The 141,644-nt window shown below is 44.5% G+C and overlaps 9 protein-coding genes across 15 annotated transcripts; 5 read left to right on the top strand and 4 right to left on the bottom strand.

Annotated features, from left to right (window-relative positions):
- Positions 1-10,070: 10,070 nt before the first annotated feature.
- On the bottom strand, positions 10,071-27,462 carry cd109 (CD109 molecule). Its single transcript, XM_034580581.1, has 33 exons — positions 27,302-27,462; positions 25,384-25,544; positions 25,179-25,207; positions 24,650-24,886; positions 24,388-24,513; positions 23,566-23,605; positions 23,383-23,464; positions 23,201-23,294; positions 22,740-22,881; positions 22,425-22,534; positions 22,005-22,271; positions 21,818-21,919; positions 21,681-21,743; positions 21,243-21,416; positions 20,462-20,614; positions 19,818-19,907; positions 19,177-19,246; positions 18,972-19,086; positions 18,639-18,756; positions 18,420-18,533; positions 17,445-17,663; positions 16,308-16,449; positions 14,840-15,016; positions 14,674-14,755; positions 14,358-14,586; positions 13,757-13,928; positions 12,944-13,134; positions 12,417-12,569; positions 11,811-11,876; positions 11,587-11,723; positions 11,055-11,211; positions 10,877-10,979; positions 10,071-10,304 (listed from the first exon to the last, which is right to left on the bottom strand). Exons 1-33 carry the CDS (start codon positions 27,376-27,378, stop codon positions 10,111-10,113), a joined length of 4,386 nt encoding a protein of 1,461 aa, XP_034436472.1. The 5' UTR covers positions 27,379-27,462; the 3' UTR covers positions 10,071-10,110.
- Positions 27,463-30,812: 3,350 nt separating this feature from the next.
- LOC117758720 (tripartite motif-containing protein 16-like) lies at positions 30,813-32,477 on the bottom strand (the record flags this gene model as incomplete). Its single annotated transcript, XM_034580648.1, has 1 exon — positions 30,813-32,477. A coding segment is annotated over exon 1 (1,665 nt), but the record flags the coding sequence as incomplete, so codon positions are not given.
- A 2,563-nt stretch (positions 32,478-35,040) lies between these two features.
- crnkl1 (crooked neck pre-mRNA splicing factor 1) lies at positions 35,041-43,260 on the bottom strand. Of its 3 annotated transcripts, none has more exons than XM_034580616.1 (15): positions 43,020-43,219; positions 41,624-41,776; positions 41,377-41,468; positions 40,987-41,145; positions 40,721-40,887; positions 40,060-40,238; positions 39,798-39,968; positions 39,383-39,574; positions 38,988-39,047; positions 38,764-38,844; positions 37,642-37,881; positions 37,421-37,522; positions 36,950-37,198; positions 36,384-36,529; positions 35,041-36,295 (listed from the first exon to the last, which is right to left on the bottom strand). In XM_034580616.1, the coding sequence occupies exons 1-15, from the start codon at positions 43,065-43,067 to the stop codon at positions 36,181-36,183; spliced, it is 2,154 nt and encodes a 717-aa protein (XP_034436507.1). In that variant the 5' UTR covers positions 43,068-43,219; the 3' UTR covers positions 35,041-36,180. The 3 variants fall into 3 exon arrangements, with proteins under 3 accessions (XP_034436507.1, XP_034436505.1, XP_034436506.1); XM_034580614.1 differs by having other exon boundaries at positions 35,931-36,283; positions 36,371-36,529; positions 43,020-43,260; XM_034580615.1 differs by having other exon boundaries at positions 35,931-36,292; positions 36,383-36,529.
- Positions 43,261-43,551: 291 nt separating this feature from the next.
- Positions 43,552-66,966, top strand: cfap61 (cilia and flagella associated protein 61). The gene is made up of 25 exons (XM_034580594.1): positions 43,552-43,651; positions 44,543-44,688; positions 45,134-45,284; positions 45,568-45,644; positions 45,812-45,879; positions 45,960-46,080; positions 46,799-46,922; positions 47,768-47,947; positions 48,203-48,297; positions 49,067-49,106; positions 49,252-49,388; positions 50,070-50,196; positions 50,637-50,714; positions 50,954-51,160; positions 52,199-52,327; positions 54,966-55,093; positions 58,377-58,469; positions 58,991-59,159; positions 59,338-59,515; positions 61,456-61,748; positions 62,563-62,890; positions 63,884-63,966; positions 64,547-64,758; positions 66,356-66,449; positions 66,527-66,966. The coding sequence occupies exons 2-25, from the start codon at positions 44,543-44,545 to the stop codon at positions 66,662-66,664; spliced, it is 3,396 nt and encodes a 1,131-aa protein (XP_034436485.1). The 5' UTR covers positions 43,552-43,651; the 3' UTR covers positions 66,665-66,966.
- Positions 66,967-68,887: 1,921 nt separating this feature from the next.
- insm1a (insulinoma-associated 1a) lies at positions 68,888-71,315 on the top strand. The gene has a single exon (XM_034580656.1). The coding sequence runs from the start codon at positions 69,117-69,119 to the stop codon at positions 70,665-70,667; it is 1,551 nt and encodes a 516-aa protein (XP_034436547.1). The 5' UTR covers positions 68,888-69,116; the 3' UTR covers positions 70,668-71,315.
- A 23,674-nt stretch (positions 71,316-94,989) lies between these two features.
- LOC117758768 (bifunctional protein GlmU-like) lies at positions 94,990-97,863 on the top strand. The gene is made up of 3 exons (XM_034580726.1): positions 94,990-95,071; positions 96,707-96,898; positions 97,396-97,863. The coding sequence occupies exons 1-3, from the start codon at positions 95,069-95,071 to the stop codon at positions 97,648-97,650; spliced, it is 450 nt and encodes a 149-aa protein (XP_034436617.1). The 5' UTR covers positions 94,990-95,068; the 3' UTR covers positions 97,651-97,863.
- A 2,857-nt stretch (positions 97,864-100,720) lies between these two features.
- Positions 100,721-103,092, top strand: LOC117758791 (proline-rich protein HaeIII subfamily 1-like). Its single transcript, XM_034580741.1, has 10 exons — positions 100,721-100,736; positions 101,679-101,762; positions 101,804-101,866; positions 101,970-102,074; positions 102,137-102,199; positions 102,303-102,344; positions 102,386-102,448; positions 102,551-102,697; positions 102,803-102,948; positions 103,036-103,092. Exons 1-10 carry the CDS (start codon positions 100,721-100,723, stop codon positions 103,090-103,092), a joined length of 786 nt encoding a protein of 261 aa, XP_034436632.1.
- Positions 103,093-108,467: 5,375 nt separating this feature from the next.
- Positions 108,468-136,733, top strand: xrn2 (5'-3' exoribonuclease 2). 4 transcript variants are annotated; one of them, XM_034580603.1, is made up of 32 exons: positions 108,468-108,698; positions 109,804-109,931; positions 110,051-110,162; positions 110,347-110,458; positions 110,660-110,718; positions 110,849-110,938; positions 111,169-111,241; positions 111,325-111,375; positions 111,522-111,679; positions 111,781-111,855; positions 111,989-112,122; positions 113,174-113,231; positions 113,330-113,437; positions 113,546-113,590; positions 113,817-113,948; positions 114,305-114,349; positions 115,577-115,668; positions 117,071-117,206; positions 120,344-120,451; positions 120,859-120,948; positions 121,151-121,223; positions 121,387-121,470; positions 121,594-121,691; positions 122,257-122,336; positions 122,431-122,487; positions 123,512-123,580; positions 123,791-123,919; positions 126,064-126,179; positions 132,245-132,305; positions 134,610-134,728; positions 134,771-134,922; positions 136,373-136,733. In XM_034580603.1, exons 1-32 carry the CDS (start codon positions 108,624-108,626, stop codon positions 136,433-136,435), a joined length of 2,982 nt encoding a protein of 993 aa, XP_034436494.1. In that variant the 5' UTR covers positions 108,468-108,623; the 3' UTR covers positions 136,436-136,733. The 4 variants fall into 4 exon arrangements, with proteins under 4 accessions (XP_034436494.1, XP_034436495.1, XP_034436496.1 ...); XM_034580604.1 differs by having other exon boundaries at positions 108,469-108,698; positions 134,610-134,724; positions 134,773-134,922; XM_034580605.1 differs by having other exon boundaries at positions 108,469-108,698; positions 134,610-134,724; positions 134,776-134,922.
- nkx2.4b (NK2 homeobox 4b) lies at positions 136,520-139,277 on the bottom strand. 2 transcript variants are annotated; one of them, XM_034580695.1, is made up of 3 exons: positions 138,972-139,276; positions 138,651-138,851; positions 136,520-138,103 (listed from the first exon to the last, which is right to left on the bottom strand). In XM_034580695.1, exons 1-3 carry the CDS (start codon positions 139,126-139,128, stop codon positions 137,469-137,471), a joined length of 993 nt encoding a protein of 330 aa, XP_034436586.1. In that variant the 5' UTR covers positions 139,129-139,276; the 3' UTR covers positions 136,520-137,468. The 2 variants fall into 2 exon arrangements, with proteins under 2 accessions (XP_034436586.1, XP_034436585.1); XM_034580694.1 differs by having other exon boundaries at positions 138,651-139,277.
- Between the last annotated feature and the right edge of the window lie 2,367 nt (positions 139,278-141,644).

The following is a 141,644-nucleotide window of genomic DNA, read 5'->3' on the forward strand; positions in this document are numbered from 1 at the left end:
GATCGGAGGCTCCGGCTGTCCCCACAGTTTTTCCACAGTGGAGCTCAGATGTTTTCTGAGACGTCAAATTAAAATTCCTGCGAGCACATAACTCTGTCGAAACCGTGACACGACGCAAACCTCCTCGGAAAATAAGTGGGTCCAGTTTTCTGTCTTTTAAGATTTTGTTAGACTCGATAATGTCAGAGCCGAAGCAGCTGATGGATGTTTGAGGAGGAATCCAGACGTCACAAATCATCCACAGCTCCTAAAGGTACAAGGCGCGGGGGGGGGGGGGGGGGAGCGCTACATGTCTGAGTGTAATCTCAGGATGAAGGACTCCACTGGCGTCATGAGAGGAATCACTGCAGAGAGTCGCTCAGGTTCCTGCACACGTTCTTCTAACTCCTCTTCCTACATCCACAAAATGAGCTTAGATTAGTTTGATGAATTCACATAAACACGTGGAAATAAAGATGGACGACACGTGTCCACTTCCTCCCACTGTCCAGAAATGAGGCCAAGATATCCTGGATATGAGAGTTTGTGGAGTAGCAGTGAAAAGTGGAGCCGTGGCATCTTAGTCTTAGCTCAGTCCATGGCCCATCTGCTAACACGGAGGAGATGAACTGGAGGACATGGCAGCTCCCAAAAGTCAAATCGTCTTCATCACCCCAAGTCATAAACCCTGCATCAAACAAATGAAAGGCCACAAGGCAAAGCTTTGGTTTGACCTGTCAATCAACGTCCTGACTCTCACCTGAGGTCATGAGCTCAGGGAAAAACAAGGTCGTGAATACAAGGTCGTGAATACAAGGTCGTGAATACAAGGTTGTGAAAACAAGGTCTTGAATACAAGGTCGTGAATACAAGGTCGTGAATACAAGGTCGTGAATACAAGGTCGGGAATACAAGGTCGTGAATACAAGCGGCTGAAACGAGTTTTCTCTGTGGGGAGGGAACAGTAAAATATGACTCCAGCGTTTCCTTCATCCCTTTCAAACTGGACCGAGGACAGTTTGCATGAGTCAAAATCAGATGTGTGTTTATATCGTTACTTCAGGAAACATTATCTCCAGTATTTGTCAAAATCCAAGTCGCTGCCAGACAACGGAAACTGTCGGAGAGTTTCAGCTCAGGCCAAATGCCCATTAACGGAAGAGCTGGCGATTCAGCCGGAGCCCAGCGTGGGTTCGCGTGGAGCCGGCTGCCATGGACTTAACCAAATGACCAATTAGAGTAACGAGAAGCAGGCGGAGATGTTTATTCTCAGTCACGTGTCGCCGGGAGGCAAAACACAAACATGGAAAACGTGAACGGCACAAATTCTGCTGAGTTAAGCTCGTCTAGACTTCGGTGTCGTCATGTGTGATGAAAATCCTCTAATTACAGTCGTTTCCTCGCCCAGTTTAAAACTGAACGACACTTTAACAACCTGCAGCAGTAAATATACAGGATTGTGCCAAGGTGACAAAACGGCAGCTACTGTTTCCAGAATATTAGAGATAAATGGTTTCATTCGTCACGAGCGGCTCCTGCAGCGGTTTGTCCAAACACCAAGTGGAAGTGGAACGTTTGACAAAAGACAAACAATCAAGACTGTCGCTCCATCGTGAACAAAATGTCCCAGCAGTTAACACGGAGCAGGAAGGGACACATGGAACTAAACGTGACTGTGGAGGGAGACAGACGCTCTTCGGCTCGACCAATCACCATCGAGCCGGCGCTCTGCGATTAGTTTGATCCCGCGAGTTCGTCGCCATGACAACTTCACACCTTCATCTCCTCCCTCTCAAAGTCTCGGCACATTTAAAACACACAACATCTGACGTTTCCACACAAAGTGACGACGTACAGAACGTTTCCGCCTCGTGTTTCTGCGTCGGAGTTGAAATGACTTACAGCCGTCAGACAGCAGAGGTCAGCACCGAGCGATTTATGGCATCTCTCTGTCCTTCATTAAATATCAATCTCACTGAATAACTCAAATCACTTCTTTCAGAGTTACGTCAGCGCTGCGGTTTCACAAACATCACGTTACAATATCATTCTTCTGCAAAGCAACTTTATTCTTTCTTGTAACTGAAGCTTCGTGACTTTTGGCAGTTTATTCATCGCCTGCACTCGCTGAACTAGTCCCCGGCTTCATGGAGTTAAACGTGATATATATGCGGTTTGTGAATGATCAACCACAGGCAACGATTGTAAAACGAATACTTGTGGAAACGAGCTCCTCGACAGAACAAACACTCTGAGACCAATTAGCTTTCATTGGGTAAATGTGACCTTTTAAAGCCTCGAATTGAAACATGGTCTCCTGCAAGTGGAATCAATAACAACACACATGTTGTTTATAAGAGTTTGAGCAGAAGACGAAGAACGAGAATCTTTTAATGAAAAGACACGATGCACCGAATCAATAATATAATGAATAGACCTGAAATGGTATTTGTACCAAAATATAAGTCACAATGACAGAGTTTGTTTTAGAAGAGGAAGGAGATCAGACGTATCTCCACTTCCTGCTTTTGTACATACTTGAAGATATAATGTGAACGCTGCCAGCAGTGATTGTTGTGTAGAAACAATCAAAACTCCAGTTTAAAGAAGTTTCATTTTGAATGAATTGATGGACTCGTACATTTCACAGCCCGACGTGGAAACTCAACGTTTTCGTCTCCTTTGACTCGTTGACCTCAGACCATGAGACACCCGGTCTAAAAGGAGCAGGAGGACGTTTCCATGACTCCTCCGCTGCAGCGCTCACATCAGCCTCTTCCTCACGATCGACTGTTTGGACTCTTCACATCGAACTTTGGTCTCGGACTAAAATAAAGGTTTTTCCACACGAGGTTTCCTGCAGGTTTGGTTGATGTCGTCACTGACGTCTCCTCGTACAACTGTGGAAACTTTGTTTTAAAGTAACTAAGCGTTAATGTGATAAAACTGAGGCTCGTGTGGAAAGAGAATGGGTTTGGTCTATTTTAGTTTGTGGCCATGACTCAAAAGATCCTCAGTGTACAAGTCAGGTCATTTGGTTTTAGACAGATGTTCAGAACATTAACAGCAAATTAACTCAATTCAACTCAATTCTGGAGTTAATTTAGCGGAGGGTGGAGCCTGACTGAGCTCGAGGACACGCCCACCTCCACCTGCCACCTGCACCCATTGGACGGCACTAGCTGTCAATCACACTGTGGTGACCGGCCCTAATGCATACGGTGCTTTACGGTCTATTTGACGCTAAATGGATCGTAATTTACTAAATGATCGGTCGGGATGAGAGTCTGCACCCGAGTGCGAGGCCATTGGTCCCTGCAGGTTGGAGGTGAGTCGCTGGAAGTGAAGGAGACCAAACATCTGGAGGTCACGATTGAGGAGGAGGAGACGAGTCGCTGCAGCATCAGCAGGAACACGAGCTTTGCTCCAGTGAAGTCCGACCTTCACCACCGAGGACCTCTGAGCACAGACTGAAAGAACCAGATTGGGAACGCAGGCTGTGTATTATGGTATTTACTTTATCACCGATGATATCGTTTTCACAGTTTCACGCTTGCTCCTCAGTCACAGACTTTACGTGGATTGCTGCAGACCTGTGCACAGTGAGGCAACGGCTTGTATGTTGGAGATGTGCACGTGTGTCAGGTTCACCAGGCAGCAGTTTGTTTTTGTGCTCGTACTCCTTCCCCTGCAGCGTTTCGGGGTTATGCAACCTAATGCAATCTTCAGTCATTTCCAACACAGTAATCTCCTTCCATAAATCACCAGGACCGTCTCCATGCAGCCGCCTGCACGTCTGAGCTCCCGCACACTGAACCACTTCTCTGCTGTTTATGTTCTCCGTCTTAAATCTCTTTTCTTTGGAGCCTGAACGAACATGTTACACGAAACATCTCTGCAGCCACATGTCGGATTCTTTGTGCTCTTTAGTCCGACGTTCTCAGAAAACATGAAAGAGAAGAATCTCCGCACAGGAACGTACAAGAGTCGCTCGATGTTTCAGTAATGTGGCTGAAAAGGGCAAGTGCAGCATGCTTTACATCACTGTGACATATGTAATAAGCTGCTGTGTTTACAGCCCCTGCAGTGGAGCAATAAGCACGAGGGTCAGCCAAGTTTCTACTTTGAGTCAAACATCAGTTTACAGATCATGCAGATGTTTGAGATGTTTCATACAAAGAGCTCTTCATGCTAAAATATGTCCTTTAACTGGGGAGTTGCAGGAAACTAATGGTACATGCTGGTTTCTTTCTTCCTTAATGGAAGTTATCACGGCTGAAACAGATCTCCAGCTCATCAGACTGCTTCATAACGCAGATTATATTTCACCATGTGGACAGAGGGAGGCTGAATAACGTTCGAGTCCAAAGAGAAACTCTCAGCTCAGCTTCTCAGCTCAACACAAAGTGTTTGCAGAATAAAAAGACCGAAGGCTCCAGAGCAGCTTCTGCACGGAACCTGTGGGGACATCGTTTTGTCAGCTGCTGTTTTCAAAAAGGTCAAGAGCAGATTTTCATCCTCAGGTTTCAAAAGATAAACGTCAAGATAAACTAAGATCAGGATCCAGGCGGTTTTAATCTCCGTCAGTTGCCAAGGTTTAAAAAATAAACCGTTATATTTAAAGGAGACCCATGAACAGGTCAGGAGCTTCAGTGCTTTCTGTGCAGTGCAGGAGCTCCTTCAACCACAGACTTTGGTTTTTATTACCTTGTGAACTTTAATATTCAAAAATAAACTTAATACGCTAGAGGACGGAAACACTGAAAAATTATATTTCTCCTGAAATTAAATTCCATCGTGCACAGCCTCCAATGTCAGGTGGACTGGTCAAGCATTAAGCCTGGTCTCACATAGTCCATAGCTGGACTCAGTCGTCTGGATCCACTGGTCTGGATCCACTGGTCTGGATCCACTGGTCTGGATCCACTGGTCTCACAGGCTGCGATGTTCACGCTTTTAAAGCCAAGTGGAGCAAAAGCTTTCAGCCATTTCCTCCTGAGTTCCACCAGAGAAGAGCAGCAGCCAGCTCCGTCGTCCAGAGCTGATCTAACACGACTGTTTCCAGCTCCATCAAACCAGCGAAGCATCCAACAGACGGGATGATGTAACCCAAACTCTGTCCAGTAAATAAGAAACCACTTTGATTTACAAGCGCGTCCACTTGCATTTGGTCAGTGTGAAGCTGAAAGAGCGAAACAGAAAGAAGCTGCTCCCTCCTGACTCCAGAGGAAAGTGGAGTGGTGATCACATCCCGGTCAGATCCAGGTCCGATTCAACCCGCCGCTGCCAGACGGGCCGAGCAGCGACGACCACAGCTGCTGGAATTCAACGCCGGAAACACGAGACGCAGAACGAACCCACTCTGGTATCTGAGGTTAACGATTTACTCTTAAACGTGAAGCCGACACTAACAGACATGGAAGCGTCTGCTGCAGCCATCAGAGAAAAGTCAGCAAACGGTTTGTTTCTGTCACAGAAACGATAATAAAAGGTCACTTCGGCAGACGGGTGTCAGCGAGGCATCAGCAGCAGAGTCGATAAATCATCAAGATACAAGCTTTGGATAATTCTCCTCGGATACTGGAGGAAAAACTTGGAAAGCACACGAACGACCTTGGACGTTGACATATATAAGAAAGAGAGAGACATTAACTCTTTACACGACCAATATCCAATTTGCTTTATATTTCTGCCTGTTGTGATTTCTTAGCCAACGTTAGCTCTCGATCACAAACATGAAATAACAAATAATACATTTTCTGGTTTAAAATGTCTGGTTTTGATCAGTAAGGCTGAGACTGACTCCCGATTGGTTGAGTGGGTTTTACTGCAGGACCTCGATACCTCGACTCCACCCCCCCCCCCCCCCCCCCCAATCACAACTACACAGACCGACTCCACGAGACACCGGTGCAAGATGGCGGCGCCCGTATCTGAGACGTTGGCTTCATCCTTGTACAGTCGGAAGAGGAGACGCGGCGGCCATCTTTATTCTCATTGTTGCTCAGAGGGAAAGATACCGACTCTTGTTTTGTGACTTTTAGCTTTTTAATTTGAAACAAAGTTAAACTACAATCATCACAATCGGTTCTTTTGCACTACATTGATTTTGTTCTTGCATATTAAGGCTGTTTATGTTTTTAGTAACGTGCATTAAACTGGTTGGAGCTTTAAACCATCTCATCACAGGTGCAGTCAAATGGAGTTTTAATGTTTTCTCTGATCTGGTCACAAAAATAAATACTTTAGTTCTATTTTAACGACGCATGTGTTAAGTCATGTTTCCTCAAACACACTAAAAGTTTACAGTCATTGCTTCACACTGAACACTGGTGGAGGTTATATAACAGAGTGAAGGGCGTGCTGCTCCCCCCCCCCCCCCACACACTCAGAGCTTTTTACTGCGAGAGATAAAGTGGATGAGACTTTAAAAACTTATGTTTTCAAGTGTGACAGGATTATTTTTCTGTTAATGTGCTGATATGTGGTTCCAACATGTCACAAATATATTTAATGCAACATTGAATTTTACTTTCCAGTCCAATGTCAACTCTGAGGTTAAGGAAAGATTAACATCTGGTTTAATACAGGATCGGATCTCAGACACTCGTTTAAACACAGGTGTGTGTGTGTCTGTGTCGTCTTCTCAAACAACACACACACACACACACACAATCTTTCAGACGTGTGTACAACGAGTTTGAGTTTCTGAGCTTTGACCTCGTCGTCTCCGGGGGCGGCTTCATGGAGCTCGGCCTTTTGAAAGAGCTTTAAGATCCAGGTCCAAACTGCAGAGTGGCTGTAAAACAGCAGCTCAGTTTACACTGTGAAAGGAGTGAAACCTTTTCTTCTTCTGTGATGAGTCAGTGCTCACGAGCTGAATTCTGACCTTTTAACCTCCTGCATGGTCATGACACATGTTCCTCCATCTCATCCCTCGTCTCGGTTTGACAGCGACAGAGTCAAATATACAGTCAGCCTCCCCTCGGCCTGCACGTGTGAAACCTGCACTGATTCCATATTTGCCTCATTAGCGAGCAGCGTGCGGCCTCGTCCATCTGCCTCCCATTAACAGTGGCAGCCGGAGACGCTCGACCCTCACACAGCCTCAGTTTACGCAGCCCAGCTGAAAACCTCCATAAAAAACTTCCCGTCGTTTCCCTGGTGTCATGGAAAGTTGTCCTTTGAAAAGTTCCTACCTGTTTTATCCTAAAGCAAACCTGCCATCTAGTGGTAAGGTTAAGAACCTCACCTGCATATGAAGATGTTAGAATAAGACTAAATCTAAAGCAGCTTCGGTTCTGAAATAATGTGCAGAGACATTTTCTGCCACTTTGTCAAAGAGTAAGAGGAAACTTACTAAAAATCCATATTTTTAAAAAGAGCAACTTTTTCCTTTATAACACTGTAAATATGTCAGTTAGCCAAGAGACTCATTTCCACCTGTGGTCCCTGGAGGCCAAAAGAAGAAACTCAAACTAATTAGATTTTCTGCAATTAACTTCCTGAAAAACAAAAGAAAATGTCTGATACTAGTCACTACGTTTACATGAAACCAATATTCTAATTTGAACCAGATGAAGACACGAACATTAATCCTTCAGTAGAAGATCAAACTCAGAATAAGACATGTGGAGTTTTCTGACTTCATGTTGACACGTTTACGTCTTAATCTCATCCTGTTCCTGTTTTTGGACGAGCACAAACATCACAATAGTGTTATTCTCAAAAAGGTTGTGGGTTGTGGGAATGTTTACTTCTGTCACGGACTCAGCAAAAATTTGAATCATTCTTCTTTGGACATTTCTCGTCTGCTTGGGAACAAAAGGTCTTTTCCTTCCTTTCAGTGCAACGTCAGATTTGTCTCCAACAGAAACAACTTCTCTGGTCCAGTTTCAGCGGCTGATTGAGCCCAGATGACTCGAGTCCATCGTCCAGAGCGCTCTCTTGAAATATGGTAGCGCCAGCGCTGGAGCTGTGACATTCTTGCATTGTTTGATGTCCATGAGAACGAGAGTGGTCTGCCGTGCACGTGTTGACGGACCGTGCATGTGGCGCAGATCTCCTCGCTGACAGATGAGGAGTGAGGAGCTCGTTGGAGCTGCTGCGCTCGTGTTTATATTCAGACAGGATCTGATACACACTGAAGCCTGAGTGATGAGCACACGTCCAACACCAGGTTTTAATCTGCTTCGTCCTTCAGTACAACTCGGAGTTCTCCATCTTGGACCGACCATCACATGGACAACATGACGGCTGCCAAAGTGAAGCCCAGACATCTAGATTACCCCCTGGTGGCTGGCTGCGGTAAAGGTCACGAACCTGTCTACTCCATGTTAGCAGATGGGACATCAACCAAATAAAAGAAAATAAATCGCAGTGCAAATCAGAAATATTGTTTTTGTTCAGTTCTTATCACACTGATGCTGTTCATGTTTCTAATAAGTTTGGTTTTAATTAGTTATTTAATTATATAAAAACAGGCTTAGACGTCATGATTGACAGCTGAGACTGACTTGTGATTGGAGGTGGGCATGCATGGGCGGGACCTCCACTCCATCACCCTGCTCAGACTCTGACTCCAAATGGCGTCACTGATGCAACAGGTCTTTTCTCTCTGAGATATTCTGGCTTCGTTCCTACAGGAGGAGGAAGTGGAGACGTATTTACCGTCTGTTCCAGCGGAGTCAACCGACGCTGCTTTAAAATGCTCACACCGCATCAGACCATGTTCAGACTGGCATCGAACACTCGCACTGTACTGGTGTGCTCCTCAGAGGTGACCTGCAGGGCAGCGAGCTCAGTGACCGGAGGTCAGCAGCAATGAGGCAGAGCGCTTGAGGCCATAAAAGCCAGAGGGTCGGGAGCATCAACCCCACCTGGGCCTCCCCTCCACATGTGGGTCGGATATCCTCGGCTGTTTGAGAGTTCAAGCTGTGCATCATCGCAAGATCTTTGAAGTTATGACGTAGCGTCGCTAACGTTTATGCTTCCATCACTTTGTCGCAGGGATTTATCGAGCTGCTGCTCCATTAGGCAGCAGACCTGCTTCAGAGTAAAGATTTACGAGCGGCCTTCATGTGCCGCTCGGGCTTCGACTCGTGTTTGGACGCTTCTCTCGTCACGGTCACAGTCTGATTCAAGAGACTTAATGTTTCAAATTGATTGTTCGGTGCAGACTTACCTTCGACGTTGGTTCCGGCCCAGCTGGTTCTCCACCCGGGGGCCAGGACCCCCCAGGGAAATGACTTGAGTAGGTTGTTATGGAACAGTCACTTTCAGGCTGTGACCAGTTCAGTTCCTCAGGATCTCAGAGCCTGCAGACAGTCTTCAGCTGAGGTGGCAGCAGCGAGCGCAGATAATACGATGAACTGAGAAGCTCAAACTAAAGAAGCCTCGAGCGTTAAAGTGACGCCGTGAAAGATCTCTGCTGTACTCAGGCTCCCCCTACAGGTGGGGCGTGTAATTCACTGACGTACACACGATCTGTGATCTGAGCTTCAAGCACACAGTTGACAAGCAGACGGAGAAGAAACTCTGAAGCAAAGACACCGGACCGGTTAGTTTAATCTGTTGCGACATCGGAGAAGCAAACGTTTTGACTTGAAGTCGGCGTCCGTCCTGCAACCTTTCACCTCTCTTAGCTCTCGACATATTCAGTCCTGCTCAGTTTCCTACTCGCTCCCTCTGACTGCTGCAGGGACGTGATGCACATTCACTCAACGTGACAGTAACGACGGCAGCCCGGAGGATTAACCGATGAATGGAACTAGACAAGGATTCCAGAACGACAGAATGAGTGAACACTGGACGAGTCAAACCGTTGAAAGGGTTTTAAAGGAAGCGAGACAAATTCAAATGTTAAAAAATTACTATATTTGAATTGACAAATATTTAGCAATTTAAAATGCACAGGGACACGTGATTAAAACCTGGAGACTTGTAGAGGCCACACCTACTTCTAACATACTGCAAATATTTCTCACTTGTCATGTGATCATTTTTACGTCACACTTCAACTGCACATGAATATGAAAACAAACTACGGACACATTTGAGTAAAGGGAGATTAACAAGTCATGTCACATGCCCGACACAGTTTTACATCTAAACCTGAACTCGTTTGACTGTTTACAGGCTGAAGAGGATGATGAAGAGCAGAGCAGCTGGAAAAGTGAGCAGCAGGAAGTTGCTGCTGCTGCACGACGCGGAACTGAGTTCGTAATAATCGTCCACGCGGCACTCGCTGCAGTCGTCCCCACAGAAGGAGCAGGTGGACATGGTGTTCCTCTTCTCAGACATGTACGTCCTCACCGTCCTCCGTCCTGGAAGAGTCACAGTTCAGAATTTTATCTTCAGGCCTTCGTATACATTGACTAGCCTCTGCACCTTAGTGTGTGTGTGTGTGTATGTTCAAAATAACTCGACAAAGCAGGGACGGATTTACACCGAACTCGGACTGATTGTTAATTAGGAGTTTATCTCCAGTTGATCAACTTTTGGAGCTGATCGCTCAAAGATCAACATTATGGTCTGAAACATTTTCCAAGATATCCAGAGACATAATCTAAACCTTATATTGATCAGAAATTCTTCAACAAATGACGACGTGTTTGGTTATTAAATGCATTTTTCAAGGTAGCTGTAGATCCGACCAGAGCTTATATAGATAATATAGAAAAATAGTCTATGATCATGTGATAGGAACGATGTCATGATTTAACTATGATATAATAAAAAACCCGTTATGATCAGCTGACAGTTTCCATCCTCTGGTATTAAAGTGCGTCTACTGACATTTGAAGCATTTTACAGGTTTGATAATTATTTCAGACTGCGGCTCCAGCTCGTTTCTTCGAGTTCGACCCACAGATGAAAACTTTTAACAAGTTCTTACTTGGTTCATAATAATCGTAGATGGAAACAGTCGCCTCCTGCACTTTGGCGACTTTAAATTCCACGTCCATCGGAATCTTTACACACATCTCGTCCGTCGTCACCTGGAAACAAGTTTACATTCTAACTTGTGTGTGAAACTTAAAAGTGAGTCTGTGGTCGAGTGTGTTGACACGTACAGAGTCCAGGTACAAAATGACTTTCCCCTGCTGCATCTCCACCGCCCTTATGACCTCGTCAGTCTGGATGGCGTCCGGTGCCACGGTGAAGCCGCTCAGCAGACCCACCTCCAGGATGGCCATGCCCGTCGCACTCAGACCCAGATGCTCCGACAGGCTGCAGGGGGCGGAGCAACAAACATTCAACAGCTGCTTCTCCCTCCTGGACGATTAGTTTCAGTCACATTTCTTATTTTTTTAAATACTACTTTTAACATTTTATTCAACATACAGCTGACAACTTACGCCTAAAGGATAAATTATATTATTAAATAAATTATGAAATTCACTGTTGTATTTTATTCATTGTCTCAAGGAACTTTACATATTAAGGTCGAGACCCGACACTGAGAAACTATCAGTTCACACAACGAGCAAACACGAGAAGTGGAGACAAAAAATACTTTGATTAGAAATGTTTTCATGTCGACAGGGTTGAGGTTGGGGGGGTTGGGTGGGGGGTGGGGGGGTGGTTGGTTGTCGAGCCGCTCACCTGCTGCAGATCTCCAGGTGTGGTGACGTCATGTCTACGTCCCACAGATCCACGTAGAGATGAAAAGCCTCGTGCTCGTCGACCTCTCGTCTCCTCCTCATCAGCTTCTCGCTCCTGGTGTTGTAAAACACGGTGAGCTGAGGGGACGAGACAGAAAGTCTTAGAATTTAGAAGTGTAAAGCTAAAAGAGACAAATCTACAGTTAGTAAAGTTAGTCTCTGTACCTGAAACAGGGCGAGGCCCCGACCCTCGGCCGTCACGTTCAGCAACAGCTCCTCCTGTGGCTGCACCTGGAATCACAGGAAACAAGATCGGTTCCTTCAGTTCTTTCCTGTCGGTCTAATGTAGCTTATAGAGTTTTAAGATGAGAATCTGGTTTAAACGTTAAATGGTTAATTTTGTTGACTTTAAATAAAAGTAAAACCAGTTTACTATAATTTGCAGCAGGTGATCGAGACGACTTGTGTTTGACCACATCTGGTTCTATTGAACTATGATGATATTCAAAGTCCTGATTAATGACAATGAGCTTTAACCTTAATTTTCTCTTGAAAGTCTCCATGACGGTTTAGAGTTCACGGTCAAATGAAGAGAAAGATCAGCACTTATTTTTTATTAGTTAAACATTTTGCTTCCACAAGGAACAACCTCTTATCTTTGTCTGGCGCCACCCTCTGGACACAATGTACGTTTTCTGAGCAAGGCCACATGTGGCTCTAGTTGTCCACTAATCAAACAGTTGGTGGTTTCGAACCCCGGCTTCTCTTGTCCACTTGTGAAAGTGTCCAGTGTTTAACCGGCTCAGTGTGACCGGACTCGACCTCGTGTACCTGCTGACTCTGCAGCAGCATGTAGTTGCTCTGGTGGATGTGGAACGAGGCGACGGTGTCCGACTCCGTGGTCACTTGGACGGCGAGGTCGAAGTGGTGCGAGCCGCCGAACGCTGCGAGCGTGGACAAGGCCTGAAGGGCGACGATTGTGTCCTGAGAGACGGGAAGAAGAGTCATGAGACATCAGCGGATTAATTCACATATGGAGCAGCAGTAACAACACTAGAGAGGAAACAGATTTATATTTTAGAATAAATAAAGTTATTTTGCATTTGGCACCTGAAAGTAATTATTACTCTAAGAACCATTTAGATTTATCTCCATCCTTCAGGTTTACTGGAATCTGCTGATATAAGTTTATTTTTTAACTTTAAGACTAATTTGAATCCATTTTTCGAAAAAGAAATGAACCGACAGCTGCTCGAGCTAAAAGCAACGACCTCGGCACATCTGACCCAGACGTCATTCTGACCTTTGACCTTTGAATCACCAGATCTTTGCAGTAAGTAAGTAATTATTTCTCAGACCTGAGTGCTTCCGAATCCTCCGCGGTGGTTCCGCTGTCGACTGAGCCACCTGAGGAGGCCGACGCCCTCCGCGGTGCGACCCAGTTTATGCAGAGACAGCAGCAGGTAGGCCACCATCTCAATGTCTGCAGAGCGAGGCTGCCACGACGACGACAGGCCGGCGTGCGGGGAGGACCACGCCGGGACGCCGTCTGACCACAGAGAGAGAGACACGTCACATTCTGATCTAAAGCTCAGTCACTGAAACTTTCAGAGACAGAGAAAAGTGTTTGTTTACAGAATTAACTAAATAATAGAGAGATTTAGATGAACTGAAACTTTGCATAGAGCCAGGCTAGCCATTTCCATCCACTTACAGTCTTTATGCTAAGCTAATGGCATCCCGGCTGCAGCTGCACGTTTAAAGGTTCAGTGTGTAGGATTTAGTGACATCCAGTGGTGAAGTGTCATGTTGCAGCTGAATATCCCCCCCCCCCTCCAAACGACAGAGAACCTGTGGCAGCTTCAGTCGTCATAAAACTCACAAGGTTTAGTTTGTCCAGTCTGGGCTACTGTGAAAAACATGGCTGCCTCCGTAGAGAGGACCTGCTCCGGATGTAAATATAAAGTAATTAAATATAAAGTAATTAAATATTAAGTATTTAAATATAAAGGACCAATTTGTATCAAGTAAACAAGTCGTACAATTCAGATGAGGCACTAGTGAAAACATCACTAGGATCGTGTTTCTAACAGTAGATCCTTTTAATGCAGACATGACAGATCCTCTCATTTCATTGGTTCTTCCTGAAGTTTCACACTCTGATGTCGTACCGGTCGTCTCGGCTCGTCCAATCAGCTGGCTGACTGCCGTGGCGGCGCTGGAGCTGCCGGACAGAGCCAGAGCGTAGCCGAGCAGACTGAGGCTGTAGTTGCTGACGACTCCCAGGGACAGACGAGTCTCCAGGTACATCATCGCTGCAGACACCTGACTCCCATACTGAGCCTGGCAGACGGGGAGCAGGGACACACGTGAGAACAGGTTTATGAGGATTTTTATTTATTTTTTTAAAGGTCACTTCAGTTTGTTCAACTTCCACTCGTGTGTTTTGATAGGCGGCAAATTAAGATCCAACTTTACGACGATTGTCCCTTCTCAAACTGAGCTCAAAGACCAAGGCTGGTTATATTTTAGATTCCTTAGTCTCTATGTAGATATCTGTGCTGAAAAGGCTAAAAGAAAAAAAGCTCATTTTAAAACCTTTACACATTTCAAATGATTTCTATCAAGCAGCATTTTATTTTATTTATTTTCCAAAGTACAAAACCGTAAGTAAACAACAGTTACATTTTATAAAACAAAGAAACATATTATAAATAAAAACTTGTATTCTCAGTAAAACACTGCGCTCATTTATCTTTGAAGGACTCTGACCTTGATGCTGTCGTCCTCCAGCAGCGCGATGAGGACGTACGCTGTGAGGGACACGGGACTGTCCTGACCTCCCTTGAGCTCGGTGTGGATGACCCGGCCGAGCTCCTCGAAGCTCCCGTCGGCCCCCTGCTGGGAGACCAGCCAGGTCGCCGTTCCCTGCAGCACGCGCTCGTCGATGGTGATGAAGGAGCGCGCCTGCAGGAAACACCTCAGCACCAGAGCGCTCAGCCTGCGGAGGAGAACACGCTTCCTTCGTCACTGACGTTTTCCTGTCGACATTTTAAATTCAACACTTTAAATGACTTCAGAAACGCACCAGGTGCTTCCGGATGAGTCGCGGTCTCCGAACGCACTGAAGGAGTTGTCCGCCCTCTGAAAGGTCAGCTCTCGCTCGTACCCTGAGGGAAGCAGCAGCGATTAGACGCAGATCAAATGAAAGGAAACGTGATCTACTCCGAGCTGGACCCAGGTCCGGGCTCTACCTGTCAGCATGTAGCCTGTGGCTCGGGCCGTGGTGTCCCGCTCGGCCTGTCCCGTGGCGCTCAGGTACTGCAGGACGTAGACGCTCGGAGCGAAGTTGATCATGTTCTGTTCGCCGCAGCCGAACGGCATCTGGATCAGAGAGTCCAGGCCGCTGATGGAGGGGCCGAGGATGTCGCCTGCATCGCCATGGAGACGGGACGAAATCAGACATGAGAAAAACAAGAGTCACATCATCAGTCTGGGTGGAGCAGCAGCAGATTGGCGACAGATATTTTTGGAATGATTGCGGTTGTATTTAAACGTTCATGAGTCACAGCAGAAGATGAATAACGAGGAAAGTTCAGTTGGGAGGAATCTGCAGCTCACGACCGGTTTGAGTTTGTGTCTCCGATTCAATCTCGTGTTCTTGTTCCATTGGAGACGATTTCTGTTCATGAGGCATTTCACTTTTGGAAATGAAGCATGGAACTTTATTTTCTGGGAAACTATAAATACTCTGCACAGCTGGTGGAGATTCATTTTGTTTGGAAGGCGTCGGGTCAAAACGATTTGAATTATCCATTGTGGTTTTTAAATCAGACATCTTCAGTCACAAGTGCCTATTTTACTAAATCTAAAGTCAAAGTCATCATTGTATTTATTTTATTTTACTCTACACAGATTTATCCCTTTTACCTCTGCTGTTTTTATTCTTTTATTTTTCTTGAAAATGGTTTTAAACTCTTTCTGGTTTTAAATGTATTGCTTTTAATGGTCTGTTTGAAATGTGCGTTGAATCTGTATGACACTACGAACAAGACACATTCTTGAGATGAAGTTTTGGGATGAGCCCAAACAAAAAGGTTCGGGGACATCGGACGTACGATGTAATGACGTAATGCGTCGTAACCAGATTCTGTAACGTGGAAACAGGAACATAAATTAATGTTTCATTCAGAATAAGGTTAATATTCAGATCATCGGGTCCATGGAAACCTCACTGTGGTGGAGGTGTTAACACAGGAGGAGGAGACAGTCATTTTACAGTGTTGTTATTTTAGATGTTGATCTTCAGATTAGATTTTTCATTACTTGATCTTGTTAATTTTCTATAAATATTCCGCTGCTTATTCAACATGCATTTAATAATTCATTCATTAAATTACTGTAATCTACAGGTGGGAAACACTGACAGAAACATTATGTAAGTTCTTATTTCCTCTCCTGGTTTTCACTGATCCATTTTGTACTTTGGTATTTATGTGCAATGTGATATTAAATTTGACTTATTTAGTATTAAAGTCTGATTTAGCTTTAAACACTGGTTCCATCAGAATGTGACTGTAGAAACTGTTCTGCTGCAGTTTTAGGGTTTTAAATGAATTCCTTGGACACTCGGATCCAAATCTCAAAGTCAAACACATTTCGTATTAAACATATTTAATCAAATGGAGGTTTAACAAGACTTTCCTCTGTGTGTTTACGTACCGATCACCGTCACCACAGCTCTCTCGCTGCCCTGCACCAGATCTGCTGGTAAGGTGAAGGCGACGTGCGTGGAAACGCTCGACTGTGACGGAGAAACCTCCAACAGCAGCGAGGACGAGAACGTCTGCTCGACTCCTTCGGCCTGAAACCACACAAACAGCGGTGGTGAGTAATATTTCTGGGAAAGATCAGCAGATTAGATTCCTCGGTTTGTTTTGCAGCTGTTAGACGAGCACTCTGATAAACACCACGTGAAAGGTTCAATTCCCACTGGTGATGTGTTTCGTTGAGCAAGACGCTGAAACCCTGACCGATGGAAACTGCTTCTGCTAATAAGAGAAACACTGATCCACGCTGGACCAGAACCAACGAACCTGAGGGTCACAAGTTTAACAAGCACGGACAGAAAAAGATCAAGCCTTATTCATGATTTTACTCAAACTTCTGCATTTTTTGATGATACTGGACAATTTCCCCCTCTTTCCTTTTGGGGGTGGGGGTGTACCTTCATCAAACTATCAAAAACAAAGCTTTAATTCCTTCAAAATCTCAGATGTCGTCTGAATACTTGTCGTGTGAATACTTGTCGTGTGAATACTTGTCGTGTGAATACTTGTCATCTCAGTTCTAAATCTTCCCACATGAAGGAAACTACAGTTTTATACAACACTGGTCACATGTTTCTGTCTGAACACATCCAAAACCAAGAGAGAAGTTTTCTCTGATCAGACATTTTTAATATTAGTGTTAAAAACAAGATAAAAATCAGCCAACGTGACAGAACCCAACCCACACATCATTCTCACACTTTTCCACTGGTCAGAAACCACACCGACATCTGGCTTTTATCTGGATTCAGTCACTTCCTGGTCACATGACTCCAGTCGACACATGACACCCGGGGGGGGGGGGGGGGCGGCAGTTTGTCGACAGGTGAGAGATGTCGATCAGAAAAACCTCCTCCGGCAACAGGAAAGGAGTGAAAACCCTTTAGGAGAGTTTAAAAACTTGTGTATAGCATCTAACTTTGGTGTAAAAGCTATAATACGCACATGTTCTGGTAGAAAAACAAAATCAACCTGTTCACACTTCAAACGCGTCTGAAAACGAGGAGGAAACCTGCAATCCGTTACGCACCTTGACGAGCACCGTCCTGCGCACGAAGTCTGACGCCGCGTACGACTTGGCCTTCACCGAGATGGGGATCTCTCCGAGGACCAGCGGCTTGATGGGAATGAGGACGGCCCTCCCGCTCTGGCTCCCCATGGACAGCCGCCGGATGCCGGGCATGGCGAGCCCCTCAACGTCCGGGAAGACGAACTCAAAGGTGTCGCTCTGCGCCACAGTCACCATGACCTGACAACAAAGAGACGGGAGCATCCACCCAGATCACGTTAAGCTGAGTACAAAGTGTGGCAGGAAACAAAGGAGCACGTTGTTGAAACCAAATATCAAATTAAACATGATTTGATGTCTTTTATCAAGGATTCAGTTTGGGTCAGATCCTCAGAGGAAACAGAGGAAGGTGTTAAACCACTGATGCCGCGTTGAGATTATTGGAACCCGACGACCCACAGTGAGTTCACACCTGTAACCAGACTCCTGCTGCTTGTACATGTTGACACTGTTCGAATCAGACACGTCCTGTTTGTCCAGCGCCAGTGTTCAGTGACCTACTTTCTGAAATCACAGGATCGGACACAGCTCCACCATTTGAATCCAATCTTCAGAATCACAGACTGAAATTCAGGGGAAATAATAGGCTCAAAGTTCAAAAGTGAATAAACTAGAAACCTTAATATTCAAATTTATTCACTCATAACAGGACGGATGTTAATCTCAAATCTAAACTGGGCTTTCGATCGAGTCGTTTATATCTTCATCAGCAGCATCACACCCTCACGTCTCCACGATCAGCCAGTGTCATACAAAGCTGAAACTAGTACACAGGATTAAATCAGCGCAGAAAGATGTGGAACCTGTAAATGTGAAGTTTGTTTTTTATTGTCTGGGGCTTGTTCATCATTTCCTGTTTTACAGGTCAGAACAAATCCTTTTCTAACCCTGAGCACAGATTGTTTTCTGCAGCCGAGCGGGCGGAGCAGCACTGACCTCCAGGTCGTGAAGCAGGTAGTTGAACAGGATGATCTCCAGCAGCAGCTCCTCTCCTCGGATGATGAACGCCGGCAGATTCAAGGACAGGAAGAAGTCCTGGAACACCGTGAGCTGCGGGAACGCGACATGGAAACCGTCTCAGAGGACAACACTGCAATGTACAGGACTGACGTCAACACAAAGTCCCAACGCGGGGGTTTGAAGGGATGGGAATACCTCGGCAGGCTCTTTGACCACGCCCAGTCCCAAGTTCTCCGACACGACGAAGGCGGTGGCGACCCAGGTCGTGATGCTGTCCGGTGCAGTGACACTCAACTCTTTTGTGTCCGAGTCACTGTAGAAAAATAATAAAACGTCCTTCCAGTTTGTAATGTTAATATAATAAAATGGCTCCACATCTGGACTGTTAGATCTCCTCCTCCCAACCAGTTCTTTATATTTGACCACTTTGGATTTTTAAACCTTTTACTTGTAATAAATGTCTCAACACAAGTCTCTGTACATAACGTGCAAGAGAAGCTCTGCTCAGACAGAATTCCAAAGACCCACCTCACGTTGGTGTCCAGCCACATCCAGGTCTCTGGGAAGTTGAGTCGCTCTCGTAGATCCTGCTGTGGCTGCATCGGCGGATCGTCGTCCTGGGAAAGGTATATTCCCTCCCCTGCTGTTGAGAAGACGAGCATCAGTTATATTAGCTTCACAAAGTCGCCATAGTTGTGATATTTAAGCGAGTAACATTAATTTTAAAACTTACGAAATGTAGGCCTCAGTGCATTTTTCATCTTGTGTAAACTGGCATCGGTCAGAGCCACGAGATCACAAACCTGAGCAGAGAAACATGTCACTGGGATAACGTTCTCAGATGATCCAGGAACATTTCCACTTTATTATGCAAAAGAACATGAATCAAAATATGTATTTTCAGGGAAGTAATATTTACCAAATATTCTTTTAACTAGAGAGAATTCATATTTAAATTCTCTTAGTTTAATCTAAACAGTTTTATTTTCTGTGATATTATAATTGTCAATAATTAAATACATTTTTAGGATCCCTTGAAGATGTAAAAAAAACAGCTAAATCAGGAAATCAATAAAACAAACTATAGACTAATAACTATATCTATAAAAACAAGCTATTGTCAATTCTTTTCTTTTTATTCTTGGATACAGAACTTTTCATTTAACCCTTTAAAAAGCATTAGAACTTGAACTTTGTTAGAGTTTTTTGTGAAAACGTATTTTTCAGGGGAGAGAAATTTATCATAAATCCTTGCTTTTTGAAACTGAATACGATTTCCACCTGCACTTTCCACTCCCCACGTAAACTTGTGCAAACCTTCAGTCAACAACACATAAAGCAGCCGTGCATCTCATCCCAAACATCAGGACCAACCTCGAAGACAGAGTACGGATCTCCCATTGTCAATGTGTCGGAGAAGGCGTCAGCCGGGGAAACGCTGTACGCCTTAATCTCCTCCATCACCTGGGAGAGGAGCAACAACATCCTCATTGTTCCAGCAGACAAAGAGGACACAAAGAGGACACAAAGAGGACACAAAGAGGACACAAAGAGGACTGGTATTGTGAGGGACCAGTCTGACCGGTGCTCTGGGTCAGAACTGATACTGGGGGGCGGTGGATTGGGTTTCATACGTGCAGGAGCGATATGGGTGTGAGGGTGATGCACCTGGAGACCGTTTGAAAATAGTAAACTGAGACAAACCTGGAGAAACCACATGATGGACCTTTGTAAACTAAGTGTTACATGAGCTGCACACGGTTTTAAAAACAGTCAACAAGTCACCACGGCTTCACTCATCACGGTCATGGTGTTAATACTGTTATGGTATTATTGGTCATTAGTGTTTTTAATATTCTGCAGATTCGGTTCAGTTCAAAAACATCCAAGACTAAATTCATTGTTTGTGTTCTAAATAGTCTGATGAGGAGTGAAGTCAGAAAACTGTGTTCATCCTACCTGGTGTATCTGCTCTGAAGATTGAATAGTAAATAGATTTCACTGTCTGTGGTTCTCACCCTCTTCTGGGTGATGTCGTTGTTCGATCCCCTCCCCCGTGTCGCCTTGTCCACCACCAGGATCGCGACCAGCGAGCCGGGCTCCGCCACCTCCACCCTGAGTGTGACGTCCTCACCGGGCTGCGTCCTCGCGTGGCTCCAGCTCAGAGAAACCTGCCAACCACATCAGTGACATCATTAAATACCTTCACACGCCAGTTTGTAGATATCAAGCAAAGTTCAAACTTTAAGACAAATGAGATTAAAATGCCCGGATGTAAAAAAAAAGAAGAGAAAGCAGAGTTCAAATATGTTAATGTGAACTGGGACCTGGAGCTATTCTTCTGTTTGTATTGAGTCAAGTAGCATTAACGCTCAATGGAGTTGGTTTGGAGTAGTGGACTTTATTTTGAAGGTGGATGTAGATATGGTATCAGGACCGACGGGTTTCAGGCAGATGAAGGTTTTCTTACCAAGATATGAGAGACGCCGTTTTCCTTCGTTTCATTGTTCAGTTGCCAAATGGTAAAATAAACCCCAAAACACGAAAATCCAAAATCCCGCCGTACATCGACTCTTTGGGTTTTCCCCTGCGAGAGACTGATCGCCTCAGCAGCCGTTTCATTTTGAGTTGAGAGTCTATCAATTAGTTGAGGTTCAAAGTTTGAGCCCAGATATAATGAAGCTCCTGTGCAGCCAGTTCACAAGTTTCACCTTCTGCTCACTGGTGTTTCCACTTCGATAACATTCTCAGATTCTCCCTCTGAACTAAAGCGTCACTGTCATTTCAGTAAGACTTCACCTGGTTGTGTGAAGTTGGTTTGATTGGCAGCTGCAGCACATCGTTGACGATCTCCCCGTCAGGACGAACACAGTAGACGAGGACACAGGCCAGAGGAGCCCAGGAGACGTCAGGGACCAGCGTCAGGTCCCCGGAGCCTTTACCTGCAGCAACCACCTGACCTCTGGACTTCACCTGCACGGGAAACAGGCGTAAAGCATCATTTAAAGTGGTTCGATATATAAACGGACATTTGAGGCTTAAAACTGTCCTGTGCACATTAAGATTATAACAGTAAGATATAAGTATCAAGATTACAAAGCGTTGCATATAACAGTTTAACAGACAAACAACAGAGAGCAGAACAAAACTATATAGCTTGTGAAAATATAAAAACAGATTCATTAAATTAAAATACTCAAATCAAGACAAAGTGAGAAATTCATGTTCATTTCTTACGATGTAGTGAATCTCCGTCGTTGGAAAGTTCTGCTCGATGTGCAGCAGGACGGGAAAACCGACCTGACGGAAGAGGAAACGTTTAATCTTCACTTATTACGAACAAGACGAAACATGTTAACGACTTGAGCGTTTACCTCTGCATCGGTGGAGGGTTTCTGAATCTGCAGATACGCGTGACTGGGTGATGTGTAGCTTCTGTACAGCTGAAGAGTGCTGTGGCTGTCCACAAAAGATGCCTGAAAACAAAGAAACATTTGAAATGATTCCATAAAAATGTCCTGCATCTCTGTAGCTGACATTGAAGCTGCGTTTGTCCCTCACATCTAGAGTGAGTGTTTCGGTTTCATTCATGACCAGGACGTGGAGGGGTATGACTCCATCTGCAGGAACTGGAAACTCCATTTCTTTAGGTGGCATCTCCTCCGGAATTTGAGGACCCGACATGTTCGACGCATGAGGCCTCATTTCTAACAGCTCATCCATTTTCCAGTTCCACGGACTCTCCTTCCTCTGCATCACCGACACTTGAACCGTGTTTCTCCGATCCTCCAGGGTCAGCGGCTGATCGTTGTATGTGGATATTTTCAGCTACAACATGAAGAAATCGTCAACCACTGGGAATATACTTTAAATTGTATGTTTTAGAACAGTTTGTGAAATCTATTTCATGGGTCAGGAGAGATTATTGATCCATGTTGACATTCAAGATTTAAAAAAAAATGTATGTTTTGCTTTCCTTACCATGGCAACAAACGTTAATGAGGGCCTCAACATTTTGGAATAGCCGTGAAAGGAAAGTTTATATTTGTATTGTGCCAGAGACACAATGGCCGAACTGTTATAGGTGAGACCTGAAAGACAGGAAGAACAAACCAGAGTCAATAAAACACAGCATCGGTCATATCGGACTTCAAGACGAAACCTGAATTCATGTTGCATCACATGACAGGAATCACTAGAAATACAGATTTGGATCTTAAGAATAATAATAATCTTAAGAATAATTCTGACATTTGGGGACGTCTGAGTTTCTAGCGTGGAAATAAAAAGATGTACCTGTGAGATGTTCTGTCACATTAACCACGACCGTTAGATACTGCTCCTCCATGTATCCTTCGTAAAAATCCATCTCCACAGCTCGCGTGGTCCTCGAGTGGTAGTCGGGAAGAGAGAAGGAGAAGTCTTTTGTGCCGTCAATCTAAAGCAAAGTGATTTAACCAGGAAGGTTTTTAATGGTCACTTCATCTGTTCTCTAGTCGAGAAAACATTTTACAAACCTCAAGGTACCAGATGTTGAGGTTATGTTTAAATAGACACATTTAATCCTCCAATAACCAGCAATGAGTCGTCCTTAACATTTATAAAATGAAGTAATGTCTGAAAACTGTAAATATAACATGGAAGGTAAAATTAGTTTTATAGAACTCTGCATGTTGGGTTTATTAAGTGAGTCTTGATTATATATTCAATTTTGTTGTCAGATAAATATGTAATATACAAATATATAAATAACATACCTCTCCACTTTCATCGTACTCGTCTACAATACCATGAAAATGGTGGGAGAACGTTAGAAACATGTGTCCTTGGACAGGTTTCCCGTACGTGTACCTGAGGACACAATATTAAAAGGAGATCATGAGAATACAAACATGTAAATGAAGGAATCAAACGTCCCTGAACGAAACAACGTTCTCACTCTGCAGTGACGGAGCCCAACAGAGAGTCTTCGTGAGAAATGACCTTGGGGACGTCAATCGTCACCTCAAACTTTGGCAGCACTGCAAACAGACACAGGGTGTTAGACGTGCGACACAAGATTAAAATACGGCTTTCATAGCAAAACTAAAAGACGCCTGTATACGTGTGAAAGTGTACGAACCATAATAAGCCACGTTGATTTGCTTCTTGCTTGAAACACCCTGTAAATCAAACAATTTAACACTTGATTTAACACCACGACACCCTCAGGAAAGCTTTTCACACTTTAATGGCTCCAAAGTTTTCCCACGCTGAAGAAATCGAACTTATGTGATAAAAAAAAAAAAACTACATTTCTACCTCTAACTTCAGTTCCTCACACTCTGACCTCATGGTTGTAAAATCTGAAGTCACGTTTCAAAAGGAGACAAACATTAAAAAAACCAGAGATCCATGAGAAAGTGGGAATCAATATACAAAAATATATACATGTGTTTTCTACGCTGCAGACACCAACGTCCAAAGCAAATTTCCAACTAGGACAATAAAGTCTGTCCTCGAATCCAAAACCCTCTAAATGAACTGTTATTGCTGACCCCAAACCAAACAGGCGTCTGCTCCTTGGGTTTTGTATTTCAGTTCACTTCCTGATGCAATAATAGAAATAAAGAACGAAAACCTCACATCAAGATTTAGCTTTGTAAGGTTTCTAAGTGCCGACCCTTTAAGATGCAACAACCAACTACTGCACTACAGTGGAGTCGAATCACTAATCTAGAGTAAATCTAAATTAAATTAGCAAATCAGGAATTCCTATCCGACTTGACTTCAGGTTTCAAATCTCCAATAAATCGTTAAAGAATCTGGTAACAAGAGAAGAACAGAGATATTCTGCAGAAGTCTCTCTCTCCTTGTGAGAGTTCATGTCTCGTCTCAGATTTGACAAAGCTTCATCCAACCCCGGTGAGGTTCATCCAACACACTCACGATGTCGCACACTTACATCGACTGTGGCGCCGATGGTCCATTCTCCCAGAGGAGGGTTCTCAGACAGCTGAAACTCTCTGGACACGACGCCGAGGACGCCGTCCACAGACAACCACTGTCTGAGCAGGTTTCCCCTCGGATCCTGGATCATAAAGGACAAAGACAGAAAATTAAATATGCATTTTTGCAATACGATAAATCCGTCCTGAGTGGACATGGCGACACGTATGCATTCGAGAAGCGGCGATTTTTGGTAAACACACTGACGTCAGACTCACTGCGATGGTGACGTCCACCGAGCTGACGTACGGTTTCCCATCAGGATGAATGGAAACCACTCGCATCTTCACCGCCTGCCCGGGCAGATAGTTCCGTTTGTCCGTCTGAATGAAGGTGGAGACGCTTTTGGAGTCAAGGCGCAGCTCTGTTGAGTTGAAGAAAAGTTGGTGGGTCCCCACGTGACCTTTGACCTCCAGGATGTAGGGGTGCATGTAGCTGGAGTTGCTCGTGAGGATCTGAAGGGACGTGACAGATACAGGAAATGAACTGTCATCGCAGTGAAGAAATGCTACAGACAGTAGCATTCCTCAAATCAATGACAATGTAATTTAATATTTGAGAAGGAAATAAAAACCCAATATCACGATAACAGATTACTGTAAAAAGGTGCCATGTTCAACAAGTTTCCTGAACCTTCTCCTAGATCTTATAAATCTTAGATTCATGCAGAATCATAGAAAATGGATAATTAAAAGCAAAGCTAGAACTATAGCAGTTCATTCTAAAGGGATGTTATATGGTACTCACTGGAGGCATCGTCAGCAGCTTAGTTGAACCTTCAAAAGAAATAGACGTTAAATCATTTTACTCTGACAGTTTAAATCCCAATGAGAAACTTCAACAGGATGAAGAAACCAAACACGTCTCAGAGCAGCACAAGACGAGTGAAGCACCCATCCACACGTTCACACCACAGATCACCACTCTCTTCCCAATCTGTGGAACCATTTACCTCCTCCCACAGTGGCGGACGCCGAGGACACCGTCTGGTTGCCACGGACGATGTGGGCAGAGACGACGACCTCGGAGTCGGTGAGGATGGAGACGGTCAGTGATGCTGGGACTCCGGAGCGAAGGATCCTGGGAGCCAGCAGCAGGTAGACGGGCTGAGAGCTGAGAAGACAAAGTCACAGAGGTGACAAAAGCCCAGTTTGACACATGAACACTGAACATTGTGAACTCTAAAGACTTTACAAAATACATTTGTAGCTTAAAACTGTTACAAAGTCACAAACAAACATTTCAACTAACCGATACATTGTAAGAACACTGGACAATGAAAACTCAACTCACACTTAGAAAACAAACATTTTTAATTTCAGTGACAACGGCGTAGTGGTGAGACTCGGACACGAAGAAACTCAGGAGACAAATGTTTGGTAAAAATAATCTTTATAATCTTTATAATCTTAATAATCTTCACTCGGCAGGAAGTCATTCAAAGAGCGTCACAAAAAACGAGCAAAATGAAAACAGGTAAAAGTGAGAAAAGTGCACAGGGTCTCCTGGGGGGACACTCAGGGACAGGAAATATGCATGTGAGTGGTCATGTGAGCCTGAACCAGGAACTACAACAGGAAGTGATGTCAAAATACAAAGTTTATGTGAAGCCAAAGTGTTAAATTTTCAAGAAATATAATTCACTGTCTAATCCTGGAATCAATTCATATAAACCCAGAGCGATGTTTACATTTTTTGTCAATGATTCCCTGGGACAGAAATGTAGTTGAGTTTTTTATTTTTTTTATTTTGTATTATATGAATCCAAACAAGTTCAGGTTCCAATGACTCACTGTGTTTGTCAGGGGAAGATTCTCTACGGCCTCTGCTGATCTCAAATAGAAAAGTATAATTAATATTATTTGTATAACATCATCATTTTTATTATCTCATATTTCACAAATTATTTCTACTTTAATTTCGTAATGATGTTTGAATTTGTTGAGTGCCGAACATTTAGAAAATCCTTTTACCTCGTTGTTCCAGAAGTCTCATGCAGGTGTTTCAAAATAAAAGACAAACTCGATTCCACTGAAGGAGAGTGAGAAGATTTATTTTTGGAACCAACATTTTGATAAAAAAATAATCAAGAGATTATCAGCCAGAGAAACGATGAGGGGAAAAGAAACATGGCACAAAAATTGGTTTAAATATAAACATCAAACATAAGTGAAATTTATTTATTAAATCACTTTTTGTTATTTTAGATCATTTTTGTCTGATGATGTCTCATATCTGACACACACACACACACACACACACACACACACACACACACACACACACACACACACACACACACACACACACACACAAGCACCCACTGGGGATTAATCCGCTGCTGAAAATAGTCCCTACAAACGCATTGTTTCCTCATATTTAAGAAACATTTAACAAAAATCACAGTGAGCAACTGTTTCTGGAAATGACTGAGCCTTTTTTAAAAGTTAAAACGAAATATTTGTGAGATGTTTATTATATATGTCCATCTTCATTAGGAACGAAGATGGACACACGTTTGTTGGTTTTTATGTTTTTTAACAGATATGTTCTCACTTCTAAAATTCATCCAGATGTGTGAAGCAAGAGAAAATGATAAAAGAAAGATAAATAAAACATTAATACTTTGGTGAAGTCACGATCTAATTAAAAATGTATTTTATTTTAATAATTGGTGCATAATCATTGAATGTGAATATATTAGTATAACAGGATTTGAGGTTTAAAATCAAGAATGAGAATTTGCATCGGTGGTGTTAAATACTTCACCTTGAACATATTTAACACCACCGACCATTTTTGTCAATATTGAGTTTGTTGTGCGATCATTTGTTTGAATTCAACAACACACGTGTGAAATCTGTGTTTACCTGTGTGAGGTGCTCTGGGCGGCGTGGATGATGAAGAGGCTCAAGAATCCCCACACCTGGAGACGCTCCATTTGCATTAGACGAACCTGGACCTGCTCCACGAAGTCTGAAGGCTGGAAGTGGGCGAAGTCAGCGACACCCTTCGTACCTGCAGACAGCGACCACACCTCCTCACCTGAGTCACAGAGCCAGGGTCAGTTTACCTGGATTCCCCCGGGAGGCTTTGTTCTGGAGCCGAGGTCGAGTGTTTCCGCACCGACGCTGTTTACAAAACAGGAAAACGTCCCTTACATTTTATTTGTGATGAGTCAGAAGAAAGCATCTTAATTTGTGTGTCTCCGGCTGACATCGGTTCGGCCTCGCTGCTGCTCAGTCAAACAGTCACAGGAACGTTTAACCTCCTACGTGCAGCGGGAAGAAGATGAGGACATGAAAAGGACACGAGCTCCCAAGGGGCCCCGACACCTAAGGGCCCATAGTTTCCCAGGTCAGTGAGTGTCAGCTAAGCTGAGGTTTCATTGGAACATAAGAGACCTGAAACTATTCATGGCAGCAGTGAGGTGACACTTGAAAGACGAGTTCCTGTATTTGCTCAAAGCTTGAAAACAATCGATACTGTCCCCACGCCGTCAGGATCACGTGGTCTTTAGGGAGTGGTCTTGTTGCTGCACTGCTATATGGTGCCGATGTGTGTCTGTCTTGTACCAAACAACGTCGAGAGGATCGATGCATCCCATACGCTCTACAATCAGGGAAGATACAGGTATTGATTCTGTTTTTTTGACTCTAAAACGACACATATACAATTATCTGATGCTCCATTGCTTTTGGCTCCTAAAAACAAAATGACTGCTCCGACACATTTAGCCCATTTTCTGAACCAAAGATCAGGGGCCCCAGTCTATGAGTGGGATGTAAAAGACTCTGTAAAAGACTCACCCCCCCTCACAAGAGAGGCTGATGAAATGATAGGACCAGGAGTCACACCTCATATCCGTTTTTTTTGCCAAAGACTGGGCTCATTTCAGAAACACAATTTGTAAAGAGCTGAGTAAGTCAGAGGGTGTGTATACATCACAATGGGATGGGTCGGTGTCTGGAGAGACCTATCGTGTGGAAACGGACTTAGAGGTCTACGATCCTATTTTTCAGACAGTGTCTGCTGTTTGCCCTCTAATATATATATAAATATATATTTGTACAGGTGATAGATTTTAAAAAATCAAGACATGCATCTGGGTTTTTACTAATTAGGGATATATTAGTACCTTGTGTTTGACGTGTAGTTGGCGCCACGACACTTTCTTAAAAAACATTAAGACCATTAAAACAAACACATTTTCCAAACTTAGGAGCATTTTTATTTTGATCTGCAATAAATCACACATGTTGGATTTTTGTCATCAATATCCATGAATTAATGTCTGAGAAATCAAGGTCAAACGTCTTATCTCTCAATGTTAAGGAAAGTGGGCAAAGAAACTCCTGGATCCGCCCCATGACTTCCCCATGACCCACTCCTTCCAAGTAGAATCAGTTCAGTAGTGTTTGAGGAATCCTGCTGAATGTCAAACAAACACAGATGGAAACATAACCTCGTTGGCTGAGCCTGTATGGGAAACACCAGCAGCTGCTGGGCCAGATGTTGAGCCGCTACCACCAGAGCCTGATCCATGACCTGTACAGGTGACACCAACACAAATGAAACTAGAAGAAGTCAAGTCAGGTGATGCTCTACGATAAAAGGGATTCAAAGGAAGCTTCTGTCTCAGCCGGTCGTAGATCCTTGATCAGTGTGTTGCAGAGCCTCGGAGCTCTAAGTTCAAATCTCTGCTCATCTCCCATTGCACAGGAACATAGTTCACAACAGGTCAAAGGTCAAAGTGGACGTCTTTCTATAAACTGAGTGTTTACAGGGGACAACAACTGACAACTCCAAAGACGTGTTCACAACCTGTTAGCATTAGCACTGAAATGATGAAAGTAATTATCCACACGTTTATTTCTTCTGTTCAGGGCTTTTTATGCTGTGAAACAAAATAAATCTCTAACTGAAGCAAACGCAGGTTATAAATATGATTATACTTCATCAGATAAGAAAAAAACTCCTGCATCATAAAGAACAACGTAAGAGAAGAAGAGACGTTTCTTTTTCTTTCTGCGAGCCCGGATGCTGCGGTACCGTCGGCCAGACGGCAGCAGGCAGAGCAGCTTATGGCTGGGTGGTAGGGGTCTTCAATGATCCGGGTGGCCTTCTTCCTACAGCGCTGGGTGTAGAGGTCCTCCATGGATGGCAGCTCCGTCCTGGTGATGTGCTGAGCAGAGTCAGGGTGGAGGATGTGGTGCTGTCTAACAGGGACAATGATGGTCTCCTTGAAGCATGCAGGGACAACAGACTGCAGCAGTGACAGGTTGAAAGTGTCTGTGAGCACATCTGCCAGCTGATCTGCACACACCTTGAGAGCTCGGCCAGGGATTCCATCAGGTCCAGGTGCCTTGGGTTTGTTAATCGGTTAAAGTGATCTCCACACATCTGCCCTGGATATTACAGGGGGGCAGCGGTCCTCCTGGGCCTCTCGTATCTCCCCAGCCGGGGAGTTGCTCTCAAAGCATAGAAGTCATTCAGTTCCTCTGGGAGAGATGCAGATACCCCTGAACATGAACACTGAGGTTTGTGGAGTTTCAGGAGGAAACTGCCTCAGTTATTCTCTCACATGAGTTTCACTTTGTCCCCATCAGCTTTGAATGAAGACAAAAGAACACACTGGATTTATTCTTTATTTCAACTTCAGCTTCTTCACACATTAGATTTCAATGCTTTATACATATATAAGAGATTTAAAAGTATATAGACATGTATAAGAAACACACGTGATGAGAGCTGCAGGACAAACCCTCAGAGGGACTCGATCAGGACACTGTCCAATGGAACTGCTGGTTCAGATCAGGAAAATCAAAAAGAACAGAAACCTACGCAGCAGCTGATCAATATGCCCGTTCACTAAATATGTAAATACAACGAGGACGAGTGGATTCACACTTTACAGAGATGAGCCGTGATAAAAACAAACCAGGTTCCACATTTACAATGTGACCAAACATCCCATAACACTGATGCTCTGTAAATCCAACCAGAGTGCAGTTGGTCTGTTGGACATGTTGACGCTCTGAGTTCATTGATCACTTCATCAGTAAAGTCTGTTCAGTGACTCTTGTTCAGTGATTTCATGGACACACAATCAGTTTGTTTCACCTCCGTCTCACATGTGGAAAAGAAAAGAACAAAGAATCATCTCATTGATGAGGATCAGGATCAACACAGGTTCTAACACATCACACAACCTGATTTCTACTTTGATTTAGAAAACAACAGCAACATCAGTTCTTTCAAACACATTCATGTCAGTGTAATTATAGATTTATGATCAACAAACATGGAGACAAAAGAAGTTAAAGATTTAAACACAGAATCTAAATCACTGCTTTTAATGACTCGAGTCTATTTGAGTTTACAGAACTCAGCTGTGTCTCCATCATAATAAATCCCAACTCCAGCATAGAGAGGCTGAGTGAATGTGGTCTGGACTCTGTGGAGGAGAGTCATGGTGTCAGAGACGCTGTAGAAGGACAGAACACCTGCACTGTGATCCAGGTACACTCCTACTCTGGAGGACACAGGACCTGACACTGGAGTGTCGATGCTGTTGTAATAAAAGTTATAACTGTTTCTACAACAATATAATGACCAAGATTTATCATTGTATCCAAATGCAGATTCAAGTGAGTTTCCTGCTCTGCTGATATTCTTGTATGCGACTGCTACATAAACTCCTCCTCCCACCTCCACCTCCACCTCCCAGTAACAACGTCCAGTCAGACTCTCTCTACTCAGGACCTGAGGCCAAACAGTGAATCTGTCTGGGTGATTAGAATAAGACTGTTCTTTACTCATATATGTTACTTTTCTGTTTCCCTCAGATAATAACAGCTGTCTGTTTGCTGTGTTTGGATCCAGTGTGATTTCCTGTGAATATCTTAAGAAGTCAGCTCTGGTCTCTGGCTCTGGTTGTGGCAGTAAAACATCCACTTGAGACACAATCTGTAAAATCTCTGTCTCTGTCTCACTCAGAATGTCCTGTAGTCGACCTCTGACCTGGGACACAGCTGCTGTCACGTCCTCAAAGTACCTCAGAGGACGGATCCTGATGCTGGATGAGTGTGTAGATTCACTGAGTGGTGGCAGTGAGGGGTAGTTGTGTAGAAACTGGTTGTGATCCTCTGTGTCTGAGAGCTGCTTCAGTTCATGGTCTTTCCTCTTCAGCTCAGTGATCTCCTGCTCCAGTCTCTCCTGAAGCTCTCTGACTCGACTCACTTCAGTTTCCTGCTGGGATCTGATCTGCTGCTTCACATCAGAGCTTCTTTTCTCCAGCAGACGGATCAGCTCAGTGAAGATCTTCTCACTGTCCTCCACTGCTTTATCAGCAGAGCCATTGACGGCCTCCTCCTCCTGTTGAAGCAGCTTCACATCTTTCTCTGTGTCCTGGACTCTCTTCTGGATTGTTTGTCTCCTCAGCCCGAGCTCTCTCTGCCTCTCAGTCCTTTCTGCTGCAGCTGACACTGTGTCGTGGTCTTTATGTTCATCCATAGAGCAGAGATAACAGATACACTGCTGATCAGTGCGGCAGAACAACTTCCTCACCTCATCGTGACGAGAGCAGATGTTCTCCTGGAGCTTCTCCGAGGGCTCCACCAGCTTGTGCTTCTTAAATGGAGCTGACTGAAGATGAGGCTGGAGGTGTTTTTCACAATAAGAGGCCAAACAATTCAAACAGGACTTGAGAGCTTTCAGTTTCCTCCCAGTGCAGACATCACAGGCCACATCTTCAGGTCCAGCATAGCAGTGATCAGCAGGAGCAGCTTGGAGTCCAGTCTTCTTCAGCTCCTCCAGTGAATCAGCTAACATGGTGTTTTTCACCAGGACAGGCCTCGGTGTGAAGGTCTGTCTACACTGAGGGCAGCTGTAGCTTCCTCTCTCCTCCTCTTTGTCCCAGTGGGTGTTAATACAGCTCATACAGTAGCTGTGTCCACAGCCAGTAGTCACCGGATCCTTCAGTAGATCCAGACAGATCGAACAGCAGAATCTTTCTCTGTCCAGTTGATTTTCTTGCTGCGCCATTTCAGCTGGTGCCAGAGACTGTAGAACAGTTTCACTTCCTCTGAACAGATACAGATCTCTGCTCCTCCCCCTCTCGTTCACTTCCTCTTTTTACCACGTTTTAACACACTATTGAAAAGAGCAACAGTGTGGTCTTACCTCTCCTCACCAGTGTTGCCTCACTGTTTGCGTTCTCTTATTATATTATATTATTAAAGAGTAAAGTTGTGTTTTTATATTATGTGTGCCTTAGTGGTATATATCACTAGGCAATGCATTAGCACACATAAAATTATATTATTATTATGACACAATCTTCAGGCCCAAGTTCACAACTTTTCAAAATAAAAGCTCAATAATGCAGCTCAGTATAAAAGGTTACAGCATCAAATCAAACTTTGTACTTTGAATGATTGAAATACAAATTTGAAGTTACACGTTACTTCCTGTTTCCTGTCCTGTCATTTATCTTTGTACAAAACCTCTGATTAGATTTTGTCGTGAACTGAGACTTTGTTTTCTGAGGTCCAACTTTTATTCTGAAATGCCAGGCGGTTTGCTCTGTGGTTTCACTTTTATTTTGTGGACCAATAAAAAAATACTTCCTTCCTTCTTCAGCAGAATAAAAGAGAGAAACATCAGAAGAGACACGTGCACGTGAAGCAGGGGAGTGTGCGTTTGTCCTGTAGTGATCAGGTTCAATGGACTGTTTTGAGGGTTAAGGTTAGAGTTAGGTTTAAGGTTGGAGTTAGTTTAGGTTAGAGTTAAGGTAGGGTTAAACATTTAGTTGTGATAGTTAAGGTTTGGTTTAGGGGCAGTCAAGTGCATTATGTCAATGAGTGTCCTCACAACTATAGAGAGACAAGTGTGTGTGTTGAGTTGAATCTTTATCATTAAATTGTAGTACAGAGTTATTGATTGTTATTTCGTGTTTATATTGATTGTTTATGTTGAACATATTTCTCTGACTCTAAAGCTGGCAGGTTACTGGTCAGGGTGTGGAAGGCGTGTTCTGTTCTCAGGTGAGCTGCTGCCGAGCCTTGGAAACACTTCACATCTTCCAGGTGGCCAGTTTAGCCAAACAGGAAGTTGACCAGGACTATAGTTGCTCTGTTTCTTTCGTAGTATTTAGGCCCAAAAACAAACAACGGGAGAGAAAGGTTCTCCCCCAGAGCCTCCACCCACTGCTGCAGTACAGTACAGACCTCTAGTCGAGGACAAGACACCACCAGGTGCTCCACAGTCTCCCTGTGGGCACAGAAACCACATCCCTCCCCAGGGCTCGGGTCCAGGTGAGCTCTGTGTCTGTAGCTAAAGCTCCATGTATAATCCTCCACTGGAGGTGGGATGGAAATTTGACCTGGTGAGACTTCTGAAATATAGAGATTAGAGAATAATAGTCTTTTAAGTATACTTTATTCCTTGAAAGGAAGGTGTGTGTGTGTGTGTGGAGATAAGGGCAAGTCACCGGCTTGAGACCAGCACAGTCTCAGATTCGTGGCCCTGATGTCATCTTGGCAGTTACACAAGCAGAATTAGTATGCATAAGCAGAGATAATATATAGTGTGGGATAATGGTCAAATGTTCCATTACAGAGGTCACCCACCCGTTTTTCAACAGGAGGGAAAAACCTCCAAAGTCCACCTCGTCTCCCTGACTCCAGCCAGAGAGCGACGGTCCAGCACCTTCACACAGCTGACATGAAGCTGCTTCTTCCCACAAGAGCTGCAACTACCCAGCAGCAGCGAGAAGACTGCCCGCCTGCAGGAAGTAGCAAGTGTCCCTTTCTTAAAACACGTCTGGTCCCAAAACACCCCAGAAATGTTTTAAAAAGTCACACGGTAATCCACCCAGTGCTGGGGCCTTTCCTGATGCCATCTGCGACACAGCCGTGGTCAGTTCCTCTGAGGTGATGTCAGAGTTTAAGGACTCTCGATCTCCAGGACTCAGCTGAGGAAGTCCCTGCAGCAGTGTATACGTCACAGTCATCCGCCCTGAAGAGGTCCGAGTTAACTCCACTGCGTGTTTCCTCATCTCAGCCGGTTCTGTGGACACTCTTCCGTCAGGTCTGGTAACTCTTATCCTCCTTTACCTACTAGTTCCAAAACACGCTTGAAATTCAATGAACACGTTTGTTCCCTTTGTTTTGACTCTGTGTTCATGTGGTGTTGTCTTGTAGGAAAGGTGGATTCTTCGTTGACCTCTTCGTGCGAGTTTCCAACCAAGTGGCGGTGAACATGTACAAACGTCTGTGCTACAGCGTCTATAGGACGGTGATAGACTATTACTCTGCGAGCAATGGAGAACCTGACGAAGACGGTGAGAGGAGTTTAAAAAGCTTCTAGTTTCAGACAAACATCCACAAATACCTGGTGTTGCCATCTCTCACAATGTTCCAGTAAGTGATGACAAATTCCTGCATCAGCCCCAAAATTGAATGTTTATTTCTTGGCCCGTGTTGCACCAAGTTACGTGGGAATCTGTTAATTAGTTTTTACGTCGTCCTGCTGACAAACAGACAAACCAGCCAACAAATGGAACGACTTAAACATAACCTGCAGTGGCTCCAGAAACATCTTAAAGCAAACAGTGGATTTAAATGCAGATGTTTTTATGTAGATATATACACAGAGTGAGGAACAGAAAAACCACAACAGTTAGCTTGTTTGTGAGTTTGTTGATCCTCATTGTCCCGAGTTTGAAAGACTTACAGTGCAGTTTGCTTCGTGAACACTTACCACTGTGGTTAACCACAAGAACTTGTCTTTCTTCGTTAAACGTGTTCATAAGCAAACTAGCAGATAAAGACAAAGAACGCAGTGCACACCAGATTGTATAATCTTCTTCAGTTTGGCAGCAAAGACACTTTCACGTACCTGAAAGAATGAACACCCATCCAATTTCAATTAAAGGTTTTTTTGTTTATAAATCTGAATTGCAGACATGTTCAGACTTTATGAAGACCCGCTCTGAATTATCTGGATATTGTTTCTGGAAGTCAATGCTTTTTTTTAAATGTGTAAAACTTTTTACATCATAAACCAAATTCCAGTCACCTTCATTGTTCTGGCAGAAATCTCTAAACATCTGACACGTTGTGGAGGTTTAAACAAATTCATTCTAATCTGTTTGGCTTCATGACAAACAGCCTGCAGAGGGCGCTGTTCACACTGATCGGAAATCTTTTTATGTTTTCTCTTTGTGCAGATATGAGGAAATCTCTGTCCAGAGACACGGAGAAGAAGGCGATCATCCCGCTGCCACATCCCGTCAGACCAGAAGACATCGAATAACAGTAGAGTGTGGCTCTCTGACGCTCGGCTCCGATCACCCTCACGTGAAGTGTGTCGTCACCACAGGACCTGCTCAGTTACACGGTACATAGTTCAGATGCTGTTTATCAGTCAGAGAGCCACAGTTTGTACAAGAGTTCATTTTCTAAATTCCTGTATATAAAAAAAACAAGAAGCCAGTTTGAATTGATGTGTGTAATGACTCAGATGCAAAGAAAACATGGTCTAACAATAAAGACAGAAAAAAGAACAGTAGAAAAATGAATCCAGGTCGTCCCTGCGTGGAGAGTCTAATCTTTATCTTCTTCACTGCTCTTGCCCTCTGTTCCCTTCTTCTTCTTCTTCTTCTTCCCATCGCCCTCCTCCTCCTCACGTTCACTCTCGCTGCTGCTGGCGTCGTCGTCCTTGGTGTTCTCCTGCTCGGTTTCAATCACAGTGTTTCTGTCAGAGTCGTTCTCTGGCTGGTTCGCAGGAGGAGCTGCAGGCTCCTCAGAGGAAGACGGTGGTGGCGACGTGTCCTCAGCCATTGGCTCTTCAGCTGGTGGCTTCTCAGCCATTGGCTCTTCAGCTGGTGGCTTCTCAGCTATTGGTTCTTCAGCTGGTGGCTCCTCAGTCATTGGCTCTTCAGCCGACGGATCTTTTTCTGGAACATTCTCCCCCTCGATGTCCACCTGCTGCCTCTTCCACATCTTGGCCATGGCGAGCAGCTTGAGGTTGGGTTGGTTGGCGGCGTCCTCTGGGAAGATGTAGTCGTAGTACTCCTCCCAACCTGCATCCGACTGGTGGGAAATCAGGGAGAGATAATGATCAAAACCTGTGACTGGCTGCAAGTCATCGTCCCTTTTAATCTGTGGCTTGTTAAACTAATATTTCAATTTGTGTATGAAATGTAAAAACTGAAATTCTTTAGTATTTAGTTTTAAATAATATAAAACAAAGAAAAAAGAGAAGCTGGAGCCAGAGAATTGTTTTTCGTTGACACATGAGAATAAAAATAATCTGTTAATCAACAAGTCCACTGGCTGGACTTAATCTTCTAACTATGTTTTTACTGGAACATTTTGAAAGACTGTAGCTCAATCTCAGAAAATAAAATTTTCAAGTATTTGGAGTGAAAAACGTCCTCACAGCCAAACGTACAGAACAAGACCTTGAACAAGCGACACTCTGCTGCATATAATATGACATCGTGTTCTTACCCCGTCCTCGGCCGTCAGCTTCCTCCTCTTCTTCACCTTCTCTGGCAGCAGCTTTCTGACTCTCTCCACGGTGCCTTCGGAGCCAAACTCCTTCTCGAAGTCCTTCCACGACTCGAGCAGCATCAGCCGCTCCTCCTTTTCATCACAGCTCCTCATTCCCTTGTTAGCCTCCTCGAAGATTTGCCGGCACCTCTGCAGCCGGTCGGGGCCGTCGATCGACAGCTCGAACTTAGCGTAGCTGATCCAAACCTGAGCGAGGAAAAGACGAGGAGGCCGATAAGAGACAATCACAGACCGAAAGGAAAAGTGATAAATCTGCCTGCTGGGGTCCATCAGAAGTTATTTCTAGTTTTAAACATGAAATCACCAGATTAAATGCAGGTAAGCTTTTTAAAACAAGCACATCCACCAAGTTGGACATATTTATGACCCCAGGTGTTTTTGGAGAGAACGCTGGAGTGTAGTACTCACCTTGACATGCTGGGTGCGCTGCAGCAACCGTTTATAAAGGTGTCTCGTGTTTCCAAACTCCTCCTGCTCGATCTCAAAGTCAATGTAAGACTTCCACAGAACCTAAGAACGATAACAGTGAAATTAAATCAAGCCAAACAAAGATATGTTTTTGAATGTTTGTAATGTGTACTTGTATGTGCAGGATGAAACAAAAACTATTAAAGAACTATAAACAATACCTCTGGCATATCGAGTCTTGGTTGTCCGATGGCGAGCTCGAAGATGGCGCGTGCTCTGTCTGTGTCACCCAGGATTATCTCCAGTTCAGCAAACTTGATCCAGGTGGTACAGTTTTCTGGGCTGAACTCCAGGTACTTCTCGTACAGTTTCCTACAGCGGTCGAACTCGCGCAGCTGCAGCTCCAGCTCGATGTAGCCCTTCAGCAGCTTGTTCTTCGGACATTTACCGATCGCTGAGCCCTGAGCCAAGAGAAACGGGGATGATTGGAAATCACAGCTGCATGTATGTGTTCATACGGTTTTCCTTCTATGCTTTTTAGAATTTTAAAGTGGCACATTTGCCTATAACTTTACCTGCTTTGGGCCCAATCCCATTTCACCCCTTGGCCCTACCCCTCCCCCTTGTTTTCGAGGGTTATCTTGCCCCTTGAAACAGAGTCAAACGGGGTAGTTGTTGAAATCTTCCCCTACGAATTGGGACTTCAAGAAGCCTTTACACCATCGGTAGTCGTCGATGTAAACAGACCAGACAGTTTTGCCGGGGGGTTGTCACTGTAATAACATTGCTGAGATCTTAAATAAACCAATGCTATTGTTTGCAGTTACTAAAGTGACAAACCTATAATATCCAAATAACTTCTTTGCTAATGCAGGTGAATCAAGGACATTTGAAAAGCCTGGATGCTCTGCATTATTTCCCGTATAAATCCAAAGCTCACAGCTTCAGGCTGCTAGCAGTGGTCTGTATGCAACCCCGCCAGGAGGCTTTGTTATTAGAGGAGCAGTTAAGTTCAGTAACATCTCTGCTATACGAAAGATCAAGCAAGTGCATTGTGTGTCTTGCCCGATATTCGCAAGGCCTTCTGGGTCACCCTAGGTTGGGTCTGAAAAATCTCTGTTTGAAATGGGATTGGGCCTCACTTTATTTCATGTCTAATCTGTCACGAATCTCAAGCTCACGATGTTTACAATCCTTGATTCTGTGTAAGTTTTGGTCAAAAATGTTTTTACACTTCTCTTTTAACCTCTTAGTCTCTTTAATCCTCATGAATCAGTTTGTGGAAAGTGAAAATGAGTCTACATGAGAATGTGTCAGGAAGTCTTTCTGCTGTGGAATCTCACCAGGGCTTTTCTTGCTCCCTGCAGGTTCTTCTGTCGGATCTCAAACTGAGCGTAGAGCAGCCACATCTTGGCGAATGTGAACTGAAACAAAAAATATGATACAAGATTAATAGTTAAATAACAACAGCACCAACTTTTTAAAAGTGCTGTTCTACTATTTTAACTTATTTATGTTATATTAACAGGACTGTAAGATCACATTCGTCATTAGAAATCTGTATTACCTTTTTATGAGGGATGAGATCCAGACAGGCCTGGTACACCTGCCTCGTTCTCTCTGGATCCTGACAAAGAAAGAATAGAAATGTTTGAATATAATTAGAATGGATTGATATTGATTTGTTATTTGTTGGACAATTAGATAGAATCTCAAGACACATGACCAAACCATGTTATTTTACCGGCTCTCTTCTGAGACGGTGACGTGTTAAATTAAATATCGCTCTGTGATGACATGTTGGTTATTACTGGAAGTTAAACAGATATTCTTCTCATTTCCAGATTCTATTTTTTTAACACAAGTTCACGACATCGAACTAGAAAAAGATGTAAACGATGTCAACTCCCATTTTCTCTCATTCATACCAATCAAATTAATCTGCGTCTTTTTTGAACCCACCTTGACCTCCAGCTCTTCGTACAGGGCGTAATTGATCCACAGGTAAATGTAGCGCCTCCAGTGTCTCTTCTCCTGGATGGGCGGGATGTTGGCAATGGCTCGCTCATAAACCTCCCTCACCGTGTCAGGGTCGGCATCGCTCTCCACCAGGCGCAGGTAGTCAAACCATGCGTCGTAGTTATGTGGATTTGCCTGAAAACAAAAACAAAATGACTTGTTAACTTAGAAAACAAGAACACTCACTTATTCACTTCAAGGATATTTTTGGGGTATTTATGGGACAGTTTCAGATTTTTTTTTATTAAAAATATAAACCAGAGTGTGACCATATTTTCATCACTTTTCTCAAACCATCATAAACCCAAATCCTTCCGGCTACTGAATGTGTGTCAGGCTCTAGTTTCCTGGTCGATACCTTGACTTCCTCCTCGTACTGGAATCTTCGTTTGCTGACAATGACGTCCTCGATTCCCCGACGGTCTCCAAACTTCTTCTCGAACATTGTGTAGTTTTTGAAGAGCTCCTGCGCCTGGTGTTTAGGGATTCTGTCCAAGGCATATTTATAGATCACCCGAACACGTTCAAACTGTGAGGGAAGGGACAGTCAGTTAACAAGTTTGTTTTTGTTTTAATAAAGACATGGTCTACATGTTTTCTCTATGCTGAGCTACACAAACCTCTTTCTGTATCTCCTCAAACCTGGCAAAGGCCACAAAGAGATTTTCGTCCACATATTCCTCTCCAAAGAACTCCACCGATCTCTCGTACACCTTCCTGCTGTGGGCGATGTAGCCGTGCTTTTCTTCAAAACGAGCGTACTTGATCCAGTTCTTCACTTCGGGGTGAACGATGACAAGTGCTACAGCGTTAAGCAAAACAATGTGACACGAGAAACACACAGGACTTTGGAATACACTAACTAGGTGTAGAATATGACAGATTCCTGGATTTCAAGGTTTTTTTGGGACATTGTTACTGTATTTTCTTGAAAGTTGGTTATGAAGAAAAAACAACAGAATTTCTTACTTTTTGGATTCTACAAACAAAGCGGATGCATACTTTTAATTCTTATCTTGGGTTTAGTTAAGTTAGTGCAATGACTGAACTTTCCACATTCTTCTGGGTTTGGTTCTTGTGCCTGACCCTGAATGGCTCACGTCGGTAAATGGCCACATGTAAGACAGCTCCATCTGTTTACCTCACGTTCCTGTGTAGACCAAAATAAATATGAATCCAAACCTAAATCTTTCCCACACACTAACAAACCTCCCTCAGTTCCTTTGTGTTGGTTAATTTGACTCTTTTCCGTGGATTAACTCAGAAAACACAAAAGGATATATCGCTCGTAGATGGTGCGAGCTTTGTCCACCTCCTTGTAGCGCAGCTCAAAGTTGATGTAAGAGTGCCAGGCCTGCTCATCAGGCTCCCACTCCATCCAGCGCTCAAACACCTGCCTGCAGCCTGCAACGTTCTCCAGCATCTCCTCCATGTACGTGTACTTGTACCTATAGGAAGGACAAACAGAAATGGCAAAACTATCATCGCCTGCAGAAACCAGTGACAAAACCATGATCAGTCAGCAAGTTATTAAATATAATTCATACCAGAACTGGTTGACTCGTGGCAGGATGGTGATTGCTCTGTCCCAGATGTTGCGGGCGTGGTTCACCTGCCGACTCTTCATCTCCATCTCGGCGTACTTCAGCCACAGAGTGATGTTGCGGTGGTCGACGTCCAGCGCTCGCTCGTAAATGGAACGAGCCCTGAAACCAGAGGAGCCCGTGATGAGCGCGAGAGCTTCAGCTTAAACTCGGAAAATTACACATAATTTAACCAAAATATAAAAAATAGGGGACCATGTCAAAAAAGAATTACACAAACCAACTTGTCACACGTCTAAAAGCTGACAAAGAAAATAATTCTGATTTACAGATGGTTTCATAATTGTATGAAAATACCTTGATATCTTATAAGATAGTAAATAAAAACAATACCTCTGGATCTCCTTCAGGCTTTCCTCCCATTGTGCGTATTTGATCCAGTTACTGATGACAGTGCGATTTTTTCTTATGTTGTCCTCAAACCCCTGAAAGAAAAGACATACACGGGTTTCAAATTCATTTGATAATCACTTATTATTGGACACGAGCATTTTAGGAACAACTAGAGGATTTTAAATGAGTGTTAAAGATCCCACACTTCTCAGAGAGAGGAGACGTGTCACTGGTTGTAGGCACTCACCTTCCTCTTCCTCAGTTTGTAATCATTCAGCTCCTCCTCATCAGTGATCTTCTGTTTTGGTGGTGGCGGCAGAAGTTCAAGCTCCCTCTCTTTGGCTTCTCTCAGCAGCTGCTCAGCTGTGATCTGAACCTCTGCAGGAGCTTTATTCTTCACCTGAAACACAAGAGATCACAGTCTGTTAACACAATGCTGCTGTGTTGTGAGCATAATGTCTCAACACTGAAAGACAACATTCCTTAACTATGTCTACCAAATTTAAGTCATGATTTGATTCCCCACTTGCCACAAAATGAGGATTTTGTTAGATTAGAACTAGAACTAGTTAGATTTTTGAGAGGAAAAAAAACAAAACAAGAAATTTGATAAAAGCCAAAAAGGAATTTTAACAGAAAACATATGGCTGTGTGTGTTTTAGCAGTTTGATAAAGTATATATGCAACAAAAACCGAATGCTGCACACGTGTGTATGACTGACTGGCCATTTTACACGTTTATTTGAACAAACTCCTCCTAGAGCATTCATCAGATGAACTTCAAATTCGGTGAGTTCGGTCTAAACAGTGTTATCAAAGGCAGCTGCCTCTAAACAGTGTGGCATTCAAGGCAGCTGCCTTTGATATATCAGTGGCAGTTTCTGTTTCCGCTGCCACGCTTGGAGCTAGCCCTTACCGAATTAATATCATTACTTTAATCGTCAGTGTTTCAGGAAACATGGTGAGTAGGAAAACACTCTTTAATTAGGGCCCAAGCACCGACAGTGCGAAGGCCCTATTGTTATTGCTTTGATTCTTATTATTATTATTTACTTGGGGGGGGGTTAAATTTCAAAAACTTTCACTTTCACAAAACTTTGATGGAAATTCAAAACACAAAAACAATTTTGTATTCTGGAGTAATTTGAAACGGGCGTGGCAAAATGGCTCAATAGCCCCCCCCCCCCCCCCAAAATAATGTATGTAGGGGTAGTGATAGCGCCACCTATTGGCAACAGGAAGTAAGCCACGTTTTTACAACTGTTTGCTAATGTCTTAAGTTTAAATATCTACACTTGAGCAATGAGTAGCAACACAATGTTGGCTTTAGTGCATCTCTGTTCACACGTGTTGCTTCACCACTGCCAGGGGACGCGTGACGTTTGAATCCGTGCACATAAACAACACACAGACACACACACACACACACACAACACACACACACAGCTAGCTCTCACAGGGAAGAGGAGCTACACGTCCGGCTAACGCGGCCCTTTACAAGTTAACACTTTAACGATCGTTCGCAGTGACGTCTGATCACGAACACGAGCTCGATCTGTCAACGTGTGCCCGTTAGCATTAGCTTAGCGGACGCTAGCCCGCGGCTCCGCGCCCGTGCCGCGTTTTGTTTCCCTCTGATTTACCTTCGCCACCTTCGGTATCCGCTGTTTCCCCGCCGCGGTGGACGCCATGTTGACGACGGGCTCCACGAAATCCACAGAAGAACTGGAGGAGAATCTGCTTCCGACGCGGGTTTGAAAACGTTAGACGACGTTTGTGTCTCCGCCAGCGAGGGCCGCCATTACAGTACCCAGAAGGCCTTGCGGGTTACCCATGACCCTCTGCTGCAGCGTTGTGTTACTATGGCAACAGAGTCCGCTCGGTTCGGGCTCGACCGGTGCTAACTCCGGTTGATTATTCGGGGAGATCAATCGCGTTTTGGCGGCTTGAACATAATCAACAACTCGCCAAACTTCGCGGGCCCGTCAGGCCGTGTGGGAATTCACGTATTCCGGAGTAATTGCAAATGGCTGGGGCAAAATAGCTCAACAGCGCCCCCTGGAACGCAGCAATTCAGTCTGGTGTAGCCGAGCTTCGCGAAATTCGGTACACATGTGTATCATGACCGGAAGAAAAAAATGTCCCTGGCACCAATTCGAATAACGCAACGGGAAGTCGGCCATTTAGTATCTAGTGGCCATTTTGTCCATTTTAAACGTTGTGTATTTTAAACGAACTCCTCCCGGAGCTTTCATCAGATCGGCTTCATATTGAGGTGAGTGTCATCTTAACAAGATGGAGATCGGATCTACCTTGATCTTTTGAGTTTTCGTCACACGGTGTGAAGGTGGCGTGGCGTCAAAGTTAGAACCAAATACTCTCTTGGATTAATATGCTCGACCAAACAGGAAGTCGGCCATTTTGAACTTAGTGGCCATTTTTCTCATGTTGCATTTTGACGAACGTCTCCTCGAGCTTTCATCACATCAAGTGTAAATCTACCACATTGAGGTGCAGCAAAGGTTGATCCTTCGCCAAAGGAGACGAAGTTATCATAACTCCACTATGCATTGTCCAATCAGCACCAAAATTCGGTCACATGTTCAGAGTCCAGGCCTGAACAGCTCCATGTCTCAAAATGAAGTCAGGGTCATAGCGCCACCTACTGATCAGCGTGAAAATGAAGATGTTGTAACTCCACTGTGCATTGTCCAATCGGCCCCAAATTGCTCACGCTTCACCAGAGCTTCGACCTGAACAGATCTATTAGTCTGTATGTAGGGATAGTGCCACCTACTGGTAACAGAAAGTAAGCCTCGTTTTACAACTTGAATCAATTTACATTAAATTTTCACCGTGTGGTCTGCACTTGATGACGTAGACCGTAATGCAGGATAAGTGGGTGTGGTTTGGCATTGCGTGATGGACACAGAAATTAAAGCGTGTATCCTTCCCGCAGTGCACAAAACGCACGCAACTCGGTGCAGTTTCGCCCGGTCCCGGTCTGCCGTCCCCAGCGACCGCATCAGGTCTCGAGTTCGCCGGTTCTCGGGCCCACTCAGTGCCGCCTCGCAGCCCTAGATTAGTACTTTATTAGAAGTGAATACACAGAAGGTAAAAAAGAGTTTAATCTTTATTTTCTATCTTTTAACCATTTCCGGTGAAGATGCAGACCATCACTTCAGACGGCGGGGAGGAGGTGGAGGCCGTGGCCGTGAGGAGAAGTGAATCTGCGGACGCTCAGGGGATCGACAGCCTCATCAGCTCCGGAGCTCTGACGATCTCTGGAAGAGTGAATATTATTCAACTGCTGTAAGAGAAACAAACCTTTTCTTTACCAATATCTTTACTGTAAAGCTTAGTTAGCTTCTCTGAGTGTTAGCAGAAACCTTCTTGAGGAACATCTGACCGGGGTGTTGTGGTGGTCACTTCTGGATTCCACCTGAAGCTCCATGTTTGTGTCCAACGTGGAGGGAGTCTCAACTCACTTTTATGTTTGAGGTTATCGTCTCGTAAGAAAATAAATAGTTTAGTGCTTTCTTATAAAGTAGTTTTTAGTGATTTAACTTATGTAAGAGCCCCATTAATTAAGAGGTACAGGTAGTTAGGAGGTAGTTGAATCATTTAGTTAGGGCCCGAGCACCTCCGGTGGGAGGCCCTATTGAATTTGTAAGGATTATTCTTGTTATTAGATCTTATTTTCAATTTTCAATGTCACTGTCATCTGTTGTCTTATCTGCTCTCTTGTCCCTCCCAGAGAAAAAGCCAACCTGGCTGTGACCCTGACAAACGAAAAAGACGACATCTTGGCCCACGCCTCCTTCCTGGATCACCCTGTTGGAGATTTGGTGGATCAAGCTCACTGGGAATGTTTCCTGCAGAAACACTTCAGTGCTGAAAACTGCACGGTCAGTATGATTCATGAATCCAAACAAAAACTGAAAAGATCTGCTGATGTAGAGCTGCTCTTAAATGCAATTCTCTTTCTAAATCTGTTTATTGATACTGAATGTTTTGAATTATGTGGAATCACATAATTCAAATCACTTTATGCCTCCACTGTCCTAATCTGACTTTGTGTTTAATACCACTTTCTTACCATTACAAGTTGAACTTGATTTTGTTTCTTGGGTCAGGTGAGTTCACGTTGACATCATCTGATGAAGTTTGCTGTTTTCATTCCGTCTGCAGCCTCAGAACACGCTCTTCCTCCACCTCTTCGTGGCACAGCGCAATTTCTCGACAGCAAGTGTAAAGGAGATAATGAGGTATGACAGGATAAGGTTAATGATATCAAACGTTACCTCTTCAAAGTAGAGAAGAGCCCGTCCAGTGACGTGAATACTGGGTGTTTTGGTCTGAAGCCACCACATGACTCTAGAGGAAATATTTATACAGGGTCTACTAACTTCCCTTGTAATGCATCTCTTTACAGGGCTGTGTTTAATGCCATCACAGAGCTCGAATACATCTGCCTGGTCACCCCACACATCACTGATATAGGTAAGGAGCAGCCTCAGATTAATTCCTAAGTTTTAACTTTAATTTCATGAGACTCAGCCTCTTGACTTGTGTTTGTGCAGAGCCGGCGCTGAAAGACACGTTTGAGCCGCTGCAGAGCCTGACGGACCCCGGGCCACGGTGCTTGGCATTGATCTGCCACAGACGGCAGCACTGTCCCAGACTTCATATCCGCCCGGCCAGGTGACTCCAGAGGATTCCTCCCTTTTAACACAGCATCTGCCTTCAAATGGCCATGCTCACAAATCAAACTAACTTTAACCGTCTCAAATTTGACCCATGTTTAAGGAGAAGGTTGGAGGTAACGGTGACTATGATGCACAATATTCAGAATGTCTGATTTGCATCTACTTCGTAATAACTTGCTAAAGTGAAAGCAAGACATTGGTGCTTTTCTTTGATGGTTGAGTGACTGTGAATATGGTGAATGTTTCCTCTTTCACTCCCACTCCTCATCCTGAACGTCAGTTCTGTGTAACTCTGGTGAGTGGGTACGACCTCCTGTGAGAAGAACTGACTGTTGCAGCTTCAGGAGAACAGCAGACCTGTAGATCGGTTCAAAAGACTTGGAAGTGATTTTAAAAAGGAGCGTTTATCTCCAATATTCATCTAAGAAACTTAAATTATGAAGAGTTTAGTGGACAAGGATCCCAAAAGAACTAATCACCACATGTGGCTGCGGAGTGCGCTGTTGCTCAGTTAACTTTGAATGCACCTTTGGGTACTCTCAGGTAAAGAAACTCGTATTATCACACATTTGTTATGGTCAGGAACTTACCAGAATAACATCGCAGTCATGTTTGAGTCCATTGAATGAATGAATCTCCTTTCTCCCCCTGTGGGCCCAGCACCATCGATTCCTTTCACAGAATAATTAGAGTCTTTCTCTTGTGTATTACAGGGAGGTGGATCATGACGACATCATGCACATATTTGAACAGCACGCTAAATTCTTCGATCAGCCGTACGTCCTGGCCGAACTCATTGATGCGCAGAATGAAGATAATCACTCAGCTGTTTGTGAGGTTTGGTCCTGATTTGAGACTCTTGCACACACAGATTCCCTTTTTTTAGGTCGTTTAATCTCAGCTCAACAGTTTTTTAAAAGTAAAAACAAAACTACAGTTCACCATGTCTGCTTTGTGTAGTCATGTAAATGATTTGTCGTTGCTGATCCACTCTTCTGACCTGAAAATGATGCGATGGCAGATCTCTGATGCTTTGACTGTCAGAAACCCTGCTGGGGTCCGGGAGACGACAGATCTCCCCCCCCCAGTCGGGACGACATGTGTTCATGGCAGCATATGGCAGATACGAGCTGATACTTGGCCAAGACATGCTCTCACTGAACATATTGTGTCCACACATCTGAAGCATTTTGGGCTTTTTGTCTGGAAATGTTCAGCACTCAGAGAACAGACCGTCTGACGAGGCCCGAGAGGGTTGATCTGTTCACGCAGAGCAATGACGGGATTTAAAATAAACTCACTTTCTTTTTTAGAAACATGTTTCCTTGTGCTTCATGTCAAGAGCATGATTTCTGTCCAAACTCGGCTTATTGGCTTGTTGTAAATGCAGATCCACATATTTAAACCTTCTCAAGATTTATCATAAATTATTTTCTTAAACATTTTTACATGAAAGGATCTCTGTTGAATCTCATGATCTTTTTCAGAAGATTTCATATTTTAACTTTCTTCCTGAGAACAATTTGTCTGCGTTGCTTTAAGATCGTTCAGTAGCTGCTGCTGCTCATCCAGAATGCTGAGTTCGTTTGATGTTTATTGCCAACAAAGCAGAAACATAAAATCCGAATGTTAAGGAGACGTGAGTGTTTAAAACAGTGTGAGTGTCTTTGTCTCCTCCACAGATCGATGGCGTCACTGTCGGGTTCATCAGTGTCACTGCTGATGTCGACTTGAAAAAGCTGCGTGACGGCTTTGAGCTCAGTGACTTCAACGGTTTGTACAAACCACAACAAACCGAGCTGGATGAACCTGGAGAAGCTGACGAGGAACCGAGACGAACACAAACCTCCACTTCACAACAGGTGAGTGGAAACATTTCATGTCTGTGAAAGACAGAGATTTACCATCAACATAAATGAAATTATATGATTTGGTGATGACAGTTTTCTGTTTATATTTAAATCTGTTTACATTTGTATTCCTATATGCATGTTTGTGTATTTCTACTCATCTCTCTTAAGTTTATTCATTCATATAAACCTACTTTAATTTCTGTATTTCTACAATTATTCATTTGTATATTTCTAAATTTCTTTTTTCCGTCGCTCCCTTTTCAGCACAAGGGAACACATTCAGCTGGAGAAGAGTTTTCACAGAAACCCAACGCTTTCTGTATCCAGCTCTTCATCATGGACAAGAAATATGAAATGAGGTAACGTTTCTAAAGCTGATCATCAATAATATCAAGTGCATAGAAAAGCCCCAAATACTTTCAGTTCTCTACTGTTAGAGAACCAAACATGGATTCATCAGCCACTGACTCACCAACAATGCACTGCTGATTTGTTTTAATTAAAAATACTAGTGACTGACAACTGTTTACAGTGAAACTATATGTTATCCATGTCAAAATATAAAATTATATAAAATTGATATTTATAAAATTATTAAGCATTATAATTAATCATTCAAATATTGTATAAACAAATGCTATTGATATAAAAATGTGTGAATAACCTTTTAACATGAATGTTTTTGCCTTTTTTCTTTTGCAAAACAAAATACTGCATTGTTTAAAAGCAGGTTAATGGATCTGACAGCTCCAGAAATCAATTTTTAATTCTTTTTTCAAAAGTTTTTCCCTGAGCGCCGGCGGCAGCCGTCCAGCGTTGCATCAGTCAGATGCTGTGTGAAAGCAGAGAGTGACTGTTAGTTGGCTCCTGCTGAGCCCCCCCCCCACGCCGCCTTGCCTCCCAGCTGTTACTGAATATGGAGTCGATTCGCTCCCTGCCGAGAGTGAGCATGTTATTAATGAGAGTCGCACTTAAAGCGACAGCGAGCTGAAGGCGAGAGGTTGAGCTGGAAGCGACGGGCAGATCGGTCGTCCAGTTGTTCCACCACAGTGATCACCAGCCGGGCTTTGATTCTCCCACTGGCACAGAAACATATTTTGACATCATCCTCTCCTCCTTCTCTTCCAGATCAGTGGACTTTATTCCATATGTGTTCAAACTGTTCCCTGTGAGTATCTTTACACGTATAAGACACTGCCTGGTGGCTCTTTATTCGAGTCACATCATTATTCCATAAGTTCTTTTATACCTCAGCAATGTTAATAAGAAAATGACCTTCATTAGTGAACCATTGGATATCTTGTGTCTGTCAGCATCGGGACTTCTGCGTCTTCACGGTACCGTCTCTTTCCGCTGAGTGTCCGTTGCTGCAGAGCTTCCTCCGGGTGCCGCCACGTGCCAACAGCTCATTGGTTCACGAACTCTACGTTTCCCACCGCGTGGGGCTAAGGTGGGTCGTCCTTTATGCTGGAGTCTTAACGTTACTATTTGTTCTTAATAAACCTGTCACCATTTCTGCCCTGGTTCTCTCCTTCTGTCTCTGTTCATGTCGGCCTCATTCCTTCAGTCGCCTGTATTTATATATTTAACTTTCCTCGGCCGTCCACCAGATGCCCTCTGACTTCCCCTCGTTTCCATCGGACCTTCCCCACCCACTCACACGCCTGATCCTGGTTTCCAGCCAGGATTCAAACCTCCCTGTTTCACATGCTCTGTCAGATTGTTGCATGTTTCCTCCTGAGGCATTTTGTTCCTCATCGAAGTTCCCTCACTGCATCGGTCCACCTCCTCAGCTCAACTGTGACTGAGGGTTTGCTGTTGTGAGAATTTGTCATGGGACGTACTTTAAAACCCATTTTTTAAATACATTTTGTAGTGATGATTGATTCATGTCAGCACTGGCTGATCCACAGCAATGTTCCCTGTCTCCCTCTGCATTAAACTGTTCCACAAACACAAAGTATAACGAAATAAAAGTTGGGACAAAACTCAGGATGTTGTTAACAGTCAGAACCCGCAACTGATCAACCTGGATTTCCTGAAGCACAACTTTCAAACTGACACTTGTAATGTACATGCACCATCTTTCCAGGCCACTGTTCCTCGGTGTTAATGCTGTGGTTGTTCTCAGGCCTGTGGGGGTGAGACCGGCTGTGTCTGCAGACCGACCTGCTGTCTCTGCTCTGGTCCAGGGTCTGACGCTGAGCGAGTCCCTGCTGAAGGACCTGGACTGTTTCTACGAGAGCCGCGGTGACCCGGTCAGTCAACACACTCAGCTACGTGTTTCTAATGTTCATCTGTCATATGGAGTCAGCTAATTTGGCTAAATATATAAAGATATAAACTGTTAAACTGTTAGTAGAGAAAGTGTCAGGGTTGATATTCAAATGTTTCTCCCTTTAACTTTAAAATGATTGTTTTGGACCATGTGAGTGGAGCTGGTACTATGATTGTCTTGGAATATCACACGTATGCCAGCGAACAGATTGGTGAGAATTCGGTTGAGCGGCTTCTCCTCTCTGACTGACGCCCCAGCTGTCGCTGCTGCAGCTCCAACACTGATAATCACTTCTCAGATGAGAATGCAGCCGCTTCATGTGTATTCATGGTTCTGCACTCGGCTTGGGCTTGAACTCGGGACGTGCGTTCAGCTCAACGCACGCACGTTTCCACATCGATCTTGTTCTGCTGGTTTCAGGACGGGCTGCAGCTGCAGGCCTTCGTGGCTCAGGTGGACGTCGAGGTCGTGGGGATTGTGATCATCAGAGACGAACAGGTACGTGCAGTTCTCTGGTCCACATCCTCACACCAACCTGAAAGCTGGAGGGTTGAGTTTTGAAAATCTTAAACCTCTCCAAATGTTAATGAATTCCTTCTTGGCCCATACCCGTCCTTACAAGTTTCAATAAATATGTTTCGTAGTTGTTGTTTTTTAATATAAAGAACAAACATTTATCCTGGAAATGTTTCTCGATCAGAATGAATCCTCATAACGAACATGATTCTCTTTTTCAGGACATCGAGTTCATCCGCGCCCACTTCAACATCGAGAACTTCATCTATTTCAGCCACCACCGCTACGAGGAGCACGCTCGGATTCGCCACTTTGTCCTCAAACCGTCCTTCCAGCACTTCACCAAACACTTGTTCAAAGACGTCCTGCGCCTGTCTCACAGATCCTGCCTGTACCACCGACTCTACCCCCCACCCCACAGCCAGCAGGTTTGTGCACAGGGGCCCTCACTGGCCCTTCAGCAGCACCAGGCCCCTTCCAGCCTGGTGCTGCTTGTCTCTAGTGTAATGAGCCTCAGTCCATACACTGCAAAACATGTCGGCCCTTCAGTCCTGAGATGATTTCACTTCTTGACCAAAGGGATAATTTAACTTTCATCCTCCAGGATAAATTCTTTCTATGAAGAGAAACTGACAGATTAGATTCATGATGATGTTCACACACAAACTAATTTCACACTACACAAGTAAACAGATTACATTTGCACATATTGGATAACTTTAAGTTCAACCCAGAAAGTGGCTTGATACCAGGAAACTGATGAAGTGGCTGAACCGTGAATTGAAGATGAGCAGACAAATCTTTGAGATAATAATTTAAATCTTTTAAAGTTAATGTTACACTGATAAAAATGTGATTATTATTGAATAGCAATCAAGTTATAAAAATAAAATAATAAGAAGTCAGTAATTTCCTGTGATAAACCAGGATTTCTTTGCAGAGAACAACTCTAAAGCCGCTCAGACACCGTAGGTAAAACTATTCTTATTCTGCAGCTTAGATTTGCTTTCTCCGGTAGGTGGATTTGTTTTTAAATGTAAAAACGTTCCAGCTTTGTAGCGCGTCACTATTTGCAGAGCGTGGCCCTCAGCACTCTGCGGTCCCCGGGGCCAGGGCAGCAGGTGCCGACGGTGCTGCCAGCTCCACCTCTCCACACCATAATAAGACATTTCCTCAACGTGTAGAGGCCTCCACTTCCTCTGCTAATTACCTTCCACAAACAAGCAGCAGGCTGAGAGATGATGATTTGCAAATAGAATAATGGCAGAGGATGAGGACTGGCTCGGGCAGTGGTTTCCAGTCATCATCAGCTCCTGTCAGTGGTGTAAACCTTGCATCATCTAACCTTTTCACCGGAGCTCATTATCACTTTGCCTCCCGAGCCCCGTCACTGCTGCTGTTTCACCTCTGAGGGGATTTTCTGTCTCTGAGCTCACTGACACCGAGCCCTCTTACTCTGCTCTCAGAATTCCTGCGTCCACCATCTGGATGGTGTCCTCAACTGTGCGGTTCCCATCCGCCCACGGCGCCAGATCATCTACCCGCTGGAGGAGCTTGGCATCAACGCCCCGTCCAGGCGGATCACAGAGGAGCAGGTGGGCTCAGCAGCAGCTGGCTGGTGGAGAGCAGCCTGCCAGGGAATGTAAATTAGCTGAGCGGGAGCACAGCAGGGTGTGGATGTGACCACTAGATGGAGCTGTTTCAAGGGAAAAGCTCAGTGTCCCATCTGAGCAGCTTTTTTCACACTTAGAGACATTAGACATTTTAAATGTGTCAAACTACATCATTGCAAACTTAGAATGTCACTCAGCAGAGTTCATACCTCCAGCAAGGCCCAACAGTCCCAATGAAACATTTGAGTTCACTACATCCACATTTGAATTTCGATTGGCTCTGAATCATAAATATCCGTTCCCTAAACAACTCTGTCTTTTTGGCTTAAGATCCCGCTTTTATTCTGAGAAACATTATTAAAAACGTCCTCTCGCTGCTAAAACCCCAGATGTAAAAATAGATTGTTCCCTCCACCAAGGAGGTTAAGTTTTTCAGTTTACTTGTAATAAACGGACTTGTCAGGTTGAAGAGTTTTAGAGTTAAAGCTCATTCTCTCCTTGGCAACTTCCCCTTAGCTTCAATATGAGGAAGTGACTTAAACTTCATTCTTTATGGTCTTTAAAAAGTCTGAAATTTGCAGAAACTGGTCGTGTGCGTGCACGTTTTCATTTTGGTTATTGGAGCCTCAGTTTGTTCATTCCTGTGTCGATGCTGCAGATTCACTGAGAAACGTGTTTTCTTCTTCTGTTAAAGCAACAGGTGATAATTCCATCGCTGCATCGTTTCTATTGAAGCACCAGCTTCGTGCCCTGGTCTCAGTGTGGCTGTGATTTATTTTAATGTCCTCTACTTCAAATATTTACCACGTGCACGGCATTGCTCCGTGCACACTCGCGTTCATTTCACTCCATCAAACCCAGTCCGCCCCTTTCGCCTTGGTAACGTGGCAGCTGTGATTCCCAGGCGGCCGTGCAGATAAGAGCTTCGCCTCCGAGCTTCGCCTCCGAGCTTTGTCTCTGCCTCCTGATGTCGTCCTGGGAGAGATTAATCTAATTTAAAGCACCTGTTCCCTCTCTGTCAATACAGCGTCGTATTAAACAGAGCTGCGGTCATTGTGTGTATAAAGGTGAAGCTTCTCCAGCATGAGAGCTGCTGCACCTGCTCTAACTCACATGCTGATGAGATTGATGAGTTTAGTCTTTGTGACGACATCTGGTTCCTTCCTGCAGAATTCAGGTGGATGCATGGAGGCATTTTATGAAACGTACCTGCAGTAACAAACGGTCTTTTTACATGTTTCATAAATGACAGAATGCAGCATCTGCAAGACACAAGATTAAAAATCTAATCATATAGAGTTTTGTTTAAAGGAGACACCTGATGCTTTTCAGTGTTTATTTCCTATAGTGTGTTTTTATAGGTTTATTTATGAAAGTAAACCGTTTCAAGTCAATACACAAACTTAAATTATCAACCTGAATATGAGCAGCAAAGATCTGTATCTGTAGTGTCACTGTGACTCGTGTCACTAGCTGTGGTCCAAGTTTCTTCTTTGCCTTGATGAGTTTCTAAATTCACCCACAACTGAATATTTTATTTAACGTTTCAACCTGGGTTGCAGGAGGATGTCGGTGAAAACACAAAGTATAGAATTGTAAGTTCCAATAAGAAATCTGTTATTGTGTAAACCAGTGTTTACATCTTTTGTTTCTATTGTCTCACTCCCTAACCTCCGTCGATGATTCTGACCTGATGACAAGAGAAACAGAATCAAACTTTGAAGAAAATTAAAACTTCAATGCCCAATTATACTGAAAAACATATTTCCCAACTTTGGCATTTCAGTTTTATCTGCTTTTGTTTAATTGCTTCTATCTTTAATATATAATATATTATACAAAAGGCTCCTTTATTTTCTTACCATAGTCGAACTCAAACCCTCAGAACATCTCTCTGTGACAGATGCTGCCGCTTGGACCCAAGCAAGGTGCATTGTGGGGCATTCTGCCTCATCACAGATGATGAAGGATCAATCAGCTGCCTCACATCGCCGGGCGAGGGCCAGAGATGTTTGGTGCTGGAAGAATCTGTAAATTAGGACGCTGTGTTCCAGTAATTCCTGCGGGGCTCTTTTGTAATTGTTGTGTACAAGTGTTCCTTATCTGTCAGGTCACATGACCCCTGCGTCTCCGTCTCATTAGGCTGAGGCTGCAGTCACTCTCCACCTCTTCCAGTTGGTTTTCATGAGCCAACACAAACAGCTGGAGATGCAGGATGACCGAGCACAACAATGGGAATAAATGTATTTCAGAAATAATACAGAGCAGCTTAATGATGAAAACAACTGTGACCGTGGCTCAAGTCGGGAGCGTAGTTCAGGAAATGCCATGTTTCTTGAATTAACCATGATACCAAAAGACAAAGTGACCCCCTCTGAGGTTGTGTGCAGGTTGGTACATTTTTCCCGGCGACTTCATTTGCTTTCTTCCCAGTAAATGAAATGCTACCGTCTTCGTCTGGCTCACGAAACAAACCAGATTATGTAAAATTATGGCTCCGGGGATTTTAAAACATTAAGTATTTTAAAGAAAGTGGCACTTGACAGTCTGTGAGAGACGTCCTGCAGATGGAAGTCAAACCAGAGATTCTGACAGCTGTCTTTGTGTTTGTCTCTCTCAGGCACCGTTCGCTCTCTGCCTCATCAGCAGAAAGTTAACCCTGGAGCCAAAGGTCACCATTAATGCCCGGATAGTGGTGGTGGGGGCGTCGGACACGGGTTTATCTTTCCTCGAGGTGCTTTGCCTGTGGTGAGTTTGCCTCCGTGTCATTTTTCTCCATGGTGTGCTGAAGATTACCGACCTGCTGTTGAATCAGTAGCTGCGGTGTCACACAGGTTTCATCCAGGACAAACCACAGCTTCATCATTTGCTCAGAAACCAATCAGCAATTAATTAATTAATCCAACAACTGAGTGTTTTGTGTGTATCAAGCGTAATCTGATTTATCTGTTGTTCCTGAGTTCCATTGTCCAAACACACACAACCTGCTGCAGTTTATTTTGACTCAATCCCCCAGACGCCCTCCTGCTGCCCCAGATCTTCACCAGTGCACCAGATGTAGATTAGTCTGCTGAAACGAGACCCCGACAAAAGCACCTGTTCCTCCCAGTAACTAACAAACACAATGACTGGCTGTTTTAGGAAATTACTGATGATATGACATATTCAGGAGCCGTTTTTTAAAGGTGTGACAGGAACCAGGAGTGACAGAGACAAGGGAGGAAATATGGAGAGACACAACAATAATGTTAGACACACAACCAAGACTTCTAGAGAACCAGGATTCATACCAGCAGAACAAACACTGAGTCTTTAACACAGGCAGGTAACAGACACCTTATCTCCAAGAGCCAGTAAACGCATCACATGTGGTTTAAAAACACAAAGAACTCTCCCATGAAGAGCACTGAGACGGTTCAGGAGGGATAATGGACAGATGGCCGCTGTCATGATGAAAAGTGTTCACATGATCATGTTGATCAGAGATTCTGATGCGTCTTTACAGGAACACTCCACGCTGTCGCACAGGAACCCTGCAGCCACAGTAAAGCTCCTCTTTCATTTCTTTATCGTCTTTATTTCAGGAATCCAATCTCTGGAAATGTCACTTGACTCCGGGTCGAGCGTCTTACATGTTTGCCTTCATCCTCGCTTTGTGAGATTAACTGCTCCGGCAAATAATAAGAAGCGCCGGGCTGCTGATTCGGAACCCGGCGATAGCTGCCAGGCAACCGGGGTCGTTGTTTAGTGCGAGTGAGATCTCGCTGGTTGCAGGGCTGCTGAGGCTGGCACGGCCCCCGGTGCCGAGTGTGTGCCCGCAGCTGTCTGAGGCCCTGGCATTCAGGAGGGCCAGCGCTGGCCCCCTTTAATTAGCCCACTCCACTGTTTCCCCGTCAGGGATCTGCGGCAGTGATCTGTGTTTGCTGCCACTAATGAGTTGACTAATGAGACAGTTAGTGTCCGCTGCACCGATGGCGAGGCAGCGACACATTCAGAGGGCGAATGATGGGTCAGTTTCGTCCTGCTGCGCCCCCCCCCCCCCCCCCCTTATCAGCCCTGCCCAAACATCCCACCCCCTCAACCCCCACCCCAACACAGCTTTCCATGTGCTCAATGAATCCAGCCCAGCAGCAGCAGCACCCCCCCCCCCCCCCCCCCCCCCCCCCAACTCCATTACAGACTGGGACGGGGTCAGACAGATAAAGAGCTCTGCGGCGGCTCGGCCCTCCGCTCGCCGCGGTCAGGCTGCAGGGTCGCGGCGGCCGCCTGTCACCGGCTGATAACAGAACAAATCCAGACCCGCTGATTCAGTCGCTTCCAGACACCAATAATTGGCCTTAATGCCTCAGCGCTGCTTCACAAATCCACCTCCTGGCTCAGATTAACAGGGAAAGTTTGACTGCAGCCACTGTCTGATGCTTGATGTGATGTATTCTTTGCGTGTTCACATAAAAACCAAAGACCAAACCACTGATGACAAACCTGAGGAATGACCAGGAAAGATAGTTTTGAATTAACCTCTCTTCAAACAATTAAAACACACATCTACAGATTTAATATTTCTTTACGAGTGAATAATACGACTTTAAGGAAGAGAAGAGTCAACAGCAAACAAAGTAATTAACAAACCGACTCAGACAATCATTAGTTGCTGTTTCCAGAGAATTTACTGCTGTTTTACTGAATATCTAAAATATCAAAACATGAACCACTAATGAAAAACAGTTCAACTCTAATGTGAAACGTTATCGTATTTATAAATGCAAGGGTGCATGATGTGGACCTAATACTGTGATATTATATCATAAAGTACTTTCCCCAGAAATAACAGACGATTCAAGTTTACAATAATAGAGTTGAACTGTTAAATCTCCAATCTGACTGTGTGTGTGTGTGTGTGTGTGTGTGTGTGTGTGTGTGTGTGTGTGTGTGTGTGTGTGTGTGTGTGTGTGTGTGTGTGTGTGTGTGTGTGTGTGTAATCAGTGCAGCAGCATTCTGGTGTCTGCTGCTGTGTTGTGCCGCTGGACGTTGATTTAGCAGGAAGCGGCGATAAGAGCAGCAGGTGATCAGAGGCGACGGGGAGATAAGGCTGGACACTGTGGTTCACACTCTGCTGCTCTTATCAGCTGTGTCATGTCCCGGAGGCCGACACAAAGGACGTCCTTTGCATCACAACAGATGGTGTTTTTTAAACCGAGGACGGACATCGGAGCCGGGAAGACGGGTCAGGCTGGAGAAGTTTAAGATGGATAAAGCAAATCTTCAAATGAACTAGGGGCAGTTGCGTTGCATTGTGGGTAATGTAGGCTCCGGGATTTCACAAGAAGGAAAAATGTGTGAAATCAAAAAGGTTATGACTTTCTCTTCAGTTGAGTTTTATTGAAACGAAAACTCTTGGTCATTGAGCCGAACTTCACGTTGTGCTTTAATCATCAGAACGGAGCACACATCTACAAAGTCCAGGCGTCAACAAACAAAATGGAGGCTTGATATTTTACAGTTAATCAATATTAATATGACCATAAATAAACAAAAACAGAATGCAACCAAATATATTAAACTCAAAGTAAGAAATTCAAACAAATAATAAATGTTTATTCTGTAAAATAAGTTTTCATATCAGCAAACACTGATCCCTTAAACAAGACGTACTCACAGCTTGATGAGGAGACATCTGATCCTCGAGGTTACTGCTTTGTATCTGAGCTCATGTCCTTTATTTACTTTCATGTTTGATGCTAATATTTAGTACTCGGGCAAAACATGTTGCAGAGTTTATGCATGAGTTTATGTATGAAAGCAGCCAACCCTGGCACATGAAGAAAGGTTAAGAGTTTATCGATTCTTCATTTTCCTCTTGACATCATTGACAGTCGGGCTTCCTGCACATTTCTCCTGAACGAGGAATGTAGTCGATGCAGAATTTAAAGTTGTCCTTCCCCGGAACACATTCCTCCCACTGAGCCATGTGTATATTCACTATATTCTGTGAAAAGCCTCTCATGCCGAGCCGTGTTTTGTTCTCTCGTAGCCCTCACCTGAGGTTCAACAACCTGACCCTCATCTCAACGCACGGTTTCCCCGGCGACTACAACCACGAGGACGTCGGATTTCTGTCCACAAGGTGAGTCAGTGGAACAATGGCTCACGTGGGTATGGGAAAAAAATATCTTGTTTTGGCATCTGAACACAGGAGCAGGATAAAAAAACATCTGAGGAACAACTACTCGTTAATTTACTTTTTCAATGTGATGCACATACCAGAGATTTAAATGAATTCCAGATTGCAATGACGAAACATTGCACGTGGTTCCCTTGTTTTCACCATATTTAATAAGAAACTGCACAATTGTGTACAAGTGCCCTTTTATATCATAGATAAAACCAGATAATAATATAGAAAATAAAAAATATTTAACTGCAGACGACACTTAAAAAGGGAAAGGACAGATTTCTTTAATTTGACGCGGGTGGCGATCCGCAGCCGATAGACGAGAGCCGAGTTTTACAGCCTCGTTAGAAGCTCGTTGAGGCAGAACTCGGACACAGACTTCAGATAGCAGCATGCTAATATGCTAATATGTTAGCATGTTGGAAAGGAGGTGTTGCAGCAGAAAGTCTCATCGTCTTTCCTGTTTCCTGCAGTCATGCATACAGCAGCCGAGACTTGGCCCAGCTCCCGCTGCATTCCTGCGTCTGCGTGGTGACTGACAAGATGGTGGGCATCAACAGGAAGTCCAAACACGTGCTGGTGTCTGGAGGTGAGAAGGTGCCGTACGACCACCTCATCCTCTGCACAGGGCTGCAGTACCAGGTGAGCTTCCTCTGCATGTGTGACAACGCAGACTTTCACGTTGGTCTTGATTTATGAACAAGACGAATTCTATAACCTGGTAAAATATTATGAATATGTCATCCGAACAGTTAGTTGTGTGTAAATCACTTTGGATGACTTTAGTGACGTCACTACTTTATACCACATGATGCTGTAGGTGCCCTGTCCCATTGGCGTGGATCTGAACCAGCCCGTCAGTAACGGCGAGCTGCAGAATCAGGCCGCTCGCCGCAGATACACCGGGCCCGTTCCCTCCAACCTCTTCACCCTCAACGACCTCCACGACTGCGTGGCTGCTCGCCGATGGCTCTGTGCCAACTTTGTGGATCTGGAGGGTAAGTGAATACCTCCTCTATATACACACACACACACACACACACACACACACACACACACACACACACACACACACACACACACACACACACACACACACACACACACACACAGAACCTAATATCAATCTGTAGTAGTATGTCATTACTCCGCCAGTCGGAGCTGAAGTGCCCCCGATATAATTAGCATTATTATAGCTAATTAGCTGAAGCGAAATCTTTCATCTCTGTGAATCAGCCCGGCCTCTTCCATCCATGTTGCATTATCATATCACTTTCTGGGAGCCAGGCTTCTCAGAGCAGCAGAAAATACACAGTGTCATTAAGCAAAATTAATCTGCTCTCTGAAGGAATTGTGCAGCGATGTAGAGTGAAGCTTTTATTCATACTAATTAGTCCATTCCCAGTCATAAAGGAACGCCATTAATAAATGCAAATTGCAGTGGCAGACTCCAGCAGATACCGTGTTTATTTCCATATTCTAATAACAGAAGGAAACGGGACGTGTATGTTAATTTTAGCATTAGACTAAAGCGGTTCTGTCTCGACACCAATGTTTAAGGATATAATTCTTACTGACAACAAATCCGATGAAAAGACACAAACGATGTGTTCGACTTCTCTCCTGTGGCTCATTAGTTGTGACTAAGATGTGACTCTTAAAAAATGACAAATAATAATTTCCTTAGAACTCAGTGTAGTTTTTTAGAAACAGAAGGAAATGTTGCATTTGTTTAGGACTATTTTCAGTAGAGCATTGATCCACATTATGTGCTCATCGCTTTTCATGTTGAGAGATAACTGATTTAAAATGGTCAATTCAAACGTTCTTTGCAGATCCTTGCAACCGTTCACAGAAAAAGTCGATCAGTTTTGTCTTATGGCGCCAAATATTCCTTTAAACTTTGAAATGTGTGATGTGTAGATGGTGGAAGGGGAGGACAGCTGACCTGCTTCCGGGACACGTCCCTCAGTCCCGAGCCTTTTCTAACTCCTCTGGTTCAGCACCATGGACAGAGACAGAGGAGACGGATTCGAGTTCTTTTTGTTCCCGTGTAGAAATGTTTCAGATTTTATTTGAGCTCCTCCGTGTCACGTGTTTTTAATATGGTGGGTTTTGTTTCCTCTGCTTAATTCTTACTTTTTTTTTGTATAACACAAAACATTTTATTTACACAAGAAAACATGAATTATGGATAAAATTACCTGTTTTTGAAACATTAACTCCAAAACCAACAAAATCTCACTGTACACAATGTACTCGTATTAAATCTCAGTTTGTTGTTTGTCTCGCAGACCTTCAGAATAACGGCATTAATGCTTCGGGCTCTGTGCTTGTAAATTGAACGTAAGCAGTGAAAGATGAGAACATAAACTGGGCGATCGTATGTTCTCTGAAGCACATGCATCACAGAACAGGAGATTTAATCAGGAAAAACACATTTAGATGCTCATATTTATGATTGATTTCTAAAGTCTGTTCATACATTTACCGTCCGGCTCACGGTTACAGAATCTTTGGTCCTCTTTCACAACGTGTGCAGATTTTTCCGTCCTTGTAAAAGGTTTCAAATATTCATAAATGGAAAATGTTTGGATTGAAAAAGAGAAATGATTTGCATCATGTCTCTTTAGACAAAATGGCTCTTTTGCCAAACAGCGTCTTTCATGGTCAGTTTCTCTAAATGTGGAGCTTTGTATTGTGAAATTATAATTTAAGATAAACATCTGTTGTTTCTACAAGAAGCCGTGAAAACTGAGAGAAATTAATACAAATTATTTAACATGAAATTAGCTTGTTTTTCCCAAAGGCTTTGTTTCTTTTAAGAGTTGATTTCTCCTTTCATCCAAGTCTTCATTACTTTTCAGATTCTCTAGTGTTGAAGATGCTTTGAAACATCATGGAAATATTACACTGTTTCTTTCTTATGTTTGTCCAGATCATGCCGTTGTGTATGGAAACAATATAGACGTCTACACCACAGTGGAGACTTTGCTGAGCCTCGGTGTCCGAGGATCTCGTATCCACGTCGTCCTCCCACCTCCTGAACCTGACGTCTGCTGCTTCAGTGACCCGGCTGTGGAGAAAGCTGTGGCGATGGCCACAGAGAAGGCCGGCGTCCAGGTCCACAGTAACTGCCTGCTGGCCCAGATGAACAACGGCGAAAACCCAGACCCGCTCACATCGGTGTCGTTCGCCACCGACGCAGAGCCTCTCCTTCTGCAGTGTGGTGTAAGTTTCTGGTAACTTTTAAAATCCACTGGACGAATTCAACGTTCAACCAACCAGTTATTTTTCTTACAAAAGAACATGTTCTCCAGACAATGGAGGCTTCTTAGCCAAGTTGGACGAGCTCGACGAGCTGAATTCACCAGCAGATGTTGGTTCTGTGTTCATTTTCCTCCTGGAAGCAGAATGTTTGTCAAACACAATGATTTTGGTGTTTTTCCCATTTACATTGTTTGAGGGAGAGAATTGTTGTCTGGTGGTGTTTTGTGTTATCTGGAGAAGAACTGTTGTTACTATGAGACGGTGCAAGTTCCAAAATATTACACAAAGAAAATGTGGAAGGAAAATATACTCAACACATTTGTGAGGCCTCAAGGATGCATGCAGTGTGTTATGGTGAGAAACATTTAACACAAACTCCAGAGGCTTTTAAACTTAACTAATAATTTAAAACTTCCATAGTTTCCGTCGGCTCGATTAACAAACAGAAATACATTTGACAAAACTGCCTCAGCCTGTTCACTCGTCTGTTTATGAGCGTGAACACCTCCAGTACTTTTATCAACTTAAAACGAACTCTGGAAAGTTTGGTAATCTTAAGTTTCATGACAATGAGCATAAAACATCTGCTAGTACAGAGATAAAGTACAGAGGTAAAAAGACTAGAAAGAGACACAGAAGCATACGAAGTCAAATTTAGAGTCAAAGAAATAAGGACAACTACTATAAAGAGGACGTTAAGAGGAACTTGCTGAAATATAATTGACCCAAATTGTTCCTTTTTAAATCTGATGATGACATAATCTTCCTCTTTCAGGTCTTCATCAATCTTTCCAATAAAGGAGTCGACTGCGATGCCTTCAAGAGCATCAGCGGCTCCTTCCTGGTCTTCGACGGCCGACTCGTCATAAATTCCTCGTTCCTCACCAGCGACTCGGACATCTGCGGAGCCGGACCCGTCACCAAATTCTCCCGGTGCTACTACTCAGACGAGTGGTCGCACGCCAGCTTCAACTCCAAGGAAGTGGGCCAGGAGCTGGCGGCCATGATGCTGCTGCTGTTCGACCCGACGCAGGAGCCAGTGGACGAACTTCCATCGGACCTGGATCATCTGGTGCCGCTGTACAAACAGGCCATGATTCAAGGTGTGTTATCTGCTGGTGGTTTGGTTTTGATTGATGCATTCGAGGGAATCTGAGTTTTAAGAGTTGATGAGTTTTACAATCAAGTCTAGAATCATTTCTAAATCTTATTTGAGTTGTGGAGGCGACAGCACAGGTCCTTTTCCTCCTTAAACCTTTGGTACCAATGATTCAACCGGACTGAACCACTTTCATGTGCATCCAGGACTGGAAGTGTCTGAACAGGACCAAATCAAATCCCACTCGACTGTTCTATCAGCTTTCCTGCTATTTTATTCAGTTTTCAATCCCAAAATTCCTCCACGTTCAGCAGCAGATCTCATATTTCCATATTTGTTCAGGGTTTGTCGGTTTACCTCGACGCTCTCCTCCTCCGCGTCCTTCCTCCCGTCCGTCCACATTGTTGTCTGCTGTTATCTGAGAGAATTCGTGCTGCCAGTATTTTTTCATTATGCTTTTATGAAACGTTTTCCAATCTTTCACCAGCCCACCCACTGCCGATGTTATTGTGACGGACACTCGAACCGCAGCAGGGCGTAACAATGCCGTGTATTCAGAGTAACCAAGGCCACTCCACAGGTTCACGTGTGCCACTCGGCTTCGCCCTCCTCACACACGTGAAACACATGAACTTTTCAATGTTCAGGCGGAGCAGCGATGCCATTTCACCGCAGGAGTTCATTGCCGTGGCTCCGTTTTCCTCTGTGGGTGGAAGCTAACACTGAAATCTGTTTTATCATTTCTCTGCTGTTGCCCAGTTGTGTTGCTCGCTCACGTTCCGAACAATGAAACTTTGTTTTCTCCCCGTTGACCTTGACGCCATGATGGGTCTCTCTGGCTGAAATATTCTGGATTTCAGATTTTCTCTTCCAGCTTAATTTTTCTGGTTATTGGTTAGGTTGTAGTTTGTAGAAAACTAACTAACACATCTTATTCTTATTCAGAGGTTTATTTAAATCGTACCACGTCCTAACCTTTGTGTTTCCCTCTCGTCAGGTGGGAAGCTGCCGGGAGGATTCAACTACCTGCACTTTACCAAACCAGCTGCCTCCAACCTGACGGATCCTCCTGTTGAACATGTACGACTTCACTGTCCCACGTTAGTCTCCTGTCAACGAAGCCAAATGCCCCAAACTATCTTTAAAAGTTCCCATATGGTCTGTGGGCTTCATAAAAGTCATCAAAAGAAAGTCGAGAGGATTTTCACATTTTGTTTATTTAATCATAAAGTCTATATATACTTATATCTTTTTTATATTAAATTCTAGTCACAGTTTTACAAAGGTTGCCGGAGCAGGAAACAGGAAGTTGACATATGGATGCGTTGTTTTGAAAATCTATCCCGGTGTCAGAGTGGAGTTTCCAGACGTCTGATTGGCTCCCCACAGCTCAGAGTGTTATCAGAGGTCTGATGTTGTTCTCAGCGACGGCTGCTGTAAATCATCTGAAACAAAAGATGAAATTACTGCTGCTTTCTGCTCATGTTTCCACTGAGGAGGAGGGGACGCGTCACTCAGAAGGGACTGGTTGGGACAATGTGACCTCCTCTTCCTCGAGGCTGAATGAAACCAGTCAAACTAAATGACGGTTTCGTTTTATTATCATGTTCAGCTCTGATAAATCAGCAGGTTCTCTCACTGTGTGTTTATCCATGTGAAGCTGGAGGACAGAGGGATCGTGACCGGACGAGTGGAGACGGGGGATTACTTCTGTTTGCACCTCGACTGCTTCGAGCTGGTGGAGACGATCACCTGCTTCTCTCTGAAGCCCCTCCCCGTCTCCAATTACCTGAGCCTGTATGGGAAACACCAGCAGCTGCTGGGCCAGATGTTGAGCCGCTACCACCAGAGCCTGATCCATGACCTGTACAGGTGACACCAACACAAATGAAACTAGAGGCTTCAGGGCTTTTTATGCTTTGAAACAAAATAAATCTCTAACTGAAGCAAACGCAGGTTATAAATATGATTATACTTCATCAGATAAGAAAAAAACTCCTGCATCATAAAGAACAACGTAAGAGACGAAGAGACGTTTCTTTTCTTTCAGCTCAGGAGGGAAACAGACATCAGACACTTTCAGTACAATGTTGGTTTGTCAAAGACTAGTTTCATCAGATTGGTATCCTCTGCACCGTTAGAGATAGATATTAATGTGGTTAATGTCCGTCATTGTACAGAAGTACATGTTTGGCTGTTTGGGGCTTTTAATAACATCTGTTTTCATAACTTACTTCTGAACAAGTTGCAAACAAAGAGACACTTTCTGAAGCAGAGGCAGGAAGTGTTTTCAGAGAAGCTGCAGGTAGTGAAACGTCTCGTCGTGTGTCTGCTGACTGATGAACTCACACGTCAACACATGAGCAGAGTTGACAGCAGAGAGGGACAGAGACTTAGGTCCAGTTTCTTTGTCCTCATGCTGTGTGTGTGTGCTGGTGTGACTTTGCAGAGTGTGTGTGTGTGTTTGTCAAACAGCGGGTGACCTGCTTCTGAGGTTTCAACACAAATGACCCCCAGACATGGACGTCTATTGTCCCCCGCCTCCTAATCTGTTTATGCAGCTCGCCAATCTGTCTTTGTGGCCAGTGGAGGACGAGACAAAGCCGGGGCCTCCCCGCCGCCGCGGCCGATTCCTCACTTACACCACTCGCTCAGCTGACTCGTAAAGTCATTGTGGAGGCTGCCAGAGCATCATGAGCCGTTAAAATAATCGATTGACCGTGTGGCGGCTGGGGGTCATTCAGCACACACACTTAGTGCGGCTTGTGTGTGTGTGTGTGTGTGTGTGTGTGTGTGTGTGTGTGTGTGTGTGTGTGTGTGTGTGTGTGTGTTGGGCGGGGGTTCACTGATTCTTAGCTGTTATTTAAAGGGTCAGTTCACCCAGATTATGACGGAAGATGTTTCCTCTTGTGGTGGAGGAAGTGCTCAGACCTTCACCCGGATATTAATACAAAAATAATACGAGTGAAAATGTGAAAATCTTGATACTGTCCGTTCCATCCACAGATCGTCAGTGTTTGAGCTGCAGAAGTTAGAGGAGAGAAAAATATTAGGACTTTAGTTTCTCTCTTCTGACTTTACCCTAATATTTGCTTTTATTGTAAAATATTTGATGAATGTCAATGAAATGATGCCTAACATTAAATTTGATGGAGAAGTGTCTTCAGGCAATTGCTTGGGGCCTTGAGCTGGGGGGGGGGGGGGGGGTAAAAACGACACCTATTCTGTGAGTACAGCAGACTGACGTGGGGGATGTGGGGCCCCCCAGGTCCCCTGGAAGTTGTCACACATACACAATGAAACAACAGTTGTCTTGTGGGTGAATCTGCTAAGCACGGGCCCAATGAGCAGAAGTTTCACAAAAACCTTTTGAATCAAATGAAAATGCGTTTTTTAAACACTAATACTGATGTGATGGATTCTACCAGTGGAGGATGTCAGTGGTGGATGTGTTTGTGTCGTTCTGCAGCTTCTTCAGGCAGAGCTGGTGTTTGGCCGTTTATCACGACCGGTTCTCTGACTTCGAGCTGGAGCTTCAGCCGATCACCTCGCAGAAACTGACGGTTTGTTTTTAAAGATTGAATATTAAACCTATGGAAGGAAAATGCAAAACAAAGTGAATAATTCCTTTTCTCTGCAGGACGACGAGTCGAGTGCGATGACTGAGGACGGGTTTGACGAAGTGGAGAGTCGAGCGGCTCTGAGAAGCGGCGCGGTGAAATATCTGAGCTACAATGAAAACCTGCTGCCCATGTTCGCCTGCTCAGGACAACTGTGACAACACAACTCACCCAACAGCGCACAAACAGACACACACTCACAGGAAACTCTCAAACAGTAACTTCGTGTCTTTAGCATCGGAAGACGAAGCTCTGTTAGTTTCAGAATATAAATTACAATCGTTAGTTTCCAGGGAGCAGAACATATTTCATGCTACGGTCCAGTGATGTCACAGAATCTTCTGACGAGTCACTGAAACATTTATATTTGATCAAGTCTTTGGATGTTTTTCCCTTGAATGTTAAGAATTTAGAGACTAAATGAATTCCTCCCTTTTCCAAAGAACCATGTTTTACCTCCTTTTTAAAAAAATAAATGTGTCTTTTAAACATCAAACTGAATTTGTATCCATTTAAAAAGTCTGAATTTGACGTTTACCAGCTCCCGGCGACTGAAACATGAAATAATTCAACACATTGAACGAATGATTTCTGACACACGTCGACATTTCTGCTTTTATTTCCAACAAAAACATCTCGTCCATAATGTGCCAACTGTAACTGACCTCTCCCCTCGGTGACTCCGCGGCAGCGTGACCAATCACAGCGGCTGCAGATGAAAGTGGATGTGTGGCTTTATATGGAGGGGGGGGGGGGGGGGGTTGTCACTCTACAGCTGTATGCTAATGAGGCTGAAGTCTGTCAGGAAAATAACCGCACACACAAGCAGCTCGTGTCCTGCAAACAAGCTGCAGGCTGAGAAACCACCAGACTTTTATTTATATTTCAGATGCTAACGTGAATCATTTATTCATTTCTGATGTGTTCTTATGTTCTTTTATTGGTCATTTGACAGTTTTTAATCTTTAATCTGTCTTATGTAAAATGTTGCTGTTCCTAAAAAGAGTTGTTTTCTTACATAAGAGTTTGAAAGAATTTGATTTCCAGCGCAGATCCACATGTTTTCAGGGATTTTCTCTAAAGTAGTTTCTTGAGAATCCGGTTGTTGCTCTACAATCAGAGAAGAATCCAACCACGTTGATTCAAACAGGAACAGGTTCATTGTTCCACCAACTCACTGAGGTTTCAATCTGGTTTTGAAGGAACGATTTCAAGGACTTGCATGAAGAAAGATGCCAAGATGGAGGTTTTGTTTCAGAGGAAATCAGATTTTAAAACCTCACGATGTTTGAAATGTGATCACATTGATCGGCTATCGATCAGATATCAGCTCAGTTTGGACCCTAACTAGATACAGTGACCTGCTGCAGGTCACATCCCATCATGCCTCAGACACTTCCCATCATGCCTCGCGCCCTCAGGTCCTGACCGGGTCAGTCCGGACGTGCTGGAATTGGGTTTGATGGTTTATTTCCTTTTAATCTCCTTTTGCCCCATTTGGAAACAGAACGAGCGCACTGATTACGCACAGCACGCGCCGACAGTATCTGGGGGCCAGATTGCTCCTGAGGGCCCCCACTACTTCTACTGCCCCCCCCCCCAACCCACCCGCTTTCTTTAACTGTGCAATTTCCTTTCCAATCACGGCGGCTCTACAGCTTGCACAAGCGCTGCCATTGTGATGCAAAGCAGGAAACCCTCCTCTCGCTATTAATTATGTATGCGTGAAATGACGGATTCATATGTCCGGAGTTAACTGTCACGCCAGCGCACGAGCTGCAGGGTCCGGGTGATGTTTGGTTATTTGTAATGTTAGAATCCATCCTCTTTATCCAGTGCGTAAAAGAAAAACTGCAAAAGATTTTCTTAGAATTTCATAAATTCTAAAAATCTGCACCCAAGACTCAAACTGTGAAATCAGATTTACATGAGATTCATTCGGGTTTGGAGCTGCTGCTGTTTCAGGAGGAGTTTTCACTTTCTGTGTTTTCAGTTCAACATAAACTCAGACTGGTTCATCTCCTGCGCGCACATTTCCATTTCCCACTGCTCCTCCCAGTGCTGTGCTGTGCGGCCACTCGGTCCTGAGGCCGGGACGTGGGGCGGATGTCTCCTCGGAGCCGGCAGCACCCGGAGGAGACGCATAAAGCCGAGGCACGTGTAGATTTCTATACAGAGTCATCAGACCGTAAAAGCAGGAGGCTCCTGGCGTGTGCCCGAGAGGAGGAGGAGGAGGAGAGAGAGTGTGTGTGTAGAGGGAGGGGGGGGGGGTACAATAAAACCCTCAGGTACATCTGCTTTGCAATCTGCAACCCCTCCCTCCCTCCCTCGCCCCCCCCCCTCTCCATCCTCCCACACCCACTCTCCAAATCCACAGGGGACCGCGGCTCCTCCTGATTGGTCGGGGATGAGGCAACGAGGGGCCGAGGAACAATGTCATCATGTCTGTTAAAAAGAAGAGTTGAGCTATGCTGAGGAGAAACATCCTCCGGAGGAGAACACACGACCATTAGGACACTGAACCACGGGACGCATCGGATGTTCGAGTCCGTGCGCAGCTGAAAGTGGATTTGTTCTCCGCGTCCAAAGTGCCTTCATCTCTCCGCCGACATGCCCCGAGGATTCCTGGTGAAGAGGAACCGGAAAACCAACCCGGTGTCGTACCGGGTTCGGTCTGACGAGGAGGACGCGGAGCCGGCGGCAGCAGACGCGCCTCCATCGCTGCCTCCGTCCTCCTCCTCCTCCGCGTCTCTCTTCTCCGTCCCGGTGCGCGCACAGACGCCGACGCCCACCTGCGGGGCGGCGGCCACAGCTCCGGAGCAGGGCGCTAGACCGGTTCAGTTCGGGAACCCGGAGGCGGTGTACCAGCCGCTGTACAGCCCCACCCGCCCCGTCAGCCAGGAGCACGAGCGCTCCTACTTCGAGAGTCGCTTCCACCTCGGATCACCGGTTTCCGCGGAGTCGTTCCCCACCCCGGCGGCGCTCACCGCCATGGATCACCTCTTCGCCCCGGTGGACCTGAAGATCGCCTCCAGCAACAGCAGCCGAACCGGCACCAGCAGCTCCTCCACCGGGATGCACCCCACCGCCTCCTCCACCGGGATGCACCCCACCGCCTCCTCCACCGGGACGCACCCCACCGCCTCCTCCACCGGGATGCACCCCACCGCCTCCTCCACCGGGACGCACCCCACCGCCTCCTCTACCAGGACGCACCCCACCGCCTCCTCCACCAGGACGCACCCCACCTCCTCCTCCACCAGGACGCACCCCACCTCCTCCTCCACCAGGACGCACCCCGCCGCCGGGACCAAGCGACCGTCCAGCGACACCGAGCGCAAAAGCAAACCGGCGTCCAAGAAAACCAAAGCCTTCCGGAAACTGCACTTTGAGGATGATGTCACCACGTCTCCGGTTCTCGGGCTCAAGATTAAAGAGGCTCCGGTGGACCAGAAGCCTCTCAGACCTCCGTCCGCCGGAGGAGACCACCACCCGCTGGGAGAGTTCGTGTGCCAGCTGTGCCGGGAGGCGTACGTGGACCCGTTCGCTCTGGCGCAGCACAAGTGCTCCAGGATCATCCGGGTCGAGTACCGGTGTCCGGAGTGCGACAAGGTGTTCAGCTGCCCGGCGAACCTGGCCTCGCACCGGCGCTGGCACAAACCGAAACAGCAGAGCCCAGCGGAGGGCGACAAGGTCCCCGCGTCCGGTAAACCAGCACCGGAGGAGGCGAAGGACTCTAGTGACAGGGACACCCCCAGCCCCGGGCCGTCCGAGTCCGGCTCCGAGGAGGGACTGTACGACTGCCACCACTGTGGGAAGAAGTTTAAACGTCAGGCGTACCTGCGGAAACACGTGGCGTCGCAGCACGGAGCCAAGCCGGCGGAGGAGGAGGGGGACGCGGCCTGCGAGCAGAGCGCAGCGCCGCTGAACCTGAGCTCCTCCACCGGCCACATGTGTCCGGTGTGCGGGGAGAGCTTCAGCAGCCGCGGCGCTCAGGAGCGACACATCCGCCTGCTGCACTCCTCACAGGTGTACTCGTGCAAATACTGCCCCGCCATCTTCTACAGCTCCCCGGGACTCACCAGACACATCAACAAGTGCCACCCGTCCGAGAACCGGCAGGTGATCCTGCTGCAGGTGCCGCTGCGCCCCGCCTGCTGATCCGGGACCTCGGGCCTCGTTCAGGACGCTACACTGCAAACACATCCACGTGCATCCAGTCTGGACTCCAAACACTTTGAGAAAGTGTCACTTGTTGACTTCAGTCTTTCAAATCATCAGGTTTCTAAACTTTTAACACTCAAGGTTCATGTTTTTTCACTTATTTTGGGACGTTAGTAAAAAAACTACTAAAAAAAAAGCACAAATCATAAAAGAATAAAGTGGAATTTTGTTATTTCCACCTTTGTTGAGGAGAAATGAAAGTGTATCTTTGCAGTGTAACTCCTGCAGCAAACAGAAAAAGTCACAACCTTGATAAACGATGCACCCACTTTTAAAAAGGTCAGAGGTCGGCCGCTCACCTGCAGCGAGTTCAGTGCCTTGCTCAAGAACACATCAGCAGGTACTGGGTGTGTGTTTGCCCCCCCCCTATAACCCAACACCTTAAAGGATCTTTCACATCACACCCTTAAAAAAAACTAAAGCGTTAGACTGTTGATTTATTTTTCTAGCATCTCTGCACAAGTGCTATTAGCTTGTAGACCTAAGAGAGGGGCCGGCCTGTGGAACCAGACACCTCATCTCATCACTGAGTAGCTTTACCGTAGAGCTCGTGGATCTGTGGATCCGTAGCTGTCGCCTGGAAACGCAACAAGATGAAACTAGCGTAGCCGTTAATGCCTTCGATTAGAGACTCCTGCTGTAAAACTGCCTTAAACTCATCTGATTGTGTCACTGGCTGAATATCATGTGGTTCTCCTGTATCTCCACTACACAGTATATCCAACTCCTTTTGTTCTCTATTTATTTATGTATTTATTAAATTATTTGTGTAAATTATTGCTCTGTGTCGTCAGACCCGTGCTGTGTTTTTTCCATGACGTCTTATTTTAACTTATATTGAAACGTGTGAGGACGGCGTGTGTTCAAGTGACATTATAGCAATCAGCCGCTCTTGAATAATAACTGAATGCAATCATGATTTTTATTTAAGTTCTTGTTTTTGGTTTTCTTTGTCGCCCGTAGCTCTTACACTGCTTTGGATGTTTCTGCAGTATTTTTGCTAAATGTCCAAAAAAGAATAAAAAACCAAACTGAGAAACAATTTTGTTTTCCATCTTTTTTTCTTCTGTAACAAGCAGACGTCACAAACAGATAAATAAATACTCACATATGATTTACAACATAAATGATCCAGATCACGTTTGAATGATTTAGAAACGAATCTTCAAAAGCTCCGTGTTGCTGTTGATGAAGTTTGAAGACGATGAAGCAGCTGATTCTTCACATTTCTTAAGGATTAAAAACTGTAAAATTTACGTTGAAAACACCAGAATTAGTCTCTGAAACGTGTGTAATACGTGTTGCCAGCTGAGCTATTTGTACTTAAGTATTTATGTATTTTCATCCTCTATTTAACCAGGAGGTATTGAGAGGGAGGCCTGGTCACAATGTGGAGCAATGACATCCAAACTTTTAAATATAAATAGAAGCAGGAACAAATAACAAACTTAAAAATACTTAGAATCAACAAGCAGATTAACTAAGAACATAGAAACACAGGAATCTAAACAATACAATGAAATATAAATAACCTTTCTTCACAGATGATCACAGAGCCAGCTGATATTTACATTTTAATTTAATTTATTAAATGATGGAAAAACTAGGTTAAATTAAAGATCAGATTTCTTCTCCTGTGGAGAAATAGCAGCTGACGGGAGGTCAGAGTTTGTGTTTCTACAGTGAAGAAGAAAAGCAGATTATTGATTAAAGAAGAAGCAGAAGAAGAGTCTGACCCCTGCACAGTGTGAGGGTCAGCGTTGTGTACCGTGTGTGACAGAGGTCAGAGGTCGACTCCTACAAAACATTCTGCATCTGAAAGACATTCCTGCACTCCTCCTCCTCCTCCTCCTCCTCTCGGTGAAACTCTGGTATAGGACTGCCGCTCTGCAGCAGCTGGACGTCGACCTCACGGTGTCACGCTCTGTGTTTGAGCTCCAGAGGTCCTCCTGTGATCGTCCGGCGTACAGAGGTGTCACACTGTGGACGTGGATGATTCTAATGGCCTGCACAGATTTATTTTACAGCTGAACTGACTCAGATGTTTGAATAGTGATCGTGGAGAGGAGCCGCGGTAACAAGGTCCCGCCCATACACATGCTTGACCAATCAGGAATCTGTCTCAGCTGTCAATCATGACGTCTCCGCCTGGTTTTATATCATCAATAACTAATTAAACCCAAAATGATCGGAAACATGAACACTTGAACATCAGTGAGACAAGAACTACCTGAAATGTACTTTTTATAATACGTGTCCCATCTGCTAACATGGAGGAGGCGGGGTTTCTGACCTATACTGCAGCCAGCCACCAGGGGGAGACCGAGGGGATTTGATCTTTACTCTGGTTTACACATTTCTCAGATGTCAACAAGAAACTCGGAGACTCCGATAAATCGGAAACCAAACTAAAAACTAAACCTGACTTTACCTTAACGTGAACCTAACGTAACCTTTAATAACTCTTATCTTAACCCAAACCCATTTTCATCTTAACCCAAAATAAACCTCAATATACTTCTTCCCCTTAAATTTGAACAATTTACTTTATCTGACTTGCTTTTGGTTCCACAACAAAGAAAAGTCCCCACAACATGAGTAACACCTACACACACACACACACACGCACACACACACACACACACACACACACACACACACACACACACACGCACACACACTTATGTGCACACAAAGGCCGACCATCAGTCTCCCTGTGGCCCTGACAGGTGAAGACCAGCTGGGGAGCAGACTGCAGATAAGAGCTGCAGATAAAACACACACACACACACACACACGCACACACACACACACACACACACACACACACTTTAACAGTAAATATAAAGCTTTACTGTGTAGTGACGTTACCACGGCGACTTCATTTCAATCTAACACTTCATACCGATCCAGACTGAAATGACCTTGTCGTGGTTTGACGTTGACATTTTGTGGATATATTCGTGGTCCCCAGAGGAAGAATCAATATCCACTGAAGATTGATTCACTTCTTAAAATCCTGTTCTGACAGTTTCAGTTTGATTCACAGAAACACGACTGATCCTCTGATTGTGTTTTGCCCTCATGTTGAAGTCGTTGTTTCTGAACAACAAATCGGAAAATACCAACAATGCTGCTTGGAACAACAGAGATAAAACTTAATTCAGAAGAGTTAAAAGGTTTGTTGTTGACATGCGGAGCTGGAGCCAATCCCTGACGAGGTTGTGTGAGAGACGGGGCTACACCCTGCTCGGCCTGTTGCTATTGGACGGATTAGACGTCGAGTGAGGTTCAGGAAACGATTCTATAGGTTAGAAAAGAAAACGGTGACGAGGTCTTCGATCTCGTCAGGATCGGCTCCGCTCGGTGTTTGCGTCACACGACTTGTTATCAGACGTGAAAGCGACACAGTGAGATTGAATTTGTGGAGTTTAATCCGACATCTACTGCTCTGTAATGTTGTTAGGCTCAGCACAGGGAGTCAGGTTACACCCTGTGTGTGTCTGTGTGTAGATTAATGTGTTTATCTGCACAAACACATGAAGGATAAACAAAAAAAACACAGTCAGATTTAAAGCTTCAGTTCCTTGTTGTTTAGATATGAATGCATTCAACCATCCGTCATTCATCCATAATAACAAAACCTGTTGATTCTCACCCATCCATCATCCATCCACTCATGTGAACATGATTCTGTCTGTACATTCATTCATTCACTTCTTCACCTGGTGCACAAAGAGAACAGCACTGTCCAGTCTTTGATTTATTTAAATAACTCCGACATTAAACAGGAAATAACACGAACAGCCTCATAAACACACATTTAAAATACTTCGATTGTACAAACGTCTCAGTTCTTCTCCTCCAGAGTCGTTTTTTGATTTGACTTGAGTCCCATCTGATTTTCTTTCAGCTGCACGTGTCTCCTCTTATCTCCGACACACTCCAACAACGAGGAGGCAAAGAGCAGCCGGCAGAGCAAACAGAGCAAACAGAGCAAACAGAGCAAAGTCAAACAAACCTCGGGCTCGTTCCAGGCCGGCAGGTGTCAGACGACTCAAACTCGATTTCAGTGCAGATCAAACTTCAGCTGCTGCTCACTGAAGACTGTTTGCTGTCTATTGTTCATTTGGCTGCTGAAGTTAAACATCTTTGTTGTGTTGGTTAAATTTACTCTTCATCTTCACCACTCTCCTCTTCATCACAGCTGAGTGGGTCCAGCTCTCCTCTAGTTCTTCAGTCCTTTGTATTCCTGCAGCATGTGACCTGGAAATCCACCAATCAGTGAATGCATCGAGGAGAAAAGAGCCACAGGTGTGATTTGTTTCTTACTGGACGTCAGAGTGAAGCTGAGTTGGTGTTTTGTGTTTTATTGCTCAGATTGTTCAACCTGACTTGTTTTCAGAGTTGTAATTTCCATCAGTAATGAAAAGTTGTTCAGCTTTATTTTTGTCTGCCATGTTCCTGCTTGGCCTTCATGACGTCACCAGCTCGCTCCCACAGATATTTAACAACATGTAAGAGAAACTATAAAACCATGGAAATGTCCTGACACTAATCAGATTTGAATCTAAGGGAGAAGTGTCAGCTGCTGCTGTATCAGCTCGTTCAGTGATGTGACGTCTGCTGATGTTCTTCAGGATCCAGCTGCTGTGATACACATCTCCCCCCCGATCAGCAGGGATCAAGTAAAACCTTAATCGCCTTGTTGACTTGAAAGGCTCTGACGGAGGGAGAGCTAATTAGCTCCAGGCAGCAGACGGAGGGGAACGTTCACCTCCGAGGATTTTAGCATCGTTTATCTTATTATCCTTATTATCTGGAGCACCTCTAAAAAAAATCACTCTGTTTGATTTGAAGTGTAAAAATAACTCAAATGTAAGAATTACACTAAACCAGTTGATTGCTTCACGAAAGCTCAATGCGTCTGTACGAGAAAGGTTTTTTACTCACACACACACGCACACACACACCTGCGTTGTAGTTCCTACACTGATGTTCCCTGAAGTTCAAATCACTGAACAAACAAACACTCGGAAACCAACAAGTTCTAAGTGAAGTGTTTGACTGAAGCCATGTTCAGTCCTGCGGAGCGATCTCCAACCTGCAACCTGCACCCGAGAGGTTCTGGCTTCACCAGACGACCACGACCAACAGTGAGATCTTCATCGTTTCTGGCACCATCACCTCCTGCGTGAAATATCGGAAGCATTTTTAGCTTCTTGCAAACCTGGAACAATTGAATCGGTGCATCTTTTATTGTGATGTGTGTATTGACGGGTTCCAAACACACAAATACACAAACCTGAGGTGGAAACTGTGGAACAGCTTTTTACATCTGCTGCTGCTGAAACACGTCTGTTCTGTAATTCCCCAAAAATCTGCAGCACATCAGTGTGCTCTGTTTGCTTTTGTTCAGAGGGCTGAGGTAATGGGTGGGGCAGAGGGATGGTGTGTGTGTGTGTGTGTGTGTGTGTGTGGAGGTGAAGGGGGGGCAGCTGATTTGAGGGCCCTGGCAAACACAAAGGGGCCGGGACCTCCTCCACACATGCCCGACACAATGCCCCGGCCCTAATGCTTGTAAATCTATTCACACATCCAGAGGCCAGAGATAATAACAAGCTGTTCAGAATGAATTTCTAATGAGCGCCGCTGGAAACCTGAATCTGGATCAGCAGAAATCCTGCGTCGCAGTTCAGCCGCGAAACAAACGCGTCAGTTTAGCATCGACACGGGACGTTCATCATTTAGATCATTTAGTTGATCCGAGGAGTATTTTAAATTCCTTAAATACTTGTTACTCCTGCAGATGTGAGAGTCAAAGCTGCTTCGCTCATGTTCAAATATTAATTTTAAATCTTGTAGCAGCTGTAAGGATTTTAGTTTCACAAGAATATTCAAAATGACCAAAGAACAGAGTCACAGGCTGTTTTCAGACATGAACTCTGGAAAATGAAAAACTGCTGCAAAGACTCTGACTGCAGATCACAAGTGATCGTATCCGGGCTTCGTCTATTCAGAGGTCACCAGAGGTCACCAGAGGTCACCATGGCTCCGCCCCTCACTGCTGCAGGAAGCAGCCGCATAATTATGTAAATGAGCCTGGATCCCCTCCGCTGCTGGACACACCCACACACACACACACACACACACACACACACACACACACACACACACACATATATCATAATTACAGTCATATTAAAGCTGCCGACCACAGATAATCTGTAATATAATCATAATAATCAACAGTTAAGATCGATGTTAACACAAAATAAAAAAAAAGAGTCATGAAGTGAATCCACGTCTCAAAATAATATCAGATAAATACACACAAACTATATCAGAAGTATTGATGAAATACAATGTGTGATTTCTTCTCTTGATACTTGATACATTTTTTATTCATACAATAATATTAATATTAAATCAGTGATGAAATTACTAAACACATAATTTGAAATTAAAAGTCCATTGTGTGATTTGTAGGGCAGGAGTGTGCACTCTGTGTGGTGTGCATTGTGAGTGTTGTGTGTGTTGTGTGTGTGTGTGTTGTGTTGTGGAGACACTTGTTTCTGCTTCATTAAACAACAGAGATGCAGATTTGTTGATTGTTTCCATGTCGAAGCCGCGGTGACCTTCACTACACGACTTGACTTTAATCACTGGTAAATACGGTTAAACACTCGCTGTGACACAGCAGTGAGTGAGTGTGTGTGTGGGTCTTTTCTTGTCTCTGAGTGTGTGTGTGTGTGGGGGGGGCGGTTGCTATGGCTGACAGTGGCTCCCGGGCCCCTGACTGACAGTGGCGTGCTGTCAGGCCGAGGGGCCGTCTGGCGACCGGGCCCGGCCTCCTCTCGGTGAGCTGGCACACGCAGCAGCAGCCGGGCCGAGGCGTGACCGATCTCTGAAAGAAACCTCCACAAGGCTGCGCTCAAGAACACCTGAGCCACGGAGCCAGGGGGGGGGCGGGAGGAGCAGGGAGGTGCTGGGAGGGGCGGGAGGAGCAGGGAGGTGCAGGGAGGGGCGGGAGGAGCAGGGAGGAGCAGGGAGGAGCCGGAGGAGCAGGGAGGTGCAGGGAGGAGCCGGAGGAACATGGAGATGCAGGGAGGTGCAGGGAGGGGCCGGAGGAGCTGGGAGATGCAGGGAGGTGCAGGGAGGGGCCGGAGGAGCAGGGAGATGCTGGAGGAGCTGGAGGAGCTGGGAGGTGCAGGGAGGAGTAGGGAGGGGCCGGAGGAACATGGAGATGCAGGGAGGTGCAGGGAGGGGCCGGAGGAGCAGGGAGATGCTGGAGGAGCTGGAGGAGCTGGGAGGTGCAGGGAGGAGTAGGGAGGGGCCGGAGGAACATGGAGATGCAGGGAGGGGCCGGAGGAGCAGGGAGGGGCCAGAGGAGCTGGGAGATGCAGGGAGGAGTAGGGAGGGGCCGGAGGAACATGGAGATGCAGGGAGGTGCAGGGAGGGGCCGGAGGAGCTGGGAGATGCTGGAGGAGCTGGGAGGGGCCGGAGGAGCAGGAAGGAGCAGGGAGGAGTATTGAGGGGCGGACATTTCAGGAGAGTCTCACCTCAAAAACAAATGTTCAGAAGTTCAAAGTCCAGCTCAGCTGTCCATCACACGTGAGTCCAGGTTTTAGAAGTTGAGCCTCGTCCTGTTTGTTCTTTGACGGTTTCACAGCTGTGGATGTTTCTGCTGCTTAGCAACCAGAACCTCACCACTGGTTTTTCACCATGGTACAGAACAACGGTATCACAACATTTTACGGCCGTTAGATAAAAAGCCTAAATGACACTTCACCAACTGCCATTTTCAGAAAATGGACTCCCACTCAAAACAAAACAATCAGCGGCGTTAAACCGAGGCCTGATGGGATCGTGTTGGTGGTTGTGAGTCATCCTGAGAGCTTTGCCCAATTTTCTGGAGTTAAAAATAACAACAGATCAACTTCAATAAGCAGAACAATTTTCCCCAACGCCTGCAGAGATTCACATGAAAACAAACCCGGTTCCCTGATCTGTGCAGGAACGGAGCTTTTCAGAGTTTCACAGAAATCTGAGTCCGTATTAAAACTAAATCACGTCTGAAAGATGTATTTAGTTTTGATTCTTCTCAGACTGTTCGTTTGGATCCGTCCTGTCACGCCTCCACGATGACGGACATCAGTAATAGAAACATTAGGGCACCGCAGTGATGTAGCTCAAGGGCCTGGGCTCTTTGGTGTGTGTGTGTGTGTGTGTGTGTGTGTGTGTGTGTGTGTGTGTGTGTGTGTGTGTGTGTGTGTGTGTGTGTGTGTGTGTGTGTGTGTGCTGCAGACCTGAATCAATAAGGGTCAGGGGAAAAGAGGCTCGTCTGAAGTCCCCATAAACTGACAGAGGTTGGAAAAGGCCGGTGGCAGCTGAGGCCTCTTGCAGACGAGCTGGGATCAACCCCCCCCAGCCCCACAGTTGGACGACTTGTTTCATTGCCTAATGGAGCTGCAGGCAGGGGGATTATTACGATGGCAGACCATGACGAGAAGCCTCTCGCCTCAAAGAATGTGCGAGGGCACAAAGTGTCCCGGCCTCTGACAGGTCATTATCTCTGCTCCGCTGTCTGAGACAATCATTCGATGGAGGGAGCGGTGCTTCCATTTTCTTTGACCTTGAGTTTTCCTGAGTCCCTCCAGCCCGGTTTCACCCGAGTGAAAACAGAGGAGGCGATGCCAAACAGAGGAGATTCCACCTGAGGAATTTACTTTAAGTGCGAGGGTAGAGGGTCAAGCACGCTCGTGGAAACGCTCTCCGCTCGGGGACGCAGATATGTCCTTGAAATCAAGAAGCGAGACGTTCCTCTGATGGGCAAAGCAGCGGGCGACTCACACTCGACCGCCTCTTCAGCGATAGTTGCTTAATTAGCCTCCATCGATGGCGCTGACCTTCCTGTAACGTGCTCGGGGGCCTGCGGTCACGCCGACCCGCCCTCACAGAGATAATTGGTGTGTAAATATGAGGCGTTCACGGGGGGGGTGGGGGGGCTCATGTCAGCGATCTCCTGCAGAGGAAGATTTGTTCATTATAACGACACCAACAAAGTCACGAGAGTAACAGAGGATCAATATGCACATAATTCTCATGCTTTGAGTCTTCGGATGATTTGAGTGGCAGCTGTGAGACGAGCAGGTCCAGTTCTCTGCATGCGGGGACAATGCTGTCCCACAGTTCCTTGCTGCAGCAACATTTAAAGAGACACGCCGTCGTTGCACCAGGGGCAGATTTGGTCATGTCCCATCCGCTGACAAGGAGGAGGCAGGGTCTATGAGCTATACGGCAGCCAGCCACCAGGGGGCGAGGCGATTTGGCTTCACTTTTGGGAAAATTCTTAACTTTTGTCTAATCACATCTTTTATGTTTTTTGCTTTTTTAACGTTTTCTCTGAGCAGACAAATAATAAAATCTATAATAGAGACACATCGGATATTCTTACAGTTTAGTTTTCATCTCCGTTGATACACATCATCTTCGTGTTGTTTCCACTGATCTCGGACCTGAGGTGTCGAACACTCACGATCAGTCTCAGATGACTCCGAGCTGAAATCTGCACTAATCTAATTTCCATCTCCATTACCCAAATAAATCGGCAGATTAAATTTTCATCTGCATCCAGGGTTTAGGAAATGAAGCCGGCGCTGTAACAGAGATGAGGCCTGATTGCTGCTAATGTGATTGTCAGAGCAGCGTTTCTCAGGATCGTCAGAGATTCTGAAATCCTCATCAAAGTGCTTCATTATTTATATTCTGGAGGAAAAATGAGACGAGAGAGAAGATGAAACTTTCTTTTAAAAGCTGCAGAGGAGATTTTTAGGGTATTTGGTGGTTTGAACTATAATCACATTAAAATATCTTAATGTGCAAAGTGCAGTCGAAGCCACTCAGACATGAACAAACATCTTCTTCATCACATCACATCTCAATGTTGGGCCATTTAAACACACATATATTTAAAGCTGCTTTGTGACGCAGCAGTGGAGAAAATACTCAGTTTCTGTACTAATATCAGAAATTGATATTTTATCAGATAAACATATCTGAGGGACGTCATGTTTACCTTCACTCCTGTTGCAGAGGTGTGATCTCACATTTGCGAGCCTTGTTGTTCACAGCTCTTGTGTGTTTGGATCCACTCACACAGTATTTTCCTGAATCTTAATGCATCTTTCTACCAAGTTTCCTGGTCCAACGTCCAGTAGATTTTACCAAGTGTTGCCCACTGAGTGTGTGTGTCCCTATCGTGCTGCTGAGCACTGATCAGCCTCCGCCCTGTCTGGGCATGCTAACGCCCGGGCGTCTGGTTAATGGTTCTGGTGGGAAATGGAGGAACAGTGTGTGGCGAGGCGGCAGGAAGACGCAGAGGTGGCTGACGGGAACCCTCCCCGCTGTATTAACAAACGACATAACGGCACACGGCAGCGCCTCCGACCTCTGCAGAAAGCTTCTCTGGTGATCGTTAGAGAGAGCGGAGAGGAAGGAGAGGCTTCTCCCCGAGGTTCCACGCTATGCAACGACCACACCGGGCCTGTGTGCTCCAGCAGGCAGCTAATGAAGGCTGAGAGGACCTGTGGCGGCTCGCTAATTGAACCTCGGGGACATTCTCTCACTCTACATCAGCATTCTGCTCTCCTGAAGTTACACTCAGCCTCCTGCTGCTGCTCGGGGACGGGTTCATGTGTGGGGCGGAGGCGTTGTGTTGTTTCAGGGTTTGGAGATCGTCTCCGGTGTGTTCAGGTCATCGGTCATGGAGCACTAAGTTCACCTGTGTGGACACATCAACACTCAACGATGCAAAGGATAAAGTGAGGATGCAGACGATGAGAATGTGGAGGAGTCTTGTGTCTTGCTTACAAACAAACAAATATACAGAGCACCAATCAAACGAGCGGATGAAACTACAACGTCCTTGGTGGATGTGAAAATGTTCCCTGTGTCTTCTCCAGGTCCCATTTCAGTGAGTGGCTGAAAAGTCAGTTCAACAGAAAACCATGTTTACACCAGTGGAAATGTTAAATTCTTCTGGTTTGGAAAGAGACGAAGATGAAGAAGACATGTGGCAGATGAACGTGCAGATAAATCCAGTGTCTGTAACAACTGAACAGATGTGCAGGTCATCTGTGTGATGCACCGTCCTGCTACTGTTTATTATGGTTGTTCATCACATCTTCCATGAACTACACATCCTTCCTCAAACTGGTGGAAACACGTGCTGGTTCACTGGACCTTCCAGGATTCAGCTCTGATGAAGAGGAGGAGGGTGTGTGAGAGACTTTCAGATTTTTTAATCTGACTTTTGAAGAGATGAACTTTCTCTTGAAGGAAACGTGTGAACAAACGTGTGACTAAACGTGTTCCTGGTGGAGATGGGAGTCGGTGCCATCACTTCCTGGCACCATCAGAACCAGACAAGCTGGGGGACGTCTACGTGTCTGTCCCACAGATGGCCCGGCCCCGCTCTCCCTCTGTCCTCTGGCTCCACCGTCTCTCCGCTGGACGCCACGTCGCTGCCAAATCCTCTCCCTGTCTGCTGCTGGCAGCGGCAGCAGACCTCTCCTCATCGTCTCATCTGACTGCTTCTGTAAATAAATAACAACAACAAAATAGCAACAAGAGGGTGACACCCGCTCGTCCATATGGGACCTGCTAGTTGTGAGCGTTTGGCGGCCTGGTCGTCACAGATGGCCGCTCAACCCCCTCCACCCTCCCACATTTTTCTGGGCTGCTGTGCTTTTAGGTCGTCCCCGATCACTAACCCGCCTTTTTACAAACTAATTTTTTGATTGTTGACACAGGCTCAGATGGGTAACGCACAATAGCAAATAATTAACCAAAGGGGGCTGAATTAAAGGGGACTAACAATGAGACGGGTGGCGATGACTCACTTTGCATTAGGCCCCTTTGAAGACGGTCCCTGGCGGCTGGCAGCATTAAAAGCCTGAGCATCTTGGCACCTTGCTCAATAGAAGAGCAGGCGGTTGATCTGCGCTGCATTAGCGCTGAGCCTTTGTTCTCCCGAAGGGCTGTCAAATGGAGAGACGGCTCCCTGAGACATTTTATAGATACTTTCCCCTCAAAGGCAGCTGAGCTCCGGCTGGATGAAGACGGCTCAGAGAGAATTAAAGCTGCAACTATTCCATTCATCCGTCTGTAAACACGGACTCGAACACGACGGAGACGACTCACAGGTCCAACGAGAGGAAGTTCAGCTTCATCCCCCCATGTTTCCCTGCACTCTCTGATTAAAAGCTTTCATCTGTGTCGTACCAGGCGAGGAAATGAACCCTTTCTACTGCGACACCACAGAAGCACTTTGTCGGGCTCTTCAAACTTCAGCTCTGTGAAGTGTTGGGAAGGTGTGGAGAAGTAACAAGGTGGAATAATAAAAGTGATTTAAATCTATAGACGAATTCCAGTGTCTCTGAAGAACCGCTCATCTTATCGGCTTCACACTTTTGGTGAAATTTTCTGCACCCGCGTCTGGAACTCTTCAAAATAAGTGACGATCATGTCGATCATGGCCTGAAACTCTTCTGCAAAATCTGACAAAATGTGTTGACGTGATCTCCACAGCTGAATTAATATGTTATGTCTTGCTTCTGTCTGAGACATTCTGCGGAGTTCATGTCTGAAGATGGCCGGCTCACCACAGATCCAACAAACAGCTCATTCCAAACAGGGCACTGCACAAGTCTGACTAAGTTAAATGAAATGATGCAGAAACTATTCTTCTTCTATCATCTAAAGGTTAATGTTCAGTGTTGTTCTGATGTTGCTGCAGCTTCAGTCCCACCCAGTCGGCCTCCTGCCACCTGCCGGCTCCTCCCCCCCCCCCCCCCCACCGGGCCCAGGAGGCTGTGGGACCCTGAGGACGGTTACCTGGCAGCCGGTGCAGCGGGAGGCTGAAGGTCCCAGAACGCAGCAGCACTCAGCCTCCTCCTCACTGCACCAGCTCCATCTGTGGCCTCCGTCTCAGAGAAGACCTTCAGCAGTGCCCAGCAGCAGCAGAGGTGACGGATGCGTCGGGGGTGTCAGAGCTGCGACTTTGACCCGTTGAGGCAAAACAACATAAGTAAAAAGGACCAAAGTGCCGAAAACTCCGATTTGCTCTGAAGGGAACAAAGGAGCCTGCAGACGCTCTGCGGTCAATACACATGGATTTATTCAGGAGCAGTGAACTGACACAATGCAGCAACAACCTGCTCCTGCAGCCACTTTGCTCAAAGGCGTCAGGAAACATGAACCCCAACCCCGACCCCACTCAGTGGAGCTCGTACCTCCACCAGGGTCCAACTGTTATATTCAATCTGCACCAACTCACACGAGCTTCGAAATCTGTCTGTTCATCAAGATCGAGCTTGGTTCAGACTCTCAGATGAGAAAACATGGTGGAATAAGTATCTTGTTGATTTTGTTCACGTCTGTTTTTCTGTTGACGTGAGTTTTAATGCAGATTAAAGCAGCTTCCTGTTATAATCTTATTGTTTTGTTGAAATTCACAGGACTGTGTCGGTTCAGCTGAAGACTCTCCTCTGGGCCCCGGCTGGAACCTCGGTGACTCAGCCGCTGCGTCCCCGGCTCCAGGAGTCACGTTTGGTCGAGAGGTTGAGATTCTGCTCCGTCCGGCAGCTTTCGAGCCTCATCGTCAGCGGGGGAGCAGATAGAGATGAATCCAAACCCCCCCGACACGGTGGCTGTTCACCTCAGATAGTCTCCTCGAGCCACACAACCATAAAAACAACTGCACTTCTGGACTCCTGCGTCTGAAGGAGTGTGTGTGTGTGTGTGTCTGTGTGTGTGTGTGTGTGTGTTAGTGTGTGTGTTAAAGGAGAGGGGGGGGGGGGGTGCAGTGAAAGAAAATGGACTTCTGTGCCTGCAACAGCTTTTTTTAATCCTCGCCCCAAGCCGCACTGTGCACTGGAGCAAGCTATTACATGGCACCAATTAAGAGGCTGGAGCGCAGCACCTGGTCCTCGCAGTTCTCCGGCCTTCAGTGGCAGCTGACGATACAGTTCCCCCCCGCCAGGTGGTTCCACTTCAATCACATTAGCTAGTCACTGTAGGGTTAATAAAGAGCCTGCTGCCCCCCCCCCCCCCCCCCCCACTCCACCCCCTCCACCCTCGCTGCTTCTTTTCTCAAGCAAATCTATAGACGGAGCATTTTAAAACTCGTTAAAATTAAGATCCCTTCGCCGGCGCTGGATAATTAAAGCAGCAGCAGAACGAGCTCCTTGGAATCTAATGTTTCAGGAAGGCTGGGGGGGGGCGGGGGCTGCCTGTGCCTATGGGGAGGTGGTGGGGGTCCCTATCCGCTTAGTAGTCCATTTGTACAAAGAGCAGAGGATCATAATAGACCTTTTCATGGATAGACAAAACAGATGGAGGCCAATTGAAATGAGACGGGGAGACTGTACATATCTGCCCAGATACTGGAGATGTGGAGGGATTCACAAAAAAACAAGTGGCAAGCCAACAGCAGCGAGCGGCGGCGGCGAGTCGCAGCGAGCGGCGGCTCCGCTCGGCCTTTTGTTCGTCCCCCCGCTCGGAGCGCTATCACTCCAAGCAGCCTGAAAACCAAAACCTGTAAATAAAGGGGCTGGAGCCAAAAGTGTCCGACTCACAATCAATAGTCGTTTGTGAGCAGATGTGTTCAGTGACGTTTGAAGCCTCTTCAGCCACATGCTCACGTTTTGCCTCCTGTTGCTTCGTGGTTGTTTCCTTTGTCTCAGGAAAAAAGGTTTTGTGCATTTTACCGACTGATGTTAAGGCAACGAGTTGTTTAAAGGGAAAAGAAACTGTTATTTAAAAGGTTTTACTTCTTTAAAACCTGATTTAATGTTCGTGTCTGTTTCATGTTTAAATCCACTTGTTGTCATGTTTGCTTCTTTGCTGTCTATCTCGAATAGGAATCTGGACAGATGAGATATCTTATCTCAATGGGACCTTAAAGGTTAAATAGAGTATAAATAAAAATAAATAAAAATACACTGAGTAAAATATTTACACCCTGGTCTTTTTATCGCTTTGACCTTCAGTCAAACAGAAATATTCTACATGTCTTTTCACATTTATTGTCAGGATCCCAAATATAGTTTTAAAAACATTTTGAATACTTTTAATTGCACAATATTGAATTTCTAATTGTCTTTATTCTCTTCTGACGTTAGGCCTGTATCAGATATTCTCATAAGAAAACTTAAATTCCTTCATGAAGGAGCGGTGATGAGAATCTGTGTAAAGAAATACAGATTTAGTTTCACACCTACTCAGGAAACCACAGCATTAAAAAGGACCCAGGTGAGTTGGATGCGATGTCATGTTGGTTCTTCTGTGAACTTCAGTGTGGTTTGTTTCCTTCAGAGTAAAAACCCTGATTCCTCTTGTTCCGTCTGTGGATGAACGTCGACTGTACTTCATGTTCCTCAGAAGCATCACGAGACAAATCAAAGCCCCGAGGCCGAGATGGAAGAGGGGAGGAGGAGGGAGGAGGAGGAGGGAGGAGGGAGGAGGAGGAGGGAGGAGGAGGAGGGAGGAGGAGGGAGGAGGGTGGGGGGGGGGGGGGGCGCAGGATGCCCACACTTTAATCTTCTTTATCCGCTGATGTGAGGACAAACCGTCTCAAATTCCATTTCTAAGAGAAATACTGATGCAAAAAGGACGTTTTAGCAGAGTGAACAAATTGGGATGCAAATGCAGCCTTTGAACTGTGTAAAGTGGAATAATGGGAAGATCCATAAATTATTAATCAGTGTTGGTTTGAAACCAGAGGACGGCTGACATCCCCACAGACCAGGGATCTTCACTGAGGAGCATTTCACTGCAAAAAAATAAAGTGTTGGAAGATTTACAAACTAAAAATAAACCATAAGAAGAACCAAGACTTTTTAAATGAGTTTGATAATAATAAGTTTATTTTACCACAAGCGATTCAATTATTTAATTGATTTTTAAATACATTTGTATGAGTTATTCACAGTGGTGTAATAATAACTTTATTTTGGATTTGGTCGATTTGGTGTGTTTGGATGAATATTGTAAATGTTAAGATATCCAGGTAAAGTCGTAGAGATAACGAGTTCTTAGCGTTTTAGCATCTTTCAGCTCTTTGTTTCGTTTTCAGGCTCCAGAAGAACCCTGACCTCCACCAAGCAGCAAACACACACAGTTCCACACCAGCTGCTGAACACGGTGACGCACAGACGGTGGTGGAGACCAAACCCGGAGCCAAAAGACGAGTGGAGGCAGGATTTAACGGTCATCAGGAGAAAATATCGTTGTTTTCATTAAATGACTGTTGGGTGGTGCAGCCTCCAAGTGGAACAACACCAGTTACAGTACAAAACAGTTTTTTCTTCTCTTGAATCGTTCCTAAAAATATCTCGGCCACTTGCTAATCGGCTGTTTCTGGTCCTAATTAGTCTCAAATATCTCAAACTGATTTAGGCGTAAACAGTGAACACAAATTCAATTGCGTTAGTGGTCATGTTGTTCTCTTCGGTCACTTGTCAGGACTCAGAGGAACTTCTCCGTCGTCTCCAGGTCGGGTCTCGCTCTACCTGCCCTCGGACCCCGCGGGGCCCCTCTCATTGTTTGGGAAGCTGGATTAGCGTCGCTCCGACTGACTCGGCATTATTGTGTCGCGTTGTGGAACTCCGACGCTGACTTTCCATGGGGATCCACGCCACATGCTGTCCAGGGCTAGCGCAGCAGCTAGCGGGCCGCGGAGCCAGCGTGGAGGCTGATAGGCTGGCAGGCCGCTGGGCCACCGCGCCAGAGCACGCTGCAAAAAATAACTGAACCTGGGTTTTTATAGAGAAAATGAAAATGATTTTGATTTTGATAGATGATGATGGAACCAGATTCCTCCCAGTGAAGGTAAATGTTTTTCTGTAGGATCACATCCTCCATCAGGACCTTTTCATTATGTATCATTGTCCTGTGGCAACCCTGTCTCCAGTTACTTTTATATACTTATAAATAATATATATCATTGTTAATCATATTAATATAATTTTACACTGTAGAATTATATTAATAATTAAAGTCTATTGTGCATATTACAGACAGATTTGCAGTACATTTGATTTTGGATCTGATTGTGTTCAATGGAAATTTGTATTCTCAAACAATAAGTGTCCAAAACAAGCAAATCTTTTTTCTCTGTTAGAGAAAATGTGTTTACAGCCCAGATCGACTGTCGGAGCAGATACTCAGACATCGGGCTGCGTTTCTGTGTCGTACCCTCGGATTGTGCTTTTGGTTCAAGCCATAAAACACAGAGATGGTGAAAGATGTTTTTTGGTTAAATATAGTGACGTAAACACCTCCTGTCTTGTGCTGCAGGTCAATGTTGACCTTTGTAATATTTGACCAGGATCTTTTCCACCTTGAAACCAGTTTTGTGGGTTTACATGTAAACATATACTACGCATGCTCATGATTATGCTGAAATAACAAAAGAACTATAACAGAAAAGGGTTTTATGAAGTGTTTTCTTTCAGGATTCATTATCACACTGTTTTACTGACTTGCTCATTCTGCCATTTTTTACAGCGTGCCTGTGGTGGCCAGACTCGGAGCAGCTGGTCAGTTAGCCGGCCACATCAGCGTCAGGCCGCCTCACCGATAATGGGATTAGCTTAAGCCAGGCAGCGGGGAAAGCGAGGGGTTGGGGGGGGGGGGGTTGCAGGAGAGGAGTAGGGAATCAGGAGGGAAAGGGGGGGGGGGGGGGGGGGAGGTCCCCACTGTAAACACACAACACAGGCTTCACTTAAACCCCCGAAATCCTGCAACTCATAACTGCACACTGCAGGATGCTGCAGGATGCTGCAGGCACGTCGGTCAGGATCAGATCTGATCACAGTGTTCACATCACGGCTGTGACATACAAACATTTATTCTTCTTCATAAAGACTCAGTTTGAATGTTTCTGCCTCAAAAAGAGTCAAAAGTAGAGTTTAATGGAGTCAAAGGCCGTTTTATGACACGATCTCCGGAGGATTTCAGGAAAATCCGGTCTGGACTTTCTCCGGAGTTTATCTGTCGCACATGAAAACCACAGCAGGAGATTCGCCGCTCACACAGAAACCTCCGGAGCGTTCAGGTGAGGGGCGGAGCAGCAGGCGGAGGCACTGGACTCAACCTCTCAGGTTCAGGTTGATGGTTTTAATCAGTGTTCTGACTGTAAAAGGTTTTCATGCTCTAATGTTCAGAAAACACATCTCTGTCCTCAGACTGTCCGTCGCTGCAGCTCCTCTTTTCAGCCTCTGTCTCCAACACTTGGTTTCAGCTCCTGTCTCTTTAAGACCCTTCTCCTGATAAAGCCCAGCCTGCTCTGATTGGTCAGCTGGACCACTCTGTTGTGATTGGTCCACTGCTTCCACTGACCTCCACTCTCGCATTTTAGTAGCTTCAGGATCAGCTTATTTGAAAATCATTATTTTAAAGCACTCTGGTGTTCAATGCACGAACCTTAAACTTCCACCTTCCTTCTTCACCACCTGTTTCATTTCATTCTCCGTCCTCCCTTATTTCTTTTCAGATTATTTTCATGAGCGTTCTGGGTCAGATATCTTTTGCAGCGTGCATCTGGCCTGCAGTGACGGCGGTTGAACCACACTGGGCTCTAATAGACTCGCAGCAGCTCTATTATCTTTGCCAATCTCAGTAGATTGCCTCTTCGTCTTGTGCCGCGCTGACCGCAGGCTTTAATGGTCCAAGTCTTTGCCGAGGAGGGCGCTAATAACGGCATCAATACCAGCTGCAATTTTGTTGTGATGAGAAAGCCCTTCAGTCGACATATTACTTCCTCTAAACCAGCAGCAGGAGCTCCACCACATAATTCCAGCCTAAAAGCCCGAGGCACTCCTGCTGAGGGCTGGAGAGGATTGCAGGGGATTGATCTGTGAGAGTAGATGGACGTGTGAAAGCCGACGGAGCAGCCTATTGATTTGAGACGGCGTGCAGGATGAATCCATGATAACAGAAGGTCAGCACTTCTTAATCCTGGTCTTTAATCAGAACAGAGATGCGTCCAGCAGCCTCCGGCCCTCAGAACCGTCCTGAGCCCCGTGAAATGTCAGAATAAGAGATGTGAGGGAAAAATGTGTGAGGATCTGGTGACCGGTGAGGAATTGCTGCACTCAGGAAAAGACAAAGGTGTTGTTATGAAGTGAGAGGACGGAGAACTGCTCCTAAACATAAGTTCCACTTTAAGGTTCCAGAGCCTGAGTGATGCTGTCGGATTAAAAGCTTCTGAAAGCTGATTTCTACGCTGCCACAATGTCCCAATTTTCCAAAATTACCCCAAAATACCAACGCTTTCTAAAAACACCCTCAATTCCCCCCAGGCCAAGAAAATCCATAATTCTGTCCACATGTGTCCCCACTTCCAAATATTTGGACTCACTTTTCAATAATGTCTTCACTGCCCCAAAATAGAATTACTGTGCACAAATATATTTCTCCTATCTTGTCCAAAATGTCTTTTCTTCCCACAAATAGCATAATATTTTTTAAATGCTCTTTCCAATCACAGCATTTTTATTTTTATTAAAATAAAATAGTAAAACTTTCTGAAAGTTTTGACTCTAAGAAAGTTTTTATTAAATAATTCCTAAATATCTCTGAAGGACGTGTCCAAACGGCCCCGTTGACATAGACAAAGACCCTGCTGCGCCTTTACACACACACACACACACACACACACACACACACACACACACACACACACACACACACACAGAGAGACACACAGAGAGACACACACACACACACACACACACACACACACATTATTTCCCATGAGGCACCTGACACATGCAGCTGCCTGTGGCTCTGACATGTTCATACATGTCATTCCAACATGCTCCTTAGTGGTACCCTGGACAACACACACACACACACACACACACACACACACACACACACACACACACACACACACACACACACACACACGGCGGGATGTGGAAACATTTCAGCAAAACCCTGACGCTGATTCTAACGACTCAATTCTTCTTCTTCTTCTTCTTCTTCTTCTTCTTCTTCCTCTTCTTCTTCTTCCAGGAGCTTTGTGTGTCAGTGTTGGATGTGTGACGAGCTGACGACAGCTGATGATGTGACTCTGACCTTGAAACGTTTTTAATCAGATCTGATTCCAACATCTTGGTAAAAAGTTGACGTCAGAGGTCGAACAGTTTCGTTACGAGTTGAAATAACAAGAAGCAGCAGGAGGAACAGATCAGCTCCAAAGAACTAATGAGCTTGTTGAATAAACTCCAACCTAATTAAAGTGTGTGTGTGTGTGTGTGTGTGTGTGTGTGTGTGTGTGTGTGTGTGTTTGTGTGTGTTTGATGTGTATTCATTTATTCTGGAGGGGAAGCTGTGACCTTTGAGGACTCACACGTGATCAGATTCATTATTTTTACTTTATAAGTGAAAATCTTTATAAAACTATAATCAGCGCCTCGTGGTCGTCATTAGTTGATGTCACATGATCATATTATGGTCACGTGATCTGAGTACAGTCACATGATTCCAGGTACGTGGAGGTGCGTCATATTAAAGAACGACACGTCACATGACCACAGCAGATCACGGTCTCATTATGCAGATGATGTCGTAATGAACAGAGTCGACCCCCCAATTAACGGGCTGGACCAGAGGAGCCGCAGCAGGGGCTTCTGGGAGACTGACAGCTCCGGGGGGGCGGGGGGTGCTGTGGCTGAGACAGCAGGGGCTGCTGGGAGCTGCTGGTGTCGTGGAACGATGCCTGAGCTGCCAGCAGCCCTCCTCCACTGCCACTGCATCGGACACACTCTGCCCCCCCCCCCCCCCCCCCCCCCATACTCCTAACACACACACACACACACACACACACACACACACACACACACACACACACACAAACACTCACAAACACTCACACACACACTCGGCCAGCCGTGCCTTTGTCTGGCATGTCCACATGCATCTGTTCTGCATGGCAGCGCTGGCACTGACAGTCTGCTATTGTTGCCCCCCCCCCCCCCTGCAGGAGACACAGCCACAGTTTGGGGTAATTGCTGGTCCTAATTAGTTCACACACACACACACACACACACATAAACACACATAAACACACTTATTTGCCAAAACTACTGATTAAAAGCCTGAATCCAATTAAAGGGAAGCTTCACTAAAACAATGAATATTCTAAAGCCTCATTGTTCTTTTGTTAAAGTGATACAGACGCAACATTTACGTCTTGATTCTGTGTTTAACAGCAGAGTGGTAACGATGAGAGTTTGATCAACTGGTCTTCTCTGTTTCTGTCTCTGCTCAGCTTCTGCTGCTGTGAGCGTCCTGGCCTCTTCACTTTCCAGTGATAATAATAACTTCATCTATAAAGCACCGTTACAAAGTGCTTCACAAAGAGGAGAAGAAACCAAAACCTTAAACCTCCAGCTCTCAGTCAGGTTCCACCCCCTGCTCCTCCAAATATGATTACTTCTCGTTTCCAAAAAACCAAGATGGCGCTGAACACAGTGTCAAACGGAGGCTTCAGACCAGCAGCTCACAAACCATCAGGTGACGTCACAAACCATCAGGCGACGTCACAAACCATCAGGCGACGTCACAAACCATCAGGCGACTTCACAAACCATCAGGTGACGTCACAAACCATCAGGCGACTTCACAAACCATCAGGCGGCGTCACAAACCAACAGGCGACTTCACAAACCATCAGGCGACTTCACAAACCATCAGGCGACTTCACAAACCAACAGGCGACGTCACAAACCATCAGGCGACGTCACAAACCAACAGGCGACGTCACAAACCATCAGGCGATGTCACAAACCATCAGGCGACGTCACAAACCATCAGGCGACGTCACAAACCATCGGGCGACTTCACAAACCATCAGGCGACGTCACAAACCAACAGGCGACGTCACAAACCATCAGGCGACGTCACAAACCATCAGGCGACGTCACAAACCATCAGGTGACGTCACAAACCATCAGGCGACGTCACAAACCATCAGGCGACGTCACAAACCAACAGGCGACTTCACAAACCATCAGGCGACGTCACAAACCATCAGGCGACGTCACAAACCAACAGGCGACGTCACAAACCATCAGGCGACGTCACAAACCATCAGGCGACGTCACAAACCATCAGGCGACGTCACAAACCAACAGGCGACTTCACAAACCATCAGGCGACTTCACAAACCATCAGGCGACTTCACAAACCATCAGGCGACTTCACAAACCAACAGGTGACATCACAAACCATCAGGTGACTTCACAAACCATCAGGTGACATCACAAACCATCAGGTGACATCACAAACCATCAGGTGACATCACAAACCATCAGGTGACATCACAAACCAACAGGCGACGTCACAAACCATCAGGTGACATCACAAACCATCAGGTGACGTCACAAACCATCAGGTGACGTCACGGTGGGTAACGAGTCTCAAACAGCTTCGTACAGGTCATCGTGAACCCACCTCCCCAAAGGCCGACTAACGATGCTCCTTTACTCGTTTCCAGCCCAAACTACATGAAACTGAACCAAAGACGAGCTCAGGGGTGGAGCTTCTGTCCATCAGACATGAGCTGAACTCTCTCTCTGTAAAGTCCTGTTGCTTTAAGCCGGAGGCCGTCGTCATGGACGCTGTAACCTGATAGTAATCAGGGCTTCGCAGGGGGAATACGTGTGAGTGCCTCTACTCAAAACCGTCGGCGGAGCGAGGCCTCGTCAGCTCCCAGGAGCCTCGGCACGGCCACAACTCTGATTTAATCTGCTCATTATCACACGGAAAAACACTGACGAGGTACAACAGCAGGTCTGGGACTCGGTCGTCTGTGGAGCTGCAGGATTTAGAGAATACACAGTTCACCTGTTCGCTGTGTTAATGTTGATCATCAGCATCAGAACATCTTCATACAATAGAGGTGGACATTATTTTCTACATTGCTCTTGATCTTTAATAATTAAAAAGCTTTTATCTCTTTCCTACTTTTATAATCTGATTTCGTTTTGATGATTTTCCCGAACATGACTCCTCATAACATGATGTGACCTCTGACCTCTTCTCTATTGAAAGTATGTGTTTTAATTGTATTATAATATAAATACATATAAATTAACATCATTTTAAAATATCCGACATTTATATATTCAAGTATTTATTAGTCTTTTGTCAGATTTAAACTTTAAACGTCTAATTTTGTTGAACTGCTTTCCCCTTGTACATTGACAATGAAGGTTTCTGTTCTGTTCTGTTCTATTCTGTTCTGTTCTATTCTATTCTGTTCTGTTCTGTTCTGTTCTATTCTGTTCTGTTCTATTCTATTCTATTCTGTTCTGTTCTGTTCTGTTCTGTTCTGTTCTATTATGTTCTATTCTATTCTATTCTATTGTGTTCTGTTCTGTTGTTTGGTCGTTTTGTTGATCGGAGACAATAGAACCGTCGAAGTGTAAAGTAAAGTCCTTAGTTTCTAGTTCGTGGACAGTTTGGTCGCATCAGATCTGTTTGTCTGGAGCAACACGTGGAGGAAGTTGAATCGTCTCACATGTGAAGTTATGCTGCAACAACAAGTGATGCCAGGACTCAAAGTGCAAATCAGTCAGAACCACACTCGTTCTTCAAACCACAGCGCCACCTGGAGTTAAAAACAAGGAAGTTCTGTGCACTGGGAAAAGATTTGAGCAGAAAGAGAAACCAGTTTAGTTTAAATGAGAGGGTGAAAATGTGAAAACCTTTTTGCTTTAGACATTTAGTTTAATTTACTTCAGGAGGAGAACAACAGTTGTGTAACGTTTCCTGTGAAATATCCCAATAATACACAATGTAGGTTGTGTGTGAAATAAAATAAATCCGGATGTTTGTGTGTTCAGTGAAGTGAGACACTAAGTTACTGGAATATCTGTTTTAAAACATGAAAATAATGACACAAGTTCAACAAAGTCCTCACATCACAACACAAACTGCACAAAGATTGGTCTGGATTTAAATTTGTTATTGTTATTATTCACATTATTTATTGTTGTTGTTGTTGTTATTAAGTCACAAAGTGAAATGCACCCATCCCATGTTCAGTCACTAATATATGTTTCTATTTTTATTATTTCAAAAGGACTCAAACATGAATATAGACTCATCCAGTTGCAGAGCTGCACCGTCACCAGCAGGCGGCGGTAGAGGACCAGGAATGAAGACAGTGAACCTACAGGAAGTCTCAGTTTGTACTGAGCACGCGCAGATCCTGCTGCACGTGTGTGTCAGAGTCCAGTTCCTCACGAGCCTGGAGCAGAATGGTGAGTCCACACGGAACCGGTTCCTGTTTGGGTTCTGTTACAGCTGTGACGTGTGAACCTGAAGGACTCACCTGGACGTGTCCTCCATGTCTCAAAGTTCTCACCTGTGCGTCTCGGACCGGAACAGGAACCAATCTGCTGAATCAGGCTCGTTTGAAATAACTGTCAATAATCAATACATTTGTAGATCTGGATTTTCTTTTGGGCCGAAACCATTGTGATTCCCACAAAGTCGTTATCTAAGAAATGTGATTTAACCATGAACTGTATTATAAATAAAAAGAAACAACCAAGAATATAGAACTGGAATTAAGAAAATAAACATCTTTCACAAAAAGTATGAACATATGCAAATCTGTTCTGCATCGTTTATACTGTGAAATAAAGGTTTTTATTATTAACGATATAATTTAACTGTGAAAGACCAAAGCAGCCAACTAATAAATCAGATCATCTGTAATCGAGTGTAATTATGTTTCTAATCAAAACTTCTTAAATCGATGCAAAACATTTTTTAATAAAAACTAAAAATACCTTTTTAACGCAACATAAACTGACATATTTTCTGCATTTATTCAAAAAAACCAAATTCTTCATATCAACGAACCCGACGAGGCTCTAATGAGAAGCTGATGTTTACACAGCCCGACAGGTTTTTGGTTTTCATAGCAGTCTTAAATGTCTTACCCGTAGACAGTAGAGAGCTGAAACTTAGTTTTTTACATTATATTACATATTATTCTTATAATAACATTTTTACTCCGCTGCTTTATTTCAAATATGGACTTATCATATAAAACATATTTAATAAAAGTCCCACCTTGACAGATATAAATGCTGCTGACATGTGAATCCATCTGTAAAACAATCTGCAGTTTGTGTGATAATTCTTTAATGTACATTTTAATGATAATACTTAATATTTACCCAGGTTCCGTTCGAGTTGAGGACCTGAACATGTGATGAAGTTCTGTTACTGTGTGTTTGAGTAAATTGAACTGAAGTGAAACATCCTCCAGCACAGTTTGGATTTTACATCTTTCATGATGAACTCTGTCGTTTGGGGGAAATGTTCAAATACATTTCAAGAAACTAAATCAATTAAGAACTTTAAAATAACGAGATTTATTTATTATTATTAGTTTCCCACATAATTAAATGTAAAGTTTGCTCCTCCTCTCTGAATATGTTTCTGTTCAAACTGCAGCGGATCAGCGTGAGCTTCATTAATCTCAGGTCACATGACTCCCCCCCCCCCCCCCGTAGGGTCAGAGGTCACGGCTGCTGTTTGGTTTAGCACAGTGATCCTGTTAAAGAGCTGAATGGACCACACACACACAGACACACACACACACACACACACACACACACACACACACACACACACAGACACACACACACACACACTCACACACACACACACACTCGGCCACTTAAGAGATTCATGGTAAATAATCACCTTCTTCTTCTTTTTCTCTCTCATTCATCTAATTTCATTCATGTTTTTTCATATTATTTATATTTCAGCAGTAAAAAAATCTTTTTTAAATGGTTGAGAAAAGGTTAAATAGTTTAAAAATATAAAGACAAACAAATAAAACACAAAGAAACAAACCGTCTCTGTCTATTTCCCAGAGTTCAGCTGGAGGGGGCTCGGCCCTGCGGGTGCACGCCGTGCGGTTCGGCCCGGGTCAGGAGCTGCTGGGGTCTCTGCAGACGTTCGTGCAGGAGCGGCGACTGCGAGCGCCGTTCATCATCACCTGCGTGGGCAGCGTCACCAAGGCAACGCTCCGGCTGGCCAACGCCACGGCGACAAACACAAATGAGGTCGTGAAGTCCAGGTTCATCTGTTCCCACCTCGTGTGTTTTCTGTTTAGTTTTTGTTCTGCATCTTTAAACATGTGTGAAAGTATCAACCTGCAACAGACGCCTGTAAAACTCATATTCATGATAACCCCTGAAGATATTATCATAGATTAGAGTGTTCAAAATATTGTGTCATCATTTAAACATAAGAATATTAAGGGATTCCTGCTGTTTACTACAACCTGTGGATCATGTACATTACATCACTTCCCATGAAGTATTATTATACTCTCAATCCATTTTTGCATTATTCCGGTTTGTTCTACTCTCATCGGATCCACGGCCTGATAAGATACTATGTTGTACTGTGTAATGTGTTTGAGTACTTAACGTGTTGTGTACTTATATCTTCTGTCTGCTGACATGTTCACACCCTGGATCAGTGACAATAGGATCAATCCAGGTTGTGTATGTGTTAACGTTGTGCCGACCTGCTGTGACACTGACTCTTCCCTCAGATGATCCACCTGAGCGGTCGGTACGAGATCGTCTCCCTGGTCGGCACCGTGAACCCAGAGGCCCACCTCCACATCTGCCTGTCGGACGCGGAGGGCAGGACCGTCGGGGGTCACGTGCTGGGGGGTCTGGAGGTGTTCACCACGGCCGAGGTGGTCGTCGGGGAGGCGCTGGACCTGCAGTTCACCAGAGAGATGGACGTGCACACGGGTTTCCCCGAGCTCGTGGTGCAGCCGCGGTCGCAGGCGGAGAAATGACCTCCGGGACGGTTCTGTTCCCGATGCTGTGGAAGCAACGAGAGCTGAAGGAGTGAAACACTTTCATTCGGCCCAAGGTGATTCCTTCTGTGTTAAATAATCTGAGGTTCTGATCGAAGGTTATATGCTGTGATTGATTTCAGACCTGTAAACGAACACTGAAGAATAAACTCCCGCTCGTCTGTCGCCTCGTAGCTTGGCTGCTCATTGAGCATCATCGCACACGTCTGCATTTATAAACACAATGTTTGTGTGTGAGTTTATTCAGTGTTGAAGCTGAAGATGAACATTTCTTGATGGTGACAACACATTAAATGGAACATGGAGCACGACGCCTCCACTTACTGCTTCAGATTTAGATTCAAACACTTTAGCAGCCATTTAGAATTTGGACCAACACACGTTCCCTTTGAGAAGCCACGTTGTTATTGGTTGTTTTAGAGACATCGTACGTTTTGACTGATGACAACACACAAACCGGCTGCATCCACGCTGATCACGTTTAGTTTTAAAACGCATCGCTTCACACCTGCCGTCCTCTTCACTCCAGAGCGAAGAGGCTCTTAAAACACACACATGAGCAGAAACTGGCGTCAACCTTCGCTGCGTCTCTTTACGTTTCTGTCGAGTGACACGTTACGAGAGAAAACACGACATCATCCTCGACTCCCGGTGGTGAATGAGGACGTTACGAGCTCTGCTGGTAAATTCTACGTGTTTTTAAATCAACGTACAGAAGGCTAGCTGTTATTCACGTGATGATGACCGCGTACGCATGTTTACCCGAACACGTGGAGTGAGAACGAGGAGGATTCTGATACGGAGCTGAAACGGTGTGGACGAAGCTTTAAGAAACCACATCTTCATCATGCAGCCTCCACACACACACACACACACACACACACACACACACACACACACAGATCTCACAGCCAATAGCAGCGTCTCTGCGGGGGGGGGGCAGCTTTCTGCTAATTGATGTTAAACTGAGCCGCAGCCTTTCAGAGCCTCTGACCCCCGGTGGTGACGAGACAAAGCTGCAGCTCCTCTCAGGGATTAACCGTGACCGTGATGAAGAAAGGGAGGCCTCAGGGCGAGGAAGAGGAGGAGAGAGGGGCGTGGCCACAGCCTTAGTGAGAGTGTGTTTACAGCCGGGTTGTGTTCGTCACCTGGAAGACGTCACGTCACGTCACGTCACGTCACGTCACGTCACTGCCTTAAAGACGGTTCATGATCATTTATTCAATTTCAATGAAATCTTCTCTCCGGCTTTTTCTTTTTCATTCGTTCATTAGTTTTGTGCTGGTGTCGTACGTTGAATCCACAGCAACACGTTTTAATATTTAACAACTCAAGGTACCTCCCTACAGACAGGACGCAACACAACAACAACACAACCAGAGCAACACAACCACAACCAGAGCAACACAACCAGAGCAACACAACCAGAGCAACACAACCAGAGCAACACAGCCAGAGCAACACAACCAGAGCAACACAACCACAACACAACCAGAGCAACACAACCACAACCAGAGCAACACAGCCAGAGCAACACAACCAGAGCAACACAGCCAGAGCAACACAACCACAACCAGAGCAACACAACAACAACACAACCAGAGCAACACAACCAGAGCAACACAACCAGAGCAACACAGCCAGAGCAACACAACCAGAGCAACACAACCACAACCAGAGCAACACAGCCAGAGCAACACAACCAGAGCAACACAGCCAGAGCAACACAACCAGAGCAACACAACCACAACCAGAGCAACACAGCCAGAGCAACACAACCAGAGCAACACAACCACAACCAGAGCAACACAACAACAACACAACCAGAGCAACACAACCAGAGCAACACAACCACAACCAGAGCAACACAACAACAACACAACCAGAGCAACACAACCACAACCAGAGCAACACAACAACAACACAACCAGAGCAACACAACCAGAGCAACACAACCACAACCAGAGCAACACAACAACAACACAACCAGAGCAACACAACCACAACCAGAGCAACACAACAACAACACAACCAGAGCAATACAACCACAACAACACAACCACAACAACACAACCACAGCAACACAACCAGAGCAACATAACCAAAACAACACAACCAGAGCATCATATCCAGAGCAACACAACCACAACAACACAACCAGAGCAACATAACCAGAGCAACACAGCCAGAGCAACACAACCACAACAACACAACCAGAGCAACATAACCAAAACAACACAACCACAACCAGAGCGACACAACCACAGCAACACAACCAGAGCATCATATCCAGAGCAACACAACCACAACAACACAACCAGAGCAACATAACCACAACCAGAGCAACACAGCGAGAGCAACACAACCACAACAACACAACCAGAGCAACATAACCAAAACAACACAACCACAACCAGAGCAACACAACCAGAGCCACACAACCACAACAACACAACCAGAGCAACATAACCAAAACAACACAACCACAACCAGAGCAACACAACCAGAGCCACACAACCACAACAACACAACCAGAGCATCATAACCAGAGCAACACAACCACAAACAGAGCAACACAACCAGAGCCACACAACCAGAGCAACACAACCACAACCAGAGCAACACAACCAGAACAACACAACCACAACCACAACCAGAGCAACACAACCAGAACCACACAACCAGAGCAACACAACCAGAACCACACAACCAGAGCAACACAACCACAACACAACCACAACCACAGAACCAGACCAACACAACCACAACTACAACGACAACGACACAACCACAACCAGAACAACACAACCAGAACCACATAACCAGAGCAACACAACCAGACCAACACAACCACAACGACACAACCAGAGCCACACAACCGTGTGTACAGAGCGACGTGTCCCTCAGCACAGCGATGTGTTGCTCACAGTTTGTGTTGCCTCCAGGAGGACGAGGCCACACGACAGCGGGGCAGCCGGACACATTAAAGCTGAGCTACAAAGCGACCCCGCTGCAGCTTTGTACTTTTGTGTTGTTGTGTTGACGCAGCATGGTGGCCGGGAAGCGTTGGTGGTCTGCCCCAGTGCCCCCTGGGAGACAGTTTTAGACGCCAACTAAAGCCGCTCAGTTCTCTTTGCTGACAAATTAGAAGGCGACGCAGCGGCACAGAGCGCATGTTCTGGATTTGAAACGCAGCTTTTGATCTAAAGTCTGTTCTCGATCCTCATCTTTCTTCTTCTTCTCTTTAAATGGTGCATTTGTGAAGCGGAGGTGATTAAACCGTGTTCAGTCTTGTTTTTCCTTACATGCACTTGTTAGATTTTCACAGGGAAATGTGAGTTGTCCGTATTTGAAATGTCAGCGAATAACATGTAGAAGTAGCGTTTGTTGTTTATTAATGTTCCACAGCAGCGTTTGCAGTCGGCCTCCTGCTGTGAGGCAGCAATTACATCTCACTGTGATGCTCCAGCTCGACAAAGACTTTAATCTCTGCTCAGTGCGGCCGAGTTCACACAGCTCGTCCCTGCTCGGATCTATCATCATGGACAAATAGAAATTACCAGGAACACAATGATTTGATTTAATATCCCGAGATACAGATTTATCTCCAGATTCTTCCTGAATTAACCTAATTTTTCTTCTTTCTTAGATTTGATCTGATGCTGGAAAAAATGATTCTGAGAAAGTTTCCAATCAAAGTAACTTTTTGGTGGATTTTTTATAGCCACAGTTTCTCTAATTTTACCCTCCAGCTACAGGTAGTAACCAGGCCCTTCCAGGTGATAACCCTCCCCCTACAGGTAGTAACCAGGCCCTTCCAGGTGATAACCCTCCCCTACAGGTAGTAACCAGGCCCTTCCAGGTAATAACCCTCCCCTACAGGTAGTAACCAGGCCCTTCCAGGTGATAACCCTCCCCCTACAGGTAGTAACCAGGCCCTTCCAGGTAATAACCCTCCCCCTACAGTTAGTAACAGGCCCTTCCAGGTGATAACCCTCCCCCTACAGGTAATAACCAGGCCATTCCAGGTGATAACCCTCCCCCTACAGGTAGTAACCAGGCCCTTCCAGGTGATAACCCTCCCCCTACAGGTAATAACAGGCCCTTCCAGGTAATAACCCTCCCCCTACAGGTAGTAACCAGGCCATTCCAGGTGATAACCCTCCCCCTACAGGTAGTAACCAGGCCCTTCCAGGTAATAACCCTCCCCTACAGGTAGTAACCAGGCCCTTCCAGGTAATAACCCTCCCCTACAGGTAGTAACCAGGCCCTTCCAGGTAATAACCCTCCCCCTACAGGTAGTAACCAGGCCCTTCCAGGTAATAACCCTCCCCCTACAGGTAGTAACCAGGCCATTCCAGGTAATAACCCTCCCCCTACAGGTAGTAACCAGGCCATTCCAGGTAATAACCCTCCCCCTACAGGTAGTAACAGGCCCTTCCAGGTAATAACCCTCCCCCTACAGGTAGTAACCAGGCCATTCCAGGTAATAACCCTCCCCCTACAGGTAGTAACCAGGCCATTCCAGGTAATAACCCTCCCCCTACAGTTAGTAACAGGCCCTTCCAGGTAATAACCCTCCCCCTACAGTTAGTAACAGGCCCTTCCAGGTGATAACCCTCCCCCTACAGGTAGTAACCAGGCCCTTCCAGGTGATAACCCTCCCCCTACAGGTAATAACAGGCCCTTCCAGGTAATAACCCTCCCCCTACAGGTAGTAACCAGGCCATTCCAGGTGATAACCCTCCCCCTACAGGTAGTAACCAGGCCCTTCCAGGTAATAACCCTCCCCTACAGGTAGTAACCAGGCCCTTCCAGGTAATAACCCTCCCCTACAGGTAGTAACCAGGCCCTTCCAGGTAATAACCCTCCCCTACAGGTAGTAACCAGGCCCTTCCAGGTAATAACCCTCCCCCTACAGGTAGTAACCAGGCCCTTCCAGGTAATAACCCTCCCCCTACAGGTAGTAACCAGGCCATTCCAGGTAATAACCCTCCCCCTACAGGTAGTAACCAGGCCCTTCCAGGTAATAACCCTCCCCCTACAGGTAGTAACCAGGCCCTTCCAGGTAATAACCCTCCCCCTACAGGTAGTAACCAGGCCCTTCCAGGTAATAACCCTCCCCCTACAGGTAGTAACCAGGCCCTTCCAGGTAATAACCCTCCCCCTACAGGTAGTAACCAGGCCATTCCAGGTAATAACCCTCCCCCTACAGGTAGTAACCAGGCCATTCCAGGTAATAACCCTCCCCCTACAGTTAGTAACAGGCCCTTCCAGGTAATAACCCTCCCCCTACAGTTAGTAACAGGCCCTTCCAGGTGATAACCCTCCCCCTGCAGCTCCATCAGGTGCTCCTGTGCTCAGGTGAACCTCGTCCTCCTGCAGCAGTGCTTTCTGAGCGAGGAGCAGAGAAGCTGGTGAGGAGGCTCGATGGAGATTCTTAGAATCTGCTCTTTTTCTCATTAGTGATTTTCCCTGTGGCCCTTTCATCCCTCGGCTGTATCATGTGTTTGAGTAATGAGTCGTGTGAGCTGCTGTGGCTCAGCCGCCCCCTCTCGCCTCACTTCTAACGACACCAGCCCAGGTCATTTGGAAGACGCCTGCTCCTGTTTGGGGAAACAAGCGACGCCACAGTGGCGGTCGCAGGCCCGTGCATGCAGCCCGGGCCCCCGCCCCCCCCCCCACCGGCCCCCCGCGGAGCCGCCGATCAAGCAGCTTTCATGTGGCAGCAGAAGATCTCCCAGGCTAATGACACGGAGCTGTGTTTGACTGTCACAGCGTGAGGCGGAGGATGAGACACAGATCAAAACATCAGAGCCGTCACTGCAGAGGAAGTTATCACAAGTTTGGAGACTTTGTTTCCTACACACACAGACAGACACACACACACACACACACACACATTTTACACTGTTCAGAAAGTCAACAACAACAACACCAACAATGCATCTGATTCAGAAAGTTTCTCCTCAGAGGACGAACACAAACTGAAGAGTCCTGCAGTCACAGACCGGAGGTCGTCTGTGACACAGTGAAGAGGCTCGTGATGAAGACGAGGAGAATTTCACTGTTGAGACAGATGAATGCGTCTCATGCTTAAGTGCACTCAGTGTTTCTGCGACACAATGAGTGCACAATAAGTCCAGGTTTCATTATCAGACCGCGCTGCAGCTGAGGGTTGTTAGTGAACTTTTTGAATGAGGAGGATAAACGTGCCACGACCACGTCTTCTCTTTGCCTTTGGTACAAGACATCACGAGGCTGGAACCTGGAATTAGAAGAGGGTCGAGGACCAATGATCTGATAATGTGCCTGTTGAATATAATCTGAATATGTTATTTTGAGATTTGTTAAGATTGCTTTAAACATATCTGCAGATCCGTTAGTTTAGTTCTGCCTCCTCTGCCTTGTTCTGACTCTAACTTATGAAAATTAAATAATAAGTTAAAAGACAATCTTCTCCCCCTCTTAAGTAAAAAAAGATCCTCTGGGGGGCCTCCAACTGCTGCTTTGCACCACCAGGGGGCAGCATGTGTCAGGAATTCTGACAGAGGAGGAGGAAGAGGAGGATTTCATGTCTGTTCTGAATAAATCACATTTCAGGAAACACAATCTACAAATAATCAAAATCATCAAAATGAACAATATATATATATATATATTATGCATATATTTAAATATATTCTAAAACCAAAGATTCACAGCTTTCTTTTCCTCTCAGGAAATATATATATATATATTCTAAACAGGCAGATATAATTTGTCTTTAATAAGCACAACCACAGCAGAATGAGATATTGACAAAAAGGTGCATTCATAACAGAACTTCTCCAGTGTCCTTCTCTCCCTCCGCTTTATTGTGTTTCCTCGGCTGAAACTGATTTTAACCGTCGAGCTCATAAGGTCTTGAAATTAAATTGATTCTTCATTCATGAAAATAACTAAATCCTTGTGGCATCTGGAGGAGGAGAACCTGGGTTGATTTATCGAGTTGATGTGGGACCACTAAGCCTGACTGTGTTTGTTAGGTTAGGTTCAGCCGGACAGGTGAAAGATATCCTGGGTATGTTGACCTTCGTCGTACAGGCCCCGGATCTTTAGATGGAGACGCAGGTGAACCGGTTCTGCAGGAACCATTTAGTTTCTTGACAAATGTTCCTGGGACTAAAGGCTTCAGGTGCGTTTGGTGTAAACTCAGCTGTCGACTATAAACCAACACTTCCAAGCTAATGGATGCTAACAGCGCTACATGGCCACACACGCTCGACTGTCTCCCGCTGATGGTTCTGATCTTTGACTGCAGGGGGCAGCACTAACACTTTCCATCAAACAGCAGAATGTTTTTCACTTCGACAGCAAAATGATTTGAAATGTTTGTATAACATAAACTCAGCGTCTGCGTCGGCTCGTCTGCAGCCGATAAAAGCTCCCGTTTTAAAACGTGTGGTGAACTTCCATTAACGATAATTGAGTCCCACTTCAGTGAGGAGGGGGAGGAGGGGGTGTGTTGTTATTGAAATGGCTTCTCCTCTAATGTGCAGGTAAGGACCCCTCACTGCTGCATCTCACCGGGCCCGGGCTGCGTCTCGCTCCAAAGTGAGAACCTTAATTGAGACAAATTTAGCTCAATTAACCCACTTTACCTCTGACGAGTGTTTCGGAGCGTCCGAGCTGCGGAGCGGCCTTTTCAATTAGTCGCCACGAGCAGATTCACCACTGATCCTGTTATTGTTTGGGTCTGGAGCCTGAACGTCCATAATGGAGATCAATGACATTTCTACTCTTTTAGAAACATCAGCAAACAAACAGACGGATGAATAAATAAACACATAAATCTTTGGATGAGCCTGAAATCTGTAAATAGGGAAGTTGGCGTTTGATTGAATGGTGAAATAATGTGAGATTCAAAGGGGAAATGAGTGTTTTACGTCACTTCATTGGTTAATAAACAATTTTTTTAGTTTTTAGCACAGTCTTCTTTGAGTGTATTTCCAAACTTATTGCTCATCTAGTTATTTATTTAAGGTTATGACTTCGTCCTGATGACCCAAACAGCCAAAAGCTAAATGGCACCAATGCCCCGGCCCCCTCAGGTCCCTGGAATCATTTCCACACACATGTATCACAGTGTTTGGTCCAATTCGGCCAAAAGGCAGAACAAATGAGTAGTAAAATGTGTGTTTCACTGGAGGGATGAAGAACTGGAACGCAGCAGGTTTTTATTCCCGCAGCACAATGGGCAGAATCCGACTCAAAGAGGCAGAGATGTGAAGACATTCTGCGGCTGCCGAGGACACATCACTACCTTGGAGACACAAATTGCTGCATTATATCATGTGCATTCCTGCTGAGCTTTTCATGTGCAGGCTGAAGGGATCAGCTAATGAAAGGCGCGAGGAGGAAGCAGCGCTAACGCGTTTAGGCCGTGTCTTTGTTAGCATGAAACTACAGTAGAGTTTGAATTGATCACGACGGGAAGGAGATTCCTTTTTTCTTCACGTGCGGATTCTCTCTCTTATTAAACCTGCTTTAATCACATGATCGTACGTCATGTGTTCATTTAACCCACGAAGACGCAAATCAACCCCCGGATCAGATTCTGTGGTCAGAGACTGAATGAGGTTAAAAATAGTTTAAATTAATCAAGAGAATCATCGTCTTTGTGTGAAATTCATCTTATTCCTGCTTGAGATTCTGTTTTATCAATGTATTTGTCTGGTTGTTTTATTATCTATCTATCTATCTATCTATCTATCTATCGCTCTCCCTCTCTCTCTATTTCTCTATCTCTCTCTCTATCATTGTGATTATTTTCTGCATCATCGTCTCATGATTGATTCATTGTAATGAATCATGTCACTCAAACAGGAAGTTAAACTGGTTCCTGCTGTAAACATTATAAAAACAAAGCTGCAGAAATCATTTTAAACCTATTTCACAACAGTTCCAACGTGTTTCTCACTGGTTCCGTTGTAAATTATACAAAACACTGATGTTCAGCTGAAGCATCTGAAGCTGCAGGAATGAGACAAATAACAAAGCATGGAGAACACACACACACACACACACACACACACACACACACACACTGCTGTGTTTCTGACTGGTTATAACGGTGACGATCCACCAGGTGAGGGCGCTCTCCCTCTTCAACTCCTCTGCACATTCAGGAAAAGTCCAGTCAGAGACTCATCATCTCAGTCACAGACAGAAAAAGACTCAACCTTCATGTTTTCATCTGATTTCATCTTGTTTGATGAAATGAAAACTGTTTCTGCTTCAAATCCAGAGACGTTAAACTCAAACTTTCAGCGTGAAAATCTGCTCAAAGACTAGTGTCTGTCTGTCTGTCTGTCTGTCTGTGTCTGTGTGTGTGTGTGTGTGTCTGTGTCTGTGTCTGTGTCTCTGTGTCTGTCTCTGTCTGTGTCTGTGTCTGTCTCTGTCTGTGTCTGTGTCTGTCTCTGTCTGTGTGTGTGTGTGTGTGTGTGTGTGTGTCTGTGTCTGTGTCTGTGTGTCTGTCTCTGTCTCTGTCTGTGTCTGTGTCTGTGTCTGTGTCTCTGTGTCTGTCTCTGTCTGTGTCTGTGTGTGTGTGTGTGTTTTCATGCCACGTTCCCAGAGCTCTAACTCCGCTGTGTGTGGGATATTTCAGCTCGTGGGAGGTTGGAGTCGGAGCTTTTTCACGTCTGTGATTTGCATCTGATTTCCCTTCATCTCCTCAGTTTCTCTCCACAAACACTGAAATGTCGGCTCCATTCTATCACCTGCAGCTCCAGCGTAAATGTTTATGGAAATGGCCCCGTCGGAGCGGGCCAAGTGTTTTCCATCAGTGGCTCTTTGCAGTAATAACACTGCAGTGTTGGTGTCAGATCCAGCCTGCATGAAGAGGGGAGGCTAATGCCCCCCCACCCACCCCCTCACCACCACCCCTGCTGAATAAAGCAGCGAGGAGCGGAGGGGGAAAAAAATCTAATTCACCTTAAACGTGGCGCTGCAGGGTGGGAAGTGAGAGGGCATCTGTTCGCTGACGTTCTCCATTAAAGGAACATTATGTCAGATCAGATGTTGATGATGGAGATTGAAACACGAGACGATTACAGGACGAGGATGAAAACATCACACACTCAGTGGTTTAGTGTTCAAAACAGCATTCAACAAAAGAGACAATAATGACAATAAATAACTATAATAGAAATCCTGTGATGATTTCAAAAAAGAAAACAAGAAGTTATTATTATTATTAAATGTGAAATGATAATAATGGGATCATCACCAGCTAATCAATGATGCATTGTTTTATCTGTGTCTGTTGTTTATTATATTATAAGTTGCACTGTGTAAAGTAACCTATTTTAGTTTAACCTCTGTGGTCTTAGCTGCTTTAATATCACAACATTTTAAATCAAAATAATATTTATTACAACCATAGTCCTCAATGTCACAAATTATCAGTCTAGAATACAAGTTACTTCATATTTCAAGATCCCACAGGAATAGGAGAAAGAATATTAACAGAAACGAAGATAGATATAATATAGGGGCCATTAAAATCCAGATTCAGGAAATCCAGATTCAGAGGAAATGGGAAAGTGCAGGTGAACAAAAATCTTTTATTAAGCACGTTTCTGATTATTTTTCTAATGAAACAAATACATAGTTTATCATTATTTGTGGGATTTCTATTGTAATTTTAGGTAAGTGTGTAGTTTTTTGCTGCCTGCAGTTCCCGCTCCTCGCCGCTGGGATCGCTGTGGGTCCAACCGGTTCTCTATGAAGTGCGTAGGGAAAAAATCCAACATGAACCGGAAGGAGAACACAACGGCCATGAGCAGGAGCATGTAGCTGCTGCGTTGCACCAGAAAACAACAAGTATCGTGTTTTAACTGAGCTATTTTAACTGTTTCGTACGAGTTAATGTTTTTATAAGCTGTCGGCTCACAGATTCTTCACGTGAAATGGGAGTCCCGGCGTTTTTCAGATGGCTGAGCCGGAAATACGCGTCGATCATTGTTCACTGTGTGGAGGAGAAGGTACGTGTTAGCGTGTTAGCATGTGAGCTAGCAGCACAGCGCGTCCCCCCGCTGAATTAAAGCTGCTGTGTTTCACGGTTTGAATCGTTCAGCTCCGGTGGTTCTGTTTCTCTGGTTCTTGACGCCGATTCGTCTGCGCCTCGTTTCGCGTTGAGGTTTCTGCTTCGTCGCCAGTTCGCTCCGGGAGAACCAGCGGAAGTGTGCGGACTTCACCGTGTAAACAAATCCGCTCCGAACTTCTCACCCTCACGTGCACCGACTGAGGACGTAGCGTTTTGTATTTAAGTGTATTGTTTAAACACCGGAAGCCCTACTCTTATTGTACTAGTTTCTACTGTAGTCGAGTTGATTCAGTGTTTACTCTGGATTTCACATCCACAGATGTTTGTTGTGTTTCTGTGGTGATGGTGGTGGGGAGAGGAGGGGGGGGGGGGGTGTGTTGTGTGTTTGTTTCTTGTAACGTGTTATTCTGTGACAATTGCAATTTCCAAACTACTGCCTTGTGTTGAATATTGAATCTTAACACAACCTGCGTGTTGTCAGAACCAAACCGGACTTCCCACTTCCTGTGAATCCTCTGAGTAAGAGCAGTGTTGTGTTTCCGGTGCTGATGGGAAGTAAAGACCGGTTCAGGTCACGTCGCACAAAACATGTTGGTAAAGTGCGACGTAGGATTTTAGCGGGAAAAAAGCGTCAGCAGCTGCCACGTGTGTTCAGTGATTTACTGATGATGCTGTGTCTGCTGGCAGCAATTCATAATTCAACCGTTTATTAATTGGCTAAATACACTTTCAGTTTACCCACAGAGCAGGATGATATCTTCAAGCCTTCCACACTTTTAACTGGTCCAATTAGTTTGGACTGGACAATATGGTCAATTATTATATCAAGATAAACATGTATATCTTTGTTACATTATTCTTTTCAATCTGTTTAAAGATTTTAAACGCTTTATGAACAGAGACTGACAAACGCACAATTAACAAACTGGTCGTGAATCAAGTTCCAGTTGTTTACAGACTTTGAGAACTTATTATTTCAGAGAAAAGCCTATTGTGGCTGAAAAGTGAGTACATTTTGTGAGTTCTGTTTTTTGCCTCCACAGGGGAAAGAATGTAACGGCGTCCGTATTCCTGTGGACACGACCAAGCCCAACCCCAATGAGGTGGAATTTGACAACTTGTACTTGGACATGAACGGGATCATTCACCCATGTACACATCCAGAAGACAAGTAAGCCCGTTATTCAAATCAGGGCATGTATGGAGAACTAGAGCCCAGTGGATGTGGATTTTGGGGGGGTTGATACAGATATTATAATATAGTAAATAAAATGTTCGATATTTTAACAGACCTGCTCCCAAAAATGAAGATGAGATGATGGTCGCCATTTTCGAGTACATCGACCGCCTGTTTAATATCGTGCGGCCCCGGAGAGTTCTTTACATGGCCATCGATGGAGTGGTGAGTAACTTTCAGGACCACAATCTTGCCGTTTGAATTATGACTCCTTCTCATATGAAACATCTGCCAGACACTCATCTTCCCCAATAAATAGAGAAAAATCTGATTTTATCTTTGTTAATAAAGAGGAAACGTATGAAAAGCTTTACAGGAACATTGCGTTGATGTCTTTGAATCTCACCAGGCTCCACGTGCCAAAATGAACCAGCAGCGCTCTCGGCGTTTCCGTGCCTCCAAAGAAGGAGTGGAGTTGACCGATGAGAAGAATCGCATGAGGGAGGAGATCATCGAGAGAGGTGTGTGTTTTTACATCTTTCAGCATGTCCTTCACATTATATTGTGAATACAAACTTTGTTATTTTTGGGTTCGTTGGGAGCTTTGAACAGATCCAGGCATCGAAAACACAGCTGCTGTACTCTAATAATTATATAATGTTTTCTATTTATCTTTATTCTCATTGTCACCTAACTTGATTTTGTTTATTGCTCCTCCTCAGGTGGTTATCTTCCAGCTGAGGAGATTAAGGAGAGATTTGACAGCAACTGCATCACCCCAGTAAGTTTACAAACAAAATTTGAACACGTAAATTTGGTTAATTTTGAGCTATTTATCTGTACATGTAAGAACAAAATCGCCGAACTTCTCTGTGAAGAACTGGTTATGGAATTATTTCTTCTTTCTCTAGGGAACAGAGTTCATGGACAACCTGGCGCAGTGTCTCCGATACTACGTCGCAGACAGACTCAGCAATGATCCAGGATGGAAGAACGTCACAGTGAGTGAAACGGCCGACCCCTAACCCCATCTCAGACACAGACAGAAACATTACGAGTAGTTTCTTGTTGTTTTCAAGAATTTTCTAAATAAAACAGGTGATCAGAAGATATAGAAATAAGTTCCATTGTTTAACTTGATGATATATTTTAGTTTGGAGCTCTTGGCTGTTGACATGTTGGACCCTGGTTCGGTGTCGATGTAGAAAGTCATTGTCTGTTTCTGCTGCAGGTCATCTTGTCTGATGCCAGTGTTCCAGGCGAAGGTGAACACAAGATTATGGACTACATCAGGAAACAGAGAGGTACGGCGTATTAAAGCACATGTAATGTAGCAGAAACATCATTAGAAACATCATTAACTAATGTTTGTGATTCACTTTTACAGCTCAACCCCACCACGACCCCAACACACACCACTGCCTGTGTGGAGCCGATGGTGAGAAATAAAATCCACGGTCTGAAATGTAGAACAAGAGGAAATAAGACAAATTTAACCCAGTGTTTTCAGACAGAAGTAAACTGTTCTCATTGTTCATTACTACTTAAAAAGCTACGTCTTTTTTCCATGTTGTCACTGATCAGCTGACCTGATTATGTTGGGCCTGGCCACACACGAGCCAAACTTCACCATCATCAGAGAGGAGTTCAAACCCAACAAGCCGCGGCCCTGTGCACTCTGCAATCAGATGGGACACGAAATCAAAGACTGTCAGGGGGCGGCCAGAGAGAAACAGGGACAGGTAAGGATTCAGACGTGTGGGACTGGTGCATCTTAACCTATACCACACACATGTATAGAGTCAGAACAAAGAGTAAATGTATGAACCATTTCCTCTTTCAGCACGATGAGTTCGCTGACACTATGCCGACGTCTGAGCAGGAGTTCATCTTCATCAGACTGTGTGTGCTGCGGGAGGTTGGTTCCCTTGTTTATGTTCCTTTTGTGAATCTTCTTATCTCATTAAGTAAATGAGCAGCTGTTTGTCATGTTGCTTAAACCAGAACCAAAATCTAAAACTTAGTTCATTTCCGTCCTTTCCTGTTTTCAGTACCTCGCCAGAGAGCTGACCATGGCCAGCCTGCCATTTCCCTTCGACTTTGAGAGGAGCGTCGACGACTGGGTTTTCATGTGCTTCTTTGTTGGTAACGACTTTCTGCCTCATCTGCCGTCCTTAGAAATCAGGTGAGCTTCAGGATGAGTCTTTGTGCCGATTAGTTTGAATGTTGGAAAACGTGGAAGCAGTTATGTCAGTTGGTTGAGGCCGATCTAAAATTAATACTATTAGTTTAAAACATTTATTCTTTTAACAGCAGAAAGGAAGGTCTCTACCTCAGCGTGTTGTATGTTCACAGTGGTGGCATTACGTTTTGCTCTGTGCAGTGAAATAATGCAGAGTTGCTGGAGAAGAACATAGAAAAATGTTAATATCTCAAAAACAAAAAAATGTGCATTTAAATATCTCATTGAGCGTAAAGAAAAAAATTGAGAATGTTTCCATGTTCAGAAATCTTTTGGATCAATGTTTGTTGTGTTTATTGATGTAACACGTGTCAATTTATTGAATTTTGGTTTATTTATAACACAATTATCATTTATTATGGCTTATTGACTTACAGAACGTTTTAGCTGAGGTTCTACAGATAATAGAGATATGAAGGATTTTCAGATTCTTAAAGAAATGACATCACAGGAAGAAAAACTACCAACATAGTCACTGGAGGAACATTTCCATGGCAGCTCTGTGTTTGAAATGCAAGAACTCTTAAGTAGTGGGGTGTAATATATCTACTTCTGCAGCTACAGGTTTTTTTTCCTCTGTTATCTGAATTCTTCCAGCTGCAGAAGCTGCAGCTTTCTTCTAGCAGGTTAGCAGGTTAATTGCAGGACGGTTGTGTTGCTTTAGACAGTGCAGGTGTTTTCTCTACTGTCTATAGAAGACGGCTTGATTACTCACTTTCACTGTAATCCCTCCACCACTTCACTCTAACCTCCGACACCGATCAGCCTGAAGTCCGGCGGAGAGGGTCAGGCTCTCGTTGTTCCGTTTCACCTCTCGTCTTTATTTGCAAAAAGATGAAATGTTGGGTGATTACCTGCCAGCGTGGCCGGTGATGCCGCCACATTTCTTGCTGCTGTTGAAGATAAATTGCTGTTTGGTTTCAGCTCAATTTTCCCATCCTGATTAACCATTTCAATCTACACTGAATGACTTGAATTGTCCACTGTGTTACAGGGAGGGAGCAATAGATCGGCTGGTCGGCATCTACAAAGACGTTGTGCAAAAAACAGGAGTGAGTACCATCGCTATTCTGAGCTCTGCAAACAACAGGCAGAACAGAAACTGCACAAAGAGAAACGTAGGCCACCGCTGAACTTATTTATTTTGTAGGGCTACCTGACGGAGAACGGCTATGTCAAGCTGGACCGAGTAGAGCTGATCATGCAGGCGGTTGGCGTTGCCGAGGACAACATCTTCAAGAAGCGCAAGGAGGACGATGTGAGTTCTGCTGGCTGCAGCTCGGCTGATTCACCAGAGTCCAGATACAGAATGAAAATGTCTTTGTATCACACACATAATCATATGATCACATCTTCTGTCTTGTAGGAAGGCTTCAAGAGAAGAATGAAAGAGAAACGAAAGAGGATGAAGGTGCGTAAAACAGACGGAAAACGAGGGGGACTCTCTTCGCTGATCCTAAGTCGAAAATAATGAATCTAGAAAAGATACTTCAGTATCTACAAACTAAAATATAACGTTTCTACATCGACATTAATATCATTGATAATATAAACCTGCAGGGGACTTTATACAGATCGTCATTGCCTGTGTGCTGAACTTTCAGAGGTGTCTGTTGTTTCTCTCCATGTTTCTAAAGGCGGAGAAGCGCGGTCCCGCCTACCTGACCACTGGTCAGTTTGCCCCACAGGCCCTGGGGCGAAGAGACCGACCTGATGCCGTCCAAAACGCACGCCACCAGGCCTACGACATGAGAATGCAACCCAACAAGGTACGGCAGGTTCCAGGGTCCCAGGATTACAGGTCTTCAGGGGTTCATGCGCAGACGGGGTTTAGTTTACTTGCTCAATGTTCAGTTTATGATAAAATAATTTCTAGTATTACACATTTCTGATCACTCGTGTCATACATCAATCACACTGATTATTTGTGGCAGAAGAAGTTCCTCATCTGTGTGAATCCCATCAAACCAGTGGATGTTAGGAACATAACCTGAGTTGTGCGCTTTAGCGTCATCAAGTGTTTTGGCCTTGTTGTACAGGCCGAACTTGAGGGTACATTGGGGCTAAAGGTAAATCTGACGATAAAAGAAAAACGGTCACAATAGGTGTTTCTGTTTTCCTCCAGGATGCTGCTCAGTCTCTGAAGGCCATGATGAAGAATGGAGGCAACGTAAGTCCTTGGTGAAAAGAAATTTACTGTACAGACACATAAAGCAGTAGAATGTCACTCAGTAGAGTTCATACCCCAAACGTCCCTTTAAAATCTGCACCTGAACTGTTTCGTTCGTTTGGACACATTTCTACAACATGTAAGATTCACAAACTCCCAAGGCCACATTATCTCAGCTACACGTTGGTGCTTGTTACAGTTTTGTAGCCCTTTTTTATTTACTGTCAATCCTGACCCACATTTAACCACTTTTGAGACTTGAGTTTGACTTTTTTTTTTTAACCGATTCCTATTTTCAGTGAGTTAGACCAGATCTTACTAACAGAATTATCATCTGCTTCAGTTTAATTTTCACATTTGCCCGTGATTCCCTGAAGCATGTAATTGTTTTACACCTGAAGGTGGCGAGCTTCTTAAACATGCACATGTCAGAACTGTGCACTGACTGTTTTCTTTGTTGGTTATTAGAGGACGATTGAGCTCATTTTGTTTTTAAACCGATATATTTATATTGTTCAATTTAACGCTAAAAATCTTTGATCGATGCAGCATTTAGGAAAGATAATTAATTCATTCTTTAACACTTCAACTTTACTTCAGACGATTTCATCTCCGTCCTTGAAAATTGTCGCTCAGCCGATTCACGTTTTGAACACTATCAGCTTTTCGTATGGATATTTCAGGTTTGACAGTATTTGTGTTGGGGCGGGCTGTTTGAATGTGGTTGCTGCCTTCAGCTCAGTTCATGGTCATGTTTCTATTTAACGTGAATCTTAAGCTGTTGAATTCTCTGTCCGGGGTATAGTGTTAAATAAATCTGCACACAACAAGAGGCCATGCATTAGCACATGAATGAAAGAAACCAAAGGTTAAGTATTCAAGCCAGTGGTTTTTATTCATCTACTTTCTGCCCTCGATCAGATTCCTTCATAGAAACTTGTTTTTATACCCAGCAGCTGCATCAGAGAGGAGATACAGATCCATAAGGATATGGACAGTGGCTTAATGTTCTTAATTTGCCTCGGTACACAACAACAATGGATTTGAAACAAAGACTTATGTTTCTTTGTCGTAATGATTTTTAAGATTGACCGTTTCATTGGTTTTTGAATTTTTTACTACTTCGGATGATTTTCAGCTTTAATCTTTGGTCAATACTTGTAGTTTTACGTCATTTTAATGTTTGTGTTTATGTTTGTCTCCTAAATGTTTTGTCGCCCTGTCCAGTCTTCTGCAGGACCCAGTGACGGAGACGGCAGGGGAGTGAAGAGGAAAGCCGAGGACAGCGACAGCGAGCCGGAGCCTGAAGACGACGTCAGGTAAACGAGGGGTTCACAGTGGAGGGGGGGTAAATGAGTGGAGGAGCAAGATGGACATGTGGAACTTTTTATCACCTTCAACGTTTTTCAGTTTAATAAGGACACTAACAATCACGTAATTCACTCCATTTTAAGGACAGGGTTATTTACATTGATGTAGAAATATCTTTACCAAGACCAGCAACGTGGTTTCCATCTAAATTAAACCTGATCACAATGTAAAGAATAAAGCAGCAAAACAAAATACACAGTAAAAATGAAGGTCAAGTTCTTGACCCATTTACTGATTGGCCCATAATAATTAAACAATAGGAGCCGTTCACGTCTTTGCTAAACCATTAAAAACATTCTGACCCTAAACATTCAATCAAAGCAGAAAATTTACTGTTTCCAACAGGGCAGTGATTGGCTGCCTGCACAGTGAGAACATGTTAAACAACTGCACGAGCCAAATGCAAAAATAATCAGCCGTAAATGAGACTGATCCACGATTGTGTTCGTACTGTAAAGCTGCTGTTTGTTGTTTTAAAACGTTAATAATTCTCATTTGACTGAAATCACTTAGCAGCCAATACATCTTTTAAAAATCAGCTTCTTCTCCACTTGGAGTCTGTGCTGATAAAGCTGTAAATGTTCTTTATGAATGTTTAGTTGTACATGTTGTTATTAAAATGCTTTAAAAGTGAATCTTTACAGATCAGCTTCAGTCGCTGAGGACGGCCTTAAATAACAGAAGCAAAGAGATTCATTAATGCCTCAGCGCTGCAGGACAAGCTGTTTAACTCTGTGCCCCCCCCCCCCCTCCTGCTGAACAGCTCCCACCTCCCTCTGCACCTGATTAATATGGAAAGCAGCAACATTCGAGTAAATTCCTCTGTGACGCACTTGTCAAAGCTGCTAAATCCATCGGGCTAAATTGGTATTCATGGAGGCTTTCCTCTCAGGAGCCAGCGCTCCCCGCGGGCCGCTCCGAGGATCCACAGCACAGATGCTGGACGGCCTTGATTATCTGTGCAGAACGCCACCCCCCCCCCCCGAATTTACCAAGAAGTCAAAGCCATTAAACTATTCCAGGAAGTTAATGTAGTTTTTTTTTTTTCAGCCTATAGATGCAGCATCGTGAAAGTCAGTTTTTTTTTAATGTATAATTTTAATTTATTTACACCATAACCTCCAATGTAAATAGGCAAAATTGAATGGCGGTAATGTTAAAGCCAGTGTGAAGACTGTCAAATTCAAAGCCATGTGAAGTTCTTGCTCCTTTATTGTGCCGTGATTCAGGCAGATCTATTTATATCGCACATTAAAAACAACAAAGTATGTAGTCATGTAATAGTTTTCATTCCAGGACAGTGAAGAAGTCTTTATCAATGAATTATGACCATGTCCTTGCGTCCTGCAGGTTGTGGGAGGACGGCTGGAAGCAGAGATACTACAAGACCAAGTTCGACGTGGACGTTTCAGATGACGATTTCAGGAAGAGGGTGGTGAAGTCGTACGTGGAGGGTCTCTGCTGGGTGCTGCGCTATTACTACCAGGTACGATGACGCTCTACTTCGTTACCATGAAAACACACAACTGTGTTTTATTGTGATTCCTGCTGCCCCCAAATACTCACACAGAGCTCAAGGTGTGGATTCATCTGTATCAAAATACTCCAACAGCTGCTTGATGTCCAAAAACACTGATCAGCTGCTGCAGGAAGTTACTGAGCCACATTTTAGAAATTATATGTTTTAAAGGATAAAAGTAAACCACTTAACTCCAAAGCACAGATTTTATATAAACATGGATGTAGACTCCGGGTTGGGAATGTGAAACTAAAGGTTGATGTGCCTGGAATGACCAGCAGGGGGCGACTCCACTGGTAGTTTCTATAGAAAGTGACTTCTTCTCACTTTATAACGTCAGTAAACATTTTCATCAGGAGTTTGTCTCGATCTCTAGTTTCAAGTCTTCAAGCAGCTTATGTTCATTTAGTAAATTATGATCATTTAGAGTCAAATAGACCATAAAGCATTGGGGGGGTGGATACCACAGTGTGATTGACAGCTAGTACCATCCAATAGGTGTCAGGTGTAGGTGGGCGTGTCCTCGAGCTGACAGTCAGCCTCCACCCCCTGCTCCTCCAAATATGGTTACTTCTATCTTTTTTTAAAAACAAGATGGCGCTGAACAAAGTGTTCAGCTCACAAACTACTGGATGATGTCACAGTTGATATTTCAAAGAGGCGAGCAAAACAAAGAAACCCACTTAAAACACATTATTGAGAAAACACATTTAATGGTTGACAAGTGTTTTTGAGGGAGCAACAGTTTTTTTTTTTTTTTTTTTTCTTCTTAAAAAGTCAAGAACTCCTTGTTGTGGAGTAGTTCAACCTCATGTTCCTCCCAACGGCCTCATGTCTCCAGTTACTGTTTGCAGTGTGATTATTCACTAAATCGTTTTGCTGTTGTAAAATATTGATCTTTATCTTGAAATGAAATAATCAGCTGTGGGCCCTCTCCAGAAGAGCCGGGGCGTCTCGGGCTGAGCCGGTGGGATTTGTCCGGGCTGATTGTTCTCTCCGGGTGCGCACGCTCTGCGTTGACTCCGCATGCTCGCCAATCCAAAGCCCGTCTCATGGGGCCGCTCTGGATGAATTCATTAGCGGGCCCTCGACGGACCGGGGGACGTGTCTGCTCTGCGCTGCCACACATTCACGCTTCTGTCCGCCATCGCAGAGTTATGATCAAACACACCTCATCAAATGATCCAGGAACAGAGAGGCGGCTTTATCCGAAACACAAAAAAGAGCCAGAGGACGAGATTCACACTTTGTTTCTGAGTCTCTAATTTTCAGATCCCGTGTTCTCTCACTAAAAGTATTAATAGGATTGCAAAAATCAATTTTCGGAATATTCATCTTTTACCGTAAAACTTTACAATATTGTGTGTGCAGTAGAATCCGATCGATTTATCGTTTGGCTGATAAGCAGCGATATAAACTTTGATTTGGCAGAATAAAAAAATGCAGATGCGATTTGCAAATGTTTTTACGATGTACGTTGAACAGTAAATATGTATGTATGTATGTATGTATATATATTTATGTATGTATATATTTATGTATATATATATGTATGTATGTATATATATATATATATATATTTATGTATGTGTTTTTTTTGTCCGGGTTCGTGGTCTTTGACCCTCGCAGGCCACAGTCACAAATGAGTTTCTCATTGAGACAAAACGCGTCGTCATATTACCATAAATGATCTGTGCGATTATTTTAATGTGGAGACCGGAGCCTCTTCCACCTTTTATTATGGTAAAGTCCCATATTATCATTTGAATGAGCATCTTTGATAATAGAGTGTTGGGCTTTGAAAGGAGATTGGCTGAGATGTGAAGATTGGTGGATTTATCAGAGGACCGCCTCAGAGGTGGATTGTGGGAAGTGAAGGTCGTTCTTTGGTGTGAGGCGTGTTTGCTCAGGAAGGATAAGTGGTCCAAATGCTGGATCTGCAGGGTTAGATTTTTTTTAATATATATATATATATTTCTATCCTTTTTTAAATGTAAACATTTAAAAATCAGAGCTGAGAAAAGGAACTCATTTTAGAGTTTTCAGGTGCTGCAGCATATTCTGAAGCTTCAGGTTCAGTCTTCCAGTCTCTGGATTGATTTCTGTTCCTGTGAAAGTGTAGCGACAACAGACAGAAATAACATTTTGTCGTCGCAGCAGGACTTTTAGATTGGAACCCACCGTGTGATCGGGATTCAGGCTCCTAAAGGTTTTTAAATGTCAGATTGGATTTTAAGATTTGTGCTGCAGTGGAAGTTTAGTGAGGAAAAAAAGGGCAAAGAAAATCTTTTTTCATTCCATTTCCTCGTCGTGTTTTAATGTTTGTTTCTCTCCAGCTTCTTAGTCCGGACGTTCCCTCGAGTCTAACGCTCAGAATGATCTGTAGCAAAAAGACAAGAATGCTGAGTCTGCACCAGCCACCAATGAAACGTTAAACTGAATCCATAACAAATGTTAATTATCAGATAATTCTTATTTATACTTCCTCACTCCGGCTTCAGCTCCTTGAGTGATGTTGATTGTGGTGATTTGTCGCTTTGCGGTTTTATGTCATTGTCCAAACCCACAAAACACATCTCTGGCACATTTCTTCTGAAACAAACCAGTTGTTTTATAAAGACGTGTTGGTCTCAATAAAGTTGATCTCTGAGGTTCTGAATCTTTTCCTTCTCCTCACACTCTTGAAGCTGCTTCATCTTAAAAACATTTATTTAAATAGCCTCTGTTTCATTATTGTTTAATTGATCATCAATTAATCTGCAGATTAGTTTCTATATTTATTTTGTGTATAAAACAGTCAAAAAGTCTGTCACTGTTTCCTAAAGGCTATAAAATAAACTATTAATCAATCGAACAGTTTCTGATAAATTATCTAACCATCAACTTATCAACCAGGCTAATTATTACAGCTATACTACAATAAACATGCCAGGAAGTGAACAGATTAACTGATAACGAGAAGTCGTAGGTAGAACTTGGACACATGTATAAATGTTTCTCTGCGTTGCAAACCACAAACATTCAGAGGCTGTGGTGTTGGTTCAGTTTAGTCTTCTGATGTGAAAACTAATAAAGTCAATGATTGTTTCTGTGCTGCTTCACAGGGCTGTGCCTCCTGGAAGTGGTACTTCCCCTTCCATTACGCCCCGTTCGCCTCCGACTTCAAAGACATCAAAGATATGTTTAAGGATTTCGAGAACGACACCAAACCGGTAAGAAGAAGCAAAAACTTCTCTCTCTTCACCGCCTGCTTCTCTTCTTCTCTTGCTTCATCTCTTCTCATTGAAGGTTTGGGGTTTGTTTGTTTTTTAAACATGCTGAATATGTTGCACCCGTCAGATGCCAGTTTATTCACTTGACTTCAGGTCAGTTAGTGTCGTGCATCCATAACAGGTGAAAACTTTTATTATAGAGAGATCACAACAGAATCTTTATATTTAAAGGGATAAACTGGTAATTTAATGAACATGAGGCAGTAAAGATTTTATTTGTGCAGGATGTGTGTTGTCAGGGGTATTATTATGTCTGAGATTATCTCTGAGATGAAGGTAGAAAAGGCTTGACCCTTTTATTAAATGCTTTTTTGAGATAAATAACTCCTGTGTTGTGTTATCTGCAGTTTAAGCCACTGGAACAACTGATGGGAGTGTTTCCTGCTGCCAGCGGCAACTTCCTGCCTCAGACATGGCGGAACCTCATGAGCAGCCCGGTAAGTAAGATGAGGTGCAGAGAGATCTGTCTCGTAAAGGTCTTAAAAGTCTGTTAAATGGATCGAATATGCAAAGAATGAATATCTGATACAGAATTAAAGTATTAAATTATTTGTATTTAAATTTACTGACTGCTCTGAAGTCAAATAGGCTCCTGACTCATCTTCTTCCAAGTCAACTCTTCTTCTTCTTTTGACACAGGATTCTTCCATCATTGACTTCTACCCCGACGACTTCGCCATTGATCTCAACGGCAAGAAATACGCTTGGCAAGGTGAGTCACCGTCCTGCTGAGTGAAACCGATTCCGGCGCTGGGTCAAGATATCACTGAGTCTGACTTGTGCACATCCCCAGAAATGAGCGCTGCATGTCTGGCGTCTGGACACTCTGAGGTCTGAGGTTCTTATTTCTTCTGTAAATGTGCTTCCTCTTGAAGGTGTGGCCTTGTTACCTTTTGTGGATGAACGTCGGTTGAGGGCGGCTCTGGCTGACGTCTACCCAGACCTCACACCCGAGGAAGGTGAGCAGCACTGAGCCTACATCACAAGAGACTTGATCCGTTTGGTTTCTCAGTCTTTTCCTCTTCTCTTCCTATTTTTCAAGCCACTCATCTTCTCTCATCACGGTCTCTTCTCTGTTGCAGTGAAAAGAAACAGTCTGGGAAGCGACGTGTTGTTTCTCAGCAAATCTCACCCGCTGTTCGACTTCATCCATGAACTCTACCGCACTGAAGTTCAGGGGGTAACAAAACTCCAACGACACAGTAGATCCAGCACATTTCTCACACACACACACACACACACACACACACACACACACACACACACACACACACACACACACACACACACACACACACACACACACAGTCAGCTTAACACTTTTCTGTAATAAGTTTCCTTCTGTGGTTCTTTGAGATCTAGAGAAAACATCTGCATCACTTGCTGTGTCACTCTGCTGCAGATGTGTCCTGTTGTTTTGCAGGTGTTGTCTGAGTTGGATTTTTATCATGTTGATTATGCATCTGTGAACCAAAGTGTGGGAGTTTTTTTTTTTTTCTTTAACTCGCTTGGTAAAAACTTTGTAATCAAAAAGAAGCAGAACAACAGCACAGGAAGTAAATCTTCAAACATTTGGTCAGATTTGAGTCAAACTGGGCGGCACAGACGCGTCATTCAAACACACACTCGGGTCACCTAGAGGCGTTTGTGTAAACATCAACTCTTACTACTTTCACTTCACAATCAATGGTCCGATGAAGTTTAAATGTCGTACTGGATCCAGACTGTAGCTTTGTCTCCTTTAGGGCACTGAGATCCCTGCAGAGCTGTGTCATGGGATCCAAGGTGAATTAAATCTTGATGACAACCCGATTCTCCCAGATAGGTAAGAAACGCCTCGTTATTCTCTTTTTGTTTTACAAATTCTCCCCATTTTTCAACAGACAACTTAACCTAATTTGTTCATATTTATTCTCCAGCACAGTGACGTCGCCCATCCCGACGCTGCGGGACATTTCAGTGAACAGCTCGATCGGGTAAGAACTGTCGATCTGTCATAGACCGTAAGTGAAGATGAACGACACAGCTGCCAAATCTAAAGCCAAACGCTCATCACCCCCCTGGTGGCTGGCTGCAGTATAGGTCTTAAACACCACCTTCTCCATGTTAGCAGATGGGACATGGACCAAACTAATAAAAATACACATTCAATTAATGCTTCTCAAAGATGGTTTCTGTCATTTTAGGTAGTTTTTCTTATCACACTGTTTTTAAGGGTTAAAAAGCACAAGATGGTGACACCTGTGTTAACATCGTCCATCTTTATTTAGTCTATGCCAAACACGTGTGACATGATCTTAAATTGATTGAAAAAGAAAATGTAAAACATGCTGGTTTGTTGTCATTTCTTAAACTGTTATATATTTATTTCCTTTTTTTATTTAAATATATATCGATGTGCTTTTTTTTCCACACGCTTAATCTTGACTGATTTTAGTAAAGGAATAACTGTAATTGTATTAATTACGGTGTAAGACTGAGCATCATTGCTATTTCAAGCTTATTACTGTCTTTAACTATCTTAATTATTTTTTAATGAATCTTTCATTCTCACAATCTGCAGATTTAGTCTCAGTCGACAAGTTGTAAATAAACACAACAAACCTTCACATGCAGCTTAAGTGACAGTGCAGGGGATTGACTGTGAATAATAAATGTGCACCTGTAATTTATGTAAACAAACTATCCCAGTCAGTGATAAAGTCTCATTCATGCTTCTTACTGTGCAGCTGCAGAGCAGATTAGTTTCACACACATTCAGCATCGAGCTGTGAATCTCCACCAACATTTCATTACACCAGCAGCAGCGTGCACTTATCCTGAGGCTGAAGAGACGTTCAGGAACATGAAGAAAACAACAGCACTCATCACAGAACAGTCCTCGACCTTAAACATCATAAACTTAGGATCTCCCGTGTGGATGTGGAGATTATTCCCTTTTTAAACACGTGAGCTAATAAAACTATTGACTCACTGAAAATGATTTTCCTCTTGTTTCAGAGTGAAGTTCAAGGATCCGCAGTTCGCAGCTGACTTCGTGTTCAAGGCGGTTCTCCTGCCTGAAGCCAAGTGAGTTTTTTCTGTTTGTCTCAGAAAAACTTCATGAAAAGTTTAAGACTCCTTAGTTTCAGTGTTTTTTATTATTTCCTGCCTTCAGTTTGTTCCAACAGACAAATCCACCTCTTCTCTCTGTCCTTCAGGCCCATAAAAGTTTAATATTTTCACACAACAATCTTTCCCAGTGCAGCTTTAACTCTGTTTGTGTTTGTTGTTCCTCAGGATGCCCAATAAGGTCCTGAAACCAGGCGACTGGGAGAGAGGAAACAGGGAACCATGGCGACCGCAGCTCGGCTTCAACCAAAACAGGCAGCAGGCTCACCTGGACCAGTCGTCCTTCAGATCTCTGGGGTGAGTTCATTGAAACACAAGAGTCATATCTTTGCACACGCAGGGTCTGAAATGCTGTTGTTGAGTAGTCAAGAGAGTGTGTAGCTTAATGAGCCTCTGCATCGTCGTCAATAGAGAAACAACACAACAAATCTGTACATTTTGAAATTAATTCCTTTGTCACATCACCACCCTCACGTTATGTTTTATTTTGAAAGTCCCAGAAGTTTGTCAGATCCGTTGCTTTTAACAAAGGTGATTTATCTTCTTGAATTTGTCTCCATTTGGATCAATTTGATTACATTGACTTGCATTAGAGGCACAGAGGAGCAGAAAATTACTGACAGAGCCGTTAAAAACTGTAAAAAATCACTCAAACCGGCCAAACATGTATGAAAAGTCCCAAACGAACACTGTCCGCAGACTCAGTGGAGCTGTGCATCAATGAACTTTACAAATAAAATATTAAAGCAACATCATGTAACTTTCGGGCCTGGAAAAACCCAGAGATTCTGGTGAGGAGAATTTTAAAATGTGTTTAAATGTTTGAACCCCCCCCCCCCCCCCCCCCCCCCCCCACACACACACACACACACACACACACACAAACGTTCCCCATTAACCAGCCGTCCTTGATTATGATCGGAGCTCTCTCCTCCACACATTGATATTATCATTAAGGAAATGTGAATAATTGAACATCTGGCTCCGTCCGACTGTCGCGTGTTGGGGAATTAATTATGCACAGATTTGAAAGGACGCAAGAAATTCCAATTTCTTTTTCTCCTGCTGAACCAAGTCGGATCAGTAAATCAGGCAGTTATGTGCCTTGATGGGGCCAAACAGGCAGCTGCTGGGAGGACGGTGGGCAGGAAGTCCTGGAGCAGCTTGTTTTTGTTTTGATTTTGAATCAAATAGCATGTGTTGTACAGAGCGTCAGGGCAGCCGCCTGATTACAGCCCCAGAAAAAAGTTTATGTTCTATGGTTTACCCCCTTATGTTGTTCTAGCTGCAGGACTGACGTAAGTTGAGCGGTTGTTTGGGGTTTTAATCATTTCAGGGAGTTTATGATGATGGGAATGTTGCTGCAGTTTTGTGTTTTTCTAGAAAGAACTGACACCTGATCAATCTGATGTCTCCTGATTCTTAGAAAGTCTCAAATGACATAAAAATGGTCGGAAAAATTGGTTCCGGACATTTCCTGTAGTTAGTGTTTGTGAAGCAGCAGCAGCAGGTTGTTGGGTCCGACTCGTTCACACCAACAGGAACATGTGGGAACATCCAGGAGAGGGGCGGAGCCTGTAGAGCAGCAGGAGGCCGGACATGACGTAATAAACTCTGCTGTGGAAAAATCAGTGTTGTTGTTTACAGCTCATCCGCCTCTGTTCTCTGTGACTCTGGTGAGTGGGTTCCATCTCCTGTGAGAAGAACTGACTGAGTCACAGCTTCAACTGTCACAATCAGCTCCAGTTGAAGAGTGAAGCTGAACTGAGATCAGTTAAAACAGTTAATCAGTTAATCACCATGTGTGGCTGCAGGGGGCGCTGTTGCTCAGTAACACTTACATGATGATGCTTTAATATTTTATTTGTAACGTTCATTGTTCGTTCCTAAATTAGCATCAAGCTAATTAACACATGTATTTATTAAGCCTTAAGCACTGAGACGCTCATCAGGACTAGGAGGATGTGATTTGATTGAAACAACTTTAATCACCTTTTGATTGACATGGTAAATATTGTTTTGTGCTTGGAGGAATAACAACAACAGACAGTTAATGAATATGAAACAAACAAAACTCTTAAGAAAAAGGTGACAACGTCGCACTTCACTGCACAAACTCGAAAGCTGGTGGAGACAACGTGTTATTAGATCCTGTGTGTTTTCTGTTCTGCACATTTGGCCTTCAAACTTGAAACTGGCCTTTAATTTCAATGGTCTTAATTTTAACATAATGAATTGGCTGTGAAGAACTTTGATGGAGGGGGAGGAGCTGGACTCTTTATCCAGAGTTGTCTGGAGTGTTCTGAAGTCTGTCTGTTCGAGTCTCTGCCCTGACGACGTGTCAGAGGGAGACGAGCATGGTTGTACACAGATGATCCTGTGTTGAAAGGTTTTGTCGTTGTGAATTAGATTTCACAGCTCAGCTTCTTGTCTTCCTGCAGTCACAGCATGAACAGAAACCAGCGCGGTGGAGGACAGTACAGCAGCGCGGCGCCACCCAACAGCTACCAAGGAAACTACCGTGCTCCACACAGCGGCGGCCATCAGCCTTTCCAACGTAAGAACACACACACACACAAATAGAGACTTTTGGAAACACTGCCCGGCCCAGACGATGTGTTTTAGTCTACATGAGTCGAAACCGCATGTTCTCTTCCTGATTGGTTCTCATCGGTCACATGACTCCACTTCCAGCAGTGAAGACAAAGCGCTGCTAACACTCACTGTCGGTAACAGTTCCACCTCAAAAGTGACATGACGTGTTGTCGCCCTCACGCTCCCACAACATCAGATAAAAGCAAAGCACCTTCACAACTCCTTTTTAAAGTGTCATATTTGCTGTTTTTAATCTTCCTCCTCCCCGTGTCCCCCGCTCGCCGAGCCCTGGAACAAAAGGCCTTTTGCGATATTAACAATCGCAGCCACACGCGCCGACAGAAGCTGTTGACACCATCACCTCAGCTCGTTTCTTCTCACTTCACCAACAAATCATGAGGTGAAAAATAAACGAGATGAAAGTTTTGTAAGTGGAAGTACTCAAACGGTCACAGAGGAAGTGTGATTCAGCGCTGTAACCTTGTGCTGAACAATGCTGCTCGTAGCATCAGTCCTCTTAAATTCAGCCCAAACGTTCTATTCATGACCGGTGGAAGGACATTTTCAATAAGGAACTGAAGCAGGAGACAAGTCACCGTGAACCTTCGCTGTTCTTGAGGTTTATCGTAACAAAGTATTTTTGTATAGTGAATATAGTGAAATGACATTTAGTTGCACCGTTTATGTCGGAAACTCACAACTGTTCATCCGCTTAGATTTGTCTTTATACCTCAGTGACCCTGAAGGAAGCACAGGGACTCAGTAAAAAGACAAAATAAAATAACAAGTAGGTTTTGTTCTGTGTTAAAGAGCTAATCCAGTGTAATTTAGAATAAAACAAAAGTAAATTAATATAGAAACATAAACAATTTGATATTTGAAGACATGCGTCGACCATAGACTGAATATAAACGGACGTAGACGCCGGGTCCAGAAAGTGAAGCCAATGCAGAACTGCCTTAAAACCAGCAGGGGGCGACTCCACTGGTAGTTTCTATAGAAAGTGACTCTACTTCTCACTTTATAACGTCAGTAAACATTCAGGAGTTTCTGTCTCAGTCTCTAGTTTCAAGTCTTCTTCAAACAGCTGATGTTCATTTAGTGAATTATGATCATTTAGAGTCAAACAGACCATAAAGCACTGGATGTACTGGGGGGGGGGGGATACCACAGTGTGATTGACAGCTGGTACCGTCCAATGAGTGCAGGTGGCAGGTGTATGTGGGCGTGACCTCTACCTCTCAGTCAGGCTCCACCCCCCCACTCCTCAAAATATGGTTACTTCTTGTTTCAAAAAACTAAGATGGCGCTGGAGAAAATGTCAAACTAGCAGCAGCTCACAAACCACTGGGTCACGGTGGGTTGATGAACAATTATCATCACCTGCTGCTAATTTACACACCATTAATTGTAATTAATTACAAAAGAATCCGTGGACATGTGGTTAAAAAGTTCCTGAGTGTTCATGGTTCGAACGGCTCGTCACACACGGAGGTAGAATCTCTCTCCCAGCTCCTCCTCACGCTCTGCTCAGCTCCGGCCTCCTGCTCCTCTGCCAGCTCTCCTCCAGTTTGACTTTCATGTGCCAATTTGCAAGCAGATGAATAATCTCTCCTGCCCGCTGATGGCGTGCGGGGGAGTCGTGGCCACTGTGGTGGCACTTGATGCAAATGGGGTTTTTTGGCTCCTCCAGATTGCAGCAGCACCTCCCCTGGCCTCTGCCGCTCGTTCTTAATGTTAAACTTGCCAATTAGCCGTTCAGGACGTTGTCTTTTTTAATCTCGCTCGCTCTATATTTTTCCCACCGTTCATGGGGAAATAGTTATTTTAATAGATGGGAATCAGTGCAAATCTCCAACGTGGCTCAGCTGTGATTCTCGGCCTGTTTCTGGTGGGATGATTTTTATTTTATCAGCTCAAGTACCTGGAACAGAAACGTGTCAGGGTAGCGTTTATATTTTTATTTGATTTCTGCAGATTTTTATACATTTAAAGTTCTGGACCTTTGACTTTTTCCATCAGTGACGACTGTCGAGAGCTAAATTTTGGTTTAAATTAAAATGTATCTCTGAAATTATCCAACATTTTAACAGAACAAATGACTTCGGGAATTTTCTGATTCATCAGGACAAAAACGGATTTAACGTTGACCGACTATAATATTGTCGAGTCTGGTGATGTGATTATCAGGAGACGTCGGCCTTCTTCTACCGCAGGAGGCCTCAGACTTTGCTTTTGTCCACATTGCACTTTCTCAGGGCCGATCCTCTGCTCGGTCAGTAATCACCGCAGCTTTGCTGCACTGGGCCTTTGTGATTTTTGTAGCGGTGGGGGGGGGGGGGTTGGTTGCTGATTAGCATTGTGGGAGCCCGGGGCCAGTAATGAGACTGTCGAGTGGCTCCGCTGGACACAGTGGCCCCTCTGATGAAAGCGTCCGGGACGATCCCATTTGATTGGGTGTGTGATGCGCTCTGAAGAGGGTTGAAACCAAAGTTAACTTTGTCCTTTGACGGCGCAGCTACCTCCTGCGGTGATGTGTCAACACGCTGCCTCAGAAACATGCGGCGGGGCTTTGTCACCGAGGCCGGACCAGCTGGGCTTTAATAACCAGCCGGGGACTCTCTGCTGGTGGCCATTATTGTCTTTACACACAGTGACACCAAATTTTAACCAGGGCAGCAAAGTAACGGTTCGGTGCCACGACCACAGTGGTTGATAAGCCTCAAAGTCTTCAGCCACTTGAGAGTAACAACTGCACCTAAAAGCTGCTCACGCTCAGTGTGACTGACGAGGAGACGTCTCACACACGTCGTCTCAGTGATGACTCAAGGTTTTATCTCTCTGCCGTATATGAAATGTCTTGTAAAACATATTTACAGTTTTTTTTTAATTTAATTGATGTTCTGATCAAGAGACGGTTGAACTTTCTTCTCACAGCAGATTCATTTGCAGGTGATTTAGTTTCACTTTGCTTGTTCGCTGTGAAACTCGCAAACTGATTTAATCTCAGCAGAGAAAATACTTCAAATTACGTTTTAAAGAAGGTAATAAAACAACCATTACTCAACACTCATCATTTAACTAGTGCCAGACTGATTCATCGGATATGAGTCCTTCACTTTACAGAATAAACGATGCAGAAAATATTCATTTGTGTTTTTTATTTCGAGTTAAGTTAACTTTAAACTTAAACTTTGAGTAAAAGTTTATTTACTTAGTTCAGGTTCTATATTTCATTACATTTCTTTGTTTGGTTTGATAACGACACATCAGGAATCTTTAACTCTAATTTATCAGTCGAGGAAATTTGAACTCCCTAATATCTACCCACGAAATCCACGTCGGTGGAGAGTTATCAACACTGATTATGTTGTGATTAAAAACAACAAACTAGTAAAGGAGCGAGTTTAACTTCTGCACTTTTTTACCAAACACAATCTGTCTACAACGTTTCAGTCGTAGATCTTTTGGCCTTTGTTTGTCTTTCATCAAACAGATTTCAGACATTGTTTCTATAAATGCACAGTCCTTGGAGAATTGTCCTGATGAAGTTTTGTTGGTCGTCTTTGTCCGGCCGACAGAGGAGACACTGTCCTGCCTCTGTTGTCGGACCTGAGCCGACTGGACGGGAGCTGAGTCAAATAGTCGCTGAACTAATTGAAAAGAGGTGGAGAGAGACGTTTAGTTGTTTAGCGCGGTTGTAATCCAGGCATTAATACAGTGGACACAGCGTCTTTTAAGGATTTAAAGCGTAATCCTTTGTTGGCTTTTGTCCGGCGCAGACTGGAGGTCTATACACTTTCAGATCATTGTTAATTAAGGAGATTGACAGGTGTCCACTTGTAATTCTCTCTTTTGAGTCATTGCTGCCGACGAGGAAAAGAAGACCAGGACGTTGTGATGTTATAATTGGAGCCCGACTGGGTGGTCCACTTAAAGTTTGTTGGCGGAGGAGATAATCAAACATGAAAACTGAATGACAAAAACAAAATGATAATGTGGCGACAGCAGTCCGCCTGCTGGCGGCTAATTGTGTGATTTTAGTCGTTTCAGCAGAAAGCTACTGGAATATTTCCCTCTTGACTTCCTGTTACTTTCTCAGGTCATAAACAGCTCATTTTGAGTTTGATCTTTTGTTTCAGTGATTGTTTGAAAATGATTCTGAAAAGCAGTCGTCCACAAGAATCTCTTAAATATGTTCACTATATATAATAATGTGATGAAGGGTCTTTTATCAATTGCTCCAACATGATCCAGGCTCCTTGTCTTTTATCTTATAATTAAATTACTCAATAACAGTATTTGATTTCACATTAATATAGAGTTTTATTCTTTTATTTTACATGTTCATCGGTTTTCATATGAAAATACCAAAAGTTTCAGTGTCACATTATTGTCCCATGAAGGTGTAGACACTAATGCAAATGGTCATTTAGGAGCAAGAATTTACAAATTATAAACATAAGCACAGACGATATGTTTTCAGTTATAATCCAATAATGTTCTTTGCTAATTTGTGGAAAATGGATCAGGTTTATGATGTTGTTCACGTTAGCGTGTTAGCAGTGTCTCTTCTGAACCTGTTTGACCTGAACAGTAAAAGTCACCTGCAGTAATAGACGCTAATAAAGAGCTGCTGCTGGACTCAGAACCTCAAACTGGACAATCGGTTGTTGTTGTTGTTGTGAACACACTTTAGTTTATATTGACTATCACTCACGTTGATGTGTCCCAGTCACCGCTGCTGCTGCTACAGAGGCTTGGTCCAGCTTATTTGATTCCACCAAGTTTATTAGTATTGAACGTATCATGTGTCCAAACCCCCGCCTGAACGTGGCTGGACCCTCGATACACACGACGAGTGAGGTTAGAGGAAGGTTTCTCCAGAGAGAGATGGTTGGAATCATCAGGTAAATACGTTGATCGCCAATTATTATTATTTACTCCTCAAGTCAGTGTTGGTGAACTCGTTCAGTCCAAAACCAAAAGATGAAGAAAACCAGTAAATATATTTATTTGAGAACCTGCAACAAATTTTTTAGCAATTGCCAAAATATTTATCTGTTAATTAATCAAGTAATTAACAGTTTAATTGACCCACCCTGATGATAAGCATCGTTATTTTAGAGGTTAAAATGTAAGATCATCAGCTGCTGTGAGTTTTTCATGGTTTTAAATCACGTTTTCACTCGGACGTCTCCTCAGGTTTGTTGATATGAACCTCCAGGTCCTTTTCACGGCCCCTTCACCCGCCCTGAGCCCAGCCACTCAGCCGGCCTGCCCCTATAAACAAACAAGTCCGCAGCTCGCAGCTGGTCATCGCCTTGGCAACAGTGGATCTGGAAGAAGCTGTTCGCCCCTCTTTTTTTTTTTTTTTTTTTTTTTTTTTTTTAAGTGTGTCTTTGTGAAGGGCTCGCAGCGATGGAACCGCGGCACTTGAGGCGTCCACAATGCTGCCGGCTGAATGCTTATTTCATTTTCTGAACAAAAATGCAAATGTGGCGCTGCCGCTCTCTCTGCGTCCCACCTCCCTCTCCACCTCCGCAGGCCGGTGTGATTTGACGTTTGAAAGAACTTAATTTTCTCATGACAACGGATTTGTTCTGTATCCATGACAAAAATGAAACAGTTGGTATTTTTTCTTTCTTCTTTTAATCTCGGAGGTTAGGGCTGACGTGAACGGGGTTAATTAGTCTCCACGTTTAATGTCAAATCTGCAGGTTCAGCTTCTAAACAGTCGCATCCGAGGATTTCTTAAGGTTTCATCGTAGAAAATTCCAATCAGAATGAAACGTTTTCTTTATTATCATTTTTTTTAAGGATTTGAAGCGACTCACATGTAAAAGTTTGAAGTAAAACAAAAGAAATAACATCTAAAACCTTCTCCTCCTTCCTGCTGCATTTACACAAACTGAGGTCTGTCCTCAGAGCACCGAGCTTTCTGCTTCTGTAGAGAAACAAGAGGAAGAAACTTTAAACTTGGCTCCTCAGAACCACTTCTAACATGTCGTCTTTTGTTCTGTGCAGATTCCAGGCAGAACAGTTTGCTGGGAGCGCCTCCCTCCTCGTACCAGTCCCAGTATCCAAGGTGAGTCCACAGGTTTCTTTCTGGTCGTCATGAGAAGATAAGTTCATGGTTAACGTGTCAACATTCACCTCTTAGGTTCATCTCTTCCTGTGAGATGTTAGAACACAGATTTAAGAGGAGGAGAATGATATCGGTTGAGTTGTTTGATTTTGCCCATTTTAAAGTAGAAATTATGTTTTTTTTGAATAAAACTCTGCCTCCTTTCCCTCAGCTTCCCTCTGTATGTTTCTCTCTACAGTGGCAGGTAGAGCTCCTGTGAATTAAACATGTGGAGAACCTGCTCTGTGGTTACTTTAGCTCATCTCCATTTAAATCCCTCCACAGATTTCCTGCCTTTTTACTCGAGCACTCTGCCTTCCTCTGTCGAGAGGCTTTACCGCCGCCACCGCTGCTGAATTAAGATTTTTCCCTGTCGCTTTAAAACAAATTTCTCTCGAGGAGGTTTGTGCAACTTAATGAGGCGGCACTAATGCAGTCGGAGGCTGCGGCGTTAACCGCCCGGCGGCCGCGGAGTCCGCACAGACCAGCTATTGATTCTGGCTCCCGGCCTCTACAAAGTCCCAATCAGGTTCTGTGGTTCAACTTCTCAGGCCCATTGTGGCTCGGTGTCAGCGCAGGTCAGTAGTTATTAGCAGCGACTGAACACAGTTTCTTTAGCAGCTCAGGAGCGGAGCAGATGAAATGCAGGAGGAACTTGGAGAGTGGGGATTATGGATTCCAGCGCCCGGTTAAGTCCGGCTCTGGCCTGAGTGTGACATGGTTCAGTAATGAGGGATGGCGCTGCCGCTCTCACTTCTTTGTTACTGAGAAGAGACTTTTAATATCGCCGTTGGGTTGACACATTGTCCGGTGGCCGTTTGGAGGGCCTCGGTGCGGCGGCTCAACGCCGGCTCCCACGGGCGCAACGTGTCGCCTCGTTTGAGGGACGAGGGTGATCCCGGCCATATGTGAATATGGTTCATTTCATACTCGGCTCTTTGATGCGCGTGGACGCTCGTCGTCTCTGAGGAGAAGACGTTTTATCTCTTTGAGAACTCGATCCCTCGGCAAACGCAAGTCGATGGGGATTTTAGGGAGGTCACTTCAAAGCAGGATGAAGAGCCACTTCAGGAAGTTCAGCATTTTTATCTCCACTGTTTGTTGTGGATGAATCTGAACTCAGAAACTAAATAAAACTTTTTATTTTTGATCAATGAATAAATGTTCAAAACAAAAACGAATTCATGTTCATAAAGTAATAAATAATGAAGTGGTAAAAGTTTATTTATTTGACCAAACACTTCCTGATTTAAATATATCACTGAATGAATGTTTTATTATTTTTTAGGGTTTATTGTAACGGTTATTTTCAATTTCTGATTAATTGTTTCATGAAATAGATTTAAAATGTCTCATTGTTTCCAAGTACAAGACAAATTCAAATGTAAGTTTGTTTAATATAAAGACACATAAATATATTAACTTCGCTGTGATATAAAACGAATAATTAGTTGATTAACAAAAATAATCAGCAGCTTCTCATATTGAGTCATTTTTTATTCAAGCTTCTCTAATATATCAATATTATTTTGTAGTTTTCATAGTTTTCTATGATCAATATCTTTGGGTTTAAAGCTGTTTATCATGAGGCATTTTAAAACCTCACTTTTCTAATCATTCAACTATTTATTGATGAATCACAAATGTATCTGTTTAATTGATGATAATGATAATAATAATAATAATAGACAACTTTAGTTGCAGTCTTAAAACTCATGAAATAAAAGCCACAGTCAGAGAGAGATGATTTGAGTCAAGATATTTTGATTCAGATTATTATGTCGATTGATTTAACGTTTCAACTCCAGTTTTTTTTTTCTGGCTTCTTGTCATTTGTTTCCCTCACACCAAATTATTTTAAGACCATAACTTGAATATTTTCTTGGCATCAGATTTTGGATTAAAGCCGACTTTTTATTTCTGGAGTAAAAATTAAATCAACTATGATGAACAGTTTTTGTTGTGAAACTTTTGTTTGTTGACGTTCGGTGGGTTTTAATAACGGACTCATTCTTGTAATTGAAACTGTTCAAGTGTTTTTAACTTCACACTACAACACTTTTATTTCTTAACGATAACGTGAGGTAACAAAGATTCACTGTGATGTTTCAGTTTGAAGATCAGCTTCTTCTCTCAAGGTCTTTAGATCCACTTCAGACCAAAGCACGGCCTGAAGCACAGAACGGGAACTTGTGTTGAAGCCGTGTTTCAGGAACTTGTCGCTGCTTCTGAGTCGTGACGGGTTTGTTGTGTTCTCGTCTCCAGGAACCAGCAGCAGCAGCAGCAGCAGCAGTCGTACGGGGGAGGCGGGGGTCATGGCTGGGATCGGACCATGCAATCGCAGCAGTCGGCGTATCAGCAGAACATGAACCGCGGGCGGGGAGGCAGCGGCGGTGGCAGCAGCAGCGGCGGCGGCAGCAGCAGCAGCGGCGGCGGCGGTGGAACCGGCGGCAGCAGCAGCCAGGGCAGCTACCAGCAGCGCTACGATAATCGCAGAGAGGACTGGAACGATCGCAGGGACGATCGTAGGGACGATCGCAGGGACAACTGGGGGGGACAGCAGCAGCAGCAGCAGCAGGTACATAACTTCCCCTCTGTCGGTTCCTCTGTCGGTTCCTCTGTCGGCTCCTCTGTCGGCTCCTCTGTCGGTTCCTCTGTCGGTTCCTCTGTGACGTAACAACTGTGGATTTAAATTATTAAAACATTGCTACGTGGGCGGAGCTTGAGTTTCTGATTGGTCAAGTTGTAATTTCAAAACTAAAAAGTTTAGTAAAACAACCTAAGAACTTCTGTTCTTCATAAATCTTAAACTTAACAAAATGTTTAAGTCCTTTTTAATTTGTCGAGCTGCCATCATGAAACAAAAGCATCTGATTGGCTGTGGATTCCTGGTGTCACGGAAAATGTGAATTTTCATGTGTTTTGGGAATTTAATTCATTAAGATTGTAAAAATATAACAAGGCCTTAAAAAAGATTTATTTAAAAAAAATGTATTTGCCTAGAAGTTTATGGATATAGGAATATTAACTCCAGTCACAAAAACGTCCAACGATCTAAAACCAGAAAAAATAAAATGAAGAAATTCAGCAAAGTTGAAGCCAACAAATATTTGACTTCATAAAAATCTCAAACAATGAACCTACTGTCACAAAATTGCTGGTGATGAATCGATTACAGAAATGGTTTTGCTGTTTGTTTAAATATGAAGATGCAGCATTTAGGTTTTGATCAGACACAGAAACTCCAATAAAACCCAACAGAATATTTTAATCACCACATATGTACACATCCTTTCATACTTTGATTTTGAAATGCAGATTATTTAGCATTTTGTCAACTTTCAAATGGTTTTGTTTCCTCAGTAAGAAGATTGATCAGCAAACTGACTCCAGAATTATTATTTTGTGTTTGTGTCAGATTCTGAACTGAAGATGAAAGAAACCGTTCCACACATTTATCTGAACTCGTCTGTTTCTCTTCAGTTTGGACTGAGAATCAAATTCAGATGTTTTATTCTAAAACTTATAAATCAGCCTGTTTTTATTTGTAACACTTTGAGGAAGTGGTGCAGATGCATTAAAGGGTCAGTTCACACAATTTCCACAGAACTCATCTCCTTTGTGTATTTCTGTCCGTGGGTTTTATTTTTCCACAGACGTACTTATCAGCGTTTCTAATCAGTACTTTTTCTTTCTTGGTTTATATTTTGATTCATCAATCTTTTCCATTAAAACTGCTTTCAAACACGTTTTCTCAATAGAATAGAAGTTTTTCTTTATAGTTTGTAAATGAATAAAGCGACAAAGATTGTTGGTTTGAGAGCAGAATTCATTATTGTTCATTTTAATTCTTGTGTTTTTAGGCCATAGATTTAAACACTTGGATTTTGAAATACATCCGTCCTGCAACAACACAAAATGAAATAAAATGAACTTTCTCCTTCTAATAAATTGACCAAAGGTTTTTAATTAATCACAATGTGGAGCAGTTTATTATTTAGCGGCTGAATCTCTCTTTTGTGTTTCAGGGCCAAGGCTCCGGCAGAGGTTACCCTCCTCCTCCTCCCGCCAGGAGACAGAACTGGAATTAGATATGAAACTAGCGATGGACTGTGTTGGGACGGGGACGGGGACATTTTTAGGAGAAACTTTTTTTTCATTCTATTGTCTTGTACAATTGTTTTTTTTTTTTTTTCTTTTTATCCTACTTTCAAAAACAACTTCTTGTGTAACTTGTGATTTTTAAGAGAAACCGCCTGTAAAACTTAATACAAGTGAGTCGAGGACAAAGTGTCCTGCTGTGTTTAATTTTGAGAGAAATCTCCAAAACAGTCCATGTGTTTTACCTTAGAGATAAAAAAAACCTGATGAAATAAACGAATAACATGATGAAGAGATTTTGTTTGTTTAGGAAAATAAGCTGTTTTATTTTTCAAAGAGAGAAACGTAGATTTTAAATCTCTCAGTTGCAGCAGGTTTAACTGCAGCAGGTTTTACTTCAGGATATTTAAGGCATTTTATATTTTTGCTTGAATATTCTGCTGCATTAAAATGAGTCGGAAAACCGTCATACATCCAAACCTCATGTTTATAGAACAAATCTCCAAATCCACCTTAAAAACATCCGAAATGTAAAGTTTTTAAACCTTTAAATTCCACAATTTAAAAACCAATGAAAAGTTAAAATGAAAATATCATTTATTCAAAACTGGGAACAAAATCAGCTGCGACAAAGAATATTTCATGACTTTCACTTTCAACCAAAATGTTTCTCGGCTCGTTTATTTCAAATGGAGAAACAGCTGTAAACGTATTATTTTTAAACTGGCTTTGTATTGACTTCATATATAAACCTGCAATAATTTATTTTCTCTGTAGAAATGGAAGCGTTCACATCCTGATCTGCTCAGATGGTTTAGTTTGATCTGTCATTTATATAAGAAACACAAAGAAAGGAGAAAATCATCCGCAACATCCAGATCCGTCTCTAATTACAGTTTGTGTGTGTGTGTGTGTGTCCGCACAACAGAACCACAACTTTACGCACGGAGAGAAAAAGTCTTCTCCAGAGAATCCTTCCCGGGGACGTTCCCCTCAGGCCCGGTCCCGCGTGTCCCGGTGTCCCTACCAAGTCCTCCCGTACAGTAGATTGGAGCCGATCATGCTGTTGGTGTATTCAATGAGCGCCGCGTCCGTTTGCGTCATGTTCATCTGAGCGTGAAGTCCCATCGGAGGACTGGGAGACAAGTCCTCCAGCTCCTCCGGGGACGACATGTGGTTCATCTGCTGCTGCGGGGTCGGTGTCATCACCTCCCCCGAGCTGCGCTGTCGGTTCCCGGGCTGGTTGGAGCCGTCGGAGTCGCTGCGGCAGCTCTTTCCGGTCTTGGACAGAACCGGAGACACGGAGGAGGAGCGGCGCGTCGATGCGCACAGGCCGCCTCCCGCGTCCGGCGGCACGGCCTTGTCCTTGGACTGTCGCTTGAGTTTGTAGCGGTGGTTCTGGAACCAGATCTTCACCTGGTTCGGGCTGAGGTGGATGAGCCCGGCCAGGTGCTCCCGCTCCGGGGCGGACAGGTACTTCTGCTGCTTGAAGCGTCGCTCCAGCTCGAACACCTGCGCCTGAGAGAAGAGCACGCGCCGCTTCCTGCGCGGCGCCGCGTGCAGCGCCACCACCGACTTGGCCGAAGGGTCCATCCCGGCCAGGGAGCCCACCATCCCGGACATGTTCATCCCGCCGGACGGGCCCATGAATCTGGAGACTTGGGGGACACATGATTAATAATGAAAATATAACGGTGGAATTTAACGTTTAGAAAACATGTTTCGATTCATTGATTTACAGATTGTAAATAATAAAACCACAGACGTAGAAAATATTAAAATTCAAAACGAAATTACCTGAAAGTTTTGTGGAACAAGAAATTAACTATCACAAAAAAACGAATATTTCCTGACAGAGGCCTAATGGACGTTAATTCAATACAAACATTAAAATCCCTGTTGGTGTATGTTGATTAATTTGTTAAATTTAAGTTACAGTAAAATTGCAGTTTTTGTTCGTTAGATATTAATATATTTATTAAAGTGTAAACTTTAGAAAGTAGAAGTTTAAATATTAAAACGGTCCCGAGTCATCAGAGGAAGATCAGAGTCTGTCCGATGGAAATCAAATCATATCTTTTCTTTTCTTGTTGAGGATCAAACTTTGTGTTTTTAAACGTGTCAGTGATTCTCCATCAGAGCCGGGGCCCGTCCAGGCCTCCCCCCCCACCCCACCCCCCCAACAGTAGAAGGCTGAGCTCTCACTTGTCGGGTATCTCGGCTCCGGGTTACCGTACCACGCCGCCGCTCCTCCGCCCCGCACCGTGTCCTGGTAGGACGGCAGCTCGCCCACGTTCCCGATGCCCCCGTTACAGAATCCACCGACGGGCCCGGAGAACTGCGGCACCCCGTGGGGCACGTGGTAGGGCCCGCCGGGTCCCAGGGCGGCTGCAGCGGTGGCCGAGGCTGAGGAAGAGGAGGAGGAGGATGAAGATGGGGAGGACATGTGGTGATGATGGTGGTGGTGGTGGTGGTGGTGCAGATGAGGTGGCTGATGCTGCTGCGGCTGTTGCTGGTGCTGCATACCGGGCTGGGAGACGTGCGGCTGCCGGTAGGCGCCCAGCGGGGACCCGAGGCCCCCCGCGGCGGGATCCATGCCTCCGAACCTCCGGTAGCTGTCCTCCATCGGGCTCAGAATGTCGCTGACTGAGAAGGGGGTGGAGTGCTTCGGGCTGAAGGACATGGCCACACCGGGCCCTCTGCTCCGCTGCTCCGGCTGGATGTGCTCGGGTTGGTCCCCCTCCCTCCCTCCGGCTTCTTGCCTCCTCTGAGTCCCTGAAGAAGTCCAGCTGCTCGGCGGCGGGAGGAGCGGAGCGGCCCTTATCCCGCCGGACTCGGACTCGCGGGGGGCGGAGCGACGCGGACAATGACAGTTGACATGAGGGAAACGGGTTTGGATCTAGTTTCTGCTGCCGCCGCTGCAGAGAGTCTGTGACCCGGAGAGAGAGGGAGATGGGGAGAGAGAGGGAGAGAGAGAGAGAGAGGGGGGGGGAGAGAGAGAGAGAGAGAGAGAGATGGAGGGAGAGAGATGGAGGGAGAGAGATGGATGGAGAGAGAGAGGGGGGGAGGGGGGGAGAGAGAGAGGGAGAGAGAGAGGGAGAGAGGGAGAGATGGGGGGAGAGAGAGAGAGAGAGAGGGGGGGGAGAGAGAGGGGGGGAGAGAGAGAGGGGGGGAGGGGGAGAGGGGGAGAGAGAGAGAGAGGGGGAGAGAGGGAGAGAGAGAGAGAGAGATGGAGAGAGAGGGAGAGAGGGGGGGAGAGAGAGAGAGAGAGAGAGGGAGAGAGAGGGAGAGGGAGAGAGAGAGAGAGGGAGAGAGAGAGGGAGAGAGAGAGAGAGATGGGGAGAGAGAGAGATGGGGAGAGAGAGAGAGAGAGAGAGAGAGAGAGAGAGAGAGAGAGAGAGAGAGAGAGAGAGAGAGATTCCTTCAGACTGAGGGTCCGAGTCTGAATCACAGGTTCCACACATCACAACAACTTCAACACAATATCATCTTTCCTCATATTAACTTATGATCATGTTTCTAATCTGAGCTCATTTCTCTTCATCTTCACTCACTGGTCCGCGAAGAAGTGTCATCAACACAATAGTTTTATTATTATTTACTTTATTGTCATTATTCTTATTATTTACATTTGATCTTAATGAGCTCACTCGTGTTTCTAACCGACTCGCACACACCTGCCCTCGGTGGTGTGCGCGTGCGTGTGCGCGGGTCTGTTGTCTCACTTTCTTTTCCGTGAATGGATCTAACCGTCTGTGTGACGTCAGACTTCAGCTTTGTGTCCGTCTCATTTGTGACGTTGGAAACTTTGGACTCAGCTTAAAGTTTAAATGTTTTGTTTTCCGTGAATGAAGTAAAGTTTAATCATAAATCACTTTTCTCAGATCAGAGTCACAAAGTGCTGCAGAAGTTAAAAGATCAAACAACAAAGTAAAACTATAAAGAGCTGGTATTTAAATCTCCTGAAGGTTTTAATTTAACTCTGACAGCATCTTAAATTAAATGATTTTATTATTTTCTCTTGATGCTGATTAAGTTCAGATTTTCCAGATGTTTAGAGTGAAAATATTCTTCTTTCTTTATTTATCGATAAATCTTTTCACTGTTTTACGGTGTTAATTAAATTTCTCGTCTGTAAATAAATCAAATGAGTATTTAATAGTTTTTACAGCCATAAAACATTAAAATCTGTCATTTAACAAAGTTGTAGCCTTATTTATTTTTGCTTTGTTATCGTTGCTTTAATAATGAAGTTATCATAATTTGTAATATTAACAAGTTTAATTTCTAAATGTCTATTTGTCTAATTCTAGATAAAGTTTTAAAAATAATTTAAGATTTAAGTTAAACCGAAACTCAAATTTAGATTTTATTTCAGATTTATTTGTTTTATCAGTTTATCATATCATCAATAATCAATAATCCAGATTTAAAGCTGCAGCTTCAGTTCATCAGCCAATCACCTGCTGACCTGCGGCGTCACGTCACCTCACGTCGTCCTGACGTTTTTAAAACCAGGATCCCGCGGCTCGTCCCCGTCCAGAGACCGAGTGCACCTCAGAGACCCGGACCGGGGCCAGACCCGTGCCAGGCCGGGGCCAGACCGGGGCCCGAGCTGGACCAAACCGGGACCAGACCCGTGCCAGGCCGGGACCAGACCGGGGCCCGAGCTGGACCAAACCGGGACCAGACCCGTGCCAGGCCGGGACCAGACCGGGGCCCGAGCTGGACCAAACCGGGACCAGACCCGTGCCAGGCCGGGGCCCGAGCCGGACCAAACCGGGACCAGACCCGTGCCAGGCCGGGACCAGACCGGGGCCCGAGCTGGACCAAACCGGGACCAGACCCGTGCCAGGCCGGGCCAGACCGGGGCCCGAGCCGGACCAAACCGGGACTAGGCCCCAGCCAGGCCGGGACCAGATGTTTCCAGATGTTTATTCCCTTTAACATCTGTATTTAAATCTGTAAGAAATCTGAGTTTTTATTGTCATTTAACATAAATATTCATAAAGACTTCTTCTTAAGTTGACGGTGAATTTAAAGTTTTGGATTTCATTATAATATTTATGTTTTAATGTGTTGAGTCACTTTTATTGATCATATTTAAAATGTTCTAACATCCTTATATTCCATGAGGATTTCTGTTGTGTCTGATTCTGTTAATGATGAAGATGATCACTTGTCATTTTATTGGAATGT

This window comes from Hippoglossus hippoglossus, chromosome 24, assembly GCF_009819705.1.
Source record: "Hippoglossus hippoglossus isolate fHipHip1 chromosome 24, fHipHip1.pri, whole genome shotgun sequence".
NCBI lineage: Eukaryota > Metazoa > Chordata > Actinopteri > Pleuronectiformes > Pleuronectidae > Hippoglossus > Hippoglossus hippoglossus.

What these genes read in the sequence shown, in the direction of transcription:
- cd109 (XM_034580581.1), bottom strand. Translation starts at nt 27,378, where the DNA reads ATGCAAATGGAGCGTCTCCAGGTGTGGGGATTCTTGAGCCTCTTCATC. An exon ending in CATTAACGTTTGTTGCCATG is followed by an intron (nt 22,272 to 22,424) that starts GTAAGGAAAGCA and finishes TTCATGTTGTAG; the next exon opens with CTGAAAATATCCACATACAA. An exon ending in TGCTGCTGCAGAGTCAGCAG is followed by an intron (nt 11,877 to 12,416) that starts GTACACGAGGTC and finishes CTGTGATTCCAG; the next exon opens with GTGCAGCCACAGGAGGAGCT.
- crnkl1 (XM_034580614.1), bottom strand. Translation starts at nt 43,067, where the DNA reads ATGGCGTCCACCGCGGCGGGGAAACAGCGGATACCGAAGGTGGCGAAG. An exon ending in GGATACCGAAGGTGGCGAAG is followed by an intron (nt 41,777 to 43,019) that starts GTAAATCAGAGG and finishes CTTGTGTTTCAG; the next exon opens with GTGAAGAATAAAGCTCCTGC. An exon ending in ATCTCATCCCTCATAAAAAG is followed by an intron (nt 38,845 to 38,987) that starts GTAATACAGATT and finishes TTTTTGTTTCAG; the next exon opens with TTCACATTCGCCAAGATGTG.
- cfap61 (XM_034580594.1), top strand. Translation starts at nt 44,543, where the DNA reads ATGCAGACCATCACTTCAGACGGCGGGGAGGAGGTGGAGGCCGTGGCC. An exon ending in GGCGGATCACAGAGGAGCAG is followed by an intron (nt 52,328 to 54,965) that starts GTGGGCTCAGCA and finishes TGTCTCTCTCAG; the next exon opens with GCACCGTTCGCTCTCTGCCT. An exon ending in GTCGGATTTCTGTCCACAAG is followed by an intron (nt 58,470 to 58,990) that starts GTGAGTCAGTGG and finishes TGTTTCCTGCAG; the next exon opens with TCATGCATACAGCAGCCGAG.
- insm1a (XM_034580656.1), top strand. Translation starts at nt 69,117, where the DNA reads ATGCCCCGAGGATTCCTGGTGAAGAGGAACCGGAAAACCAACCCGGTG.
- LOC117758768 (XM_034580726.1), top strand. An exon ending in CGGCGACAAACACAAATGAG is followed by an intron (nt 96,899 to 97,395) that starts GTCGTGAAGTCC and finishes CTCTTCCCTCAG; the next exon opens with ATGATCCACCTGAGCGGTCG.
- LOC117758791 (XM_034580741.1), top strand. An exon ending in TAGTAACCAGGCCATTCCAG is followed by an intron (nt 102,075 to 102,136) that starts GTAATAACCCTC and finishes CTCCCCCTACAG; the next exon opens with GTAGTAACCAGGCCATTCCA. An exon ending in TGATAACCCTCCCCCTACAG is followed by an intron (nt 102,345 to 102,385) that starts GTAATAACAGGC and finishes CTCCCCCTACAG; the next exon opens with GTAGTAACCAGGCCATTCCA.
- xrn2 (XM_034580603.1), top strand. Translation starts at nt 108,624, where the DNA reads ATGGGAGTCCCGGCGTTTTTCAGATGGCTGAGCCGGAAATACGCGTCG. An exon ending in ACAGCAACTGCATCACCCCA is followed by an intron (nt 110,719 to 110,848) that starts GTAAGTTTACAA and finishes TTCTTTCTCTAG; the next exon opens with GGAACAGAGTTCATGGACAA. An exon ending in ACCGCACTGAAGTTCAGGGG is followed by an intron (nt 121,692 to 122,256) that starts GTAACAAAACTC and finishes TGTCTCCTTTAG; the next exon opens with GGCACTGAGATCCCTGCAGA.
- nkx2.4b (XM_034580694.1), bottom strand. Translation starts at nt 139,128, where the DNA reads ATGTCCTTCAGCCCGAAGCACTCCACCCCCTTCTCAGTCAGCGACATT. An exon ending in GGAGCCGAGATACCCGACAA is followed by an intron (nt 138,104 to 138,650) that starts GTGAGAGCTCAG and finishes GTGTCCCCCAAG; the next exon opens with TCTCCAGATTCATGGGCCCG.